The sequence below is a fragment of the Scyliorhinus torazame genome, chromosome 14, assembly GCF_047496885.1.
Source record: "Scyliorhinus torazame isolate Kashiwa2021f chromosome 14, sScyTor2.1, whole genome shotgun sequence".
In the NCBI taxonomy this organism is placed as follows: Eukaryota; Metazoa; Chordata; class Chondrichthyes; order Carcharhiniformes; family Scyliorhinidae; genus Scyliorhinus; species Scyliorhinus torazame.
This window is the reverse complement of record NC_092720.1, coordinates 14,891,227-15,035,405: the sequence shown is the minus strand read 5'-3', so window position 1 is coordinate 15,035,405 and position 144,179 is coordinate 14,891,227. Positions and strand designations below refer to the sequence as shown.

Here is a 144,179-nt window from a genome sequence, read left to right as displayed (position 1 = left end):
TACTGCGCTGCCTTCAATACTGCGCTGCCGTCAATCCTTCGCTGCCTTCAGTACTGCGCTGCCTTCAGTACTGAGCTGCCTTCAATACTGCGCTGCCTCCAATACTGCGCTGCCTCCGATACTGCGCTGCATTCGATACTGCGCTGCCTTCGATACTGCGCTGCATTCAATACTGCGCTGCCTTCAATATTGCGCTGCCTTCAATACTGCGCTGCCTTCAATACTGCGCTGCGTTCAATACTGCGCTGCCTTCAATCCTGCGCTGCCTTCAATCCTGCGCTGCCTTCAATACTGCGCTGCGTTCAATACTGCGCTGCCTCCAATCCTTCGCTGCCTTCAGTACTGCGTTGCCTTCAGTACTGAGCTGCCTTCAATACTGCGCTGCCTTCAATACTGCGCTGCCTCCAATACTGCGCTGCCTTCGATACTGCGCTGCCTTCAATACTGCGCTGCCGTCAATCCTTCGCTGCCTTCAGTACTGCGCTGCCTTCAGTACTAGGTTGCCCTTCAATACTGCGCTGGCTTGAATACTGAGCTGCCTTCAATACTGCACTGCTTTCAATACTCCGCTGCCTTCAATACTGCGCTGTCTTCAATACTGTGCTGCCCTTCAATACTGCGCTGCCTTCAATACTGCGCTGCCCTTCAGTACTGCACTGCCCTTCAATACTGCGCTGGCTTCAATACTGCGCTGCCCTTCAATACTGCGCTGCCTTCAACACTGCGCTGCCTTCAACACTGCGCTGCCTTCGATACTGCGCTGCCTTCGATACTGCGCTGCCTTCAATACTGCACTGCCCTTCAATACTGCGCTGCCTTCAACACTGCGCTGCCTTCAATACGGCGCTGCCTTCAATACTGCGCTTCCTTCGATACTGCCCTGCCTTCAGTACTGCGCTGCCTTCAGTACTGTGCTGCCTTCAATACTGCGCTGCCTTCAGTACTGCGCTGCCTTCAATACTGCACTGCCTTCAATACTGCGCTGCCTTCAGTACTCGCTGCCTTCAATATTACGCTGCATTCAGTACTGCGCTGCCTTCAGTACTGCGCTTCCTTCAGTACTGCACTGCCTTCAACACTGCGCTGCCTTCAATACTGCGCTGCCTTCAATACTGCGCTGCCTTCAGTACTTCGCTGCCTTCAGTACTGCGCTGCCTTCAGTACTTCGCTGCCTTCAGTACTGCGCTGCCTTCAATACTGCGCTGCATTCAGTACTGCGCTGCCTTCAGTACTGCGCTGCCTTCAGTACTTCGCTGCCTTCAGTACTGCGCTGCCTTCAATACTGCGCTGCGTTCAGTACTGCGCTGCGTTCAGTACTGCGCTGCCTTCAGTACTCGTTGCCTTCAATATTGCGCTGCCTTCAATACTGCGCTGCATTCAGTACTGCGCTGCCTTCAGTACTGCGCTGCCTTCAGTACTGCGCTGCCTTCAATACTGCGCTGCCTTCAGTACTGCGCTGCCTTCAATACTGCGCTGCCTTCAATACTGCGCTGCCTTCAGTACTCGCTGCCTTCAATATTGCGCTGCCTTCAACACTGCGCTGCCTTCAATACTGCCCTGCCTTCAGTACTGCGCTGCCTTCAATACTGCGCTGCCTTCAATACTGCACTGCCTTCAATACTGCGCTGCCTTCAATACTGCGCTGCCTTCAATACTGCACTGCCTTCAATACTGCGCTGCCTTCAGTACTGCGCTGCCTTCAATACTGCGCTGCCTTCAATACTGCGCTGCCTTCAATACTACGCTGCGTTCAGTACTGCGCTGCCTTCAATACTGCGTTGCTTTCGATACTGCGCTGCCTTCAATACTGCATTGCCTTCAATACTGAGCTGCCTTCAATTCTGCGCTGCCTTCAGTACTGCCCTGCCTTCAATACTGCGCTGCCTTCAATACTGCGCTGCCTTCAATACTGCGCTGCCTTCAGTACTGCGCTGCCTTCAATACTGCGCTGCCTTCAATACTGCGCTGCCTTCACTACTAAGCTGCCTTCAATAGTGCGCTGCCTTCAATACTGCGCTGGCTTCAATACTGCGCTGCCCTTCAATACTGCGCTGCCCTTCAATACTGCGCTGCCTTCGATACTGCGCTGCCTTCGATACTGCGCTGCCTTCAATACTGCGCTGCCTTCAGTACTGCGCTGCCTTCAATACTGCGCTGCGTTCAATACTGCGCTGCCTTCAATACTGCGCTGCGTTCAATACTGCGCTGCGTTCAATACTGCGCTGCCCTCAATACTGTGCTGGCTTCACTATTGCGCTGGCTTGAATACTGAGCTGCCTTCAATACTGCGCTGCCTCCAATACTGCGCTGGCTTCAATACTGCGCTGCCTTCAATACTGCGTTGCCTTCAATACTGCGCTGCCTTCGATACTGCGCTGCCTTCAGCACTGCGCTACCTTCAGCACTGCGCTGCCTTCGATACTGCGCTGCCTTAAATACTGCACTGCCCTTCAATACTGCGCTGCCTTCGATACTGCGCTGCCTTCAGCACTGCGCTACCTTCAGCACTGCGCTGCCTTCGATACTGCGCTGCCTTAAATACTGCACTGCCCTTCAATACTGCGCTGCCTTCAATACTGCGCTGCCTTCGATACTGCACTGCCCTTCAATACTGCGCTGCCTTCAATCCTTCGCTGCCTTCAGTACTGCGTTGCCTTCAGTACTGAGCTGCCTTCAATACTGCGCTGCCTTCAATACTGCGCTGCCTCCGATACTGCGCTGCCTTCAATACTGCGCTGCCGTCAATCCTTCGCTGCCTTCAGTACTGCGCTGCCTTCAGTACTGAGCTGCCTTCAATACTGCGCTGCCTCCAATACTGCGCTGCCTCCGATACTGCGCTGCATTCGATACTGCGCTGCCTTCGATACTGCGCTGCCTTCAATACTGCGCTGCCTTCAATATTGCGCTGCCTTCAATACTGCGCTGCCTTCAATACTGCGCTGCGTTCAATACTGCGCTGCCTTCAATCCTGCGCTGCCTTCAATCCTGCGCTGCCTTCAATACTGCGCTGCGTTCAATACTGCGCTGCCTCCAATCCTTCGCTGCCTTCAGTACTGCGTTGCCTTCAGTACTGAGCTGCCTTCAATACTGCGCTGCCTTCAATACTGCGCTGCCTCCAATACTGCGCTGCCTTCGATACTGCGCTGCCTTCAATACTGCGCTGCCGTCAATCCTTCGCTGCCTTCAGTACTGCGCTGCCTTCAGTACTAGGTTGCCCTTCAATACTGCGCTGGCTTGAATACTGAGCTGCCTTCAATACTGCACTGCTTTCAATACTCCGCTGCCTTCAATACTGCGCTGTCTTCAATACTGTGCTGCCCTTCAATACTGCGCTGCCTTCAATACTGCGCTGCCCTTCAGTACTGCACTGCCCTTCAATACTGCGCTGGCTTCAATACTGCGCTGCCCTTCAATACTGCGCTGCCTTCAACACTGCGCTGCCTTCAACACTGCGCTGCCTTCGATACTGCGCTGCCTTCGATACTGCGCTGCCTTCAATACTGCACTGCCCTTCAATACTGCGCTGCCTTCAACACTGCGCTGCCTTCAATACGGCGCTGCCTTCAATACTGCGCTTCCTTCGATACTGCCCTGCCTTCAGTACTGCGCTGCCTTCAGTACTGTGCTGCCTTCAATACTGCGCTGCCTTCAGTACTGCGCTGCCTTCAATACTGCACTGCCTTCAATACTGCGCTGCCTTCAGTACTCGCTGCCTTCAATATTACGCTGCATTCAGTACTGCGCTGCCTTCAGTACTGCGCTTCCTTCAGTACTGCACTGCCTTCAACACTGCGCTGCCTTCAATACTGCGCTGCCTTCAATACTGCGCTGCCTTCAGTACTTCGCTGCCTTCAATACTGCGCTGCCTTCAGTACTTCGCTGCCTTCAGTACTGCGCTGCCTTCAATACTGCGCTGCATTCAGTACTGCGCTGCCTTCAGTACTGCGCTGCCTTCAGTACTTCGCTGCCTTCAGTACTGCGCTGCCTTCAATACTGCGCTGCGTTCAGTACTGCGCTGCGTTCAGTACTGCGCTGCCTTCAGTACTCGTTGCCTTCAATATTGCGCTGCCTTCAATACTGCGCTGCATTCAGTACTGCGCTGCCTTCAGTACTGCGCTGCCTTCAGTACTGCGCTGCCTTCAATACTGCGCTGCCTTCAGTACTGCGCTGCCTTCAATACTGCGCTGCCTTCAATACTGCGCTGCCTTCAGTACTCGCTGCCTTCAATATTGCGCTGCCTTCAACACTGCGCTGCCTTCAATACTGCCCTGCCTTCAGTACTGCGCTGCCTTCAGTACTGCACTGCCTTCAACACTGCGCTGCCTTCAATACTGCGCTGCCTTCAATACTGCGCTGCCTTCAATACTGCACTGCCTTCAATACTGCGCTGCCTTCAGTACTGCGCTGCCTTCAATACTGCGCTGCCTTCAATACTGCGCTGCCTTCAATACTACGCTGCGTTCAGTACTGCGCTGCCTTCAATACTGCGTTGCCTTCAATATTGCGCTGCGTTCAGTACTCGCTGCCGTCAATATTGCGCTGCCTTCACCACTGCGCTGCCTTCAGTTCTGCATTGCCTTCAACACTGCGCTGCCTTCAATACTGCGCTCCCTTCAATACTGCGCTGCCTTCAATACTGCGCTCCCTTCAATACTGCGCTGCGTTCAGTACTGCGCTGCCTTCAACACTGCGCTGCCTTCAATACTGCGCTGCCTTCAATACTGCGCTGCCTTCAATACTGCGCTGCCTTCGATACTGCGCTGTCTTCAATACTGCGCTGCGTTCAGAACTGCGCTGCCTTCAATACTGCGCTGCCTTCGATACTGCGCTGCCTTCAATACTGCGCTGCGTTCAGAACTGCGCTGCCTTCAATACTGCGCTGCCTTCAATACAGCGCTGCCTTCAATACTGCGCTGCCTTCAATACTGCGCTGCCCTTCAACACTGCGCTGCCTTCGATACTGCGCTGCCTTCAATGCTGCGCTGCCTTCAATACTGCGCTGCCTTCAATACTGCGCTGCCCTTCAACACTGCGCTGCCTTCAATACTGCGCTGCCTTCAATACTGCGCTGCCTTCAATACTGCGCTGCCTTCAATACTACGCTGCGTTCAGTACTGCGCTGCCTTCAATACTGCGTTGCCTTCAGTACTGCGCTGCCTTCAACACTGCGCTGCCTTCAATACTGCGCTGCCTTCAATACTGCGCTGCCTTCAATACTGCGCTGCCTTCAATACTGCGCTGCCTTCAATACTGCGCTGCCCTTCAACACTGCGCTGCCTTCGATACTGCGCTGCCTTCAATACTGCGCTTCCTTCGATACTGCGCTGCCTTCAATACTGCGCTGCCTTCAATACTGCGCTGCCTTCGATACTGCGCTGCCTTCGATACTGCGCTGCCTTCAATACTGCGCTGCCTTCAATACTGCGCTGCCTTCAATACTGCGCTGCCTTCAATACTGCGCTGCCTTCAACACTGCGCTGCCTTCTATACTGCGCTGCCTTCAACACTGCGTTGTCTTCAGTACTGCGCTGCGTTCAGTACTGCGCTGCCTTCAATACTGCGCTGCGTTCAGTACTGCGCTGCCTTCAACACTGCGTTGCCTTCAATACTGCGCTGCCTTCAACACTGCGCTGCCTTCAATACTGCGCTGCCTTCAATACTGCGCTGCGTTCAATACTGCGCTGCCTTCAATACTGCGCTGCCTTCAATACTGCGCTGCCTTCAACACTGCGCTGCCTTCAATACTGCGCTGCCTTCAATACTGCGCTGCCTTCAACACTGCGCTGCCTTCAATACTGCGCTGCCTTCAATACTGCGCTGCCTTCAGTACTTCGCTGCCTTCAATACTGCGCTGCCTTCAGTACTTCGCTGCCTTCAGTACTGCGCTGCCTTCAATACTGCGCTGCATTCAGTACTGCGCTGCCTTCAGTACTGCGCTGCCTTCAGTACTTCGCTGCCTTCAGTACTGCGCTGCCTTCAATACTGCGCTGCGTTCAGTACTGCGCTGCGTTCAGTACTGCGCTGCCTTCAGTACTCGTTGCCTTCAATATTGCGCTGCCTTCAATACTGCGCTGCATTCAGTACTGCGCTGCCTTCAGTACTGCGCTGCCTTCAGTACTGCGCTGCCTTCAATACTGCGCTGCCTTCAGTACTGCGCTGCCTTCAATACTGCGCTGCCTTCAATACTGCGCTGCCTTCAGTACTCGCTGCCTTCAATATTGCGCTGCCTTCAACACTGCGCTGCCTTCAATACTGCCCTGCCTTCAGTACTGCGCTGCCTTCAGTACTGCACTGCCTTCAACACTGCGCTGCCTTCAATACTGCGCTGCCTTCAATACTGCGCTGCCTTCAATACTGCACTGCCTTCAATACTGCGCTGCCTTCAGTACTGCGCTGCCTTCAATACTGCGCTGCCTTCAATACTGCGCTGCCTTCAATACTACGCTGCGTTCAGTACTGCGCTGCCTTCAATACTGCGTTGCCTTCAATATTGCGCTGCGTTCAGTACTCGCTGCCGTCAATATTGCGCTGCCTTCACCACTGCGCTGCCTTCAGTTCTGCATTGCCTTCAACACTGCGCTGCCTTCAATACTGCGCTCCCTTCAATACTGCGCTGCCTTCAATACTGCGCTCCCTTCAATACTGCGCTGCGTTCAGTACTGCGCTGCCTTCAACACTGCGCTGCCTTCAATACTGCGCTGCCTTCAATACTGCGCTGCCTTCAATACTGCGCTGCCTTCGATACTGCGCTGTCTTCAATACTGCGCTGCGTTCAGAACTGCGCTGCCTTCAATACTGCGCTGCCTTCGATACTGCGCTGCCTTCAATACTGCGCTGCGTTCAGAACTGCGCTGCCTTCAATACTGCGCTGCCTTCAATACAGCGCTGCCTTCAATACTGCGCTGCCTTCAATACTGCGCTGCCCTTCAACACTGCGCTGCCTTCGATACTGCGCTGCCTTCAATGCTGCGCTGCCTTCAATACTGCGCTGCCTTCAATACTGCGCTGCCCTTCAACACTGCGCTGCCTTCAATACTGCGCTGCCTTCAATACTGCGCTGCCTTCAATACTGCGCTGCCTTCAATACTACGCTGCGTTCATTACTGCGCTGCCTTCAATACTGCGTTGCCTTCAGTACTGCGCTGCCTTCAACACTGCGCTGCCTTCAATACTGCGCTGCCTTCAATACTGCGCTGCCTTCAATACTGCGCTGCCTTCAATACTGCGCTGCCTTCAATACTGCGCTGCCCTTCAACACTGCGCTGCCTTCGATACTGCGCTGCCTTCAATACTGCGCTTCCTTCGATACTGCGCTGCCTTCAATACTGCGCTGCCTTCAATACTGCGCTGCCTTCGATACTGCGCTGCCTTCGATACTGCGCTGCCTTCAATACTGCGCTGCCTTCAATACTGCGCTGCCTTCAATACTGCGCTGCCTTCAATACTGCGCTGCCTTCAACACTGCGCTGCCTTCTATACTGCGCTGCCTTCAACACTGCGTTGTCTTCAGTACTGCGCTGCCTTCAATACTGCGCTGCGTTCAGTACTGCGCTGCCTTCAACACTGCGTTGCCTTCAATACTGCGCTGCCTTCAACACTGCGCTGCCTTCAATACTGCGCTGCCTTCAATACTGCGCTGCGTTCAATACTGCGCTGCCTTCAATACTGCGCTGCCTTCAATACTGCGCTGCCTTCAACACTGCGCTGCCTTCAATACTGCGCTGCCTTCAATACTGCGCTGCCTTCAACACTGCGCTGCCTTCAATACTGCGCTGCCTTCAGTACTGCGCTGCCTTCAATACTGCGCTGCCTTCAGTACTGCGCTGCCTTCAATACTGCGCTGCCTTCAGTACTGCGCTGCCTTCAGTACACTACCCAACACCACTGTCTGGAATCTGATTCTGAAACCACGGTAACGACCCTGCACTCAGTGTCAACCGAACCTTGTGTCTTCTGACATCACAATCGCACACGAGAATGACTTCCCGTCGGGGTCACATCGCTTCTCTCGGCATCATAAGATGGCCACAAGTCCGTTTGGCTGCCACTTGAGGGGCCTCCTTCGAAATCAAGCCTGGGTGGCCTTCACCATCAACCAGTCACGGCAGGTCAGCACGGGAGGGTGGATGAGATCCAATGGAGCGGTCCGACAGGGCGGTGGGGGATTTGCAAAGAGAGAGGAGGCGTTGGAGGAAATGTACTTCAGGAAGAAAGAAAAGGAACTGATTGATTCGTTGACATCCCATCACGAGGAGGAGATTGCTGCTCAACACAAAGAGATCAACCGTTTGCAGGAAAAGATTCAGTGGCACAAAGACAAATTGAAGAATCTGGACGAACATAAGTCATCCGATGAGTAAATCCGGGAGCTCATTGCTCATGAGTAACTCTCAGTAGGTTTTACAAAGAAGGTGTGAGCTTCCGAAGTAAGCTGTGTCTTTCTGAATAATAAAGACAGCATTATGATGTTTTCGGTGTTCTGAGTTTGAGTCGCTGAAGCTCAACAAAGATGCGGGGACGGGTTTTCTGTCAGCGCTGGCCCCGACGCAGAATCCGTGCACGTCCTCGCCAGACGAACCGGCGTCAATCCCGCACCGATTCCGCTACCGGTGAGGGGCTAGCATTAGCGCCGCGCGGACCACCAAAACCCCTGAAAAACGGTGCGGGATTCGCCAGGTCCGTGATGGACGCTCGCAGGGCTGGCAATCTGCAGCCGTGCTTAAACTATACCCCCCGCCCAAGCCCCCCCCCCCCCCCCCCCCCCCCCCCGCCACCCCCCCGCCACCCCCCCCCCCCCCCCCCCCGCCACTCCACACACGCACAAACACACTGGTCACGGCCGAAAAGATGGGACAGGTTGTGCTGGAGCATCCGTACAGCTGATAGGTCGGCTGGGACCAGAGAGCACTCTGCCCCGGGGGGGGAGGGGGTCACCTATATGACCCAGGGCACCAGGTTTAAAGCGGGTTGCCAGTGGCGTGCGCAGCTGCATGGCTGCCTTGCCAGCTGCGGTAATGGTGTTGCGCGCCCGTGCACCCCGACCCCACAGCCCACCTCCTGGCCACCCCTCGCTGCTCCCCCCCCCCCCCCCCCCGGCCTTGGCCAAAGCCTCCCGGTCAGCAGCATGGCTGTCGGTGTAGTCTGGCGATGTTGGACACTGTCCGTACGCCCTCTCTCAGCAGCCATCTTGGCTGACGGCTAAGGACCCCGGGATGGACGGCCCCACGGGGCCTGAAAAAAACGCCCCGATGCAGCAACTGCGACTGGCTTCGGCGACTCTGGACCAGTCGCGGCCCCGAACACTCCAAATGGCAACAACGACGGTACTCATCAACGGGTACGAGACGCCCTGCCTGATCGACTCTGGGAGCACGGAGAGTTTTATACATCCCGATACGGTAAGACACTGTTCCCTTCCGATCCACCCGAGTAATCAAAAAATTCTTCTGCCGGCAGGGTCCCATTCAGTAGAGATCAAAGGGTTCTGCATTGCGAACCTCACGGTGCAGGGGAGGGAGTTCAAGAACTACCGGCTTTACGTCCTCCCCCACCTCTGCGCTGCCACACTCCTGGGATTGGATTTTCAGTGCAACCTCCAGAGTTTAACGTTTAAATACGGCGGCCCTATACCCCCACTCACTATCTGCAGCCTCGCGGCCCTCAAGGTCGACCCGCCTTCCCTGCTTGCGAACCTCACCCCGGATTGCAAACCCGTCGCCACCAGGAGCAGACGGTACAGCGCCCAGGACCGAACCTTTATCCAGTCAGAAGTCCAGCGGCTGCTGAGGGAAGGCATAATCCAGGCCAGCAATAGTCCCTGGAGAGCTCAGGTGGTAGTTGTAAAGACCGGGGAGAAGCAGAGGATTGTCATAGGCTATAGTCAAACCATCAATAGGTACACGCAGCTGGATGCGTACCCTCTCCCCCGCATATCCGACATGGTCAATCGGATTGCACAGTACAAGGTCTTTTCCACGGTGGACCTTAAGTCCGCCTATCACAAGCTCCCCATTTGCCCGAGCAACCACAAATACACTGCTTTTGAAGCAGATGGGCGACTCTATCACTTTTTAAGGGTTCCATTCGGCGTCACTAATGGGGTCTCGGTCTTCCAACGGGAGATGGACCGAATGGATTTATGGTTTGCGGGCCACGTTTCCATACCTCGATAACGTCACCATCTGCGGCCACGACCAGCAGGACCACGACGCCAACCTCCGCAAATTCCTCTAGACTGCAAACGCCCTGAATCTCACATACAACAGGGAGAAATGCATGTTTAGCACCGCCCGTCTAGCCATCCTCGGCTACATAGTGCGAAATGGAGTTATAGGCCCAGACTCTGAACGCATGCACCCCCTCATGGAGTTCCCCCTCCCTCACTGCTCCAAGGCCCTGAAACGCTGCCTGGGCTTTTTCTCTTATTACGCCGAGTGGGTCTCCGACTACGCGGACAAGGCCCGTCCGCTAATCCAGTCCACGGTTTTTCCCCTGTCGACAGATGCCCGCCAGGCCTTCAGCCGCATCAAAGCGGATATCGCAAAGGCCACGATGCACGCGATCGACGAGTCCCTCCCCTTCCAAGTCGAGAGCGACACGTCCAACGTAGCTCTGACGGCCACCCTCAACCAAGCGGGCAGACCCGTGGCCTTTTTTTCACGCACCCTCCACTCTTCAGAAATCTGCCACTCCTCAGTGGAAAAGGAGGCCCAGGCCATAGTGGAAGCTGTGCGACATTGGAGGCATTACCTGGCCGGTAGGAGATTCACTCTCCTCACTGACCAACGGTCGGTTGCTTTCATGTTCGATAATGCACAGCGGGGCAAGATCAAGAACGACAAGATCTTGCGGTGGAGGATCGAACTCTCCACCTATAACTACGAGATCTTGTATCGTCCTGGAAAGCTGAATGAGCCTTCCGATGCCCTATCCCGCGGCACGTGCCAACGCACAAGTGGACCGTCTCCGAACCCTCCACGAGGACCTCTGCCACCCGGGGGTCACTCGGTTCTATCACTTCGTAAAGACCCGCAACCTGCCCTACTCCATCGAGGAGGTCAGGACAGCTACCAGGAACTGCCAGATCTGCGCAGAGTGCAAACCGCATTTCTACAGGCCAGGTAAAGCGCACCAAATAAAGGCTTCCTGTCCCTTTGAGCGCCTCAGTCTGGACTTCAAAGGCCCCCTGCCCTCCACCGATCGTAACACGTACTTCCTGAACATGATTGACAAATACTCCCGGTTCCCTTTCGCCATCCCCTGCCCCGACATGACCGCGGCCACGGTCATTAGAGCCCTCTGCACCATCTTTACACTGATCGGTTTCCCCGCCTACATACATAGCGATAGGGGGTCCTCCTTCATGAGCGACGAACTGTGTCAATTCCTGCTCAGCAAAGGCATTGCCTCAAGCAGGACGACCAGTTACAACCCCCGGGGGAACGGTCAGGTAGAGAGGGAGAATGGAATGGTCTGGAAGACCGTCCTGCTGGCCCTACGGCCCAGAAGTCTCCCAGTTTCCCGCTGGCAGGAAGTCCTCCCAGACGCCCACCACTCCATCCAGTCGCTGCTGTGTACAACAACGAATCAAACACCTCATGAACGCCTCCTTGTCTTCCCTAGGAAGTCCTCCTCCGGAACGTCACTTCCGACCTGGCTGGCAGCCCCGGGACCCATCCTGCTCCAAATGCATGTGCGGACGCACAAATCAGACCCGTTGGTCGAGAGGGTTCATCTCCACGCAAACCCTCAATACGCCTACGTGGCGTACCCCGACGGCCGACAGGGAAAGGTCTCCCTGCGGGACCTGGCGCCTGCAGGAGCTCCACCCCCCCCCCCCAACACCAATCACCCCCTCCCTCCCACCGGCGCACCCCACAGCCGCCCCATTCCCGGGTGGATCGGTCCTTCCGCCGGCCCCGCCTAGGGGTAGTGAAGCAGGAAGAGGCATCACGACGCTCCCAGAGATGACGGTGCCCGAACCAGCACCTGCATCACCACCGGGGCGGAGACGATCAGGGAGGACGACCAGGGCACCCATTCGACTCATCGAATCCGTATAACAAAGCAAGAAATGCCTCTGTAAATAATTCAGTTGCCCAGTAAAAGTGGCATTGTAAATAGTACTGGTGGTGGATAACGGAGCATAGCCGCTGTGTTAGCAGCATCCTAGGTACTGACTCTGTAAACCCCTTCCACCATACGGCCCACTACCCCCCCCCCGGGTTCTTTTTTAACAAGGGGTAAATGTGGTGGTATGTATTAGGGGTATTAGTGTACCCTGTGATGCCGAGAGGCTATTGGTGGATAGACGCTGGGTCCCGATTGGATCAGCCACCTACTGGCTCCACCCAGTAGGGCGGAGTATAAGAGCTAGGGTTCTCCCAGCAGCCGCATTCTGTAACTGTGCTGCTGGGGAACAAGTCTGCGTAATAAAGCCATCGATTGACTCCTTCTCATCTCGTATCGTGAGTGATTGATTGTGCTACAACCATCTTGTCGGCGGCCATCTTCACGACCCGACACGTGCGACCGACGGCGGCGGCCATTTTACGAGTCCGACTCGGCTGAGGACTTGGACTACCCGCGATTGGGAGCGATCACCCTCGACCAAAAATGGCCAAAACATCTTCAGAACTCGATGACGAAGGTCCAGGTCAATGGGCGCGACACTTTGACTCCGGGAGCACGGAGAGCTTCATTCATCCAGAAACGGTAAGGCGCTGTTCCTTGTGCACCCATCCCGCGTCCCAAACCATAGCCCTCGCATCCGGGTCCCACTCGGTCCAAATCAAGGGGTACTGTATCGCGGATCTCTCGATCCAGGGCGCCAGATACACCCGTTTCACATTTTATACCCTCCCTCACCTCTGTGCCCCCCTGCTGCTCAGACTGGATTTCCAGTGCAGCCACCGAAGCCTGACACTGAGGTTCGGCGGACCCTTGCCCCCCCTCACGGTATGCAGCCTTGCGACACTGAAAGTCGCCCCGCCCTCTCTATTCGCGAACCTCACTCCCGACTGTAAGCCTGTCGCCACCAGGAGCCGGTGGTACAGTGCCCAAGACATGACTTTTATCAAGTCAGAGGTCCAGCGTTTACTGGGAGAGGGGGTCATCGAGGCTAGCAACAGCCCCTGGAGAGCACAAGTGGTGGTAGTCCGATCCGGGGATAAGAAACGGATGGTCGTGGATTGTAGCCAGACCATAAACCGCTTCACGCAGCTCGATGCGTACCCCCTTCCTCGCATAGCGGAAATGGTAAATCGGATCGCACAATACCGGATATTTTCCACGGTCGACCTCAAATCCGCCTACCACCAGCTCACCATCTGACCGAAACACCACCCCTATACTGCCTTCGAAGCAGCCGGCCGGCTCTTCCACTTCCTCAGGGTCCCCTTTGGTGTCACAAATGGGGTCTCCGTCTTCCAAAGGGCGATGGACCAAATGGTGGAACAGTACGGTTTGCAGGCTACATACCCGGACAATGTACTTGGACAATGTCACCATCTGCGGCCATGACCAGCAGGACCATGACGCTAACCTCAAAAAGTTCCTCCAGACTGCCCGAGCCCTCAACCTGACCTATAACGAGGAAAAATGCGTTTTCCACACCACCCGACGAGCCATCCTCGGCTATGTCATGGAAAACGGGGTCCTAGGTCCTGACCCCGACCGCATGCGCACCCTTAAAGAACTTCCCCTCCCCCGCAGCCTCAAGGCCCTCAAACGGTGCTTGGGGCTTTTCTCCTATTACGCCCAGTGGGTCCCCAAACATGCGGACAAAGCCTGCCCACTCATAAAGACCACGATATTTCCTTAATATTTCCTCCGTCGGCTGAGGCTCGATTGGCCTTCAACCGCATCATGGCCGATATCACCAAGGCCGCTATGCGTGCGGTGGACGAAACTATCCCCTTCCAAGTAGAGTGCGATGTGTCAGACATCGCCCTGGCTGCTACCCTCAACCAGGCAGGCAGACCAGTAGAGTTTTTCTCCCGGACCCTCACCGCCTCCGATATTCGGCACTCTGCAGTCGAGAAGGAGGCACAAGCCATAGTGGAGGCTGTATGGCACTGGAGGCACTACCTAGCCGGTAGGAGGTTCACCCTCGTCACCGACCAGCGGTCTGTCGCCTTTATGTTCGATAACGCAGAGCGGGTCAAAATAAAAAAACGATAAAATTTTGAGGTGGAGGATCGAACTCTCCACCTACTCGTACGATATCAAGTATCGTCCGGGGAGCTCAACGAGCCCCCAGATGCCCTGTCCCGCGGCACATGCGCCAACGCACAGGAGGACCGCCTGCAAACCATCCACAATGACCTCTGTCACCCGGGGGTTACCCGGCTCGTCCATTTTATCAAGTTCCGCAACCTACCTTACTCAACCAAGGAGGTCAAGGCCATGGTCAGGGCCTGCCAGATCTGCGAGGAGTGCAAACCGCACTTCTACCGGCCAGACAAGGCTCGTCTCGTGAAGGCCTCGGGGCCCTTTGAGTGACTAAGTGTGGACTTCAAGGGGCCCCTCCCATCCACCAACCGCAATGCCTACTTCCTCACCGTGATCAACGAGTTCTCCCGCTTCCCATTCGCCATCCCCTACTCCGACATGACCTCAGCCACGGTGATTAAGGCACTGCACAGCATCTTCACCCTGTTCGGTTTCCCCGCTTATATCCATTGCGACCGGGGTACATCGTTCATGAGCGATGAACTGCGTCAGTATCTGCTCAACAAAGGCATCGCCACGAGCAGAACGACCAGTTATAACCCGCGGGGAAACGGGCAGGTGGAGAGGGAGAACGCGACAGTGTGGAAGGCCGTCCTTCTGGCCCTACGGTCGAGATGTCTCCCAACCACCCGCTGGCAGGAGGTCCTACCCGACGCTCTACACTCCATTAGGTCGCTCCTCTGCACGGCCACGAATGAGACCCCCTCACAACCGATTGTTTGTCTTCCCCAGGAAGCCTACCTCCGGGTTCTCGCTTCCACCTTGGCTAACGGCTCTGGGACCTGCTCTTCTCCTGAGGCACGCGAGGAGCCATAAAACGGACCCCCTGGTCGAGAAGATCCGATTACTGCACGCAAACCCCAGTTACGCCTATGGGTCGAGTACCCCGACAGCAGGCAAGATACGGCTTCCCTCCGGGATCTGGCACCCGCTGGTTCCCCACTACAGACGCCCCCTCCCTCACAGCTCCCCTGCAGGATCTGTCACCCACTACAACAACCCCCTCCCGGCCCCACTCTCCGTTGGTGGGCACCTACCGCGCGTGCCCCCTAGCACCCCCTCCCCTCCTCTACACACCCCGCCGGCGCCGGCACCGCTACCCCAAGCCCCAACTATTCCCCCTGCGCCCCGATCCCCTACCCTGACCCAAGGCTCCGACCACCATGTTCCCGGACGTACCCTCAACTAAGACGCCAGTGAATGCTGCACCACCGCCCGAGCTGAGGAGGTCGATAAGGACGATCAGGCCACCGTGACGAATGGACTTATGATGGCACTTCACCCCCGCCGGACTTTCTTTTAAACAGGGGGTGAATGTGATGAACGGTTACTGTATTACTGTACCCTTATCATCATGTAAGGTGATGTCCCCTTTAAGACCAGGCTTGGAACCCTGGGGGACTCCGCCTGCGGCTCCTCCCATCTGGGAGTCGTATATAAGGGGCCGCCTTGTGGGCGGCACCCAGTAAGCACCCGTCTCGGCACCAGGCTAGTTCTTAGCTTATTAAAGCCTTCTTTACCGCTTACTCTCTATGCGTCGTTATTGAGGGTGCAACAACCGGACAATAAGTTAAGGAAGAAGACATTCTCATATAAAAGCAAAATACTCCAGATGCTGGATTTCTGAAACAGCAGGTCTGGCAACATCCGTGGAGCGAGAAACAGCATTAACGTCTCGAGTCTGGATGAATCTTCTTCAGAAGAAGAAGACATTCTGACAGGGTGACCAGAAATTGGGCAAAGGGGATGGGTCATGTCCTCAGAGGAGGAACGGGAGGGATAGATGTGGGAGAGTGATAGGATTCCAGAGCTGGAGGTAGATGAGACTGGTGTGAAGAGAATTGAGGGTGTGCAAGAGGCCAGGATTGAAGTTACACAGGCATCTCCAGGGGGTAGGTAGAGTTGGGTTTGGCTTCAAGGATAGTGCGGGGACCAGGCCCCGGAGGGATTTCAAAACAAGGATGAGAGTTTAAAATCAAGGCATTGTTCCTCGGGAGGGGGGGCGGGGGGGTGTTGCGGGGGGGGAGGGGGTGGATGAACGAGGTTTGGTGGGAGTTAGGATGTGGGTAAACAGAGTTTCAGATGAAATCAGGTTTATGGTGGGTGTAACTGGGGTACAGGTGGTGAGGAGAATGCAAAGGAGGTCAGTACAGCCACAGGGCGTGACGGCAGCATGTTTGAGGTGCTGCACAATAATTTAAGAACCCCGATCGGCCTGTTGCCGTGGCTTGGACAGGCCTCAAGCTGGAACCTGACGGCGCTATGGAAAAGAAGGGGGCGGGCTTCCCTCAGCCAACATTTCTACCTCAAAGAAACGTTTCAATATTTGTCAGTCAAAACCATTGCTCCCTGTGGGAAAGTCGATGATATGTAGCTCCGGGTCAGCTGGTCTTTCCCCCGATTAAATATTCACCAAATTTGATGAGCCACTCACAGGCGGGAAAAACGGGCGATAACTGGGGCACTGCATCATGGGCATGGCTGCCTCCAGAATACCTGCCCCCCCCCCACCCCACCCCCCCGAACCCTCCCCCCCTCCCCACCGCCCTGCCACGATTGTAAGATTCCAGGGGCTGGTTTAGCACACTGGGCTAAATAGCTAGCTTTTAAAGCAGCCCAAGGCAGGCCAGCAGCACGGTTCAATTCCCGTACCAGCCTCCCCGAACAGGCGCCGGAATGTGGCGACTAGGGGCTTTTCACAGTAACTTCATTTGAAGCCTACTTGTGACAATATGCGATTTTCATTTCAAGAGCAGCGGGAGGGGGCTTAGAGTGGGCTGCCCGTCTATGGCCCAATTGAGGCCCTTATGCGTGCAAGCAAAGCCCAGTTACAAGCAGGAGGAGGCCATTCGGCCCTTCGAGCCTGCTCCGCCATTCATTATGATCATGGCTGATCATCCAACTCAATGCTTGATCCTACTTACCCCCCATATTCTCTGGTCCCCTTAATTTCTACAGTCCAACTAATTTCTACAGTAGCGAATCCCACAGGATCACCACTCTCTGGGTGAAGAAATGTTTCCTCGTCTCAGTGCCAACTGGTTTAGCGTATATCCACAGACTGTGACCCCTGGTTCTGGGCACACCCACCACCAGGAACATCCTTATTGCATCCATCTTGCCCGGTCCTGTTAGAATTTTATAAGTTTCTATGAGATTCCCCCCCCCCCCCCCCAACCCCCCCCCCACCCCGCCTCATTCTGCTAAACTCTAGCGAATACAATCCTAACCCACTCAATTTCTCCTCATACGTCAGTCCCGCCATCCCAGGAATCAATGTGGTAAACCTTCGCAGCACTCCCGCTATAGCTAGAACATCCTTTATGGGGGGCAACAGAGCACAGTGGTTAGCACCGTTGCTTCACAGCTCTAGGGTCCCAGGTTCAATTCCCCGCTGGGTCACTGTCTGTGCGGAGTCTGCACGTTCTCCCCGTGTCTGCGCGGGTTTCCTCCGGGTGCTCCGGTTTCCTCCCACAGTCCAAAGATGTGCGGGTTAGGTGGATTGGCCATGATAAATTGCACTCAGTGCCCAAAAAAGGTTAGGTGGGCTACCTGGGTAACAGGGATAGGGTGGAGGTGTGGGCTTAAGTAGGGTGCCCTTTCAAGGGCCGGTGCAGGCTCGATGGGCCGAATGGCCTTCTTCTGCACTGTAAATTCTATGATTCCTCAGATAAGGAGACCAAAACTGCACACAATATTCCAACTGTGGCCTCAACAAGGCCCCGTATAATTGCAGCAAGACATCCCTGCTCCTGTACTCGAATCCTATCGCAATGAAGGCCAGCATACCATTTGCCATCTTTACCGCCTGCTGTACCTGCATGCTTACCGTTAATGACTGGTGTGTGTACGAGGACACCAAGGTTTCATTGCACATTCCTGTCTTTCAATTTATGGCCTTTCAGATAATAGTCTGCCTTCTCGTTTTTGCGAACAAAGTGGAAACCCTCTGATTTATCCACATTAAACTGCAGCTGCCCTTCAGTTGCCCACTCACTCAACTTGTCCAAATCCCGCTGAAGCATCTCTGCATCCTCTTCACAGCTCACCCTCCCACCCAGCTTTGTGTCATCTGCAAATTTGGAAAATTATATTTAGTTCCTTCATCTAAATCATTGTTATACATTGTGAGTAGCTGGGGTCCCAGCACCGATCCCCGAGGTGCTGCACTAGTTGCTGCCTGCCACTAGGAAAAAGACTTATTCATTCCTACTCTTTGGTTCCTGTCTGCCAACCAGTTTTCCATCCATCTCAATACACTCCCCCTAATCCTGTGTGCTTTAATTTTACACGCTAATCCGTTTGGGACTTTTTAAAAAGCCTTCTGAAAGTCCAAATAAACCACATCCACCAGCTCCCCCTCATCAACTAGGTACATCCTCGAAGAATTCCAGTAGATTTGTCAGGCATGAGTTCCCTGTCGTAATTCCATGCTGATTCTGTCCGATCCTGCCCCTGTTTTATAAATGCTCTGCTATAAAATCTTTCACCTGAGGAAGGAGCAGCGCTCTGAAAGCTAGTGACATCTAAACAACCTGTTGGACTTTAACCTGGTGTTGTAAGACTTCTTACTGTGCTCACCCCAGTCCAACGCCGGCATCTCCACATCATAAAATCTTTGAGAATGGATTTGAGAATTTTCCCCACTACCGATGGTCAGGCAGACAGGTCTGTTACTCCCTGTTTCCTCTCAATCTCACTTTTTAAACAGTGCAGTTTCGCGAGTGGGGTCAATAGAGGGTTAGCTACTCTTCAATCTGTACCAGGAACTCTTCCAGAATCGGTGGAATCTTGGAAACTGACCACCACTGCATCCACACTGGACTCCCTGAAGTTTTATTATCATCTGATCGATCCACACAGTGCAGGGGATTAAGGACAAGTGACCCACAGAAATTCAAGTGTGTCTTGTTTTGAGACTGATATAAAATCTACCTGACAAACTATTTTCCAATCTCGGAGTCACTTTTCATGCCCTTTCCGTACCACAGTGTTGAGGATAATTACACAATCCAACACTTCCCAACACATCGTACTGAACTCTCTGGGACCGGATCCCTGGAGAGTACGAAACATCAAATCGAAACATCAACACTCAATGAAAGTTTCTCAAATGGATTAATATCGAGATATGGTTCTTCCAAAATTAAAAAATCCAGAATTCTAGAAACGGAACGTGGTTGGATTTTGTTCAAGCAGCAGAAATATTTGTCCATCAGATGTTGAGTCAGGAATGAGTAAATTGGTCTTTGTTTGAGTGAATCTTGGAGAGGAATGTTAATGAACAGAACAGTTAATTAAATCTGATCTAACTCTCCCAGGGCAGGTACAGCACGGGGTTAGATACAGAGTAATGCTCCCTCTACACTGTCTCCATCAAACACTCCCAGGACAGGCACAGCACGGGATTAGATACAGAGTAAAGCTCCCTCTACACTGTCCCCATTAAACACTCCCAGGACAGGAACAGCATGGGGTTAGATACAGAGTAAAGCTCCCTCTACACTGTCTCCATCAAACACTCCCAGGACAGGCACAGCACGGGGTTAGATACAGAGTAAAGCTCCCTCTACACTGTCCCCATCAAACACTCCCAGGACAGGTACAGCATGGGGTTAGATACAGAGTAAAGCTTCCTCTACACTGTCTCCATCAAACACTCCCAGGTCAGTAACAGCACAGGGTTAGATACAGAGTGAAGCTCCCTCTACACTGACCCCATCAAACACTCCCAGGACAGGTGCAGCACGAGGTTAGAAACAGAGAAAAGCTCCCTCGACACTGTCCCCATCAAACACTCCCAGGACAGGTACATCATGGGGTTAGATACAGAGTAAAGCTCCCTATACACTGTCCCCCTCAAACACTCCCAGGTCAGGTACAGCACGGTGGTAGGTGCAGAATAAAGCTCCCTCTGCACTGTCCGCATCAAACACTCCCAGGACAGGTGCAGCACGGAGTTAGATAGAAAGTAAAGCTCCCTCTACACTGTTCGCATCAAACACTCCCAGGTCAGGTACAGCACGGGGTTAGGTACAGAACAAAGCTCCCTCTACACTGTCCGCATCAAACACTCCAGGAAAGGTGCAGCACGAGGTTGATACAGAGTAAAGCTCCCTCTACACTGTCCCCATCAAACACTCCCAGGACAGGTACAGCACGGAGTTAGATACAGAGTAAAGCTCCCTCCACACTGTCCCCATCAAACACTCCCAGGACAGGTACAGCATGGGGTTAGATACAGAGTAAATCTCCCTCTTCACTGTCCCCATCAAACACTCCCAGGACAGGTGCAGCACTGGGTTTGATACAGAGTAAAGCTCCCTCTACACCGTCCCCATCAAACACTCCCAGGACAGGTACAGCACGAGGTTAGATACAGAGTAAAGCTCCCTCTAGACTGTCCTATCAAACACTCCAAGGACAGGTACAGCACGGGGTTAGGTACAGAATAAAGCTCCCTCTACACTGTCCCCATCAAACACTCCAGGGACAGGTGCAGCACGGGGTTTGATACAGAGTAAAGCTCCCTCTACACTGTCTCCATCAAACACTCCCAGGACAGGTACAGCACGGTGTTAGATACAGAGTAAAGCTCTCCCTACACTGTCCCCACCAAACACTCCCAGGACAGGTACAGCACGGTGTTAGATACAGAGTAAATCTCCCTCTTCACTGTCCCCATCAAACACTCCCAGGACAGGTACAGCACGGTGTTAGATACAGAGTAAATCTCCCTCTTCACTGTCCCCATCAAACACTCCCAGGACAGCTACAGCACTGGGTTTGATACAGAGTAAATCTCCCTCTACACTGTCCTATCAAACACACCCAGGACAGCAACAGCACGAAGTTAGATACAGAGTAAAGCTCCCTCTACACTGTCTCCATCAAACATTCCCAGGACAGGTACAGCACGGGGTTAGATACAGAGTAAAGTTCCCTCTACACTGACCCCTTCAAACACTCCCAGGTCAGGTACAGCACGGAGTCAGACACAGAGTAAAGCTCCCTCTGCACTGTCCCCATCAAACACTCTCAGGACAGGTACAGCATGGGGTTCGATACAGAGTAAAGCTCCCTCTGCACTTCCCCCATCAACCACTCCCAGGACAGGTGCAGCACAGAGTTAGATACAGAGTAAAGCTCCCTCCACACTGTCCCCAACAAACACTCACAGGGCAGGTACAGCATGGGGTTAGATACAGAGTGTGGTAGTATGCATTAGGGGTCATGTTGGACTGTGAAGCCATGATGTCATTGGCTGACAGATCCCGGGTCCTGGGTGGACGTTGACCTCTAGCTCCGCCCTGAAGGCGGAGTATAAGTACCTGGAGTCCTCCCCCGCACGCAGTCTACTACTGAACTTCGGGGGAACAGTCACGCTTAATAAAGCCTCATCGACTTCACTCTATTCGTCTCTCGGAGTCTTTGTGCGCTACAATTTATTAAGCGTGACTAAAGGACTATGGAGCTCAGGATCATCCCGGAATGCCTGAGGATCAGCCCCCACGCAGTGAACGCGGCAGCAGCTTTCAAGCACTGTCAGACTTGTTTCGAGGCCTACCTCAGAACGGCCACCGGCCGGGTCACAGAAGACCAAAAACTACAGGTCCTGCACTCGAGGTTAAGCACGGAGATTTTCTCTCTCATCGAAGACGCAGAGGAGTTCCAGACGGCTTTCGCAGCACTAAAAAGTCTCTATGTTCGCCCAGTAAACCAGATCTACGCTCGCTATCAACTCGCAACGAGACGGCAAAGTCCCGGAGAATCTATAGATGAATTCTACGCCGCGCTACTAATTTTGGGACGAGCCTGCAGCTGCCCGTCGGTGAACGCAAATGAACACACGGACATGTTAATGCGCGATGCTTTTGTGGCAGGTATGAACTCCTCGCAAATCCGCCAAAGACTTCTAGAAAAAGAGTCGCTAGGACTCTCAGAGGCACGGGCCCTAGCAGCCTCCCAAGACGTGGCCGCGCGAAATACCCACGCCTACGGCCCCGACCACGCGGCAGCACATTGGGCTCCGTACGTACCCGTCGCGACAAACCCACCCCCCCCCCCCCCCCCCCCCCGCCGGACACCCCACAGGCTTGCGCGGTCCAAACGCCAAGTCGCACCGGGGGCGCCCGCTGCTATTTCTGCGGCCAGGCGAAACACCCCCGGCAGCGCTGCCCGGCCCGCGCAGCGATCTGTAAGAGCTGCGGGAAAAAGGGCCATTTCACGGCTGTGTGCCGGTCCCGCGAGGTCGCCGCTGTCCCGGGAGAACAGGGAGCCCTGCACGCCGTTTACGCTCCCCAACCCCCCCAGCGCCCCATGTACGACCCGCAGGCGCAGCCACTCTGGGTCCCGACCACCGCTGTCCCGGGAGAACAGGGAGCACTGCACGCCGTTTACGCTCCCCAACTCCCCCCCCCCGCCCGCGCCCCACGTATAACCCGCCGGCGCTACCACTTTGGGTCCCGACCACCGCTGTCCCCGGAGAAGAGGGAGCACCGCGCGTTTCTAACGCTCCCCAACACCCCCCAGCGCCCCATGTGCGACCCGCAGACGTCGCCATTTTGGGTCCCGGCCACCACGAGGGGAGGAAGGGCGCCGCCATCTTGGACCACCCCAGACCTGTACGACGCATGGGGGCGGCCATTTTGTCCACCTCCGCCGCCATCTTGTGAGCCCCCCAGCCATGTGCGATGCATGGGGGCAGCCATCTTGTTCACCCCCGACGCCATCTTGGACGGCAACAACGGACCCCAGTGTCGACGGCTCCATGGGGTTCGAAGAAGACGCTCAACCACTACAACCACGTCTCGCTTCAATGACGCTGGACCAAGCTCGGCCCCGGACACTCCAGACGACGACGACAACGGTGCTGATAAACGGGCACGAGACACCATGCCTAGTCGACGCCGGGAGCACGGAGAGCTTTATCCACCCCGACACGGTAAGACGCTGTTCTTTGACCATCCATCCCAGCGCACAAAAAATTTCCCTAGCTGCAGGATCCCACTCCATACAGATCAAAGGCTTCTGCATAGTTACCCTAACGGTGCAAGGGAGGGAGTTAAAAAACTACAGGCTCTACGTCCTTCCCCAACTCTGCGGCCCCACATTACTGGGATTAGACTTCCAGTGCAATCTACAGAGCCTAACCTTCAAATTCGGCGGCCCAATACCCCCACTCACTATCTGCGGCCTCGCAACCCTCAAGGTGCAACCCCCGTCCTTGTTTGCAAACCTCACCCCGGATTGCAAACCCGTCGCCACTAGGAGCAGACGGTACAGCGCCCAGGACCGGACCTTCATTCGGTCCGAAGTCCAGCGGCTACTAAAGGAAGGCATAATCCAGGCCAGCAATAGTCCCTGGCGAGCACAGGTGGTAGTAGTAAAGACAGGGGAGAAGCAAAGGATGGTCATAGACTATAGCCAGACCATCAACAGGTACACACAACTAGACGTGTACCCTCTCCCCCGCATATCCGACATGGTCAATCGGATTGCCCAATATAAGGTCCTCTCCACCGTGGACCTCAAGTCCACCTACCATCAGCTCCCCATCCGCCCAAGTGACTGCAAGTACACAGCCTTCGAGGCAGACGGGCGATTATACCATTTCCTAAGGGTCCCATTTGGCGTCACAAACGGGGTCTCGGTCTTCCAACGAGAGATGGACCGAATGGTTGATCAACGCGTGTTGCGGGCCACGTTCCCGTATCTCGACAATGTAACCAGCTGCGGCCACGATCAGCAGGACCACGACGCCAACCTCCAAAAATTCCTCCAGACCGCTAAAGCCTTGAACCTGACGTACAACGAGGACAAGTGCGTTTTTAGCACCAACCGGCTAGCCATCCTGGGCTACGTAGTGCGCAATGGGATAATAGGCCCCGACCCCGAACGTATGCGTGCCCTCATGGAATTTCCCCTCCCGCACTGCTCAAAAGCCCTAAAACGCTGCCTGGGGTTCTTTTCATACTACGCCCAGTGGGTCCCCCAGTACGCAGACAAGGCCCGCCCCCTAATACAGACCACGACCTTCCCTCTGTCGACAGAGGCTTGCCAGGCCTTCAGCCACATCAAAGCGGATATCGCAAAGGCCACGATGCGCGCCATTGACGAGTCCCTCCACTTCCAGGTCGAGAGCGACGCCTCCGACGTAGCTCTAGCGGCCACCCTTAACCAAGCGGGCAGACCCGTGGCCTTCTTCTCCCGAACCCTCCACGCTTCAGAAATCCGCCACTCCTCAGTGGAAAAGGAAACCCAAGCCATAGTGGAAGCTGTGCGACATTGGAGGCATTACCTGGCCGGCAGGAGATTCACTCTCCTCACGGACCAACGGTCGGTAGCCTTCATGTTCGATAATGCACAGCGGGGCAAAATCAAAAACGACAAGATCTTAAGGTGGAGGATCGAGCTCTCCACCTTCAACTACGAGATCTTGTATCGTCCCGGAAAGCTAAACGAGCCGTCCGATGCCCTATCCCGCGGCACATGTGCCAACGCACAAATTAACCGCCTCCAAAACCTCCACGAGGACCTCTGCCACCCGGGGGTCACTCGGTTTTACCACTTTATCAAGTCCCGCAACCTCCCATACTCTTTAGAGGAGGTCCGTACAGTCACAAGGAACTGCCACATCTGCGCAGAGCGCAAACCGCATTTTTTCAGGCCAGATGGTGCGCACCTGATTAAGGCTTCCCGCCCCTTTGAACGCCTTAGTCTGGATTTCAAAGGACCCCTCCCCTCCACCGACCGCAACATATACTTCATTAATGTGATGGACGAGTACTCCCGCTTCCCATTCGCCATCCCCTGCCCTGACATGACCGCGGCCACAGTCATTAAAGCCCTGAACATCATATTCACACTGTTCGGTTGCCCCGCATACGTCCACAGCGACAGGGGGTCCTCCTTCATGAGTGACGAGCTGCGCCAGTTCCTGCTCAGCAAGGGTATAGCCTCGAGCAGGACGACCAGCTACAACCCCCGGGGGAACGGGCAAGTAGAGAGGGAGAATGGCACGGTCTGGAAGACCGTCCTACTGGCCCTACGGTCCAGGGACCTCCCAGTTTCACGGTGGCAGGAGGTCCTCCCGGACACCCTCCACTCCATCCGGTCACTACTCTGTACTAGCACTGACCAAACGCCTCATGAGCGCCTCCTTGTTTTCCCCAGGAAGTCCTCCTCTGGAACGTCGCTGCCAACCTGGCTGGCGGCCCCAGGACCCATCTTGCTCCGAAAGCATGTGCGGGCGCACAAGTCGGACCCGTTGGTCGAAAGGGTTCACCTCCTTCATGCGAACCCGCAGTACGCTGACGTGGAGTACCCCGACGGCCGACAGGACACGGTCTCCCTACGAGACCTGCCGCCCGCCGGCAACACGCACACCCCCCCCGACACCAATCACCCACCCCCCCCCCTTCCTGCCACCGCCGCACCCCGCGACCGCCCCCTTCCCAGGAGGATCAGTCCTCCTCCCAGGCCCGACCAGGAATGAAGCCCAAGCTGAAACCGTAAGGCTCCCAAAGAACAAAGAAATGTACAGCACAGGAACAGGCCCTTCGGCCCTCCAAGCCCGTGCCGACCATGCTGCCCGACTAAACTACAATCTTCTACACTTCCTGGGTCCGTATCCTTCTATTCCCACCCTATTCATATATTTGTCAAGATGCCCCTTAAATGTCCCTATCGTCCCTGCTTCCACTACCTCCTCCGGTAGTGAGTTCCAGGCACCCACTACCCTCTGCGTAAACAACTTGCCTCGTACATCTACTCTAAACCTTGCCCCTCTCACCTTAAACCTATGCCCCCTAGTAATTGACCCCTCTACCCTGGGGAAAAGCCTCTGACTCCCGGAGACGACAGCACCGGAACAAGCACCACCACCACTGGGGCCGAGGCGATCGACACGGACGACCAGAGCGCCCGACCGACTCGCGGCGTCGATCTAACAGTACAATATGTGGACTTTTAACGAGAACATTTTGTCTTTTCCTGACGATTACTGTAAATAGTTTGAAACAAAAAAAAACCTTGTACATACTGTAATAACATGCGAAAGTTTTCCTCCCAGGACCAGCCTTGTAAACCCTTATCACCATGCGAAGCATCACCCCGCCGGGTTCATTTTTAACAAGGGGTGAATGTGGTAGCATGCATTAGGGGTCATGTGGGACTCTGAAGCCATGATGTCATTGGCTGACAGATCCCGGGTCCTGGTTGGACGTTGACCTCTAGCTCCGCCCTGAAGGCGGAGTATAAGTATCTGGAGTCCTCCCCCGCAGGCAGTCTACTACTGAACTGCGGGGGAACAGTCAGGCTTAATAAAGCCTCATCGACTTCACTCTATTCGTCTCTCGGAGTCTTTGTGCGCTACACAGAGTAAATCTCCCTCTTCACTGTCCCCATCAAACACTCCCAGTACAGGTACAGCATGGGGTTAGATACAGAATAAAGCTCCCTCTACACTGTCCCCATCAACCCCTCCAGGGACAGGTGCAGCACAGAGTTAGATACAGTGTAAAGCTCCCTCCACACTGTCCCCATCAAACACTCCCAGGACAGGTACAGCACGGGGTTAGATACAGAGTAAAGCTCCCTCCACACTGTCCCCATCAAACACTCCCTGGACAGGTACAGCATGGGGTTAGATACAGAGTAAATCTCCCTCTTCACTGTCCCCATCAAACACTCCCAGGACAGGTACAGCACGGGGTTAGATACAGAGTAAAGCTCCCTCTACACTGTCCCCATCAAACACACCCAGGACAGGTACAGCACTGGGTTTGATACAGAGTAAAGCTCCCTCTACACTGTCCTATCAAACAATCCCAGGACAGGTACAGCACTAGGTTTGATACAGAGTAAAGCTCCCTCTACACTGTCCTATCAAACACTCCAAGGACAGGTACAGCACGGGGTTAGATACAGAGTAAAGCTCCCTCTACACTATCCCCATCAAACACTCCCAGGACAGGGACAGCACGAAGTTAGATTCAGAGTAAAGCTCCCTCTACACTTTAACATCCAACATTCCCAGGACAGGTACAGCACGGGGTTAGGTACAGAGTAAAGCTCCCTCTACACTGTCCCCATCAAACACTCCCAGGACAGGTACAGCACGGGGTTAGATAGAGTAAAGCTCCCTCGACACTGTCCCCATAACACTCCCAGGACAGGTACAGCACGGGGTTAGATACAGAGTAATGCTGCCTCGACACTGTCCCCATCAAACACTCCAAGGACGGGTCCAGCACGAAGTAGATACAGAGTAAAGCTCCCTCTACAGTGTCCCCATAACACTCCCAGGACAGGTACAGCACGGGGTTAGACACAGCGAAAAGCTGCCTCTACACTGTCCCTATCTAACACGCCCAAGACAGGTACAGCACGGGGTTAGACACAGAGTAAAACTCCCTCTCCACTGTCCCCATCAAACACTCTCAGGACAGGTACAGCATGGGGTTAGACACGGAGTAAAGCTCCCTCTGCACTGTCCCCATCAAACACTCCCAGGACATGTGCAGCACGAGGTTAGAGACAGAGTAAGACTCCCTCTACACTATCGACATCAAACACTCCCAGGACAAGTACAGCACGGGGTAAAATACAGAGTAAAACTCCCTCTACACTATCCCCATCAAACACTCCCAGGTCAGTTACAGCACGGAGTTAGATACAATGTAAAACTCCGTCTACACTGTCCCCATCAAACACTCCCAGGACAGGTACAACACAGGGTTAGATACAGAGTAAAGCTCCCTCTACACTGTCCCCATCAAACACTACCAGGACTGGTACAGCACGGTGTTAGACACAGGGTAAAACTCTCTCTACACTGTCCCCATCAAACACTCCCAGGACAGGTACAGCACGGGGTTAGATACAGAGTAAAGCTCCCTCTACACTGTCCCCGTCAAACACTCTCAGGAGAGGTACAGCATTGTGTTAGACACAGTGTAAAGCTCCCTCTGCACTGTCCCCATCAAACACTCTCAGGACAGGTGCAGCTCGGGGTTAGATACAGAGTAAAGCTCCCTCTACACTGTCCCCATCAAACACTCCCAGGACAGGTACAGCACGGGGTTAGATACAGAGTAAAGCTCCCTCCACACTGTCCCCATCAAACACTCCCTGGACAGGTACAGCATGGGGTTAGATACAGAGTAAATCTCCCTCTTCACTGTCCCCATCAAACACTCCCAGGACAGGTACAGCACGGGGTTAGATACAGAGTAAAGCTCCCTCTACACTGTCCCCATCAAACACACCCAGGACAGGTACAGCACTGGGTTTGATACAGAGTAAAGCTCCCTCTACACTGTCCTATCAAACAATCCCAGGACAGGTACAGCACTAGGTTTGATACAGAGTAAAGCTCCCTCTACACTGTCCTATCAAACACTCCAAGGACAGGTACAGCACGGGGTTAGATACAGAGTAAAGCTCCCTCTACACTATCCCCATCAAACACTCCCAGGACAGGGACAGCACGAAGTTAGATTCAGAGTAAAGCTCCCTCTACACTTTAACATCCAACATTCCCAGGACAGGTACAGCACGGGGTTAGGTACAGAGTAAAGCTCCCTCTACACTGTCCCCATCAAACACTCCCAGGACAGGTACAGCACGGGGTTAGATAGAGTAAAGCTCCCTCGACACTGTCCCCAAAACACTCCCAGGACAGGTACAGCACGGGGTTAGATACAGAGTAATGCTGCCTCGACACTGTCCCCATCAAACACTCCAAGGACGGGTCCAGCACGAAGTAGATACAGAGTAAAGCTCCCTCTACAGTGTCCCCATAACACTCCCAGGACAGGTACAGCACGGGGTTAGACACAGCGAAAAGCTGCCTCTACACTGTCCCTATCTAACACGCCCAAGACAGGTACAGCACGGGGTTAGACACAGAGTAAAACTCCCTCTCCACTGTCCCCATCAAACACTCTCAGGACAGGTACAGCATGGGGTTAGACACGGAGTAAAGCTCCCTCTGCACTGTCCCCATCAAACACTCCCAGGACATGTGCAGCACGAGGTTAGAGACAGAGTAAGACTCCCTCTACACTATCGACATCAAACATTCCCAGGACAAGTACAGCACGGGGTAAAATACAGAGTAAAACTCCCTCTACACTGTCCCCATCAAACACTCCCAGGTCAGGTACAACACGGAGTTAGATACAATGTAAAACTCCGTCTACACTGTCCCCATCAAACACTCCCAGGACAGGTACAACACAGGGTTAGATACAGAGTAAAGCTCCCTCTACACTGTCCCCATCAAACACTACCAGGACTGGTACAGCACGGTGTTAGACACAGGGTAAAACTCTCTCTACACTGTCCCCATCAAACACTCCCAGGACAGGTACAGCACGGGGTTAGATACAGAGTAAAGCTCCCTCTACACTGTCCCCATCAAACACTCTCAGGAGAGGTACAGCATTGTGTTAGACACAGTGTAAAGCTCCCTCTGCACTGTCCCCATCAAACACTCTCAGGACAGGTGCAGCTCGGGGTTAGATACAGAGTAAAGCTCCCTCTACACTGTCCCCATCAAACACTCCCAGAACAGGTGCAGCACGGGGTTAGATACAGAGTAAAGCTCCCTCTACACTGTCCCCATCAAACACTCCCAGGACAGGTACAGCACGGCGTCAGATACAGAGTAAAGCTCCCTCTACACTGTCCCCATCAAACACTCACAGGACAGGTGCAGCACGAGGTTAGATACAGAGTAAAGCTCCCTCTTCACGGTCCCCATCAAACACTCCCAGGACAGGTACAGCACGGGGTTAGATACAGAGTAAAGCTCCCTCTACACTGTCCCCATCAAACACTCCCAGGTCAGGTACAGCACGGAGTTAGATACAATGTAAAGCTCCCTCTACACTGTCCCCATCAAACACTCCCAGGACAGGTACAACACAGGGTTAGATACAGAGTAAAGCTCCCTCTACACTGTCCCCATCAAACACTACCAGGACTGGTACAGCACGGTGTTAGACACAGGGTAAAACTCTCTCTACACTGTCTGCATCAAACACTCTCAGGACAGGTACAGCATGGGTTTAGATACAGTGTAAAGCTCCCTCTGCACTGTCCCCATCAAACACTCTCAGGACAGGTGCAGCACGGGGTTAGATACAGAGTAAAGCTCCGTCTACACTGTCCCCATCAAACACTCTCAGGACAGGTACAGCATTGTGTTAGACACAGTGTAAAGCTCCCTCTGCACTGTCCCCATCAAACACTCTCAGGACAGGTGCAGCACGGGGTTAGATACAGAGTAAAGCTCCCTCTACACTGTCCCCATCAAACACTCCCACGACAGGTGCAGCACGGGGTTAGATACAGAGTAAAGCTCCCTCTACACTGTCCCCATCAAACACTCCCAGGACAGGTACAGCACGGCGTTAGATACAGAGTAAAGCTCCCTCTACACTGTCCCCATCAAACACTCACAGGACATGTGCAGCACGAGGTTAGATACAGAGTAAAGCTCCCTCTACACTGTCCCCATCAAACACTCCCAGGACAGGTGCAGCACGAGGTTAGATACAGAACAAAGCTCCCTCTACACTGTCCCCATCAAACACTCCCAGACAGGTACAGCACAGCGTTAGATACAGAGTAAAGCTCCCTCTACACTGTCCCCATCAAACACTCTCAGGATAGGTACAGCATGGGGTTAGACACAGTGTAAAGCTCCCTCTGCACTGTCCCCATCAAACACTCTCAGGACAGGTGCAGCACGGGGTTAGATACAGAGTAAAGCTCCCTCTGCACTGTCCCCATCAAACACTCCCAGGACAGGTGCAGCACGACGTTAGATACAGAGTAAGGCTCCCTCTGCACTGTCTACATCAAACACTCCCAGGACAAGTACAGCACGGGGTTAGATACAGAGTAAAGCTCCCTCTACACTGTCCCCATCAAACACTCTCAGGACAGGTACAGCACGGTGTTGGACACAGGGTAAAACTCTCTACACTGTCCCCATCAAACACTCTCAGGACAGGTAGAGCATGGGGTTAGATACAGTGTAAAGCTCCCTCTGCACTGTCCCCATCAAACACTCTCAGGACAGGTGCAGCACAGGGTTAGATACAGAGTAAAGCTCCCTCTACACTGTCCCCATCAAACACTCTCAGGACAGGTACAGCATGGGGTTAGACACAGTGTAAAGCTCCCTCTGCACTGTCCCCATCAAACACTCTCAGGACAGGTGCAGCACGGGGTTAGACACAGAGTAAAGCTCCCTCTGCACTGTCCCCATCAAACACTTCCAGGACAGGTGCAGCACGAGGTTAGATACAGAGTAAGACTCCCTCTACACTGTCTACATCCAACACTCCCAGGACAAGTACAGCACCGGGTTAGATACAGAGTAAAGCTCCCTCTGCACTGTCCCCATCAAACACTTCCAGGACAGGTGCAGCACGAGGTTAGATACAGAGTAAGACTCCCTCTACACTGTCTACATCAAACACTCCCAGGACAAGTACAGCACGGTGTTAGATACAGAGTAAAACTCCCTCTACACTGTCCCCATCAAACACTCCCAGGTCAGGTACAGCACGGAGTTAAATACAGTGTAAAGCTCCCTCTACACTGTCCCCATCAAACACTCTCAGGACAGATGCAGCACGGGGTTAGATACAGAATAAAGCTCCCTCTGCACTGTCCCCATCAACCACTCCCAGGACAGGTACAGCACGGAGTTAGATACAGCGTAAAGCCCGCTCTACACTATCCCCAACAAACACTCCCAGGACAGGTACAGCATTGTGTTAGACACAGTGTAAAGCTCCCTCTGCACTGTCCCCATCAAACACTCTCAGGACAGGTGCAGCACGGGGTTAGATACAGAGTAAAGCTCCCTCTACACTGTCCCCATCAAACACTCTCAGGACAGATGCAGCACGGGGTTAGATACAGAGTAAAGCTCCCTCTACACTGTCCCCATCAACCACTCCCAGGACAGGTACAGCACGGAGTTAGATACAGCGTAAAGCCCGCTCTACACTGTCCCCATCAAACACTCCCAGGACAGGTACAGCACGAGGTTAGATACAGAGTAAAGCTCCCTCTACACTGTCCCCATCAACCACTCCCAGGTCAGGTAGAGCACGGGGTTAGATACAGAGTAAAGCTCCCTCTGCACTGCTCCATCAAACACTCCCAGGGCAGGTACAGCACGGGGTTAGATACAGAGTAAAGCTCCCTCTACACTGTCCCCATCAAACACTCGCAGGACAGAGAGAGCACGGCGTTAGATACAGAGTAAAGCTCCCTCTACACTGTCCCCATCAAACACTCCCAGGACAGGGGCAGCACGGGGTTAGACACAGAGTAAAGCTCCCTCTGCACTGTCCCCATCAAACACTCTCAGGACAGGTGCAGCACGGGGTTAGATACAGAGTAAAGCTCCCTCTGCACTGTCCCCATCAAACACTCCCAGGACAGGTGCAGCACGAGGTTAGATACAGATTAAGACTCCCTCTACACTGTCTACATCAAACACTCTCAGGACAGGTACAGCATGGGGTTAGACACAGTGTAAAGCTCCCTCTGCACTGTCCCCATCAAACACTCTCAAGACAGGTGCAGCACGGGGTTAGATACAGAGTAAAGCTCCCTCTACACTGTCCCCATCAAACACTCTCAGGTCAGGTAGAGCACGGGGTTAGATACAGAGTAAAGCTCCCTCTACACTTTCTCCATCAAACACTTCAAGGACAGGTACAGCACGGGGTTAGATACAGAGTAAATCTCCCTCTACACTGTCCCCATCAAACACTCGCAGGACAGATACAGCACGGGGTTAGGCACAGAGTAAAAGTCCCTCTCCACTGTCCCCATCAAACACTGTCAGGACAGGTACAGCATGGGGTTAGACACAGAGTAAAGCTCCCTCTGCACTGTCCCCATCAAACACTCCCAGGACAGGGGCAGCACGGGGTTAGACACAGAGTAAAGTTCCCTCTACACTGTCCCCATCAAACACTCCGAGGACAGGTACAGCACTGGGTTAGACACAGAGTAAAGCTCCCTCTACACTGTCCCCATCAAACAGTCCCAGGACAGGTACAGCATGAGGTTAAATACAGAGTAAAGCTCCCTCTACACTGCCCCATTAAACACTCCCAGGACAGGTACAGCATGAGGTTAAATACGGAGTAAAGTTCCCTCTACACTGTCCTCATCAAATATTCCCAGGACAGGTACAGCACGGGGTTAGATACAGAGTAAAGCTCCCTCTTCAATGTCCCATTAAACACTCCCAGGACAGGTACAGCACGGGGTTAGATACAGAGTAAAGCTCCCTCTACACTGTCCCCATCAAACACTCTCAGGATTGGTACAGCACGGGGTTAGATACAGAGTAAAGCTCCCTCTGCACTGTCCCCATCAAACACTCCCAGGACAGGTACAGCACGGGGTTAGATGCAGAGTAAAGCTCCCTCTGCACTGTCCCCATCAAACACTCCCAGGACAGGTACAGCACGGGGTTATATACAGAGTAAAGCTCCCTCTGCACTGTCCCCATCAAACACTCCCAGGACAGGTACAGCACGGGGTTAGATGCAGAGTAAAGCTCCCTCCATGGAGCCCAGCCTGAACCGTAGATGTGATATTTATCCAATCTCTCAGATCAGGCACTCTGAGTTCCCTGACAGATATTGCCTTCGAAAATGAAAATCTCTGAACAGTTAACGGTAGCAACAGGCCAGAAGCTCGACCCTGCAATGCTGGATATTCCTTGCATCAGAAAAAAATTAATGTCGGGAGCTGTGTCTGTGCAGGATTGAAGTACTGCCATCATTGTGTTAAAATTGGAATGTCAATGATGCAATTATTTTAGTAACCACTAGATGTCAGGGATGATACACCTCTGACAATTATTTTTGTCAACTGAGTGAGATAAGTTTTCATTCTTAAAAAGATGGAGTTTTTTGTACTTTAAAATGTTTTAATGCCCTTTTTATATTATGAAGATCAGAATAGTGCATGTTACTGTAAGTACTATCTGACTGAGCATTTTAAACTGCTTTGCTGACCTGCAATGCTGTTTATAATGATTTTTATTCTGTCCCTCTGGATCCCTTTGCTCTTCTGCCACATTCAGTTTCCAATTTGCTAAAATGCAGATGGGTGTTTTTTATTTTCTCAGCAAATATCATTCCCGCATCTTCATTTATGATGGGCAGCACGGTAGCATTGTGGATAGCCCAATTGCTTCACAGCTCCAGGGTCCCAGGTTCCAGGTTCGATTCCCGGCTTGGGTCACTGTGTGTGCGGAGTCTGCACGTCCTCCCCGTGTGTGCGTGGGTTTCCTCTGGGTGCTCCGGTTTCCTCCCACAGTCCAAAGATGTGCAGGTTAGGTGGATTGGCCGTGATAAATTGCCCTTAGTGTCCAAAATTGCCCTTAGTGTTGGGTGGGGTTACTGGGTTATGGGGATAGGGTGGAGGTGTTGACCTTGGGAAGGGTGCTCTTTCCAAGAGCCGGTGCAGACTCGATGGGCCGAATAGCCTCCTTCTGCCTGCAAATTCTATCATAATCTATGAAACCTGATGTACTGTCGATTACCACGAGACGAGAATGGTGAAACAATCGAGGCTTTATTGCACAAGATGTTGTGCCTCCTGCAGCTGGAACCAGAATGGGAGCAGCGCAGGAGAGCAGACACTTTTATACACCGCCTGCTGGGAGGAGCCAGCAGGCTGGGATTTACTGTGGTATCTGTAATACAGTGGCAGTGCCGTAATACATGCAATGTGTTACTAATGGTGTTTACCACATTCACCCCCTGTTTAAAAAAAGAGTCCGGCGGGGGTGAAGAACATTACAGATTGAGTCTGTCGGGGGCTCTGACCCTCCGCTGCAATCGCCTCAGTCCTGGTGGTGGTGTGCGCCGTTGTGGTCACCTGCGACTCCGGGAGCACGTTGTCCTCTTCTTTGTCACCCCGTAGTGGATCCAGTGGGAGGACGGATCCCGCTGGGGTGGGGGCTGTGGTGAGGTTCGCTGGTGGGAGGGTGGGTGGCGCAGGGGTGAACGATCCAACCGGGGTGTGAGTGGATGGAACGGTATCAGGTCGGGGTTGAAGGTGGCGACCCAGCGGGTGCCAGGTCCCGGAGGGAGACTGTGTCCTGTCGCCCGTCGGGGTGTGCCACGTAGGCGTACTGTGGGTTCGCATGGAGGAGGTGGACTTTCTCAACCAAGGGATCCGATTTATGGCTCCGCACATGCTTCCGGAGAAGGACGGGTCCAGGAACTGTCAGCCATGTTGGGAGCGAGACACGGGAGGTGGTCTTCCTGGGGAAGGCAACCTACATATTGTAGGTGAGGTTAAGGAGTTTGGCGGTATGGAGGAATTTTTGGAGGTTTGCATCGTAGTCCTGCTGATCGTGGCCGCAGATCGTGACGTTGTCTAGGTACGGGAAGGTGGCCCGCAACCCGCACTGGTCAACCATTCGGTCCATCTCTCGCAGGAAGACCGAGACCCCATTGGTGACGCCGAAGGGAACTCTGAGGAAATGATAGAGGCGGCCATCTGCTTCGATCGCAGTGTATTGGCGGGCCTCCGGGTGGATGGGGAGCTGGTGGTAGGTGGACTTCAAGTCAACTGTGGAGAAGACTCGATACTGCGCAATCTGATTGGCTATGTCAGATATGCGGGGGATGGGGTACGCATCGAGCTGCGTATACCGGTTGATGGTCTGATTGTAGTCAATGACTATCCTGTGCTTCTCCCCAGTCTTTACAACTACCACTTGAGCTCTCCAGGGGCTGTTGCTGGCCTCAATGATCCCTTCCCGCAGACGCCATTGGACCTCCGACTTGATAAAGGCCCTGTCCTGCTCACTGTACCGTCTGCTCCTGGTGGCGACGGGCTTGCAGTCTGGGGTGAGGTTTGCAAACAGGGAAGGTGGATCGACCTTAAGGGTCGTGAGGCCGCAGATGGTGAGGGGGGGGGGGGGGGCAGGGGTCCGCCGAATTTCAAAATATGGCTTTGGAGGCGGCATTGAAAATCAAGGCCTAGTAACAGGGCAGCGCAGAGGTGGGGGAGGACGTAGAGCCTGAAGTTGCTGAACTCTACGCCCTGAACGGTGAGGGTTGCGACACAGTACCCCCGGATTTCCACAGAATGAGAGCCAGAGGCCAGGGAGATTTTCTGGGTGACTGGATGTACTGGGAGGGAGCAACACCTTACCGTAGCAGGGTGGATGAAACTCTCTGTGCTCCCGGAGTCAAAGAGGCAGGTCGTCTCGCACTCGTTGCAGGTCGCGCTCCGTGCCGGGATGCGCTGCCTGGGATGTTTGGTCTGGCCACAAAAATAACATTTGGGCCCCCCGGAGTTGGCTGGCTGCTGCCCGGCGCAGGCTTGCGGTGAGTTCGAGTCGGCAGCTGGTGGGGCCCACGATGCCCACGAGGGTGCCGCGCGGTCGTTGGTGTAGGCCTCCAGATTACGGGAGACCACGTCTAGTGAATTAGCAAGCTGCCTAGTCTCCGCAAGATCGAGTGTACCTCCTTCCAATAGTCGCTGGCGAACGTACATAGACTTCAGTGGCTGCTCTGAGGTAGCCTTCGAAGCAGGCTAGCCAGTGGTCGAAGGTGGACGTGGCGTTGGCTGCGTGAGGGCTCTGCTCCAGGCGATCAGGATTGATTAAGATGTTCATCTTTTAAAATCTTGTGCAATTAATTGATGTACCGTCAATTACCACGAGACGAGAATGGTGAAACAACCGAGGCTTTAATGCACAAGATGTTGTGCCTCCTGCAGCTGGAACCAGAATGGGAGCAGCGCAGGAGAGCAGTCACTTTTATACACCGCCTGCTGGGAGGAGCCAGCAGGCTGGGATTTACTGTGGTACCTGTAATATAGTGGCAGTGCCGTAATACATGCAATGTGTTACTAGTGGTGTTTACCACAAAACTAAAACAGGAAGTGCTGTAAATACGCAACACTCTGGCACAGGCAACGTCTTTGGAGAGAAAAATAGAGTTAACCTTTCAAATCGAATATTATTTTTCTCCAGAACGATCTGCGATGAAGTTAATTTGCCGCTTAATGGCTCAGAGTGCAACTTTTCCAATGGCTTCTTATATTAACATAGAACATAGAACAGACAGTGTTGAAGGAGGCCATTCGGCCCATCGAGTCTGCACCGACCCACTTAAGCCCTCACCTCCACCCCATCCCAGTAACCCAATAACCCCTCCTAACCGTTTTTGGACACTAAGGGCAATTTAGCACGGCCAATCCACCTCACCTGCACGTCTTTGGACTGTGGGAGGAAACCGGAGCAGCCGGAGGAAACCCACGCACACACGAGGAGAACGTGGAGACTCCATATAGACAGTGGCCCAGCAGGGAATTGAACCTGGGATCCTGGAGCTGTGAAGCTACAGTGCTAGCCACTGTGCTAACGTGCTGCCCTTGGTCCCTTCCTTGGTATTTGATATCAGGGGCGGTTTTCCACCACCCTCTCCTCTTATGTCTCGGCACAAATCCCGTTCTGGTCGAAAGCTCTCACGATGGGGCCATAAGGGGATTTCCGATGGGGCGATATCAGAATGAGCGGGCGTGCAAACTCTACTCAGACTGTCTGTGTGGAGTTGGCACGTTCTCTCCGCGTCTGCTTGGGTTTCCTCCCACAGTCCAAAGGCGTGCTGGTTAGGTGCTTTGGCCATGATCAATGCGCGGGGTTACGGGGATGGAGGGAATGGGTGGCGAGGGGTGGGGGGAGGCGTTAGGACTAGGTTGTTCTCTTTCGGAGGGTCAGTGCAGAATCAATGGACCGAATGGCCTCCTTTTGCGCTGTAAGGATTTTATGAGATCTTCCCCGCTCCCCTCTGCCGGCAACGTAATAAAGGTTTACGCCTGGTTAGAGCATGAACCTGATTAATATATTGCAATATTCAAATTCGGCTTAATGCTTCTGGGAACGTCAGATATTCCCACCTGCCGGCACGGTGTAACAGGAATCACTACTGGTCCTCAAAAGAGACGTTCTGACCATGCCGGGCGCTCGGGGGCCAGTGTTGTCCCGGATGCTCAGGGACATGGCAGAGGGTAATGCCAGGTTGGCACCTGTCCACTTCAATATTCACTCGAGTTTTTTCTAATATATTCCTTCCAATTACTATTGTATTTATCTTTTTGGTCTTCACACTTAATCCATATTCTAAGCATCGGGATTTTACTTTGTCTATGATATTTTGTGGGGCCTCTCCTGATTCTGTGAGCAACTGTGTGTCATCAGCATATCGCAAATTCTTTAAGGGGATTATCTGTCCTGTGTACAGATTGAATGATTCTGGTGGCAGCGCACAACCTCATCTCTTCTCTTCCCTTCACCTGAAACATGTCTAATTGCCCATCTTCAATCCTGATGCTCGCCATTTGGTCCCAATGTAAGTTCTGGACAATTCTCACATCTTTACTGTCAATGCCACATTTCAGCAACACGTCTGTTAGCTTTTGGTGACAAACACAATCATGAAGCATTGTCTATGAAGCATATGTAAACATCTGTGTTTACTTCTAGATATGTGTTGAAGATTGCTCTAATGTTAAATATTGTTCCTACTGTATGGGGACGGGGGGGGTAAGGAAAATTCAAAGGCAGGAGAGGACCAGAGTGAAGGAAGGATGTTCGGAGGGGTACAAAAACAACAACAAATTATCTTTGTATGGTGCCTTCAAATGCCCCAAGGCGTTACACAGGAGCATTGTGAAACAAAACACGAGACTGAGACCCCTGATGCAATAATCGGCCAGGTGACCAAAGGTTGGTCAATGAGTTGGAGAGATTTCAGAGCTTAGGGCTGAGCCAGTCATGGCTGCCAATGGCAGAGCAATTATAATGGGAATGCACAAGAAACCAAAATTAGAGGAGAGCCGGAATCTCAGAGGGCTGTGGAGCGGAGGAGATGCCAGGGATAGGTCACACGGATCAGATTAACAGGAATAATTCCGGCCCCGATTTCACAGGTAGGGTTAGCAGCGCAATGTCGAAGGGTCTCCAATTGATGCCCAACAACTGACCCATGTGGTCTATGGGTGGATGATGGAGCCACAACACTCTGCAAAAAATACGCCTCAATTATCTACTGTTTGTAAATATTGCTCCTTCCCACGGACATTTTATTCCCTCACACACCATTCCAATTTGGGCATATATTGGCTGCTCCCGCGGCGTTGCTTCATCAAGGTCCTCAGATTCCCGGCCTAGCAGTACTCACCACAGGCAGCCCACCGGCACTTTCCCCAAGGTCGACCTGGAATGGACAATGAACAGCACTTCCAGCAACGCTCACATCCCACGATTGCATAAGAAGCAAAGGTAGCAACCAATACAGCAAGCAGTCCCATTCACTTCCAAGGGCTCTCCCACATCACCATCACTCCTTGTACAGTCATTTCCGACTACAAATGCCGACTGCCAGTGTGACTGTCTTCAAATATAAAGTGCATGTGAAACTCCACAGAAATGGTTCATGACATAAATCACTGTGTTGTGATCTTGGCCCAGAGCCCTGCGGTCCTTCCTCAACCCCCAGCCTATCATCCGGAACCCCAGTTGCCCCCATGGTGGACACCCTCTAGGCGTCTCCTAACCTTCCTTCTCTGGGACCCGTACCAGTGACCTGCCCTCCATGTCAGGGCGCCTCGTCCCAGGCACATCGTGAGGTGCTTCATCCAGCCACTCCAGTGCTGCGCCCGGAGAATCTGGAGCCCTCCGAGGTGGGACGTCCTCCCTATGATGGATGGGCTTTCCCCCTTCTGCCAATCAATGCTCATTAGGGCATAAAATGGCAGCAGACCTGTTGGAGCCACCCCTGCCGATTCTCCAGATGGTAGGATCCAAACCCCCACCAGCAAAACATTTACACCCTGCATTTGAGCTTCAAGCAAAGGGGAAAGATCTTTCCTCTGTCTGATCTATCAAACCCTTTCATATCCTTAAAGACCTCTATCAGGTCGGCAATATAACCTGAACAAACACGTTAAAGGTTTCTGCAGGAGACAGACAGATGAAGAGGTGTATATGTACACAAACATTTGATGTTGAAATAACCAATGTTTGATTGTTTGTAAAGTACAATTTTAACGAGCTTCCGGTTGCGGCTATGCAGAGCTAAGTCGCACGTTCGGCAGTTCCCGCTTGGAACGGACTTTTGGGCTCTTTTCAGGGCCCCCAACGGCATTCTTTCGACATTTCCCGGTGTGGGAAGAAGACTGCAACATTCCCCCGACAGTGTATGGCTTGGACCAGGAGCGGGGCGACTAAAAAAGTGGTGGTGAACCCAAAGAAAGTTTGAGGGAAGAAGAGCAAGATGGCGGCGGGCGGGGACCAGGCAGCGTGGATGCAGTGGGTGCAGGAGCAGCAGGAGGCTATCCAGCGCTGCTTCAGGGAGCTCAAAGCGGACCTGCTGGAGCCGATGAAGGCTTCTATAGATAAGCTGCTGGAGACCCAGACGGCCCAGGGGGTGGCGATCCGCGAGGTTTGACAAAAGATGTCTGATAACGAGGATGAAATCTTGGGCCAAGTGGTAAAGGTGGAGGCGCACGAGGCGCTCCACAAGAAATGGCAGGAACGGTTCGAGGAGATGGAGAACCGGTCGAGGCGGAAGAATCTGCGGATCCTGGGCCTCCCGGAGGGGCTGGAAGGTTCGGACGTGGGGGCCTATGTGGTCACCATGTTAAACTCGCTGATAGGAGCGGGGTCCTTCAAGGGGCCCCTGGAGCTGGTAGGGGCCCATAGAGTGTTGGCGAGGAGGCCCAAGGCTAACGAGCCTCCGCGGGCGGTGCTGGTGCGGTTTCATCGGTTCGCTGATCGGGAGTGCGTACTCAGGTGGGCCAAGAAAGAGAGGAGCAGCAGGTGGGAGAACGCGGAGGTTCGGATATACCAGGACTGGAGTGCGGAGGTGGTGAAGAGGAGGGCCGGGTACAACCGGGCGAAGGCGGTGCTGCACAGGAACGGGGTGAAGTTTGGCATGTTGCAGCCGGCACGACTGTGGGTCACCTACAAGGACCGGCACCATTACTTTGAGTCCCCGGAGGAGGCGTGGGCCTTTGTTCAAGCCGAGAAGCTGGACACAAACTGAGGGTCGGGATAGCGGGTCGGGCGTGGGGTGGTCGGGGATTGTGCTTGCTGTGTTACATTTTGAGGGGGGGGGGGTTCTTTGTTCTTGTTTCTTTTTGATTCGGTGTGGGTGGTTAGGGTGGGTTGGGCACTGTTTTGGTTGGGACTGTCGGGTGGGCTCTTGGAGGGGAGCAAGTAAACGGAGTAGGGGGTGGATGGTCGGTAGGGGGGATGGGACCCCGCAGGGGAGGGGGAGGCCTGAGTCGGGGGTGAGGGGACTGGGCCTGTAAAAGGAGCTGCGACAGAGGAGGCAGGGCAGAGCAGGTGGAAAGCGCGGGCTTTTCCCCGCGCTGAACGCTGGAGGGGGCGGGGCCGGGGCAGGGAAGCGCGGTTTTTTTTTTCCAGCGCTTGGGATGGAAGAGGGAGGCGGAGAGCCTGCTGGTGGGTAATGGAGGGGGAGGGGAAGTCCCACAATGGGAGGAGTCGAAGGAGAGGCGGGAGTGGCCAGGGTCAGCAGGAGTCAGCTGACTTGCGGGAGTGCAATGGGGGGAGCAAAGCAGCTAGGAGGGGTCCTAGCTGGAGGGGGGGTGGGTAACATATTAGCTCGGATTGAGGATTGGTGAACTGATAGAAAATGGAGGGCGGGAGCGGGACTTTTTCAGATTGGCAGGCCGTTACTAGCGCAGTGGTACAGGGATCAGTGCTGGGGCCTCAGCTATTTGCAATCAATATCAATGACTTCAATGAGGGGACTGATTGTGATGTGTGCAACTTGGCTGTGAAAGATAAAGATAGGCAGGGAAAGTAAGTTGTGAGGAAGACACAAGGGGACTGGAAAAACAGAAAAAAATCCCCCCCCCCCCCCGCAGACGTGGCAGATTGGGAAATGTTGGTCATCAGGTGGACCTGGGCTTCCTTGTACACAAATCACAGAAAGGTAGCACAAAGTGCAGTTAGCATGTTGGAACGAAAATAGTATGTGAGCAGGTTTGAGTACAAGAGTAAAGAAGAGAGAACATACAGTGCAGAAGGAGGCCATTCGGCCCATCGAGTCTGCACCAATTCACTTAAGCCCCCAGTTCCACCCTATCCCCACAACCCAATAACCCCTAACCCTAACCTTTTTTGGTCACGAAGGGCAATTTATCACGGCCAATCCACCTAACCTGCATGTCTCTGGGCTGTGGGAGGAAACCGGAGCACCCGGAGGAAACCCACGCAGACACGGGGAGAACGTGCGGACTCCGCACAGACAGTGACCCAAGCCGGGAATCGAACCTGGGACCCTGGCGCTGTGAAGCCACAGTGATAACCTCTGTGCGACCGTGCTGCCCAGCCCTTAATGTAATTTCAGAAGCTCTTGGTGAGATCGCAGCGGAGACCGGTGTACTTTTTATATCCTTGCTTTGGTGAGGAGACCAATGTCTGGTAACTTTCTAAGGTGTGCGGGTTCCTGGAGTGAAGGGATTAATTTATAACAGGTGACAGAGCAGACGGGATGTATGTTCCTCGGAATTAGAGGCAATCTGATTGATTGAAAGAGGGATTCGACGTTCTGGATGCTGGGAAGTTTCGAACTACAGGTTATAGTCTCGGAAAGAGAGACGCAATTTAAGACTGAGATTAGGAGAAATGTCTTCAATTGGAAGTTTGCAAATCTTCGGAATTCTCTGCCCAGAGAACTGCGGATCCTCGATTGTTGAACATATTCAAGCCAGAGGCTAATCGATATTTGGATACAAAGATAAAAGCAAATTACTGCGGATGCTGGAATCTGAAACAAAACCAGAAAATACTGGACATCTCAGCAGGTCTGTGGAGAGAGGAGGGAGCTAACGTTTTGAGTCTGGCTAACTCTTTGTCAAAGTTAGGGAGATCTGGAAATAGGGTCAGATTCATATTGCTGTAGGGTGGGGGGGGGGGGGGGGGGGGGGGGGGGGGGGGGTGAGATTGACAAAGATATCGTGGACAGAAAGATGAAAGGAATGTAAATGGGGGCGATTCAGGCGAAGAGGGAACTGATAGTGGCTCATAAAGAGATTAGAATGTGTGAATGGCAAGAACAAGGGGTGAGCAGTGTGTCAAAGGGCAACCAGGAACAGGTGATCGAAGTGCAGTGGGGAGACGTGGGGAGGGGGTCAATGGTGAGGGAAAAACCGGTCAATGGAAGAAATGAAAAAAAATAATAGAAATAAAAATGTGGTGAAGGTGGAGGAGAGAGTTCACAGTCCTGAAGTTGTCGCACTTAGTGTTAAGTCCAGAAGGCTGTAAAGTGCCGAATCGAAAGTGATATTTGTATTCTCATGGAATCAAGGGATTATCATAGAATTTTGATAGAATTTCATAGAATTTACAGTGCAGAAGGAGGCCATTCGGCCCACCGAGTCTGCACCGGCTCCTGGAAAGACCACCCTACCCAAGGTCCACACCTCCACCCTATCTCCATAACCCAGCAACCCCACCCAACACCAAGGGCAATTTTGGACACTAAGGGCAATTTATCATGGCCAATCCACCTAACCTGCACATCTTTGGACTGTGGGAGGAAATCGGAGCACCCGGAGGAAACTCCACGCACACACGTGGAGAAGGTGCAGACTCCGCACAGACAGTGACCCAAGCCGGGAATCGAACCTGGGACCCTGGAGCTGTGAAGCAAAGGGATGTGGGATAGTGTAGGTAGATCCCTCATGATTTTACCGAATGTGGAAACAAGCTCAAAGGTTGATTCCTGCTCCGATGTCTTATGTTAGTTCATCCATCCAGTCTCTTCAAATAATAATTACATTTATCAAATAGAACTTGCCTCGAGTTTCACAAGACATGCATTTGGGTTCCCCTTTGAATGGACTGGGAGCTTTACCTGACTGCACCGTATCCCACGATAGTGTCACTGCGCCTCAGCGATGAAAACTACTTGTTACACAAACTAATACTCCGAGCTCACACAAAACATCCTCCAATTCTCAGACTAGTTAAACTAATTAACAATTTTAGTGTGATCAGGTCAAATGTAAAAATCAATTAATAGGTTTATTTTACAACAGTTAAATGAACAAGCAGAGTAAAATTTATAGCAACTCTCAAATTCACATCACGTCAATAAACACCCTGCACTCTCCAGTAATTGGACCAAATGTTACTTTCCCAGTCAATCATTTGCTTCAGTGCAGTTGCATCTTCAGGTGGTCCTGTTTACTTGCCAAGGCCAGGTGTTCACCTGTACTTTCGACCATTTGCTAAGGGGGAAGCCATCGGGTTGCCCTTGGCTCTCTCCCAGCTCTTCTTGCGTTGGCCAGTAGAGCTGCCAATTAAACCAGTCATCATTCCTTTGTGTTTGGGTCCTTCAAAACAAAAACCCGTCACCGTCATCTTCACAATTGAATGGAAACATGCTTACTTCAATGAGCCTGGACGTTCCGGGGAGTTAAACTGTGTGCCCATTGTCCTCATGTTTGATTGGCTCATCCACCTCTAATATGCATCACTCAGCCATCCTGTTTAGTGAATATGACGCCTTCAATTCTAAAATTTAACAGTAGAAGTTTCATACTAATAACCAGAGGAAGAATCTTCAGTGGACCAAAAGTAAGACGTTCAAAAAGTCAAACACTGGCCATCTCTAAATATTTAGCTTGACTTGTCTTAAGTGTGACCACAACTGGCATTCAGTTAATCAATCCAAAGTTCCCGTTTATCCTTCTCTCCCTTCTTGATCAGAGGGTGCATATTAAAGATGTTTCCAGTCCCACACTCCATTCTCCACCTTGACGTCTTTCTGCAGTCAAGGTGCAATGACTCATCCACCTTGTTAAACCGGGAAAAGGAGAGTGGGTTGATCCATGGAGGAATGGAATAGGTCGGTCACCGCACAGGTTTCACCCTTCCTCCTCCCCACACCTCCAACCCCCACAAAACACAAGCCGTGCATCATTTGCGGACAGTTTAAACCCATGACCTGCAACTTTGCTTCTTGTATTTGTCCTCGAATTGCACCATTTAAGGACCTGTGAAGAGGAGCATTCGCGACAGGAAGAATACTTTTTTTTAAACAAAGAGTCAATGTTCAACAAAGTATTGGGGATTGGTTTCTTGTGCAGTAGAGTTATCAGAAACTGGAGGCGCGTCTATTGCTCTTTCATCGTGGATATTGCTGGCGGGCGAACTGCCCTCAGAAACCAGACGGATTGAGTAGGTCCCCATCCTGCGCGTTTTTGAACATTAGCCTCTCGCTCTTTCGTTCAGATGCCTGTGTTTGTTTTGTGGGAAGGGCGACACGGAGCCGCTTCCAGAATCGGCTCTCAGGTCTCGCGACCTCTCCCCCTCCCACTTGATGGTCGCCATTACTGCCTTCAGCTTTCTCAGCTCCACCACCTGGCTGACCTTCCTCACAGGGATGAACTCCAACAGTATAACTCTGATCTGCCCAGTCCTGGCCATGCACTCAGTGCCAGCCTTCAGCTCTAAAAGGGCCTGGGTCCCACTTACCAGGTAATTGGGGCTCAGCACTACCACCAGCCTCCTGCTCTTCCCGATGCAGGCCAAAGTCTCATCTGTAATGACTGAGAAATGACAGAGGGAGGTGTTAGGAGAGGAGGATGATGAACAATGGTCGACATTCACAATGAACACAGTCAAACCTACACGACACTCCCATGTTGCAGTGCTATTGTATCAAGCCTTGATGAGACCACTTGGTGCATTCTGCACTGTTCTGGTCTCCATATTACAAAATGTACAGAGGCAGTGGAAAAGGTTTAAAAAACAAATTCACAAGGATATTAGAGTTGAGAGCTGAATCAGTTGGGGTACTCTTCTCGAGAAAAGAGAAAGATGGGTAACCTGACAGAGGTCTGTAAGATACATGAAAGGATTTGATACAATAGAAGTGGGGCAGGATTTCACAGATAATGGGGCTTCATTTAGATCAGCACTTGAACATTCGTTGCGCACAAGGCTACGGACCAAGTGCTCAAACACGGGATTCGAGTAGATCGGTGCTTGGTGGCCATCCGATGGCAGGGAGGGAACTTGAGGCCTGCGGGGGTTACTTGCGGAGAGGGGGGGGGGGTTTAATGGCGAGGCTGAGGTGGCAGGGATGTGGGGGAGGAGGAAGCTCCTGTTGGGGGGGGGGGGGCAGACCTTGAAGGATGGGGATGCCCAATGTGGAACGGCTCACCCCTCCCCCTCCCCTCTTTCCCCCCCCCTCTTCCCCCCCTTCTTTCCCCCCCTCCCCCCCTTTCCCCCCTCTTTTCTCCCCCCCTCTTTTCTCCCCCCCTCCCCTCTTTCCCCCCCTCTTCCCCCCCCTCTTTCCCCCCCTCTTTCCCCCGCCTCTTTCCCCCCCCCTCTTTTCTCCCCCCCCACCTCCCCCCCACCCTCCTCTCCCCCCCCCCCCACCTCTCCCCCCCTCCCCCACACCTCCCCCCATTCCCACCCAAGGCCGTGCCAGGCTTCTCCCTGACTCTCAAATTCCTCCTGTCAGACTCAAAAGGGACCACCTCAGAGCCTCGATTGGAGCAGGTGCAGGCAGGCCACTTGGGGCCTCACCTGCAGCCCTCCCCCCCGCCCCCCCTCCCTCCCCACCATGAAATTGAGGATGGTGAGGGGACAATGTTGGGGAGGTGGAATAAGAATCTGATATGGAACTCAGGAGAAACATCTTTATTCAGAGGGATTGTCTTTACTCAGGGGGATTGGCGAGAGCGTGGAACTCGCTACCGGGGGCGGTTGAAGCGAAAGTTACACTTGAGAGAAAACTAGATCACCACATGAGAGAAAGGAATAGATGGATATGCTGATTGGCTGAGATGACGAGGTGCGGGCGGAGTCTCATGTGGAACATAAATGCCAGCAGGGAGCAGGTGGGCGGAGTGGCCTGTTTCTCTGCTGCAAACTGGTTCACGTATGTTAGTCTCCACCAGTTGGCTCTCGTGTAGGCTTGGCTTCCCAGATGGGTTTGATGGCCAGAATGGCCCTCTGGTGCCAAAAGGTCAGTCTTCACATGAGCCTGAATAAATATCAATGGGATGTCCAATCAGATGGACAACAGCCGGGAGATTAATCCCACTCCCATCGAATGCGTTTCTGCACACTTTTAAGATGGAGTCGCTGAATGGATAAAGATGAGGACCCCACCCAAAAACAGGCGAATAGCAGCTTTCCTATTGCCACCTCAGCCAAGAACAATAATCCAGCACAGAGCTGGGATTAAAGACCTCACCAATCATTAGCTGAGATTAGTTATCAAGAATCCCTACAGTGCAGAAGATGGCCACTCGGCCCATCAGCTCTGCACCGACCCTCCGAAAGAGCACCCCATCCAGGTTCCCGCCCTCTCCCTGTAACCACGTAACCCCACGTAACTACACATCCCTGGACACTCAAGGGTAATTTATCACGGCCAATCCACCTAACCTGCACATCTTTTGGGACTTGTGGGAAGAAACCGGAGCACCCGGAGGAAACCCACGCAGACACGGGGAGAACGTGCCGACTCCGCACAGACAGTGACCCAAGCCGGGAATCGAACCCTGGTCCCTGGTGCTGTGAAGCAACTGTGATAACCACTGTGGTATCGTGCTGCAGGTCTGACAGCATCTGTGGAGAGAGAAGGGAGCTAATGTATCGAGTCGGGACGACTCTTTTACAAAGCTGGAATGAACCGGAAATAGGGTCAGATTTATACTGTATTTTTGGGGGGAGGGGGCGTGGACCATTGGGGCTGGATAGGGGGCCAGTGATAGGTGGAGATTGACAAAGATGTTGTGGACATCTGTAGAATGTAACGGGGGTGAGTAAGGCTAAGAAGGGAATTGATATTGGCACATGAAGAGATTAGAATGTGTAAATGGCAGAACAAGGTGAGCAGTGTGTCAAAGGACAACCTGGAACAGGGAACAGGTGGCCTTAGTGGGATGGGAGGGGGGGGGAGATCAATGGTGATGGAAAAACAGATCAATGGAAGAACTGAAAATAAATTGATAGAAACAAAAATTGGGGTGAAGGAGGAAAGAGTTCACAGTCCGAAGTTTTGAACTCACTGTTAAGTCCGGAAGGCTGTAATTGGAAGATGCGGTGCATGTTCCTCCAGTTTGCACTGGGCTTCACTGGAACGTTGCAGCAGGCCAAGGACAGAGGTGTGGAAATAGAGAGCAGGGAGGTGAATTGAAATGGTAGCGACAAGAAGGCCTGGGTCCTGCTTGCGGACGGAGCGGAGGTATCCTGTAAAGCGGTCACCCAGTCTACGTTTAGTCTCTCCAATGCAGAGTCGACCAATTTGGGCGTATGCACACTTGAGATGAATTCAATTAAAAGTCAAGACAGCTGGGCTGTAAACTTTAGGATATCAAAAGATTGTAGGTGTGAAAGACAGGTACGTGAAATAAATGTGACCAAGTTGAATTTTTGACAAGTAAATGAACCATGGATTGAAATTTGCATTAGGAGCTAAGTTTGTGTTCAGTTGTTGCATTTCAAAAGCAAAGTAAAAAGGCGTTTACAACTTGGAAAAGGTCATCAATAAATACGGCAATGTCATTGCATTTTATTTTACTCAGAAAACAGGGGCAGTCGGGCGAACAGAAAAGATTTTGATATTCTGCGAAAGGTAAGTTTCAAAGACAGATAACGGCAATGGAATAAAGATGAAAGAGAAAAAGAATACTTAAAGAGCGGTGTGAAATCGGTGTTGGGAATGGCCCTGTGAGACTTTCTGGGTACTGTGTCTGGGGAAGAGTGCAGTGAAATGGGAAGCAGCCTTTAGTCAACCCCAAAATGTGCCTTTTTTTTTTAAATCAGGAAGCAGTGTTTTGTTTTAAAATTTCTTGAATGCCCACAGCAGAGTAGGAGGGAGTGAGAAGCTGTGTTACATACATACCCTAAAGCAACATTGCTTTGCCTTCTGGTAATGTTATTGGATTTAATAACTTAAATATCTACAAAGGGATTGTTAGCTATTTGTGATCTAACCAAGTGTATAAATCTTTTTGGGGGGGAACAGCATGTAGTACTAATTTTAACTGTGCAAATGTGTGTGTTAAATTTTCTTTTCTTTTGTTAATAAATGTTTTAATTTTGTATTTAAAATTACCGAACGTGTTACTGGAATGTGTGGCTTCTGACTTCAGTACACCAATCTTCTCATCGTCAAAATACAAAAAGAAAAGGATTGTGATAACTTGTCAAGTTTCATTGAATCCGGAAATTTGGATGCGAACAGTGGAGCAGGCTCAAGGGGGCTGGACGGCCTACTCCAGTTCCTATTTTCCCATGTTTCAGGAACCCCAGATGATTTAATACCTCTTGAAATGCTGAGACCTGCATTGCATCAGCATCCACACAGCCCAAGTGACCAATTCAGCACAGACAAGAGAGCAATTCTGTGTCTCCTTTAATGTGGGAATGTTTTAAGCAGTGGATCTAAGGGGAGGCAGAGAGGGAGAAACCGTCCATGCGCAAAAGCTGAGCCTCAGAAGGTGCAATGTTCAGTTTTCTGTCTGCGTCACACTAGTTCACCTCAGTGTGGCCTTCACTGAGAGGGCGTCACAACTGGGCTGCAAAACCAGGGTTCAGTAAGTTGGGATGACAATTCAAACAGTGCTCTTAATTCTGATTGCGATTCAGATAGTCACACCATCAGAAGTTTCCTGGGTAGAATTCAGCATCGTCAGGAGTTAGGCAAAAGAGGCAAAGGGGGTAATGGAGTACGGGCCAGGGGAAATACATAATAATAATAATAATAATAATAATAATAATAATAATAATAATAATAATCGCTTATTGTCACTAGCAGGCTTCAATAATGATGTTAGGAAAAAGAGGCAAAGGGGGTAATGGAGTATGGGCCAGGGGAAATACCAAATAATAATAATAATAATAATGATCGCTTATTCTCACAAGCAGGCTTCAATGAAGTTACAGTGAAAAGCCCCTAGTCGCCACATTCCGGCGCCTGTTCGGGGAGGCCGGTACGGGAATTGAACCCGCGCTGCTGGCATTGTTCTGCATTACAAGCCAGCTTTTTAGCCCACTGTGCTAAACCAGCCCCTTTTGTGGCCTTTAAGAGAGTAAGTAACTGCACTCTGTACATACGTCCGCCTGGTAAACTGTCCCGTTCATAGATGAAGACTTTGTATCCGTATTCATTTTCCAAAACGGATCGAAGAGTGTTAAGGACAAACTCTTCTTCTTCGGTGTTCCTCGCGTACGACATGTAGACATCAAACTCCTTCCCATCTGTAAATCGCAAGAAAGGGACAAGAGAGAAATGCTTCAGTGTGTCTGTCTCGTGTCACCCTCCCTTCCATTCCTGTACCTTTCCTAGCTACGTACACACGATAAGTCAACAGAACAGTGAGATTACTGAACTAGTAATCTGAGATGTGGACCACTAATCCAGAGGGGATCGAAGAACAAGAGAGCTTCATCATGGTTCTTGATCAATAAGGGGATCAGGGGTTATGGGGAGAAGGCATGAGAATGGGGATGAGAAAATATCAGCCATGATTGAATGGCGGAGCAGACTCGATGGGCCGAGTGGCCTAATTCTGCTACTATGGTCTTATGGTCTTCAGGTTCACTACTGTAAAGGAACTTGGATTAACCCTGGATGTATTGCAGGCTGTGCAGTGGACTAGACTAGAGTAAGGTGGTTGACTTCAACAGTCCTGTCCAAGGTAGAGAAAAGAACCAGCTGGACCCTTGTTCATTGGAGCCACTGGTAAGTGCACACACATGGTGACAGGTTGTGGGTTACTGTGGTCAGCGGGGTCCCAACCATCAGGTGAAGAGCCATGATTTGGTTGAGGTGCTGGAAAGTGTTGAGTGCCAGTGAGGGGGTCAACACCTTCGACCAGGGAAAAGGAAGGGACAATACTTTTAATGTGAATTTAAATTTAATAATACATTTTATAAATTTAGTATGAATTAACTAAAAAGCGTAAGAGACGGATCCAGGAATTTGCAAGCCCTGTTGTTGCAATGATAGTGGTGTGTGGGAGTTGGGACCCTCACTTCCTGGGTCCACCTTGTTAGGAATTCTGAGTTTGCCAAACAGGTGCAATAAAGTTAAAGAACACATCTTGTCCACCGTTGCAATGCAGAGTTCCCTCACCGCCTACTGTTTCGTCAGTCCCAAAGTACAGTCGATAGAGCAATATGATTTCCATCCACCAGAAATGGTAGACAATGATTGGAGTAACGAGTATCAGCAACGTAACGCCCAACGCACAGCCGAGTTCAATCGCGTAACTGGGAGCTGGAAGAGGATGGAGAAAATAATAAAGCAACTTGTCGGAAGGAAAACAAAACAGTGCGAAGTACAAAGATAACTGAGGCTTATCAAACACCTTGAGCATCAGCAGAACCACAGAACTGTCACCACGCAGAAGGAAGCCATTTGGCCCATCGTGTCGGCACTGAATTGCCAAAGAAAGGTGGTGACTGGAGCCTTTAGGGTAACTGTCAGTCAATTTTGAAAAAACAGGTCTAATCTCCATGGAGACTGTGCTGGAAAGGTTTGCATGGCGGGTGTCGGGTGGCTGGTGAACATGAGGGAAGGACAGGAAAATGGGATTTCACACATCAGTGCTCATTGTCTATTCCCTACAATTTGGTATTTTCACTGAAGATAAATATTCTTCACACTTAACGGGAGATGAAGGTGAAGTGGTATTGTTATTGGACAGGAAACCCAGGGTCATGCTATACGGACTTGGGTTTAAATCCCTCCATGGCAGCCAATGGAATCCAATTAATAAATCTGGAATTATAAAGCTAGTCTCAGCGATAGCGATCATGAATCCATTATCCAAAAAATCCAATTTGTTCACTTCCTTTCGGGACGGAAATCTGCCGTACTTACCTGATCTGGACTACATGAAACTCCAGCCATACAGCAATGTGGTTGACTATGTGTAAAGGCTTGGCAAGCCTTTCAGTTCAAGGGCAATTAGGGGTGGGATACAAACTCTGGCCTTGATAGTGACATCCAAATCCGATGGTGGAATACAAAAAGCACAAAGGCTGATGATAGAAGTAGAGGGCGTTATATCAGGAGAGGGGTGGGCTATTCAAACCTTACCAACCATTTAGTTACATAACAAGTGAAATATTCCTCCATTCCTTTTACCCACTTCTCATCCAAATCAGTAAAATACACGGTGAAACGCTGTGGCTTGACAACAGATTCCTCGGGGACACCAATTAATGTATCCACCAGAGGAGGTATCCTCCATTGCTACCAAGCTCTGGTTGAGGAGGATGCCAGGCTGCACCTTTTACCAGGCTGAGTGAGCGGGGATGGGACTAGGATGCTCTTTCCATCATTCTGTTGGCGGATAATGCCGTGTTCAGCAGTGAAAGAAAGATCCCGTATTTCCATAGTCACCACCTCATAAAGTCCCAAAGGGCCCGACAGTCAACAAGGATGCTTGAAGTAAAAGAGAAATGCTGCGGATGTGGAAATAGAACCTGAAAGTGCTGGGCAAGAGAGAGAGAGAGAGAGAGAATCTGTGGAGATAGAGAGAGAGAATCTGTGGAGATAGAGAGAGAGAGAGAGAGAGAATCTGTGGAGATAGAGAGCGAGAGAGAATCTGTGGAGATAGAGAGCGAGAGAGAATCTGTGGAGATAGAGAGTGAGAGAGAATCTGTGGAGATAGAGAGAGAATCTATGGAGATGGATAGAGAGACAATCTGTGATAAAGAGAGAGGGAGAATCTGTGGAGATGGATAGAGAGAGAGAGAATCTATGGAGATAGGGAGAAAGAGAGAGAGAGAATCTACGGAGATTGAGAGAGAATCTGTGAAGATAGAGAGAGATAGAATCTGTGGAGATAGAGAGAGGGACAGAATCTATGGAGATAGAGAGAGAATCTGTGAAGATAGAGAGCGAGAGAGAGAGAGAGTGAGAGAATCTGTGGAGATAGAGAGAGAGAATCTGTGGAGATAGAGAGAGAGAGAGAGAGAGAGAATCTGTGGAGAAGAGAGCGAGAGAGAATCTGTGGAGATAGATAGATCGATAGATAGATAGAGAGAGAGAAACAATCTGTGGGGAGAGAGAGAGACACACACACAGAGAGTCCAAAATGACTCTTCTTCGGTACTGCAGCTTCGAAGTGCAGTCAATGTTGTAATGGAGGAAATGCATTGACCGATTTGTGCACAGTAAGATCCCACTAACAGCAATGTGATAAATGACCAGATAATCTGTTTCTGGTGATGTCGGTTGATGGATAAATATTGGGTCAGGATACCAAGTCTCCTGTCCTTCTTTAAGGTAGCAGCATGGGGACTTTTACCTTGGAGGGCGGACAGGGTACCAATTCAGCACCTTACCTGAAAGAAGACAATTCCGGTCATGCAACACCCCCTCAGGACTGGACTGGATGTGTCAGCCCAGATTAAAGTCCTCATGCCCCAGTACCACTAAAACACCGATACCTGGAATGCAACTTGAACCTGTGAACTTCGGACTCAGGCAAGAGTTTGAAAGGGCTGCTTTATAAATATTTATAAATATTTATGTATTGTTGGGTCCTACAGAGAGGCTGAATCAGATTAGAGTTGGTTAAAATCCAGGGCTCCCCATAACGGTCAAGTAAAGTTCAGATACCTTTCTTGAATAAGGTCACTTGAGCAAAGGTCAATCCTATTCTGTTTTTCCCAAAGCAGGTGTAGTTTCTCTGGAGGTCACTCGGGGTCACCGCTTTGATGCTTATTGTATTTGTAATTGTCCTGTCCTTGACCTTCGACTCCTCTTTACTGGAAGAAAGGAGAAAGTTAGCCATCCTGGAATATACTGAGTAATCCTTCCTCTCTGCTTCTCCCTGGTCCCTTGTTCTCTGCACAAATATATCTAAGTCAATAATCGACAGAGTACATTGACAAATGGTACATCGACAAACAGTGATTGGTTACAGTGCGGAACAAGGGGCCAAACAAAGCAAATACGTGAGCAAGAGCAGCATAGGGCATCGTGAATAGTGTTCTTACAGGGAACAGATCAGTCCGAGGGGGAGTCGTTGAGGAGTCTTGTAGCTGTAGGGAAGGAGCTGTTCCTATGTCTGGATGTGCGGGTCTTCAGACTTCTGTACCTTCTGCCTGATGGGAGGGTCTGGAAGAAGGCAATGCCTGGGTGGGAGGGGTCTCTGACAATGCTGTCTGCCTTCCCGAGGCAGTGGGAGGTGTGGACAGAATAAATGTGGGGGGGGGGGTGGCAAGCTTGTGTGATGCGTTGGGCTGAGTTCACCACACTCTGCAGTTTCTTGCGATCTTGGGCCGAGCAGTTGCCATACCAGGCTGCGATGCAGCCGGATAGGATGCTCTCTATCGCACATCTGTAGAAGTCATCATACTTCAGGATATCTCAGGAGTTCTTCACAATTGATTATTTTGGGGGGTAGGGCATGAATGTAAGGTTGAGGGTGAGGGCGGGAGATGACCATACTGAATGGCAGAGCAGGTAGTGGGCTGAAGGGGTACTTTTGGTCCCGATGCTTTTACGAATTATCTCCATAACGAAAATGAACAGTCACTAACTAAGAATGGCCATTTTGGTAAGTTAACGGTGGGTAATTAGAGCCCACAGAATTGACCCCAGCAATGGACAGCACCTTCAGGAGTATGGGAATGGCAAGTCAGCAGGTTGCTATTTGACTGATCGCACTCGCTCCAGTCAGAAGGTTGGGGAGGAGCACAAAGAGGCGGCAGAAAAGGACACCATGGACTGTTTTGGATAGTTCCCATGATCTGTTGACTCGGTTCTTGGTTATGGGTACACGTGACCTATTATCCCTTAGACCGACTGAGGTCATTTTTACTTTCTCTAAACTAGTTTATTAAACACATCCAAGCAGGTTACAGAATTGGTGTGTTGTTCCTGACTACAGTTGCATTCCATCCTCTCTCTCTCTCGAGGGAGAGAGAGAGAGCGGGACAGAGAGTTAGCGGGAGAGAGAGTCGGGCACGTAACTGACTGACGTCACAACAGGGGCTGGTTTAGCACAGGGCTAAATCGCTGGCTTTGAAAGCAGACCAAGGCAGGCCAGCAGCACGGTACAATTCCCGTACCAGCCTCCCCGAACAGGCGCCGGAATGTGGCGACGAGGGGCTTTTCACAGTAACTTCATTTGAAGCCTACTTGCGACAATAAGCGATTTTCATTATCATTATCATCATCTACAATCACTCATTAACATATCCATTCTATTTAGAACCATGGAATCCATACAGTCCAAAAGGAGGCCATTCGCCCCATCGAGTCTGCACCAACCCTCTGAAAGCGCATCCTACCTAGGCCCACCCCTCCGACCTATCCTAGTAACCCCTTTGGACACAAAGGGGTAATTTATCATGGCCAATCCACCTAACCTGCACATCTTTGGACTGTGGGGGGAAACCGGAGCACCCGGAGGAAACCCACGCAGACACGGGGTGAATGTGTAAACTCCGCAGAGACAGTCACCCGAGGTTGGAATTGAACCCGGGTCCCTGCTGCTGTGAGGTAGCAGTGCTAACCATTGTGCCGCCGTGCCACTAAAGGACTTGAACTCTCACAACACCATTCACAATATTGGAGCATCCCAAAGTGCTCCACCGACAAGAAAGAACTAACTTTCTCAGTCCCCCATCACTTTGAGTTGGTTTGTGGCTATAATCCATGTCTTGTGAATTCCTTTTAACTACACCAGGCAGCTAATTAGATCCTACAAACAGAACAATGATTGGCTAATTTTAGGTGTTGGATGAATCAAAGCTCGGACAGTCGGCCAATCACCTGTTCTTCTCCAGATAATGCAGTGAAATCCTTGGCATCGACCTGAACAGGTGAATGCAGAGCCGGTTTAATATCTCATTCAAGCGAGTACCTCTCCGTGCGGAGAGCTGCCTTGAAGTGGCAGTCTCGATCATGTGCTCAAGGCCTGAAGTGAGACATTGATCTACCATCTTCTGACACAGAGAATACTGTGTACTACCAAAAGAGCCAAACAAACGTGAGTCACATCCTTTTGACAGGATACTTCTGACCTTTTACATTAAAGTTGACCTTTTATTGTTCGAAACTCGTGGAATCTTGTGGCTTTATACACCGTGCAAGTATCTCAAATCTTAAACTTTGGCAACTTTAACAAAACGCTATTTTCTGGACTTTTTTATGCGCGGATGGTGAGCAGGTTCCCTCAATACCCCATCCTTTGACCTTCGGGCCACTTTCTCACAATCACCGAAAAAGCAATCACATGACACAACGGTAATTGGCTTTTGACAAATATCCTGGGGGTTGAAGCCCTGCTCTGGACACAAACAGTCATTTTTTGCCCAAAACATGCTAGAAATGTAGCTGCATTTTCAATCTAAACACCAAAAATCATTTCCACAATTAGGAATTTAAAATTTCCCATGAGTCAGTTCAGTGGAGCAGTGTTAATTAATTAAAAGTCTCTAGGAATAGAGTATCTGGGGAGGCGTCCGAGATACAGAAAGAAGTTTGAAAGAATGTTTCCGCAGAGTGTCCTTGGGGATTTCATAGAATTTACAGTGCAGAAGGAGGCCATTCGGCCCATTGAGTCTGCACTGGCTCTTGGAAAGAGCACCCTACCCAAGGTCCACACCTCCACCCTATCCCCATAACCCAGTAACCCCATCCAACACTAAGGGTAATTTTGGACACTAAGGGCAATTTATCATGGCCAATCCACCTAACCTGCACATCTTTGGACTGTGGGAGGAAACCGGAGCACCCGGGGGAAACCCACGCACACACGGGGAGGATGAGCAGACTCCACACAGACAGTGACCCAAGCCAGAATCGAACCTGGGACCCTGGACCTGTGAAGCAATTGTGCCATCCACAATGCTACCGTGCTGCCCCTGCAGGGATGAACGGCAAGGACAACTTTTTCCCTCCCTGTAAACTCTTAACTGCCACCTGCCCCTTTATAGTTCAAAGTGACATTGATCTGATTAATAAATTCGTACAATTTAAATCAATGTACAAGTTTTCAAAGCTGCTTTTATCCCAGATGTGACCCCCCACCCCCCCAAAAAGGTTTTGATAAGATCCAGTGAGGGATCTATAATATTTTGTTTAAAGTTCCCAAAGTTTAAGATTTATGGGGTGGGATTCTCCGACCCCACCCCGCTGGGTCGGAGAATCGCCGGGGGTCGGTGTGAATCCCGCCCCCGCTGGCTGCTGAATTCTCCGGCGCCAGAGATTCGGCAGGGGAGGGAATTGCGCCGCGCCGGTCGGCGGCCCCCCCCCCCCCCCCGCCGATTCTCCAGCCCGTGATGGGCCGAAGTCCCGCTGCTGTCATGCCAGTCCCGCCGGCGGGAATGAAACCACCTCTTACCGGCGGGACGGGCGGCGCAAGCGGGCTCCGGGGTCCTCGGGGGGGCGCGGGGCGATCTGGCCCTCGGGGTGTGCCCCCACGGTGGCCTGGCCCGCGATCGGGGCCCACCGATCCGCGGGCAGGCTTGTGCCGTGGGGGCCACTCTTTTCCTTCCGCCTCGGCCACGGCCTCCGCCAAAGGCCTGTCCCGCCGACCGGCGGCGTGCCAACCACTCCGGCGCAGGCCTCGCCCCTCAAGGTGAGGGCTTGGCCCCTAAAGGTGCGGAGAAATCTATACTTTTGGGGCGGCCCGACGCCAGGGTGGTTCCCGCCACTCCCTCCCGCCGGGACGGGGAGAATCCCCGCCAAGATACTTGCACGGTGAATAAAGCCACAAGATTCCACGTGTTTCGAACAATAAAAGGCAATCTTTACTGTAAAAGGATCAAACGATTTACAATATCTATCATCCTCGAACATTCACAGTTAATGTGAGGTATGTGTGGATTTTTAAAAAAAAATTTAGATTACCTAATTATTTTTTCCAATTAAGAGGCAATTTAGAGAGGCCAATTCCCCTACTCTGCACATTTTTGGGTTGTGGGGGCGAAACCCACGTAGACACGGGGAGAATGTGCAAACTCCATGTGGTAGTATGCATTAGGGGTCATGTGGGACTGTGAAGTCGTGATGCCATTGGCTGACAGATCCCGGGTCCTGGTTGGCTGTTGACCTCTAGCTCCGCCCTGAAGGCGGAGTATAAGAACCAGGACTTCTCCCCGCAGCTCCAGTCTGTTGCTGAACTGCGGGGAACAAGTCACGCTTAATAAAGCCTCATCGACTTCATCGCTATTCGTCTTTCGTAAGTCTTTGTGCGCTACAATTTATTAAGCGTGACTTAAAGGACTATGGAGCTCAGGATCATCCCGGAATGCCTGAGGATCAGCCCCCACGCAGTGAACTCAGCAGCAATTTTTAAACACTGGCAGACTTGTTTCGAAGGCTACCTCCGAACGGCCCCCAGCCGGATCACAGAAGACCAGAAACTGCAGGTCCTGCACTCGAGGGAAAGCCCGGAAATTTTCCCTCTCATAGAAGACACAGAGGAGTTCCAGACGGCGTTTGCAGCACTAAAGAGCATCTACGTTCGCCCAGTGAATCAGGTCTACGCACGCTACCAACTCGCAACGAGACGGCAAAGTCCCGGAGAATCGATAGACGAATTCTACGCCGCGCTGCTAATCTTGGGACGGGCCTGCAGCTGCCCGCCGGTAAACACGGCTGAACACACGGACATGTTAATTCGCGATGCGTTTGTGGCAGGTATGAACTCGCCCCAAATCCGCCAAAGATTGTTAGAAAAAGAGTCGCTAGGACTCTCAGAGGCACGGGCCCTTTCAGCTTCCCTAGATGCGGCCGCGCAAAACGCCCGCGCGTACGGCCCCGACTGCGCAGCAGCCCCTTGGGCTCCGTGGACCCCCGTCGCGACAAACCCCCCTCCCACAGGCTTGCACAGTACAGACGCCAGGTCATCCCGGGGGGGCCCGCTGCTATTTCTGCGGCCAGGCGAAACACCCCCGGCAGCGCTGCCCGGCCCGCGCAGCGATTTGCAAGAGCTGCGGGAAAAAGGGCCATTTCGCGGCCGTGTGCCGGTCCCGGGGGGTCGCCGCTGTCCCCGGAGAAGAGAGAGTCCAGCGCATCCCAAACGCTCCCCAACCCCCCCCCGAGCGCCCCATGTGCGACCCGCAGGCGCCGCCATTTTGGGTCCCGGCCACCACGAGGGGAGGAGGGGCGCCGCCATCTTGTGACCCCCAGCCATGTGCGATGCATGGGGGCGGCCATTTTGTCCACCCCCACCGCCATCTTGGGACCCCCCAGCCACGTGCGATGCATGGGGGCGGCCATTTTGTACACCCCCGCCGCCATCTTGGACGACAACAATGGATCCCAGCATCGACGGCTCCATGGGGTTCGAAGAAGATGCTGAAACACTGCGACCACGTCTGGCCTCGGTGACGCTGGACCAAGCACGGCCCCGGACGCTCCAGACGACGACAACAACGGTGCTGATCAACGGACACGAGACACCATGCCTGATCGACTCCGGGAGCACAGAAAGCTTCATCCACCCCGACACGGTAAGACGCGGTTATTTGACCATCCGTCCCAGTACGCAAAAGATTTCCCTAGCGGCAGGATCCCACTCCGTAGAGATCAAAGGGTTCTGCATAGTGACCCTAATGGTGCAAGGGAGGGAGTTTAAAAACTACAGGCTCTACGACCTTCCCAAACTCTGCGCGCCCACATTACTGGGATTAGACTTCCAGTGTAACCTGCAGAGCCTAACCTTCAAATTCGGCGGCCCAATACCCCCACTCACTATCTGCGGCCTCGCAACTCTCAAGATTCAGCCCCCATCCTTGTTTGCAAACCTCACCCCGGATTGCAAACCCGTCGCCACTAGGAGCAGACGGTACAGCGCCCAGGACCGGACCTTCATTCGGTCCGAAGTCCAGCGGCTACTGAAGGAAGGCATAATCCAGGCCAGCAATAGTCCCTGGAGAGCACAGGTGGTAGTAGTAAAGACAGGGGAGAAGCAAAGGATGGTCATAGACTATAGCCAGACCATCAACAGGTACACACAGCTAGATGCGTACCCTCTCCCCCGCATATCCGACATGGTCATTCGGATTGCCCAATATAAGGTCTTCTCCACCGTGGACCTCAAGTCCGCCTACCATCAGCTCCCCATCCGTCCAAGTGACCGCAAGTACACAGCCTTCGAGGCAGACGGGCGATTATACCACTTCCTAAGGGTCCCATTTGGCGTCACAAACGGGGTCTTGGTCTTCCAACGGGAGATGGACCGAATGGTTGATCAACACGGGTTGCAGGCCACGTTCCCGTATCTCGACAACGTAACCATCTGCGGCCATGATCAGCAGGACCACGACGCCAACCTCCAAAAATTCCTCCAGACCGCTAAAGCCTTGAACCTCACATACAACGAGGACAAGTGCGTTTTTAGCACAAACCGGCTAGCCATCTTGGGATATGTAGTGCGCAATGGGATAATAGGCCCCGACCCCGAACGCATGCGCCCCCTCATGGAATTTCCCCTCCCCCACTGCTCCAAAGCCCTGAAACGCTGCCTAGGGTTCTTTTCATATTACGCCCAGTGGGTCCCCCAGTACGCAGACAAGGCCCGCCCCCTAATACAGACCACTACCTTCCCCCTGTCGACAGAGGCTAGCCAGGCCTTCAGCCGCATCAAAGCGGATATCGCAAAGGCCACGATGCGCGCCATCGACGAGTCCCTCCCCTTCCAGGTCGAGAGCGACGCCTCCGATGTAGCTCTAGCGGCCACCCTTAACCAAGCGGGCAGACCCGTGGCCTTTTTCTCCCGAACCCTCCACGCCTCAGAAATCCGCCACTCCTCAGTGGAAAAGGAAGCCCAAGCCATAGTGGAAGCTGTGCGACATTGGAGGCATTACCTGGCCGGCAGGAGATTCACTCTACTCACTGACCAACGGTCGGTAGCTTTCATGTTCGATAATGCACAGCGGGGCAAAATTAAAAATGACAAGATCTTAAGGTGGAGAATCGAGCTCTCCACCTTCAACTACGAGATCTTGTACTGTCCCGGAAAGCTGAATTAGCCGTCCGATGCCCTATCCCGCGGCACATGTGCCAACGCACAAATAGGCCGTCTCCAAACCCTCCACGAGGACCTCTGCCACCCGGGGGTCACTCGGTTCTACCATTTTATAAAGTCCCGCAACCTCCCCTACTCCGTGGAGGAGGTCCGTACAGTCACCAGGAACTGCCACATCTGCGCAGAGTGCAAACCGCACTTTTTCAGGCCGGATAGAGCGCACCTGATCAAGGCTTCCCACCCCTTTGAACGCCTCAGTCTGGATTTCAAAGGGCCCCTCCCCTCCACCGACCGCAACACATACTTCTTGAACGTGGTGGACGAGTACTCCCGTTTCCCTTTCGTCATCCCCTGCCCCGACATGACAGCGGCCACAGTTATTAAAGCTCTTAGCACCATATTCACACTGTTCGGTTGCCCCGCATATATCCATAGAGACAGGGGGTCCTCCTTCATGAGTGACGAGCTGCGCCAGTTCCTGCTCAGCAAGGGTATAGCCTCGAGCAGGACGACCAGCTACAACCCCCGGGGGAACGGGCAAGTAGAGAGGGAGAACGGCACGGTCTGGAAGACCGTCCTACTGGCCCTACAGTCCAGGGATCTCCCAGTTTCACGGTGGCAGGAGGTCCTCCCGGACGCTCTCCACTCCATCCGGTCGCTGCTGTGTACCACCACTAATCAAACGCCTCATGAGTGCCTCCTTGTCTTCCCCAGGAAGTCCTCCTCTGGAACGTCGCTGCCGACCTGGCTGGCGGCCCCAGGACCCATCTTACTCCGGAAACATGTGCGGGCGCACAAGTCGGACCCGTTGGTCGAGAGGGTTCATCTACTCCACGCGAACCCGCAGTACGCCTACGTGGAGTACCCCGACGGCCGACAGGACACGGTCTCCCTACGAGACCTGGCGCCCGCCGGCAACACGCACACCCCCCCTGACACCAATCACCCCCTCCCTGCCACCGGCACACCCCGCGACTGCCCCCTTCCCGGGAGGATCGGTCCTCCTCCCAGGTCCGACCAGGAGTGAAGCTGAAGCAAAAACCGTAAAGCTCCCGGAGACGACAACGCTGGAACAAGCAACTGCACCACCACCGGGGCTGAGGCGATCGACAAGGAAGACCAGACCGCCCGCTCGACTCGTGGCATCGGTGTAACACAAGAATGTCGTGGACTTTAACGAGAATGTTCTTTTTCTTCTTACGAATATTGTAAATAGTTCACAAACCCTGTACATAGCCCAGTGTAGGGCACTGTAATGACATGCAAAAGTTTTTTTCCCTCCCAGGACCAGCCTTGTAAACCCCTACCACCATGCGAAGCACCACCCCGCCGGGTTCATTTTTAACAAGGGGTGAATGTGGTAGTATGCATTAGGGGTCATGTGGGACTGTGAAGCCGTGATGCCATTGGCTGACAGATCCCGGGTCCTGGTTGGCTGTTGATGTCTAGCTCCGCCCTGAAGGCGGAGTATAAGAACCAGGAATTCTCCCCGCAGCTCCAGCCTGTTGCTGAACTGCGGGGAACAAGTTACGCTTAATAAAGCCTCATCGACTTCATCTCTATTCGTCTCTCGTAAGTCTTTGTGCGCTACACTCCACACGGACAGTGACCCAGAGCCGGGAATCGAACCTGGGACCTCAGCGCGGTGAGGCAGCTGTGCTAACCACTGCGCTACCGTGCTGCCCGTAGGTATGTGTGAGTTAACGGGCAAACTATGCTCAAACACACCACACTGTACCATCCATGGCAAATGCGACCAAGACAGGGTCCATAGATTTCTCAACAACCCATTAAGACATCACTAAAAACTGTGAGTCAACTAACCTCACTGAAACTCTGTCTCTCCCATGAGGGATTCCAGTTTTCACCTTCGATGATCTAACCTGGGAATTCTCTCCAGATGTTGCATCAACTAGGGAAGCTTCAGCGATGGCCCACCTCGCAAGGGTTTCAATCTCGTCTCCCAAGAATCTGTTCCACTGGCTACCCGAGTGCGTACTGAAGCACCAACTCACAAGCGGAATTACAGATCTGCAGCAGCACCAAGCAGAACACCACAGATCCAAGGGGTACCTTTCCCCCAATGGCCTACAGCACAAAGTCACAAAGCTTCAGCTGCCTTCTTGGATCCTCAGGACCTCTCCCGAGCCTTCATTAATTACCAGACTTTACCAGCAATAACAGCAGCCTATCCGGCAGGATTTCTATCTCATCTCCCGAGGTTCCATTCCCCTAGATCCCAAGTGTGCACTGAAGCACCAACTCTCTTCCGATCTTCAGCCATGCAGAGCAGAACACTCCTGCTCCGAAGGGCAGCTTTGCCCCAAAGGCCTGCAGCCTGGAGTCACCAACCCTTGGCTGCCTCATTAAGTTAATGGTTGCTCTCCGCAGCCCTTTTCCTGTTTAGTTCCCCCCCCAACACTTTTTAAACTGAACCAGGCCCACTTGGATTGGATTTGTATTTGTTTATTGTCACGTGTACCGAGGTACAGTGAAAAGTATTTTTCTGCGAGCAGCTCAATAGATCGTTTAAGTACATGAAAAGGAAATAAAAGAAAATACATAATAGGGCAACACAACATATACAATGTAACTACATAAGCACTGGCATCGGATGAAGCATACAGGGTGTAGTGTTAATGAAATCAGTCCATAAGAGGGTCATTTAGGAGTCTGGTGACAGTGGGGAAGAAGCTGTTTTTGAGTCTGTGCGTGTTCTCAGACTTCTGTATCTCCTGCCCGATGGAAGAAGTTGGAAGAGTGAGTAAGCCGGGTGGGAGGGATCTTTGATTATGCTGCCCGCTTTCCCCAGGCAGTGGGAGGTGTAGATGGAGTCAATGGATGGGAGGCAGGTTTGTGTGATGGACTGGGCTGTGTTCACAACTCTCTGAAGTTTTTTGCGGTCCTGGGCCGAGCAGTTGCCATACCAGGCTGTGATGCAGCCCGATAGGATGCTTTCTATGGTGCATCTATAAAAGGTGGTAAGGGTTAATGTGGACATGCCGAATTTCCTTAGTTTCCTGAGGAAGTATAGGCGCTGTTGTGCTTTCTTGGTGGTAGCGTCGACGTGGGTGGACCAGGACAGATTTTTGGAGATGTGCACCCCTAGGAATTTGAAACTGCCAACCATCTCCACCTCGGCCCCATTGATGCTGACAGGGGTGTGGACAGTACTGTGCTTCCTGAAGTCAATTACCAGCTCTTTAGTTTTGCTGGAATTGAGGGAGAGATTGTTCCTGTCCCTTCTCTGGGACTCTGCTTTTGGGGCCTCTCCCTCACCCCTCTCCCCGTCCCCTCTCCCTTTGGGGCCTCTCCCTGTCGCCTGCCATGGTGCTCCGCTCTTGGTCACTATAGGGGGAGAAGGTAAATCAAAACGGCCACTAATATTCTAAGAAAAAGCAGCAACGTGGATACGGCACAAAGGTCCCGACTGGGACGACCGATCGTTCCAGTCCCAATCCAGGCCGGATTCTATGAGGTGATTTCTATGAGGAGCAGCAGATAAGCCTCCGCCCATTAGCGAGGGAGCTCGTTTTCCACGGGTCCCACGGGGAGATCGATCGGGTCGTCCCCCTGGGTCTTGTGAGGGTTGTTCCAGTCCCATGACCAGGGTTTTAATGCCATTTTCCTTCACGCAGTGCAGACACACTGGGCCTAAAGAAGATTAAAAATTGCAGAACCGCGCTTGTGAAGCCTGGTCCTGATCGGAGCACGTGCAGAAGATCAGAGGTCCATTGGGAATTCAAGTTCTGACCTCCACTCTCAAAACATATGTATAACTTTCATAACTCCTTCCGTGAGAAGTTAAAAGGCTTGTTATCTTTACAATGGCTTTGCAATTTCTTCACAAGAAGCATCTATAGGGTGGCACGGTGGTTAGCACTGTTGCTTCACAGCGCCAGGGTCCCAGGTTCGATTTCCCGCTGCGTCACTGTCTGTGCGGAGTCTGCACGTTCTCCCCGTGTCTGCGTGGGTTTCTTCCGGGTGCTCCGGTTTCCTCCCACAAGTCCCGAAAGACGAGCTTGTTAGGTAATTTGGACATTCTGAATTCTCCCTCTGTGTACCCGAACAGGTGCCGGAATGTGGCGACTCGGGGATTTTCACAGTTATTTCGTTGCAGTGTTAATGTAAGCCTACTTGTGACACGGATAAATATTATTATTAACTCCATTAACTTCCAACAAAATAGCTTTTCACATTCTACACAGATAACCGATTCAGTGCTAACCACTGTGCCAACGTTCACCCCATAACCGCAGCTGTTGTCCCACTAGTTCATGATGTCTGAATTCTTTCTCTCTTTGAAATTTAAGCCCAAACTTTCGCATTTTGATTTCTTTTCCTCTTTTTACAATGCAAACTCTTTCATTTCTTTTTCTATTCCAAACAGCTTCATTTGCAACTGAATCCCAGCCAACTCGGGTTAATTGCTATCTAGATTTTTTTTTTAATTCTTCCAATCCCAAATCCTTTTTAACCTCAATTGTGCCTGCTGCTTTAGCCCATACCTTTAACTCAAATTTCAATTTTTTGGCTAATGCGATTAATTTAGTCCGTCACCTGGGGATCAATCTTCCCTCTGCAATAGCAATGAAATAAAGAACAAAGAACAAAGAAATGTACAGCACAGGAACAGGCCTTTCGACCCTCCAAGCCCGTGCCGACCATGCTGCCCGACTAAACTACAATCTTCTACACTTCCTGGGTCCGTATCCCTCTATTCCCATCCTATTCATGTATTTGTCAAGATGCCCCTTAAATGTCACTATCGTCCCTGCTTCCACCACCTCCTCCGGCAGCGAGTACCAGGCACCCACTACCCTCTGTGTAAAAAACTTGCCTCGTACAGGTTAGCACACTGGGCTAAATCGCTGGCTTTTAAAGCAGACCAAGGCAGGCCAGCAGCACGGTTCGATTCCCGTACCAGCCTCCCCAAACAGGCGCCGGAATGTGGCGACTCGGGGCTTTTCACAGTAACTTCATTGAAGCCTACTCGTGACAATAAGCGATTTTCATTTCATTTCATTTCCTCTAAACTTTGCCCCTCGCACCTTAAACCTATGCCCCCTAGTAATTGACCCCTCTACCCTGGGGAAAAGTCTCTGACGATCCACTCTGTCTAAGCTCCTCATAATTTTGTAGACCTCTATCAGGTCGCCCCTCAACCTCCTTCGTTCCAGTGAGAACAAACCGAGTTTATTCAACCGCTCCTCATAGCTAATGCCCTCCATACCAGGCAACATCCTGGTAAATCTCTTCTGCACCCTCTCTAAAGCCTCCACATCCTTCTGGTAGTGTGGCGACCAGAATTGAACACTATACTCCAAGTGTGGCCTAACTAAGGTTCTATACAGCTGCAACATGACTTGCCAATTCTTATACTCAATAAAAGAAATGTAGCAACGAAAGGTTTTTGTTCATTGGATGTGGGCATTGTTGACTGTGCCAGCATGTAACGCCCATCATTAATTGCCCTTCAACTGAGTGGCTTAAGTGACAACAGCATTGCTGTCACATGTAGGCCAGACCAGGTGAGGACGGCAGATTTCCTTCCCTAAACGGCATCAGTGAACCAGATGGGTTTTTGTGACAATCTGCAATGGTTTCATTAATCACAGATTTTTTTGAATTCAAATTTCACCATTTGCCATGATGGGATTTGAACCCGGCATTACTCTGGGTCACTGAATTGTCTTTGCCTCGTGGGATGTGGATGACGCTGGCGGGGCCAGCATTTATTGCCCATCCCTAATTGCCCTTGTGGGCGCAGTTAGGAGTCAACCACACTGTGGGCCTGGAGTCACATGTAGGCCAGACCAGGTAAGGATGGCAGATTTCCTTCCCTAATGGAGAATACCGTTACACCAGAACTCCAATAAAGTTCAGGGGGGAAACCTTATCAACCTTAATTTCAGCAAGTAAAAATAAAGTCGCCATCGTCCCCAATGACCATGGGCTGCTTTCCCCTTTGAGGGGGAGAGCTGACTGGTGGCGATTTAACCTGAGGTTACCATACCTCAGGTGAGGGACAAGTTTGAGAAGGTGGGGCCTCCATGAATAACCTCAGCCGGTACGCGGATTGCACCCTGGCTGCTGGCCTCGCTCTGCATCACACACCACCTGTCCAGCCCACTGAGCTAAACCGTGGGAAAGAGTGCAACTCACGTTCTAAAATTCCCACATCTTTCGCATTGGTGGGCCAGTTCTGCCCCGACTGCACGGATGTAACTCAAGGAAACCTGCCCTCGTTATTTTTCTAATGCAGAGACATGACTTTCGGACAACTGATGGTTTATGTACCTCTGAAAGACTTTAATCGCTGGACTTAATTCCTGCGCATTTCTCCCATCGACCGTCCACCAGAGAATTGTGGGTGAATCCTGGATGCAATGGAAAAACATCCTGCAAGTTAAACTTACTTCCTGATCTGGAGAGAGATTGAAAATAAAGTTCAATACTCACAACTTGATAAACATACCAACCAAACAGAAGGAATGGAAATTAACTTTCACGTGTTCATCAGTGATCTCCATTTGTAAGGAAGGGCCATTTTTGAATGTTGGTCGTAATGTGACTAGATACATAAATATACAGAAGATAGGAGCAGGAGGAGGCCTTTTGGCCCTTCGAGCCTGCTCCGCCATTCATCACGATCATGGCTGATCATCCAACTCAATAGCCTCATCCTGCTTTCTCCCCATAGCCTTTTTTTAAAATAAATTGAGAGAACCCAATTCATTTTTTCCAATTAAGGGGCAATTTAGCGTGGTCAATTTACCGATCCTGCACATCTTTTTGGGTTGTGGGGGCGAAACCCACGCAAACACGGGGCGAATGTGCAAACTCCACACGGTCAGTGACCCAGAGCTGGGATCGAACCTGGGACCTCGGCGCCGCGAGGCAGCAGTGCTAACCACCGTGCCGCCCTTTCCCCATAACCCTTGCTCCCACTCGCACCAAGTGTCATATCTCGCCGCCTCTTCAATATGTTCAATGTTTTAACATCAACTACGTCTTGTGGTAATGAATCCCACAGGCTCGCCACTCTTTGGGTCAATCGGGACATTTGCATCATGTCATGATTCCAATAAAACTACTTGGGGGCCCATTTATTAAAAGATACAGGTGTTATTAAAAGTTCTATTTGGGTCAGACACTTCCAATCCACAAAGATAGCTTGTGGTTTCCTGTCAACTGTTCCCTGTTGTAAAATGCTATGTCAACATAAACAATGTAGTTATAGACTCCGACCACTAGGTAGCACCGTGGAGCACATTTTGGAAGTCTTTCTCACAACTGAGTCGCGTCGTGCACAAAAATGTGTATAGGTAATTGGCTAGTTACCAGCACAATATTTAAATTCCCTCATTCTACCAAATTTGCAAAAGGAAAAGAACGGAGACTGGCAAAGGACCACACTCACCAAACTCCACTTCAATTTGTTGGTCAGCCTTTGGTTGAATCAAAACGGGGGGCTTCAGGTCAGGTTGACTAGCTGTGACAAAACAAAATCCCACATTAGGACAACTAGTCCAGAACTTTGGGCTCCAGAACGAAACTGTGCATTAAGTCCAAAGTAACTTTTACCACAAAGTGAGACAGCAACCGTTCTGGTCAGATTGTATTGGTGATCTCTTTGCGTCATTGTTACGATACAGGTGTAGTCTCCTCTATGGTATTCTCTTACAACCAAGAAGACCAGTTTCCCCTCAATCTCTTTCATTGTGTCCTCGTCTTTCCCGACTCTCTGACCCCCCTAAGTAGAGAAGAAAGAATGAGATCAGCACGATTAGCAACATATCCGTGTATATTCTTTCCCTCCTGATGCACAATCAATAACTCTCGAGACAAGGGGAGTCATATCTAATCGGCTTTAATCAGCTAGAACTGTACCCAGCGGCTTCGATACAGAAAGTGAAGGCTGCTGGGACGGCATGGGTTCTTATACCCCGCCTCTCAGGGCGGGGCTATGTACATTAGCCAATGGTAGACTCCTAGGTCTAGCCAATGGTCATTCACCTCTCAGGTACTGCAATACCTGGTATTCCCACACCTCCTATAACCCTTTAAACGGGCAAAACATGTATCATTGAATCACAAAATAGTCACAAAAGCAGCTTTCTTTGCATCACCTAATTTGGGGCCTCTACCGTCTAGATTGCCAAGGGCAGCTGTCACAAAGTAGTACCAGCACCTCCAGGTTCCCCTCCAAATCAGACACACCATCCTGACTTGGAAAACTGATTGGTCGCTAATTCATTGTTGCTGGGTCATAATCATGGGCCTCCCTCCCTAACAGCACTGTGGGTGTACCTACACCACACGGTCTGTGACGATTCAGCATGGTGGCTCAGCACCACCTTCTTTTAATAATAATAATCTTTATTGTCACAAGTAGGCTTACATTCACACTGCAGTGAAGTTACCGTGAAAAGCCCCTAGTCGCCACACTCCGGCGCCTGTTCAGGTATACAGAGGGAGAATTCAGAACGTCCAATTCACCTAACAAGCACATCTTTCGGAACATGTGGGAGGAAACCTGAGCACCCGGAGGAAACCTACGCAGACACGGGGAGAACGTGCAGACTTCGCACAGGCAGTGACCCAAGCAGGAATCGAACCCGGGACCCTGGCGCTGTGAAGCAACAGTGCTAACCACTCTCAAGGGTAAATGGTAATCAGCAAAAGTCCACAACGTACCCTAACCATGGGCGAAATTCTCCCCCAACGGCGCGATGTCCGCCGACTGGCGCCCAAAACGGCGCCAATCAGACGGGCATCGCGCCACCCCAAAGGTGCGGAATGCACTCCGCATCTTTGGGGGCCGAGCCCCGACATTGAGGGGCTAGGCCGGCGCCGGAGGGATTTCCGCCCCGCCAGCTGGCGGAAACGGCGTTTGTTGCCCCGCCACCTGGCGCGGAAATGACATATCGGAGCGGTGCATGCGCGGGAGCGTCAGCGGCCGCTGACAGTTTCCTGCGCATGCGCAGTGGAGGGAGTCTCTTCCGCCTCCGCCATGGTGGAGGCCGTTGCGGAGGCGGAAGGGAAAGAGTGCCCCCACGGCACAGGCCCGCCCGCGGATCGGTGGGCCCCGATCACGGGCCAGTCCACCGTGGGGGCACCCCCCGGGGTCAGATCGCCCCGCGCCCCCCCCAGGACCCCGGAGCCCGCCCACGCCGCCTTGTCCCGCCGGTAAATACCTACTTTAATTTACGCCGGCGGGACAAGCAATTTCTCGGCGGGACTTCGGCCCATCCGGGCCGGAGAATTGAGCGGGGGGGGCCCGCCAACCGGCGCGGCCCGATTCCCGCCCCCGCCCAATCTCCGGGAGCGGAGACTTCGGCAACCGTCGGGGGCGGGATTCACTGCGGCCAACGGCCATTCTCCGACCCGCTGGGGGGTCGAAGAATGACGCCCCATGTCCCTTTCATCACAGAGAGACAATTGGTTTTATAGCTCGAGAGGCACCACTCCATGTCAAGCATGGGACAAGGCAAGGAGCCAGACCTCCATGGAATATGAGAGCCGAGAGGACATGTAAACCTGGCATCATTCTGCATCACACTCTAGCCATCGGGCCAACTGAGCGAATCAGCCCACACAAGGGCAATCAAGGGGTGGACAATAAAAGATGGACTTGCCGACAAATCTCAAAAATTAATTAAAGAATATCTTGCGATTAACACTTTTTTAGAGCAACATTTTTTCGAGACAAGAACAGCAATTCAACACCACATAAACTGAATGAGATGGTCAAGAACAGGGATAGGTTCTAAATAAATAATCTGCATGCTCGAATAAACACATGAATGGACATGACATATAGACCAGTCAAAAGGAAAGGGATAGAGTCAATGTCTGAGAACAGAGCTCATGGATGGGACCAAAGACACTGGCTTCAGACAGTGGGACACATCCCCATATTTATGGCTTCAGTCATCACAATATTTAGCTGGAGGAAATTTCTGCTCATTTAGGAGGTGGATGCCTGCAGATTCATGCAGCAGATTAGTCAGGGGAAGTGGTCGTGAGAGCCAGCAGGGAGGTGGGGACGATGGTCATCAGTGCACTTGTGAAACCAGCAATGACGAAAGAGACCCACGTAAGTCTTAAAGGGCATTGGTGAGACCACACCTGGGGTACTGTGGCCAGCTTTGGTGTCCCCTATCTGAGGAAGGATGTTCTTGCTATGGAGGGCGTGCAGAGAAGGTTTACAAGGCTGATTCCTGGGATGGCAGGACTGTCATGTGAGGAGAGATTAAGTCAGTTAGGATTATATTCGTTGGGGTTTAGAAGAGTGAGGGGGTGGATCTCATAGAAACCTATAAAATTCTAACAGGATTAGACAGGGTAGATCCAGAAAGAATGTTCCCGATGGTGGGGGAGTCCAGAACTAGGGGTCGTAGTTTGAGGATAAGGGGTAAACATTTTAGGACTGAGGTGAGGAGAAATTTCTTCACCCAGAGAGCGGTAAATCTGTGGAATTCACTGCCACAGAAAGTAGTTGAGGCCTAAACATTGTCTAATTTCAAGAAGGAATTAGATATAGCGATAGGAGCTAAAGGGATCAAGGAATATAAGGGGAAGGCAGGATCAGGGTATTGAACTTGATGATCAGCCATTGTCATAATGAATGGCAGAGCAGGCTCGAAGGGCTGACTGGCCTCCTCCTGCTTCTATTTTGCATGTTAAAGGCAAAGGAGAGCAACCAGATTGATCCCAGTGCGACAAGACTGACTCGACGTTAGGACACTTCTAGATATAATACTTTCTGCAGGGATTGCTGAACAGCTCAAAGGGATTGGCTAACAAATAGAGGTTAGTTCAGGACACAGAAATAATCTCAGAAAGGTATTCTACATGCATAGAGAGTAGGGTTGGTGTGTCATTTTGAGGGGGATTTGCAGGTGCTGGTGTTCCCTTCCATCTGCTACCCTTGTTCTTCCCTGTGGTAGGGTTTATGGATTTAGAAGGTGTCGTCGACAGAGCCTTGGCGAGCTACTGCGGTGCACCTTGTAGATGGTGCACACTGCTGTCTACCCAGTTTCTCGAACGTTGCCCTTGCACAAGCTACAGTAAATCAACAGTTGAAAATGAAATGAAATGAAAATCGCTTATTGTCACAAGTAGGCTTCAAATGAAGTTACAGTTGGCTGTCATCCCACTTACCTACAACTTTAAACGTGCCCGAAAATATTCTCCATGCTCTATCTGGATAATTCTCCAATGCTCAGATAGCCCCTCGAATCTCTTTAACCCAGACAGACACCCACAATATTGGACTGTTCTCCCTAAATTATGCCCTCAAATCTTAGAACACAGCATGAATGAGTCTTCCTCAAACACTGTTGATTCTGGAGTAATAAACAGACACCTTTTATTTTTGGCTCGAGAGCATATTCCTGCCAAAATAACAAATAATACCCCAGCGAGACCTTGGAGTGTAATTGCTAAAACGTGCTTACTCCTATCAGAGGGTCACTACAGTTCAGTTGACTACACAGTACTGCACACCTATCTGAGCATTCCCATTGACTGAGACAAGCTTCCAGCAAGTGAGAAATAGCTCGTGAACTCTGGCTGGATGCATTCCAGGAGATTCCATTGCATTTTCTCCAGTATCCCACTGCCCCACTTTGCCACCATTGATCTATCAGCATGCCCATTCTCGCCATGCTACGCCTTCCCATGACGATTTGAGAAGCAAATAGACACCCCCTCAGAGGAATAGACAGTTCTGAACTTCAGTCAAACAAGTCCTTTTCTTCGCCCATCTCCAATTTCCCTCAGTAACTAATAAACATAGAAAATAGGAGCAGGAGGAGGTCATTCCGCCCTCAAGCCCGCTTCACTATTCATTATGATCATGGCTGACCATCCAACTCAATAGCCTGATCAAGCCTTGCCCCCCATATCCTTCGACCCCATTGCAAAATTGTTCAATTGGCAACTCCCCGAACTTAAGAAAATGGAAACATTTAGAAAGGATGCTTTGAAGATCAATGCACATTCCACATGCCGAACACTTGCTTTAATGATCATAGCCCAGTTGTCCTTGGCACCTCCCAAGTCATGGAGAGGATAGCCATCGGAATTATAGCTCTATAATCCATAACAGTCTGGCGACGCAGTGGGTAAGTCCCTGCCTCTGAACCAGCGGCTCCAGGTTCGAGTCCCACTCCTGGACCTGAGGACGAGGAAGGTGGTCAAACAGCTTGAGTATCAACGTGCAAACACACGCCAATGGCAGGTGGTCAGATTGGGAGAGATTCCTGGTCAGTCACGTCAAGAAAAGAAATTGGACTTTTCACTGCCACTATCCTAGTTCCAGATTGCAACATGCATGCAAAAGTGCACATTGCCACTGCAAGTCAGACTCCCTGAGCAAACTGCAAAACACACCATATGAGGCTCCATACCTGACACCTGTCCTCATTCCGACCCTTAGATGGGACCTTATACCAGGCAACTGTTGAATTGATTGAAGACTTGGAGAATGCAGCAGTGTTTGGACAGCTCAAGAATCTGGTTTCTCCGAGAATGAGCTCGACTGGAAAGACCATTTCCTGAATGCTGTGACAACCATTGAGTCCTTTCTGAATGACAAGGAGAGGGATTGTCACTTGGAGACAATATGTGGTGTTCCTGGAATAAACACGGGATAATATTCTATTCAATGCAGTCCATGCAAAATTGACTTTTGTGCCCTTCCTTTTGCAAGCATTTGTATTGGAGGTGTATAACCATAATAGCTCCCAAACCACATTCATTCATCTTTACACGTGCTGTATATCTGCAACATTCCTTAATTTTATTTCAGATCTCCCCACCATTTAGGTACATCAGCTTGGCTCAGCCAGTAGGATCCCTGCGCTGGGAGTTAAAGAGAGGGTGGGGAGGGATTTGAGAGCGAATTGGTTATGGTGGTCGTGGCTCAACTCCTGACGAGAGGGAGAGTGCATCTACCCTGCTCCCAGTTTAACATCTTGGCCACAGCTGAAATAAGACAGTAAATTTTGTCTCGTTTTGTCTCTTGCGAAAGTTGCTCCCCCCCCCACCCGCCACCCCAGCCCCAACCCAGCCCCATGCAGGCTCCACCCTCTGCCCTAGCTCAGCTTCAGCAATGCAAACCCAGCTCATACCATTTCAAACCACAGAATTGTATCAGAAGTGGTCGAAACAGCACAAAACTGGTGCACAGTGTTCAAATTCTCTGAGGTTCTGGCCTACTTACATCTTGAAGAACTTCCTGTCCAAACCCCTCATGTGCAAGGCAAGAATCAATAGAGAAAAACGGTTTCCATCGGCAGGCGAGTTGAGGGAATTGGTGAAAGAGCCACAAGTGAGGATTGTTATTTTACTCAAGGGTTAGGACACACTGCCTGAAAGTTAGGTAGAAGGAGGTTCAGTGAAGGCTTTCAAAAGAGGATTGAAAGGGAAAATTAATTGCAAGGCTCTGGAAAGCAGTGGGACTGGGATTAATCAGATTTCTCTTCCCAAAGGGCCAGCAGAGGCTCGATGGGCTGAATGAGCTCCTTCTGTGCAGTGAGATTCTGTAATATCCCAAGTCATCGATTTCCATTCAAAACCTATCTTGATGAATGACAAAAGTTTCAAATTAAACTGTTTCAAACAAGTACCTTAAAATGCAGGTGTAGTGGCCAGAATCATTGGCAAACACTGGCCAAAACCACAGCGTGTCCACCTCCTTTGTGATTCGGTTCCCCGCTTGGTGAAAGTTAATAGGCTCTTCCAGGTCTTCATTCTGTCTGGTCTTATACCACATCAGTGTCAGTCCTGATCCATGCTCCGTGCTGTCATGGAGCTTGGTGTATGTCAGGAAGAGGGGACAACTTATCTCCGCTGGCTCCCCATGGTAGGCTTTTACTGTATTGATGATGTCCACCTCCCAGTCCGCACATTGTCCTGAGGCAAACAAAAAGAAGTGTGTGTGGGTGGGGGGTGGAGGGAGACAAGATAAGAAAACACAGGGAATGACAACTGCAATGATACGCATAAGCAATTCTGTATGTTAATATATTAGGCCTCCAACCAGCAGGTGGCAATAGAACTGCACCATGTGACACTGCAACCTCGGGGAGGTTGAGTGATGAATCATCGTGGACAGTCGTGATTATAATTAGCTCTTCTATTCTAGTTGTTAACAGTTTACAGTTCGTCAGTAGTAAAAGTATTGTTTTCTACCCACTGTTATGGGCCAGAATTTAGAGAACGCCAAAGTGTATCATGGAGTTCACCTGACCCACAACTTTTACTAGATTGTGGTCTGGGGAGCACACGGCCCTCTCAACACGTGTGGTACAGCAGAAATGGAAAAGTATTTTTTTAAAGCAAAACAATGTTTAATCAAGTTAACCTTTTTAAAACATACAGTGAACATCTTAGCCACCATCAATTCCAATACAACCCCCAAAGACTACAACACTAAGTAATCCTTTAAGCTTTCCTTTTAACATCCATAACACTTTAAAACAACACCTTTAACAGAAGCACATTAGGTTAAAGTCACTATTGAGAGCAGGTGTTAGTTTTAAATCACCAAAGGATCGATTTACAGTTTTTAGGTTACAGAGAGAGACTCATACACCTTCTGGCTGTGACTGCAGCTATCCAGCTCTGAAAACGAAACTAAAACACACCCTGCAGCAAACAGCCTAAAACGAAAGTAAAAAGCTGACAGACAGCCCAGCTCCACCCACACTCTGACATCACTGATAAACACCCATTTCTTAAAGGTACTCTCACATGACACCACGTTATTGAAATTTAATAAATGTTAACTAGTCATGAACGACTAGTAAATCATTGCAACGCACTAGACTGGTACCAGAAGTGGTTATCTATGTATTGAAGATCTGAAGTAAAGAACTTAGGAAATGGTACTACTAAAACAAATCTACTAATTGACAAAGAGCTTCAACAGAACACGTCTCAACACTCAACTGGTCACTGAAGAAAAAGATGGATAGCTTAAAAACACCACAAAGTCTTTGTGTCACTGGTAACATGGATGCGAATTGATGTGCTTTTAAACAGCAGTTTACCTTGTACATAGCGGCTCTAGGTTTACAGGCACGACCGGATGAGCGAAAAATAGCATTACTGCTCACTGTCGCAGGTCCGCAGGCGATCAAAATCTTCAACATGTTTGTATTTGAGCGACAGGCACATAGTGAGAACTTCGATGCCATCGTTAAAAAGTCCGATGAGCATTGTACCCCAAAGAAGAACAAAACATTTGAAATGTAAATTTTCAGAACGCTTAAGCAGCAGACTGGTGAGTCGTTTGATAGTTTTCTCAGGGATCTAAAGGTTCAGACTTGTAATTTTGCCTCATTAATATTATCAATGATCAAGGATCAAATTGTATTTGGCACAAAACACGATAAAGTGCGTGAACGTCTTTTGGGGGAGAATGAGCTCCAGCTCGAAGACGCAATAACAATTTGCCATGCCAGCGAATTAGCCGCGCAGCAAATCAACACGGTAAACCTGAGATACAAAAGTCTGAGAACACGCACGAACAGACTCAAAAACAGATTCTTCCCCGCTCTTCCCAGACTCCTAAACGACCCTCTTATGGACTGACCTAATCAACACTACACGCTGTATGCTTCACCCGATGCCGGTGTTTATGTAGTTACATTGTGTACCTTGTGCTGCACTATTATGGATTTATTTTATTTTATTTTATTTTCATGTACTTAATGATCTATTGAACTGCCCACAGAAAAATACTTTTCACTGTACATCGGTACACGTGGCAATAAACAAAATCCAATCCAAGAAGATTAGGTGCGAAGATCGGAAATAGAACCCATAGGGCAGCACGGTGGCGCAGTGGGTTAGCACTGTTGCCTCACGGTGCCGAGGTCCCAGGCTCGATCCCGGCTCTGGGTCACTGTCCGTGTGGAATTTGCACATTCTCCCCGTGTCTGCGTGGATTTCGCCCCCACAACCCAAAGATGTGCAGGTTGGGTAGATTGGCCACGCTAAATGGCCCCTTAATTGGAAAAAATAAATTGGGTACTCTAAATTTATTTTTAAAATAGGAAATGAAGCCGATGCCACAGATGCTGTGATGCACCCAAAAGTAAAACACGTTAGCGCTGTGGAAATAGACACTTACAGAGGCAATATCCAGCCTTTGGGAACATTTGTGCAAAGTGCAAAGGCGAAAACCATTTTGCCAAGCAGTGCTTTTCCAACAAACAAGTCGACTCACAAAAATCTATAAACACTGTTGAAAAAATTAATTTAGAGGATACATTCTTCATTGGTGTCATTACTAATGAAGACAGGGCCAATGTAGCCAAGCAAAATGAAATGTCTTCGATGAACACAAGAAGTGGTAATAACGAAGTATATACTGTCAGTAAAGATAACTGGACCGCTTCTTTACTCATCAATCAAACGTTTATAAATGTCAAACTTGACACAGGAGCGAGAACGAATCTCATCAGTATCACGGATATTGAAGCGATGAGAATCAAGCCCAAGATTTTGAACAGATAAGTATTTTTAAAAGATTACAATGGTCAAAGGATTAATTCCTTAGGCGTGTGTGAGCTTGACGTTCAAGTCACAGAATTTATAAAGTGAAATTGTCAACTGTAGCCACAGATCGTGAATCGTTACTTGATGTGGAAGTTTGTGAAACACTTCAGTTAGTTAAGAGAGTATTTCGTGCTGGCTATGCTTTGAATGCGCAGAGTGGATCGGTGCATTCAATGGTATAAGCATTTCTGGAGATTTTTCAAGGTTTCGGTGTCTTGCCATTTACTCACCGAATTCAACTAAAGGATAATACGCAACCCATAATACGTGCTCCCAGGAGAGTACCAGTGCCATTAAGGGATCAGTTGAAAGCTGAACTTGATAGAATGATGAATCGGGGAGTTATTAAGAAAATCGAAGAACCACCAGATTGGGTAAATTCAATGGTGCGTTAAGAAATGCAATAACGATTTAAGAACTGCATGGACCCTAAGACCTCAATGTCACCATCATGCGAGAACACTATCCAATACCGAAATGTGAATAAATAACGAGCGAAATGTCAGGTGCGACGTGCTTCAGGAAACCGGATGCATCGCGGGGTTTTTGGCAACACAAATTGGATGAGGAGAGTACGAAGCTTTGCACCTTTCACACTCCATTTGGGCGCTACTATTTTCTACGAATGCCGTTCGTGAAAATATCTGCATCTGAAATCTTTCACAGGGCAATGGAGCACATTGTGGAAGGTATTCCAGGAGCTTTTGTGTAAATTACCGATATAATTGTATGGGGTTCTACAATGGAAGAACAAAACGACTGATTCAGACAGGGGCTGGTTTAGCACAGGGCTAAATAGCTGGCTTTTAAAGCAGACCAAGGCAGGCCAGCAGCGCGAGTTCAATTCCCGTACCGGCCTCCCCGAACAGGCGCTGGAATGTGGCGACTCGGGGCTTTTCGCAGTAACTCCATTTGAAGCCTACTTGTGACAATAAGCGATTTTCATTTCATTTCATTTCATCAAAGTACTACAGAGTATTAAGAAATATGGGCTCAGGATGAACAAAGCCAAGTGTGAATTTGCCGTTAAAGAAATCACGTTTCTGGGGGACAAGTTGTCTGCTCAAAGTATACAGCCCGATCAAGTGAAGATACAGGCAATACTGAACATACCACGAATATACATCAGACAAGGGCAGCACGGTAGCATAGTGGTTAGCACAATTGTTTCACAGCTCCAGGGTCCCAGGTTCGATTCCCGGCTGGGTCACTGTCTGTGCGGAGTCTGCACGTTCTCCCCGTGTGTGCGTGGGTTTCCTCCGGGTGCTCCGGTTTCCTCCCACAGTCCAAAGATGTGCAGGATAGGCACATTGGCCATGCTAAATTGCCCTTCGTGTTGGGTGGGGTTACTGGGTTATGGGGATAGAGGGGAGGTGTGGGCTTGGGTAGGGTGCTCGTTCCAAGAGCTGGTGCAGACTCGATGGGCCGAATGGCCTCCTTCTGCACTGTAAATTTTATATTCTATAAGAAAGGAGTTCTGAGGATGTTAGGAATGATCAATTTTAGAGGCAAATTTATTCAGAATTTGTCAGCCAAGACCATATGCCTGAGAGAAGTTATAAAGAAGATGAATACTTTTGAATGGTCAGAGAGGCATGAGCATGAATGGCTTACTCTGAAGACAGCTTCGACAACAGCTCCAGTGCTTGCATTTTTTGACCCGACCAAGAAATCAAAAATCTCGAATGATGTGTCGAAGGATGGGTTAGATGCAGTGCTGTTACAGCAGGAAGGTGGAGCCAGTTGCCTGGGCATCTAGGTCGTTGGCCGATTCAGAATGTCGATACACTCAAATTGAGAAGGAATGTCTCGGGCTAGTTAATGGCTTGGACAAGTTTCATAGCAATGTGCACGGCCTACCAACTTTTCTGGTAGAAATGGATTACAAACCATTGGCAGCCATGGTCAAGAAAAACTTTAGTGAGATGTCACCACGCACCCAGAGAATGATGATGAAGCTCCAGCGGTATGATTGTGATCTAATTTAAACTCCAGACAAGCGCACTGTAGTTACAGATGTGCTATCAAGAGCTACAGCTGTGCTGGAAGACAGTCATATTGAGGATGATGTGCAAGTGCATGTCAATCTGATAACAGAGACACTGCCGGCCTCGGATGTTAAATCGAAACGAATAGTGGCAGAAACTAAAAACGATGAAGTTCTGCAGGTGGTGATCAAGAATCTCAATGAGGGTTGGCCAAAAGGGTCCTGTCAAAGTACCACAGCACCAGAGCAGAACGAAGTGTAGCCAATGGATTGCTACTAAGGCAACAAAGAATAATAATACCACAGTCTCTGCGAGCCGAGAGTTTACAGAAAATTCATGAGGGCCACCTCAGAAATGTGTAAAAAGTCAAAACTTCCAACGTAGACTAATGAAAGAACCAATGCAGATGAGTGACAAAGTGACACTTCCATGGCAGATAGTAGGGATAGACTTGTTTTATTTCAAAGGGAAAGAGTATTTACTGGTCGTGGATTACTTTTCGAAAACTCCTGAAGTGGCACAGTTATCGAGCTCATCAGCCAGGTGTGTTATAATGCACACTAAAGCTATCTTTGCTCGTCATGGCATTCCACAGGTTGTCACAGATACATAGAAGATAGGAGCAGGAGGAGGCCCTTTGGCCCTTCGAGCCTGCTCCGCCATTCATCACGATCGCGGCTGATCATCCAACTCAATAGCCTAATCCTGTTTTCTCCCCATAACCTTGGATCCCATTCGCCCCAAGTGCTATATCTAGCCGTCTCTAGAATATATTCAATGTTTTAGCATCAGTTACTTAAAATTTCACCAGCCGCCTAATTGGGATTTGAACTCTTGTTCGCAGAATATTAGCCTCAGCCTTCGCATCACTAGTCCAATGACATTATCCATCCCCCCAAAAATGGGAGTGACAATGGTCCATAATTCAGTTCATAGAATTTACTTTTATATTGCAGAAGGAGGCCATTTGGCCCATTGAGTCTGCACCGGCCCTTGGAAAGAGCACCCTACTTAAGCCCAAGCCTCCACCCGAAACCCAGTAACCCCACCTAACCTTTTGGACACGAAGGAGCAATTTAGCTGGGCCAATCCACCTAATCTGTATATCTTTGGAAACCGGAGCACCTGGAGGAAACCCCAAGCAGACACGGGGAGAACGTGCAAACGCCACACAGACAGTCACCCGAGGCCGGACTTGAACCTGGGACTCTGGAGCTGTGAGGCAGCAGTGCTAACCACTGTGCCACCCACAGTTGTCAGGAAGGGAGGGAATACGCGCAGAGGTATGACTTCAAACATGTCACACCCAGACCATTATATCCACAGTCAAATGGAAAGGCAGAGAAAGGTGTGCAAATAGGAAAACAATGACCTAGGAATCGATGGACGCTACCTCACGGCGCTGAGGTCCCAGGTTCGATCCCGGCTCTGGGTCACTGTCTGTGTGGAGTTTGCACATTCTCCCCGTGTCTGCGTGGGTTTCGCCCCTACAACCCAAAGATGTGCAGGGTAGGTGGATTGGCCACGCTAAATTGCCCCTTAATTGGAAAAAACCGAATTGGATACTCTAAAAAAAAATGTAATCGAAGGACAGCCAGGATGATCCATATCTGACATCGCTCGGGTTATCGAGCATCACCTCTGAGTAACAGTTTATCATCCTCACCGTTACTGATGAACAGGAAGATAAGAACAACGTTGCCGTATCTTTCAAATCAACAAGCAAGTCACAAAATACAACATCAACTGCAGTCTCAGAAGAGGAAGTGGAAGAGATGCTGTGACAGATCAACCAGGCAGGTCACTACAACCTTTAGAACACAATCATACCAAACGGGTGAACGATCCTGATGGCTGGTTGAAGTGGGCGAAGGTGATACAGAAGATAGGTCCAAAGTCCGACACAGTCATCAGAGAGCAAGGACAAGTACTCAGGAGAAAGAAACGAGCTTTGTTAAAAAATTCAGCAACCTGTTACTTCACTGCCAGCAGATGATGTGTGTGAAAACTTCTGTCGATCCAAAGCAAGGCAGCCTGAACAAGAATCAAGTGTACAACCTGAAGGTGTGCAGAGCAATGCAGTTCCAACAGAGTCTTCAGCGCCACGAGAATGTCAAGCTGGTTCGGCGGATCAACAAAGCTTAGAAAGTCAACGAGATTTTGAAAGAAACCTGATAATCTGAATTGTTATGCGATGCATGTCATATGTATGATAATTGGTTCAAATGATGTATATTACATTTTTGTTCAAATCTAAAGGAAAGGGGATGGTAATGATATGCATAAACAATCTGTATGTTGATATGTTAGACCTCCAACCAGCAGGTGCAGTAGCACTACACCACCTGACACTGCAACCTCCAGGGGTCTGGGTGAGGAGTCGTTGTGGGTAGTCGTGTTTAGTATTAGCTCTCGTATTCTAGTTGTTCACAGTTTACAGTTCATTCGTAGTATTAGTATTGTTTTCTACCTACGTTATTGTAATTTAGTAAACCTTAACTAGTCACGAACTAGACATTCTTGGCTGCACTGGCTCAATTATTGGAATGCACTAGAACATAACAACTGGATGATGTAGGTAAATGTCTCACAACACTTCATAGACATGAGGCACGAAGAAGACCACAAGAGGGCTGATCAAAAGTTTAACCAAAAAGTTATATTAAGGAGGAAATGTACGTGTTGCTGCAATGAAAGAAGTGAAAATTTGGATACGTGCGTACATGTATGTTGCAAGCAAGCTTGTGGGCATAGTGTATGAGCATCTTGTGTGAGCATGCATGTGGAAGCATGCATGCGTGATGCATGCCTGGAGGTGAAAATTGAAATGTTGGAAGGGAGGATATATATATGGAGGGATTGAGGCCTTTGATAGATTTAAACGTATGGAAGAGAATTTTAAACTGGTAGAACAGGGCGGCACGGTGGCACAGTGGTTAGCACTGCTGCCTCATAGCGCCAGGGACCCGGGTTCAATTCCGACCTTGGGTCACTGCCTGTGCGGAGTCTGCACTTTCTCCCTGTGTGTGCGTGGGTTTCCTCCGGGTGCTCCGGTTTCCTCCCACAGTCCAAAGATGTGCAGGTTAGGTGGATTGGGCATGCTAAATTGCCCTTAGTGTCCAAAAGGTTAGGCGGGGTTACTGCGTTAGAGGTATAGGGTGTGGGCCTGGGTAGGGTGCTCTTTCCAAGGGTCGGTGCAGACTCAATGGGCCGAATGGCCCCCTTCTGCACTGGAGGGATTCTTTGATCCTATTAATGAGAGCCAATGTGGGGCCAGTGAGAGGTCACTGTCGACAAGGGTGAATGCGTAGCAGTGTTTTGAATGAGCGGAATTGAAGTTTACAGCAACTGGGAGGTTGCCCAGGAAAGCGCTGGAATCACAGAACTGTTACAGCTCGGGAGAAGTCCATTCACCCTATCATGTCTGGACCAGCTCTCTGAATGAACATTTTGCCTAGAACCACTTTCCCGCCTTCATGGAATCCCTACAGTGCAGAAGGAGACCATTCAGCCCATCAAGTCAGCACTGACTCTCTGAAAGGCCCACTCCCCACCCTATCCCCGTAACCCCACCTGACCTTTAGACACTAAGGGGCAATGTAGCAGGGCCAATCCATCTAACCTGCACATCTTTTGGACTGTGGGAGGAAACCGGAGCACCCGGAGGAAACCCACGCAGACACGGGGAGAGCGTGCAGACTCCGCACAGAAAGTCACCCGAGGCCGGAATTGAACCCGGGTCCCTGGTGCTGTGAGGCAGCAGTGCTAACCAGCGTGCCACCTTCTCCCCGTAAGCCTGTACATTCTTACTTCTTTGAATGCTACACTTGAACCTGCCGACACCACACTCTGGCAGAGCATTCCAAACCCTAACCGCTCGCTACGTGAAATCACTTTCACTTCTTTTGCCAGTTTCTTTAAATCATTAAAAAGGAGAACTGTGCAGGACTGTGTGGAAAGAGGGGAGGAAGAGCGGGCAGCACGGTAGCATAGTGGTTAGCACAATTGCTTCACAGCTCCAGGGTCCCAGGTTCGATTCCCGGCTTAGGTCGCTGTCTGTGCGGAGTCTGCACGTCCTCCCCGTGTGTGCGTGGGTTTCCTCCGGGTGCTCCGGTTTCCTCCCACAGTCCAAAGATGTGCAGGTTAGGTGGATTGGGCATGCTAAATTGCCCTTAGTGTCCAAAAGGTTAGGCGGGGTTACTGCGTTAGAGGTATAGGGTGTGGGCCTGGGTAGGGTGCTCTTTCCAAGGGTCGGTGCAGACTCAATGGGCCGAATGGCCCCCTTCTGCACTGGAGGGATTCTTTGATCCTATTAATGGGAGCCAATGTGGGGCCAGTGAGAGGTCACTGTCGACAAGGGTGAATGCGTAGCAGTGTTTTGAATGAGCGGAACTGAAGTTTACAGCAACTGGGAGGTTGCCCAGGAAAGCGCTGGAATCACAGAACTGTTACAGCTCGGGAGAAGTCCATTCACCCTATCGTGTCTGGACCAGCTCTCTGAATGAACATTTTGCCTAGAACCACTTTCCCGCCTTCATGGAATCCCTACAGTGCAGAAGGAGACCATTCAGCCCATCAAGTCAGCACTGACTCTCTGAAAGGCCCACTCCCCACCCTATCCCCGTAACCCCACCTGACCTTTAGACACTAAGGGGCAATGTAGCACGGCCAATCCATCTAACCTGCACATCTTTTGGACTGTGGGAGGAAACCGGAGCACCCGGAGGAAACCCACGCAGACACGGGGAGAGCGTGCAGACTCCGCACAGAAAGTCACCCGAGGCCGGAATTGAACCCGGGTCCCTGGTGCTGTGAGGCAGCAGTGCTAACCAGCATGCCACCTTCTCCCCGTAAGCCTGTACATTCTTACTTCTTTGAATGCTACACTTGAACCTGCCGACACCACACTCTGGCAGAGCATTCCAAACTCTAACCGCTCGCTACGTGAAATCACTTTCACTTCTTTTGCCAGTTACTTTAAATCATTAAAAAGGAGAACTGTGCAGGACTGTGTGGAAAGAGGGGAGGAAGAGCTGGCAGCACGGTAGCATAGTGGTTAGCACAATTGCTTCACAGCTCCAGGGTCCCAGGTTCGATTCCCGGCTTATGTCGCTGTCTGTGCGGAGTCTGCACGTCCTCCCCGTGTGTGCGTGGGTTTCCTCCGGGTGCTCCGGTTTCCTCCCACAGTCCAAAGATGTGCAGGTTAGGTGGATTGGCCATGATAAATTGCCCTTAGTGTCCAAAATTGCCCTTAGTGTTGGGTGGGGTTACTGGGTTATGGGGATAGGGTGGAGGTGTGGGCTTGGGTAGGGCGCTCTTTCCAAGAGCCGGTGCAGACTTGATGAGCCGAATGGTCTCCTTCTGCACTGTAAATTCTATGATTTTATGAACTACGAACAGCCCTGATGGGCTGAATGGCAATCCTTTACGCTGCATGTGACACAGACAACGGAATGAGCAGAACAGCAAGACGATTGTCATAACAACAATCTATTAAGAAGAGCACCTGGGACACAAAAGGTGAAGAGAAAGCAATTTTCTTTTGTCGCACTACAGCAGCTTGGGAGACAGCCCCATCACATTTAACAAGAGTACAACATGCTTCAGAATGCTGCTTGCCCACCCCATGGCGATTCCTCATCTCTCGTCTCGGGTTACACTGGAGTGTTGCTGCATCCCAGCACAAAAAGAGAATTGCATTTCTTTTTTAAAATAAATTTAGAGTACCCAATTCATTTTACCCGATTAAGGGGCAATTTAGCCGTGGCCAATCCTCCTAGCCTGCACATCTTTGGGTTGTGGGGGCGAAACCCACGCAGACACGGGGAGAATGTGCAAACTCCACACGGACAGTGACCCAGGGGGCCTGGATCGAATCCGGGACCTCGGTGCCGCGAGGCAGCAGTGCTAACCACTGCGCCGCAGTGCTGCCCAGAGAATGGCATTTCTGTAGTGCCTTGCACATCCTTAGGATGTGCCAAAATGCTTTAGGGCCAACGAAATATTTCTGCAATGCCGGCAGCCAATTTGCCCACAGCGAAACACCCACAAACAACATGATCAGAACCAGATTATCTGTTTTGCTGTGACGTTGGTTCAAACATAAATCATTTCCCGACACAAAGAAGAACTCTCCTAACAGTGCCACGCGGCCATTTACATCCGCCTGAAGGGTCAGATGGGGCATTGGTCAGATCTAGAATTATGACACCTAAAACAGTGCAGCACTCCCTTGGAGTGTCATCTTAAACTTTGTACTCCGCTCTCTGGAGCGGGACTTGAACCCGCAACCTCCTGATTCAGAGGCAAGAGCGTCTTATCCACAGAGACACGGGTTGCAGTCCTCCCAAAGGAGTGCCACCATTACGCTTCCCATCCAACCAGCGGCGGCAGAATGCATTGTTGACAAAGCTGCCATCACGGAGTACAATAACCAACAAACATAGAATTAACACCTCGCAATGTGATGAATGGTTGGAAGAGGCCAGCACAAAATAAACACTTCCAATATGGCAATCGACCAGGCATCATGCCCCTCTACACAGAGAAGTTATGCAGCCACAGGTTCTATGCTCCTTGGCAGAATATTATAATAAATCAGGTCACCTACTTACCCAGCCCAGTGACATAACCCAAGAGAAAATGGAACTCGGGGCAAGATGTCATGACCAACAATGGTGACCATATTATAAAGACTCAGAGAATCATAGAAGAATAATAGAATCTCTGTAATGCAGCCTGCACCGACCCTGTGAAAGAGCACTCTATCTAGGCCCAGGCTCCCACCCAATTCCCCTAACCCTAGTCACCCCACCCAATCACTTTGGACACGAAGGGCAATTTATCACGGCCAATCCACCTAACCCGCAAATCTTTGGACTTTGGGAGGAAACCGGTGCACCCGGAGGGAACTCACGCACACACGGGGGGAACGTGCAGACTCCACGCAGACAGTGACCCGAGGCCGGAATTGAACCCAGGTCCCTGGCGCTCAGAGACAGCAGTGCTAACCACTGTGTCACCGTGCCTTTGGAGAGTGGGATTAATTGGATACCTTTTTAATAGAGCCAGCACAAGTGTGATGGGCTGAATGGCCTCCCTTGGTCTGTTGGGTGACATAATTCAGGCATGAAAGCAATTCGGAAGGGAGGATGAATACTGTAAACGCGCCTCAGTATTCAGAGTTAGAAAAAAACAGGTCCGCTCACCAGATTCACTGTGTGTTTCTGTTGCTGCAACACAGGCCAATATCCACAGGACGAGGACTGCACGAGACCAAGGCATTCTAGAATAAAGCAGAAATAAGCTTCATCATCTTTCTAATTGACACACAAGGTAAGGGTGCCCAACAAGGTAAGGGGGTGGGGGGTTAGCACAAGCTGTTACGGAAAGGGAAGGGATGGCAGGAATCCGCTTTGGGGGGGGGGTAGAGACATCCACCTCACGTATCGAGAGGCTATGGGGAGAAAGCGGGATTAGGCTACTGAGTTGGATGATCAGCCATGATCGTGATGAATGGCGGAGCAGGCTCGAAGGGCCGAATGGCCTCCTCCTGCTCCTGTCTTCCATGTAGCTATAACTCAAGACATGTTTTTGAAAACAGGAATCGTGTTCTAAACTCGGAGCGCTGTAAACGTCACAGAGAGATAAATGACAGGTTTGCTCATAAGTTTTAAAGATAAATGATTATGACTCAACACCCGAATATATGATCACCCTCGCCCACTCGCAGATTCATGAAGACACACACACCCTCACAAAAACATTGTGATTACAAGAGGTAACGGTCATGACTATGGGGAATAAGCACTCCCTCACCGAGGGGCTGGCACCCCTTCCACATCCTGTATAAATCTGGAGGGCCGTGAACAGTGAGTAGTTCCTGTAGTAGAGTAACTGCTCTGTACTCCTGCTCTGTTGCACTAAATCTTGTTCCTTTTGATTCAACCTGTACGGCCCAGTGTGGACTTCTCCGGACCGTATAATTTTTGATTTTAAGAGTTTGAGAGTTCTGTGTCACACTTGCTTTACCCTAGTGCGAACACTTGAAAGGATGGAGGCCTTGGGCGGGATTCTCCGACCCCCCCGCCGGGTCGGAGAATCGCCGGGGGTTGGCGTGAATCCCACCCCCGCCAGTTGCCGAATTCTCTGGCACCGGATATTCGGCGGGGGCGGGAATCGCGCCGGCGATTCTCCGGCCCGCGACTGGCCGAGTCCCGCTGCTCGAATGCCTGTCCCGCCGGCGAGAATCAAGCCACCTCTCTTACCGGCTCCGGGGTCCTGGGGGGGGGGGGGGGGGCGGGGCGATCTGTACCCGGGGGGTGCCCCCACGGTGGCCTGTCCCGCGATCAGGGCCCACCGATCCGCGGGTGGGCCTGTGCCGTGGGGGGCACTCTTTTCCCTCCGCCTCGGCCACAACCTTCACCATGGCCGACGCGTACGAGACCCCCCCCCCCCCCGCCCTGCGCATGCGCGGGGATTACGTCAGCCCCCCACGGGGAGCGCTTGGCCCCTAAAGGTGCGGAGAAATCCGCACCTCTGGGGTGGCCCGACGCCGGAGTGGTTCCCGCCACTCCATCCCGCCTGGACCCCCCGCCCCGCCGGGTAGGGGAGAATCCTGGCCCTTTTCTTTGGTCCATTGAATAAAAAGCTCTGGCGAATTTAGGAAGGCGGAATCACTGTTGTTTATTGTTTGCATGGGCAGATGTCTCTTGTCCCACTCCAGTCGAGGTGCAGTCAGAGGCCTGTAGTGAAACGCGCGTCCACTTCCTCGGTTAGAGGGGTTTGTCGTGTTACCTGCGTGGTCGATAACACGCGTTACTCAATCCTTGGCTGATTGGTGAGGTCCTCTGAATCTTGTTGAAGACTCGAGCTCGTCCAGTAACAACAAAGGTTTATTGAGTAACTATAACTATTAATGCGCGAGTTCTTTACCTTAACATGGGAACTAGGAATTGGACAACAAGATTTAACAATTGTAACTAAATGCAACTCCACTAACTATCGATGTGATTCTGATGTTTCCTGTTCACAGCGCACCCGAGAGAGAGACAGAGACCCCGTGTGGCTGCCCTTTAGACCCCTGTTGGTCCAGCCCTCTGGTGATCATGTGGTGCTGCTATCTACCCATTAACCCCTTGTGTGCATGCACCTACAGAGATCACCACAGGGTTAAGGTCAACTTAATGCCTCTGCCTACTCGTGTTGGGCAGGGTTTGTTCTCTGACGGCTCCAGATGTTCTGTCTCTGCCCGCTCCAGAAACGTGACTTATTAAATCTTGTCAGAAACCCTAGTTTCTATTATGTGACCAGCTTGTAACTTTCTGCTGTGTCCGCGCCGGCCCCGACGGCAAATGGCGCAGGGCTACAGGAGCCGGCGCGGAGGAATGGAGGCCCCCCCCCCCCCCCGACAGAGAGGCCGGCCCGCCGATCGGTGGACCCCGATCAGGAGCCAGGCCACTACGGAGGCCCACCCCGGGGTCGGAAGCCCCTCCCCCACAGGCCGCCCCCGGACCCTTCAAGGCCGAGGTCCCGCCGGCTCAGAGGATGTTAGAACGGCGCCGGCGGGACTCGGCTTTTTGGTGACGGCGGCACATTCGGGCCAGAGAATTGGCGCGCTGACCCGTGCCGGCCAAGCCGGAGAGTCGGCGCATACCCCGACCGGTGCCATGCCGACCACGCCGGCCCCAGTGGCGCCAATTCTCCGCTCTCCCGGCATCGTGTGTGGGTCGGAGAATTCCTCCCATTATCTAGATTTGAAAATCTGAAGATGAAGGGCGGGATTCTCCCCTACCCGACGGGGCGGGGGGTCCCGGCGGGACGGAGTGGCGTGAACCACTCTGGCGTCGGGCCGCCCCAAAGGTGGGGAATCCTCCGCACCTTCAGGGGCTATGCCTGCCCTGGAGTGGTTGGCGCCACGCTGGCCGGCGGGGAAGGGGCTTGGCGCCATGCCAACCGGCACCGAAGGGCCTCTGCCAGCCGGTGCGAGTCGGCGCATGCGTGGGAGGGCCAACGCGTGCTGGCGTCATCCCCGCGCATGCGCAGAGGGTTTCGCATCCGCACCGGGAATGGCGGAGGACCACGGCCTCCGGTGCGGAGGGATAGAGTGCCCCCACGGCACAGGCCCGCCCGCGGACCAGTGGGCCCTGACCGCGGGCCAGGCCACCGTGGGAGCACCTCCCAGGGCCAGATCCCCCCGCGACCCCCAAGGAACCCCGGGGCCCGCCCGCGCCGCCAGGTCCCGCCGGTAAGGGACCTGCTCTAATTTACGCCGGCGGGACTGGCGAAGAACGGCCCATCGCGGGCCGGAGAATTCGGTCAACCTCGGGGCCTATTGAGTCGTGCCGGAGCCCACCATTCTCCGAGGCGGGCGGCGCGACTCATGCCTGGGCAATTTGTGCGGGGCGGGAGAATTAGGAGGGTGGCGGGGGCGGAATTCACGCCGACCCCCGGCGATTCTCCCACCCAGCGAGGGGTCGGAGAATCTCGCCCGAAAGGTCTGCAAGCAATACTCTGAAACCAGTTTCTTTCATGACCAGCTGTCTCGCTCTAATATGCAGCTCTGTCAGAAAGTGATCCCGCCCACAATGGGCATTGTATTGGGAGTCCTGGCAAGCAGGGTAGATCCCAGAAGTGGGACATCCCAGCACCTACTGGTCACGTTGCGCCGCGCTAATTCACGTGTGCAATGTGACCGGTAGATCCTGCCCAATCTCTTCTCTCCCACTCAGGGTAATCAGTTTAATTTCCAAACTTCTCTCCTCATCAAGGTGATGGAGGTCAGTGCCAAGGAATAGAACATTTTCCATTTCAGGCGCAAGTTAGCAGCATCAAGTTCTCACAGGTCAATGATAGAATAAAGTACCCTTTGCTCAGTCCCATCAAATACTCCCAGGACAGACACAGAATACTCCTTACTCTAACCATCCAGAATAATAATAATCTCTCTTTATTAGTGTCACAGGTAGGCTTACATTAACACTGCAATGAAGTTACTGTGAAAAGCTCCTAGTCGCCACACTCCGGCGCCTGTTCGGGTCACAGAGGGAGAATTCAGACTGTCCAATTCACCTAACAGCACGTGTTTCGGAACTTGTGGGAGAAAACCGGAGCACCCGGAGGAAACCCACGCAGACACAGGGAGAATATGCCGATTCCGCGCAGACAGTGAGCCAAGCCGGGAATCGCACCTGGGACTCTGGTGCTATGAAACAAAAGTGCTAACCGCTGTGCTGCCCGTATCGAGATACGCAGCAGAAGTTAGATTTTTTTTACTGCATTTTGGGTATGTGCTCACCATCAGCAACGTCAGCACATATTGCTAATCCCTAAATGCCTCTAAAGACGGTGGCTAGTCTATTCCATTTATGTGGTGGAGGTAAATCTTTGGTGCTGTTATGTAAAGGGAGTTCCAGGATTCTGACCCAGTAAAAATTAAAGATCAGGGGCGAGATTCTCCGACTCCCCGCCGGGTCGGAGGGGGGGGCGCGGGGCGATCTGGCCCCGGGGGGTGCCCCCAGGGTGGCCTGACCCGTGATCGTGGCCCACCGATCCGCGGGCGGGCCTGTGCCGTGGGGGCACTCTTTTCCTTCCGCCTTCGCCACGGTCTCCACCATGGCGGAGATGGAAGAGACTCCCTCCACTGCGCATGCACGGGGATGCCGTGAGCGGCCTTTGACACTTCCGCGCATGCGCCGCCCGGCAATGTCATTTCCGCGCCAGCTGGCGGGGCACCAAAGGCCTTTCCCGCCAACTGGCGGGGCGGAATCAGTCCGGCTCGGGCCTAGCCCCTCAAGGTTAGGGCTCAAGATGCGGAGTATTCCGCAACTTTGGGGCGGCACGGACATCCGGTTGTGGCGGGGATGAGCTAGCCGCACGTTTCGGCGGCTCCAGCTCCGACGGAACTTCGGGCTCTTTTAAGAGCCCCAACGGGGACTTTGCCGGCCGAAAAACCCGGTGTGAGGTGCGTGGGAAGGGAGTCCCCCCCCGAACGAGGGAGGGAAAAACCGGCGGCGGCGGCTGCAGCCCGAAGAATCTTCAACCACAAGGTCAGAGGGAGTGGAGAACAAAATGGCGGCGGAGAAATCGCAGGCGACATGGGGGCCTGAGCAGGACGAGGTTTTGAGACGGTGCGTGGATCTGCTGAAGAAGGAGGTAATGACCCCGATGTTACAGGCAATTGAGGGGCTTAAGGAGAATTTAAAGACCCAGGAGACTGAGCTTCGCGTGGTGGAGCAGAAGGTGTCAGGTATTGAGGACGAGGTCCTGGGCCTGGCGGTCAAGACTCAGACGCACAAGGCACTTCATAAAAAGTGTGCTGACAGGATTGAGGCCCTTGAAAATGGAGCGCGAAGGAAGAACCTTAGGATACTAGGTCTCCCGGAGGGTGTGGAAGGAGTGGACTGTGGAGCGTACGCAAGTAAGATGCTGAGCTCACTGATGGGTGCTGAGGCCCCTGCGGGCCCCATGGAGGTGGAGTGGGCAAATCGGATCCCGGCGAGAAGACCAAAAGCGGGAGAACCATCGAGGGCGATAATCGTGCGATTCTACCGCCTTAAGGACAGAGAAGAGGTCCTGAGATGGGCTAAAAAGTTGCGGAGTAGTAGATGGGAGAATGCTGTGGGAAGGATCTACTAGGATTGGAGTGCGGAGGTGGCGAGAAGGAGGGCGAGCTTCAACCGAGCCAAAGAGGTTTTGCACAAAAGGAAGGTGAAGTTTGGGATGCTGCAGCCGGCAAGACTATGGGTCACGTATCAGGAGAGACACTATTATTTTGAGACGGCGGAGGAAGCATGGTCCTTCATCAATGAAGAGAAACTGGACCGGAACTGAGGGACTGATGCTGCAGGGAACTGTTATTGTTGTTATTATTGTTTTTGTTAATGTGATGGTGAAAGTTAATCGAGAAGTAAACAGGGAAGGGGGGGGACACTGGGGAAATGTGGGCGCCGGTGAGGGGGGAAAGACGGGACATAGTCGGAGAATAGGGAAGGAGAGGGGGAGGGGAAAGGGAGCTCCGCCATAAGAGGCGGGTCAGGTAAAGGGATGTTCCCGCGCCAGAAAGAATAAGGCGGGAAAACAGGCGCAAGGCGGATGGGAGTTCCCTCACACCGGGGGGGTCGAGGAGCGAGCAGGAGTAGCTGGGGTCAGTTGAAGTCAGCTGACTTACGGAAGTGATATGGGGGGAGCAATCAAGCTAGATAGGGATCTAGCGGGGGGGGGAGGGGGGAGGGGGGTGGAGGGGGGAGGGGACAACTGGGTTGCTGCTGCGGAAATCCAAAAGGAAATGGCTAAAGAGTGGGTGGTCGGGGGCGGAATGCGACGCTGGGCGAGCGAGCGGGAGCGCGGAGGCGGGGTATGGGACTGGCCTAGAGAAGGTAATGGCTAGTCGACATGGGAGGGGGGCAGGTAGCCCCCCAGTGAGGCTGATCACGTGGAACGTGAGAGGCATGAATGGACCGATAAAAAGGGCCCGAGCGCTCGCGCATTTGAAAGGACTAAGGGCAGACGTGGTTATGCTCCAAGAGACGCACCTAAAGGTGCGGACCAAGTTAGGCTAAGGAAAGGATGGGTGGGACAGGTGTTCCACTCAGGACTGGACGCAAAGAACAGAGGGGTGGCCATTTTGGTGGGGAAACGGGTAGCATTTGAAGCAAAGAACATCGTAGCAGATAGTGGAGGTAGATATGTAATGGTGAGTGGTAGGCTGGAGGGAATGGAGGTCGTGTTGGTTAATGTGTATGCCCCAAATTGGGACGATGCGGGGTTCATGAGACGGATGCTGGGGCGTATTCCGGACCTAGAGGCAGGAAATTTGATTTTAGGAGGGGACTTCAATACGGTGCTGGACCCGGGGCTAGATAGATCCAGCTCAAGGACTGGAAGAAGGCCGGCAGCGGCCAAGGTACTTAAGGGGTTTATGGACCAAATGGGGGGCAGTGGATCCATGGCGATTTCTTAGACCCAGGGCTAGGGAGTATTCCTTCTTCTCCCACGTCCATAAAGTGTACTCCCGGATAGATTTTTTTGTTTTAGGAAGGTCGTTGATCTCTAGGGTGGAAGAAGCTGAATACTCAGCCATAGCGGTTTCGGACCATGCCCCACATTGGGTGGACCTGGAAGTAGGAGAGGACAGGGAGCAGAGAACACTCTGGCGATTAGATGTGGGACTGATGGCGGATGAGGGAGTGTGTGCAAGAGTGAGGGGGTGTATTGAGAGATACCTGGAGGTCAATGACGACGGCGAGGTCCCTGTGGGAGTGGTCTGGGAAGCACTAAAAGCGGTGGTCAGAGGAGAGCTGATTTCTATTGGGGCCCACAAAAGGAAAACAGAGGCCAAGGAAAGGGATAGAATACTGGGGGAGATTTTAAGGGTGGACAGGGAATTTGCAGAGACCCCGGAGGAGGAGCTGTACAGGGAGAGGAGACGTCTTCAGACCGAGTTTGACCTTCTGACCACCAGAAAGGCGGAGGTACTGTGGAGGAAGGCACAGGGGAGGAGGTATGAATATGGGGAAAAGGCTAGTCGCCTGTTGGCGCATCAATTGCGAAAGAGGGCAGCAGCGAGGGAGATAGGAGGAATTAGGGATGAAAGGGGAGACACTGCGAAGGGCAGGAAAGATAAATGAGGTGTTTAAGACCTTTTATGAGGAACTGTATAGGTCTCAGCCCCCAGAGGGAGAGGAGGGGATGCGGCAGTTCCTGGACCAATTGAGGTTCCCGAAAGTGGAGGAGCAGGCGGTGGTAGGCCTGGGGGCGCCGATTGAGGTGGACGAGGTTATTAAGGGACTGGGAAGCATGCAAGCAGGGAAGGCCCCGGGGCCGGACGGGTTCCCGGTGGAATTCTACAGAAAATATGTGGACTTGTTGGCCCCGTTGTTGGCGAGGACGTTCAATGAGGCCAGGGAAGGGGGGACTCTACCCCCGACGATGTCGGAGGCGACGATATCGCTAATTTTGAAGAGAGACAAAGATCCGTTGCAGTGTGGGTCCTATAGACCTATTTCACTATTGAACGTGGACGCCAAATTGCTGACAAAGGTGCTGGCATCGAGGATAGAGGACTGTGTCCCGGGGGTGGTGCACGAAGACCAGACAGGGTTTGTAAAAGGGAGACAATTGAATGTTAACGTGCGACGACTATTAGGGGTGATAATGATGCCCTCAGTGGAGGGGGAGGCAGAGATAGTGGCGGCAATGGACGCAGAGAAGGCATTTGATAGGGTGGAGTGGGAGTATTTATGGGAAGTGTTAAGGAGGTTTGGGTTTGGGAACGGGTTTATTCGCTGGGATAGACTACTTTATGGGGCACCAACGGCAAGCGTAGTTACAGGTCGACATAGATCGGAGTATTTCCGATTATATAGGGGAACAAGACAGGGATGCCCGCTGTCTCCATTGTTGTTTGCATTGGCAATTGAACCTCTGGCCATGGCGTTGAGAGACTCCAGGAAATGGAGAGGGGTGACTAGAGGGGGAGAAGAACACCGAGTCTCGTTATACGCGGATGACCTATTGTTATACGTGTCGGACCCAGCGGGGGGGATGATAGAGGTTATGCGAATTTTGAGGAGGTTCGGGGAATTTTCGGGGTATAGGTTAAACATGGGGAAGAGTGAATTATATGTGATACATCCAGGGAACCAGAGTAGAGAGATAGAAGGCTTACCGCTAAGGAAAGTGGAAAGAAACTTCCGAAAACTGGGGATTCAGATCGCTAGGAGCTGGGGAACCTTGCACAGACTTAATCTGACACGGCTGGTAGAACAAATGGAGGAGGACTTTAAGAGGTGGGACATGCAGCCTTTATCGCTGGTGGGCAGGGTGCAAGCAATTAAGATGATGGTCCTCCCTAGGTTCTTATTTGTATTTCAATGTCTCCCTATTTTAATCACCAGGACCTTTTTCAATAAAATAGATAGGAGCATCACGAGCTTTGTGTGGGCACGGAAAGTTCCGAGAGTAAGGAGGGGGTTCCTACAGCACAGTAGGGACAGAGGAGGACTGGCACTACCGAACTTGCGAGATTATTATTGGGCCGCCAATGTGGCAATGATACGTAGATGGATGATGGAGGGTGAGGGAGCGGCGTGGAAAAGACTGGAGAGAAAGTCCTGTAAAGGGACGAGTCTAGAGGCGCTGGTGACAGCACCGCTACCGATCTCACCTAAAAAGTACACCACGAACCCGGTGGTCGGGGCAACACTGAACATATGGGGACAGTGGAGGCGACAGAGAGGGGTGCGGGGAGCCCTGGTGGGGTCCCCTATCAGAAACAACCATAGGTTCGCCCCAGGAAGAATGGATGGAGGATTTCAGAGCTGGTACCAGTTGGGAATTAGGAAGGTGGGATATTTATTCATAGATGGGACTTTTGCGAGCTTGGGAGCACTGGAGGAAAAGTATAAGTTACCCCGGGGAAATTTCTTGAGATATATGCAGGTGAGGGCGTTTACTAGACAACAGGTGAGGGAATTTCCGCGGCTCCCGACACAGGGGACACAGGACAGGGTGCTTTCAGGGGTGTGGTTCGGAGAGGGCAAGGTGTCAGAGATTTACAGAGAGATGAGGGAAGAGGGGGAGGAGTCGGTGGGCGAACTAAAAGGAAAGTGGGAAGAAGAACTAGGGGAGGAGATAGAGGAGGGTGTGTGGGCTGATGCCCTAAGCAGGGTAAACTCCTCTTCTTCATGCGCCAGGCTTAGCCTGATTCAATTTAAGGTGCTACATAGAGCACACATAACGGGGGCAAGATTGAGCAGGTTCTTTGGAGTGGAGAACAGATGTGGGAGGTGTGGCGGGAGCACGGCAAACCACGCACATATGTTTTGGGCGTGCCCGGCACTGGAAGGGTATTGGAAGGGAGTGACGGGAGTGATCTCGCAGGTGGTGAATGCCCGGGTCAAACCAAGCTGGGGGTTAGCTCTATTTGGAGTTGCGGAAGAGCCGGGAGTGCAGGAGGCGAAAGAGGCCGATGTCGTGGCCTTTGCGTCCCTCGTAGCCCGGCGCAGGATCCTACTGGAGGCGAAACCCCCCGGACTGGAGGCCTGGGTAAACGATATGGCGGGGTTCATTAAACTGGAGCAGATAACGTTTGCCCTGAGAGGATCGGCTCAAGGGTTCACCAGGCGGTGGCAGCCATTTCTCGACTACCTAGGGGAACGTTAGAGGGAAGACAGATGACCAGCAGCAGCAACCCAGGGGGAGGGAGGGGGGAGGGGGGAGGAGGTTTAGTTGAGTATAGGTCAATAGAGTATGAGGTTTTGTTACTTGTGTATTATTATTATTATTATTGTTAAAAATTTAAAAATTTCTGTTTTGTTATTGTTTCGTTTGTTTTGTAAGCGGGAAAAATGTTGCTCAGGGAAAAAATTTTCAATAAAATATATTTTAAAAAACCTTTGGGGCGGCGCGATGCCGGACTGATTTGCGCCATTTTTGCCGCCAGTCGGCGGACATCGCGCCGATTACAGAGAATTTCGCCCCAGAGATGTAATAATAGGTCAGGATTTCCCAGTAAATACTCCCAGGTCAGATCGGGAGAAACTTTTCCTCATAAAATCTGATCCAACACTCCCAGGACAGGTACAGCACGGGGTTAGATACAGAGTAAAGCTCCCTCTACATTGTCCCCATCAAACACTCCCAGGACAGGTACAGCACGGGGTTAGATACAGAGTAAAGCTCCCTCTACACTGTCCCCATCAAACACTCCCAGGACAGGTACAGCACGGGGTTAGATACAGAGTAAAGCTCCATCTACACTGTCCCCATCAAACCTCCCAGGACAGGTACAGCACAGGGTTAGATACAGAGTAAAGCTCCCTCTACACTGTCCGCATCAAACACTCCCGGGACAGGTACAGCACGGGGTTAGATACAGAGTAAAGCTCCCTCTACACTGTCCCCATCAAACACTCCCAGGACAGGTACAGCACAGGGTTAGATACAGAGTAAAGCTCCCTCTACACTGTCCCCATCAAACACTCCCAGGGCAGGTACAGCACGGGGTTAGATGCAGAGTAAAGCTCCCTCTACACTGGCCCCATCAAACACTCCCAGGACAGGTACAGCACGGGGTTAGATACAGAGTAAAGCTCCCTCTACACTGTCCCCATCAAACACTCGCAGGACAGGCACAGCACGGGGTTAGATGCAGAGTACAGCTCCCTCTACACTGTCCCCCATCAAACACTCCCAGGACAGGTACAGCACGGGGTTAGATACAGAGTAAAGCTCGCTCTACACTGTCCCCATCAAAACTCCCAGGACAGGTACAGCACGGGGTTAGATACAGAGTAAAGCTCCCTCTACACTGTCCCCATCAAACACTCCCAGGGCAGGTACAGCACGGGGTTAGATGCAGAGTAAAGCTCCCTCTACACTGGCCCCATCAAACACTCCCAGGACAGGTACAGCACGGGGTTAGATACAGAGTAAAGCTCCCTCTACACTGTCCCCCATCAAACACTCCCAGGACAGGTACAGCACGGGGTTAGATACAGAGTAAAGCTCCCTCTACACTGTCCCCATCAAACACTCCCAGGACAGGTACAGCACGGGGTTAGATACAGAGTAAAGCTCACTCTATACTGTCCCCATCAAACACAAAGTTTCAGACCATCCTGGACAAGTTTGATAGTCACTTTGAAGTGGACACCAATGAAATCTTGGAGCGCTACATATTCAAACAGCGTCTTCAAAGTAAAGATTAATCTTTCAATGCCTTCTTAACTAGCCTCCGCCTGCTAGCGCTGCCCTGCAACTTTGGTTATTTTGCTGACTCCATGATCAGAGACCAAATCATGTTTGGAGTTCACTCTGATCCTCTGAGAGAGCAGCTCTTACAAATCAAGCATATGACCCTGCCAGTCGCGATTGAAACAATTACAGTGCATGAGCACGCAAAGAATTGGTATTCCCAATACAAATCGGCTGAAAATGAGAAACTTGCCTCCCACGAGGCAGAGAGTGTGCAGGCCATCTCCCGGATGCAGCGCCTCAGCATTGAAGACAGCGGCCATCTCACGCGCTTTTCCCGGAGCCCCACGCATGCGCGATGCGAACGGGATAATGAAGCGGCCGACACCCACACTGCGCAGGTGCAGACGTCTGCCGACTGCACATGTGCGACGCCGACGTCATGACGTGCCCAAACTGTGGCACTTAAAGGGACACTGCCCTGCAAGAGGCAGGCGATGTTTAAACTGCAGGAAGCCTGGACACTATGCAGCCTTGTGCAGGTCTGCACCAGTCAGGCTTCAATCCTGTTCATCAAGGCGCTGTCGTCCCCACCACCACCTCTCCGGCGGGTGACCAGGATCAGACGCAAGCCACAGAGACTGAACTTATGAACATTTGTTCTGTTTGCTATGTTCTGTGTTCTCGCATTAGACAGCTGTTTTCACATGTACATATGTTCACATCCACTGCATGTATATATGTTAATATTGGCCTGTTCTTGTAAATACATTCACATATGTCATCCAAACAATGTAAAAAGGGGAGATGTCATGATATGCAGACACACATATAATTATGTACAGACAAGCAGCTAATGGACACAGAGAACAAGACGTGACCAATAAGCAGGCAGGACACTCAGGGGTGGGATCTGACTATAAAAGACACGAGGCACTCACACTCCGCCTCTTTCGACTCATGAACATCTCGAGAGTCAGTCAAGGGTGTTGCTACAATCCCACATCTCCACCATGTGGCTAAGGGCTAGTCTGGTTCAGTCAGACAGAGTAACCACACTTAAGTTAGAAGGGAGTCGAACTCCCAGAGAACTGTGCTAACTGTGCTATTAGTTCAATAAACCTGATTGAACTAAATTCAAGGGCTGGAGCATCTTTCTGACCTAAGTTGCATCCAATTGCAGCCAGTGTTGTACCAGTGTACCTAACACTGTCCCCATCAAACACTCCCAGGACAGGTACAGCAGGGGGTTAGATACAGTGAAGAGGATGTAATGCTCTGTGTCTGAGCATTTTCATCCCAAAAATGCTAACAGGCACCAACCTGAATTCCAAACCATGTGAGCTGGTAAAACCAGTTGAGCAATTTTCTGATGTGCAGGTCACTAAAGAAGAGTGTCAGAGACTTTTCATTCATTGAAAAGGAGCAAAACATTAGACAGAAAAGGAAGCAGGAATTAAATTTATATAGAGCACCTTTCTCCAGCCTCTGACATCCCATAGCAATTTACAGCCAGTTTGGAACTTGGTTGAAATGCTGCGGCATTGCAGGAAATGTGGCAACCAATTGGTATGCAGTGAGCTCACAGTGAAAGCAATGAGACATGATCTTATTACCTCAGTGATGTGGATGAAGTGATAAATATTGGTCAGAACTCCTGTACTCTGCTTGGCATAGTGACTGTAGAATGTTTAACACCTAACCCAAGAAATTAGACAGCTCAGTTTAATATATGCAAGTGCGCGATCCTCCAACAATGCTGGACTGTATCAGTGCTGCGCTCGGGAATGTCAGGTAAGGCTGTGCTCACGTCTCTGGAATTGGGATTTGGATGCAGAACCTCCGACACAGATCATAGAATCCCTACATTGCAGAAGGAGGTCATTCCGCCCAGCGAGTCTGCACCAACCTTCTGAAAGAGCACCCCATCTACTCCTCACGTTTACCAGACTGATTCCAGGGATGGCGGGACCGTCATATGAGGAGAGATTGTCTAGGTTAGGAGTGTACTCGCTGAAGTTCAGAAGAATGAGGGGGGGGGGGATCTCCAAGAGACTTATACAATTCTAACAGGACTAGACAGTGTTATGTTATGCTGTTTGATTAACATAAGTTGCTGCTGACCACAGACGACGTTGAAAGACACTCCAGTCCTTGAAGTAAGTTGAAAGGATTTATTCAGTGACAACAACTACATAAATGAGTTTGACACTCTGCTGATCTAATTCTAGTAACTCAGTGATAATGACTAACTGTACAACTGGGATCTAGGCCACATGAGGTCTAAACTATCCTGATGCTAATCCTACAGTTCCTGCCAGGAGTGAGAGCGAGGGTCTAGTGTTTTTCTGGCTTTATAATGAGTTGTGTAGTGCCTCTAGTGGTCGGGCCGCAGCCGGGTGTTCTGATCAAGCCCTTAGTTTCATGTCAGTCTACATATCATTACAGACAGGGTAGATGCAGGGAAGATGTTACCAATGGTGGGTGTGTCCAGAATCTGAGGATTCAGGGTAAACCATTTCGGACAGAGATAAGGCTACATTTCTTCACCCAAAGAGTGGTGAGCCTGTGGAATTCATTATCACAGTAAGTAGTTGATGCTAAAACATTGAATATATTCAAGAGGCGGCTAGATATAGCACTTGGGGAGAATGGGATCAAAGGCTATGGGGAGAAAGCAGGATTTGGCTATTGAGTTGGATGATTAGCCATGATCTTGATGAATGGCGGAGCAGGCTCGAAGGGCCGAATGGCCTTCTCCTGCTCCTATCTTCTATGCATCTGTGTACCCTATCCTCAGAACCCAGTAACCCCACCTAACCTTTTAAACACTCAGGGACAATTTAACATGGACAATCCACCTAACCTGTACAGCTTTGGACCGTGGGAGGAAACCCACGCAGACACGGGGAGAATGTGCAAACTCAACAGTCACCCAAGACTGAAATTGAATCTGAGTCCCTGGCACTGTAGGGCAGCAGTGCTAACCACCATGCCGCCCTGTGGGGTTGCTGCCCACTGAGCCAATGGTAACAAGAGCTAAAGGTCAAACTGCAGAATTCTTCTCTTTGGGCGAATGAGGAACTGAGCTGAGCAATTCCATAGATAACTTTCCTCTGTTTGGTCACACTGGCCTGGGTCTCTCCCTGGCAAGAATGCTGTCACTTCCATCTCCAGTCTCAAAGAAAAATAAATCTTATTTTCACAACAGGATTTCTGGCTGATTGGGATGTCAGAGGGTCCAATAAAATCTCCAATTACCACTCAGTTGTGCAGGCAATCAGTTATTGGCAGATAAGGCAGCTTGTCGATCAGGAACCATGAAAAGTCCTCAATCACTCCGATAGTCACCAGCTTCTTCCAGAGTCACTGAATAGCGTCTTGCAAGGAGAAAACCTTTGCTGACAATTCACTCTGAGTTCTTTTTAGGTCCAAACATAGATTATGAAGGGTTTTGATGAGTAAATAACGACACACAGTTGTCTTTCTCAGAAGGGCGAGTAACCAGACGTCACAGATTTCAGATACCAGCCCCAGATGCCCCACACCATCCCAATAACACGCTCCCAGTCCCAGCTCCTGAGGCCCTCTTTCGCCCCACCACTATTTCTCCACCAGTAACCCTCAGCCTTCCCACATGCCACATTGGCGATCTCTGCCTCCCCAGCCTCAGTCAACACCCCAAGCTCACGGATCTCTCTCCTCACATTCCCAGCCTCCAAGGAGCAGCATCAAACACTGTCACAGCAGAGGGAGGACATTGAAAAGACTGAATTTAAATCATTTAGAGTTTGCAGTTCTCCAGCAGAAACACTGACACAATATTAATCTGATAGAACAGTTTGGGGTGACATCATAAACGATGAGAAAGGACACCAAATATTTGATGAACAGGAAGATTACTTTTCTTTGTTCTATTAAATTGCCATCTCTGACTCACTGGTCTCAATTCTACATGTGGAAGAAATCATGATTCATCAGCGAGCAGTGAAAGAAATTGGAAGCAAATCAAATGTAACAAAGGTGATAGTTAGGTTTATACAGGAGGGATGTGGGATCACATAAAACAGATTCATATTCACCTCCGATAGAGCAATATTATCACCAGCATCTTCAATTTCTCCCTGCAGCTCTCAATGGTCCAAGATACAGACATTGGCAGAACTGGGATTCTTTTCAAATTCATTTTTATAGGGCGTGGGCATCACTGGCAAGGCCTGCATTTGTTCCCCAGCCCTAATTGCCCTTGCGAAGATGGTGGTGAGCGGCCGACTTAAACCGCTGCTGTTCGTGTGATGGAGGTACTCCCACTGTTGGAGAGGGAGTTCCAGGAATTTGACCCAGCGACAGTGAAGAACGGCCGATACATTCGCAAGTCAGGATGGCGAGTGACTTGGAGGGGAACCTCCAGGTGGTGGGTATCTGCTACTCTTGTCCTTCGAGATGGTCGTGGGTTTGGGAGGTGCTGCCGAATGGGCCTGGGTGAGTTACTGCAGTGCATCTTGTGGATGGTACACACGGCTGCCTCTGTGCATCACTGGTGGAGGATTTGAATGTTTGTGGAAGGGCTGCCAATCATGCTGCCCGTCTGAACTAAAATCTTCTACACTTCCGGGTACATATCCCTCTATTCCCATCCTATTCATGTATTTGTCAAGATGCCCCTTAAACGTCACTATCGTCCCTCCTTCCACCACCTCCTCCGGCAGCGAGTTCCAGGCACCCACTACCATCTGTGTAAAAAACGTGCCTCGTACATCTCCTCTAAACCTTTCGCCTCGCACCTTAAACCTATGCCCCCTAGTAATTGACCCCTCTACCCTGGGAAAAAGTCTCTGACTATCCACGTCTATGCCCCTTATAATTTTGTAGACCTCTATCAGGTCGCCCCTCAACCTCCTTCGTTCCAGTGAGAACAAACCAAGTTTATTCAACATCTCCTCATAGCTAATGCCCTCCATACCAGGTAACATCCTGGTAAATCTCTTCTGCGCCCTCTCTAAAGCCTCCACATCCTTCTGGTAGTGTGGCGACCAGAACTGAACACCATACTCCAAGTTTGGCCTAACTAAGGTTCTATACAGCTGCAACATGACTTGACAATTTTTATACTCAATGCCCCGGCCAATGAAGGCAAGCATGCCGTATGCCTTCTTGACTACCTTCTCCACCTGTGTTGCCCCTTTCAGTGACCTGTGGACCTGTACTCCTAGATCTCTCTGACTTTCAATACTCTTGAGGGTTCTACCATTCACTGTATATTCCCTACCTGTATTGAACCTTCCAAAATGCATTACCTCACATTTGTCCGGATTAAACTCCATCTGCCATCTCTCCGCCCAAGTCTCCAAACGATCGAAATCCTGCTGTATCCTCTGACAGTCCTCATCGTTATCCACAATTCCACCAACCTTTGTGTCGTCCGCAAACTAACTAATCAGACCAGTTACATTTTCCTCCAAATCATTTATATATACTACGAAAAGCAAGGTCCCAGCACTGATCCCTGCTGAACACCACTAGTCACAGCCCTCCAATCAGAAAAGCACCCTTCCCTGCCACTTTCTGCCTTCTATAACCTAGCCAGTTCTGTATCCATCTTGCCAGCTCACCCCTGTTCCCGTGTGTCCCAGTCTGCCATGAGGCACCTTGTCAAAGGCTTTACTGAAGTCCATATAGACAACATCCACTGCCCTACGTGCATCAATCATCTTTGTGACCTCCTCGAAAAACTCTATCAAGTTAGTGAGACTCGACCTCCCCTTCACAAAACCGTGCTGCCTCTCGCTAATATGTCCATTTGCTTCCAAATGGGAGTAGATCCTGTCTCGAAGAATTCTCTCCAGTAATTTCCCTACCACTGATGTAAGGCTCACCGGCCTGTAGTTCCCTGGATTATCCTTGCTACCCTTCTTAAACAAAGGAACAACATTGGCTATTCTCCAGTCCTTCGGGACACCACCTGAAGACAGTGAGGATCCAAAGATTTCTGTAATGAGGTCAGGAGTTGAGTGACCCTGACGGAACCCAAACTGAGTGTCAGTGAGCAGGTTATTGTTGAGTAAGTGCCGCTTGATAGCACTGTTGATGATTCGTTCCATCACTTTGCTGCTGATTTTAAAAATAATTTAGAGTATCCAATTAAAGGTTAATTTAGTCTGGCCAAACACGGGTCGACAGGACTGGTTTTGCCGTTGCCATGTCCAGTGCCTGGGTCGATGCCGGGTCGTCCGTCCAGTTCCCCTCCTTTTTATTGACTTTGTAGCGGTTTGATACAACTGAGCGGTTTGCTGGATCATTTCAGAGTCAATCACATTGCTGTGGGTCTGCAATCACATCTAGGCCAGACCGGGATGGAACCTTTCCCTCTCTCTCCTCCCGGGATGGAACCTTTCCCTCTCTCTCCTCCCGGGATGGAACCTTTCCCTCTCCCTCCTCCCGGGATGGAACCTTTCCCTCTCTCTCCTCCCGGGATGGAACCTTTCCCTCTCTCTCCTCCCAGGATAGAACCTTTCCCTCTCTCTCCTCCCGGGATGGAACCTTTCCCTCTCCCTCCTCCCGGGATGGAACCTTTCCCTCTCTCTCCTCCCGGGATGGAACCTTTCCCTCTCTCTCTCCTCCCGGGATGGAACCTTTCCCTCCCTCTCCTCCCGGGATGGAACCTTTCCCTCTCTCTCTCCTCCCGGGATGGAACCTTTCCCTCTCTCTCCTCCCAGGATGGAACCTTTCCCTCTCTCTCCTCCCGGGATGGAACCTTTCCCTCTCTCTCCTCCCAGGATGGAACCTTTCCCTCTCTCTCCTCCCGGGATGGAACCTTTCCCTCTCCCTCCTCCCGGGATGGAACCTTTCCCTCTCTCTCCTCCCAGGATGGAACCTTTCCCTCTCTCTCCTCCCGGGATGGAACCTTTCCCTCCCTCTCCTCCCAGGATGGAACCTTTCCCTCTCTCTCCTCCCGGGATGGAACCTTTCCCTCTCCCTCCTCCCGGGATAGAACCTTTCCCTCTCTCTCCTCCCGGGATGGAACCTTTCCCTCTCTCTCCTCCCAGGATGGAACCTTTCCCTCTCTATCCTCCCAGGATGGAACCTTTCCCTCTCTCTCCTCCCGGGATGGAACCTTTCCCTCTCTCTCCTCCCGGGATGGAACCTTTCCCTCTCTCTCCTCCCGGGATGGAACCTTTCCCTCTCTCTCCTCCCAGGATGGAACCTTTCCCTCTCTCTCCTCCCGGGATGGAACTTTTCCCTCTCTCTCCTCCCGGGATGGAACCTTTCCCTCTCTCTCCTCCCAGGATGGAACCTTTCCCCCTCTCTCCTCCCAGGATGGAACCTTTCCCTCCCTCTCCTCCAGGGATGGAACCTTTCCCTCTCTCTCCTCCCAGGATGGAACCTTTCCCTCTCCCTCCTCCCGGGATGGAACCTTTCCCTCTCTCTCCTCCCGGGATGGAACCTTTCCCTCCCTCTCCTCCCGGGATGGAACCTTTCCCTCTCCCTACTCCCGGGATGGAACCTTTCCCTCTCTCTCCTCCCGGGATGGAACCTTTCCCTCTTTCTCCTCCCGGGATGGAACCTTTCCCTCTCTCTCCTCCCGGGATGGAACCTTTCCCTCTTTCTCCTCCCGGGATGGAACCTTTCCCTCCCTCTCCTCCCGGGATGGAACCTTTCCCTCTCCCTACTCCCGGGATGGAACCTTTCCCTCTCTCTCCTCCCGGGATGGAACCTTTCCCTCTCTCTCCTCCCAGGATGGAACCTTTCCCTCTCCCTCCTCCCGGGATGGAACCTTTCCCTCTCTCTCCTCCCGGGATGGAACCTTTCCCTCCCTCTCCTCCCGGGATGGAACCTTTCCCTCTCCCTACTCCCGGGATGGAACCTTTCCCTCTCTCTCCTCCCGGGATGGAACCTTTCCCTCTCCCTCCTCCCGGGATGGAACCTTTCCCTCTCCATTCTCCCGGGATGGAACCTTTCCCTCTCTCTCCTCCCGGGATGGAACCTTTCCCTCTCTCCTCCCAGGATGGAACCTTTCCCTCTCTCTCCTCCCGGGATGGAACCTTTCCCTCTCTCTCTCCTCCCGGGATGGAACCTTTCCCTCTCTCTCCTCCCGGGATGGAACCTTTCCCTCTCTCTCCTCACGGGATGGAACGTTTCCCTCCCTCTCCTCCCGGGATGGAACCTTTCCCTCTCTCTCCTCCCGGGATGGAACCTTTCCCTCTCTCTCCTCCCGGGATGGATCCTTTCCCTCCCTCTCCTCCCGGGATGGAACCTTTCCCTCTCTCTCCTCCCGGGATGGAACCTTTCCCTCTCCCTCCTCCCAGGATGGAACCTTTCCCTCTCCCTCCTCCCGGGATGGAACCTTTCCCTCTCTCTCCTCCCGGGATGGAACCTTTCCCTCTCCCTCCTCCCGGGATGGAACCTTTCCCTCTCTCTCCTCCCGGGATGGAACCTTTCCCTCTCCCCCCTCCTGGGATGGAACCTTTCCCTCTCTCGCCTCCCAGGATGGAACCTTTCCCTCTTTCTCCTCCCGGGATGGAACCTTTCCCTCTCTCTCCTCCCGGGATGGAACCGTTCCCTCTTTCTCCTCCCGGGATGGAACCTTTCCCTCTCTCTCCTCCCGGGATGGAACCTTTCCCTCTCTCTCCTCCCAGGATGGAATCTTTCCCTCTCTCTCCTCCCTCAAAGTTCAGCATCTTCGACTGATGTAGCAAATGGCCCGGCCTGTCATTCATAATTAAATATGTTATCGGTGGAGTTGGATGTTTTGAGGATATGCTACAGCTAGCCTAGAATCTGAAAAGTCCGAAAGCTTCTCCTCTGAATGTAGAACTCATTACCACAGGATGAGACAAATAGCTCGAACACTTTCAAAAGGAAACGAGGCAGGTATCCGAGAGAAGGAATGGAAAGATAGATTGAAAGGCTGAGATGAGGTATCAGGAGATGGAATGTGAGCAGGCTCGAGTGAGGTTTAAATAGCAAAACAAACCAACTCACTGGGCTGATTGATCAGTTTCCCACCTACACGCTGCCTTGAGGTATCATTATCCAAACGCAGGTCAGTCTGCACATGCACGCTGATTACGTTCAGTTCTACCTGAACATCAACTCTCTCAAACGCCTGTTGTGCTAAATTGTGTGCCTGTTTATCCAACATGCAGTACTGGATGAGCAGAAATATCCCCTAATTAAATATTGGGAAGGCCAAAACAGTTTCCTGCAGTTTCTGCTCATTGCTACATTCACCACCTGTTGGGGCTGGTTTAGCACAGTGGGCTAAACTGCTGGCTTGTAATGCAGAACAAGGCCAGCAGCGCGGGTTCAATTCCCGTACCGGCCTCCCCGAACAGGCGCCGGAATGTGGCCACTAGGGGCTTTTCACAGTAACTTCACTGAAGCCTACTTGTGACAATAAGCGATTATTATTATATGGGCAGCACGGTAGCATTGTGGATAGCACAATTGCTTCACAGCTCCAGTGGTCCCAGGTTCGATTCTGGCTTGAGTCACTGTCTGTGCGGAGTCTGCACATCCTCCCCGTGTGTGCGTGGGTTTCCTCCGGGTGCTCCGGTTTCCTCCCACAGACCAAAGATGTGCAGGTTAGGTGGATTGGCCATGATAAATTGCCCTTAGTGTCCAAAATTGCCCTTAGTGTTGGGTGGGGTTACTGGGTTATGGGGATAGGGTAGAGGTGTTGACCTTGGGTAGGGTGCCCTTACCAAGAGCCGGTGCAGACTCGATGGGCCGAATGGCCTCCTTCTGCACTGTAAATTTTATGATAAACATACACTCTCTTCATCACCAGTCACAGTGGCAGCCTTGTGTGCTGCCTACAAGATGCACTGCAACAACTCACCGAGGTATCTTCAACAGTACTTTCCAAACCCATGATCTGTGCCACCTAGAAGGCCAAGGGCAGCATGGGACCACCACCTGGAAGTTCCCCTCCAGTTCCACGCCATCCTGGCTCGAAACTATAATCAGCGTTCTTTCACTTTCATCGAGTCTAAATCCTGGAGCTCCCTCCCTAACAGGGAGGGGGGGGGCTGAATCTGTACCACACGGACTGTGGCAGTTCAAGAATGTGGCTTCTCAAGGACAATTAGTAATGGGCAACAAATGCTGGCATTGCCAGAGACGATCGCGTTCCACGAACAAAAAATAAAAAGATCAACTCCATTACCTCACCACTGAGTCCACTATTCTCTCTGATCACAGTCTAAGACTGAACCTTGGTGTCATAGCTGACCCCGAGATGAGCTTCCAATGACATAACTGAGCCACCATGGAGAACCCAACTATCTCCACCTCCATTGGCTCAATTGGTGCCGAAACCCTATTTCGCTGCAGCGTAGGGGTTCTATAGATTCTATATTGCTGACCTACACTGGTTCCCAGATAAACAACAACCTGATTTTAAAATTCTCATTCTTGTCTCCATGGCCTTGCCCTTCCTGATGTCGGTAACATCCTCCAACCTGACAACTCTCCAGGGTATCTGTGGCTCCTTCGGTTTTGGCCTCTTTATTTCACTTTCCGCCCTTAAGCTGCTCCTTAAAACCATCCCCTTCGACCAAACCTTTGGTCATCTGTCCCATAATAATAATAATCTTTATTATCACAAGTAGGCTTACATTACCACTGCAATGAAGTTACTGTGAAAATCCCCTCGTCGCCACATTCCGGCGCCTGTTCGGGCACACAGAGGGAGAATTCAGAATGTCCAATTCGCCTAACAGCACGACATTCGGGAGGAAACCGGAGCACCCGGAGGAAACCCACGCAGACACGGGGAGAACGTGCAGACTCCGCGCAGACAGTGACCCAAGCCGGGAATTGAACCTGGGACCCTGACACTGTAAAGTCACAGTGCTAACCACTGTGCCACCGTGCCGCCATTGTCTCCTCATATGGGCTCGGTGTCATACTTTGTTTAATCATTCTTGAGAAGCATCTTGGGTCATTTTGCGGTACAAAGGGAGTGGTATAAATACACTCCTGCTGTTGCAACACAGAATCTGGACAAGGAAATGTGATGTAAATGAAAACCAGCTCTGGCATATTCAGACAGGCTAGTGGGATTCACCGAGGAATCATCACTGACCTCCTGCCCCACAATTCCGTCATTATTTTCCCTATTCTCCCAGCAAATGGAAAACCAACAAACCCTGCTATCTGATTGGGTGCTTCTCGACTGTCAATCGAGTAGCTTTTCCCTCTGCTACCTCTCAGCATTTTGGGGAGCCAATGAATAAAAATGTTTGAAGACAATTCCAGGAGAAACAGTTTTTTTTTCAATTCACCGTTCAGTTTTTGCTCACAGCGGTGACCTGCGAATGAATCCCTAATTCCTGGAGACTCATGTGTTGAGTGGGCTGGGTCGATGTGGACTGCATTTGATGCAGTGTAGCGAGAGACAGGCCTCCAACACTTGATAAGATGCAACACGATTTTATTTAACATCTAAACTATTATACATGTTCAACTGTGGGTCGACACTATGCTGACTTGACTGGAGACCTGATACTAGCCTAACCAGACTTACTATGGTGTTTGCACTGGCCAGCTCACTAACTCTGACTGTCTCAGAGGCTGGGCCCCGAGAGAGCAGGAAAACTAACTGGTGCCCTCTGGCTTCATAGTGGTCGTGTCCTGTCTGGTGATTGGCTGCTCTGTTCTGTGTGCTTACTGGTCATCCTGTGTGTCAATCACTGCCTGTCTGCATTCCATTGTATACACAGATGTATATTTTGACAGAGACTTCGGGGAAAACCGGGATGATTGGGAACTCTGCGTCAGACTGAACAATTTGAAAACTGAGGGGAGAATCTAGTGAATCCCCTGGGAACGGGAAATGAAGTGGACTTGTGCGGGAGGCAAAATGTCAGTGTTACACTGCGAGGCGATCGATCAGGCAGTATAGAAACACAATAGAGCTTTGATGAACTAAGGTGAACAATATACACTGGACAGCCCAACTAATACACACAGGTCTTGTTCCCATGACTCTCGGGCTAAATCTGACCAAACCCAACCCCATAATAATAATAACAATAATAAAAATCGCTTATTGTCACAAGTAGGCTTCAGTGAAGTTACTGTGAAAAGCCCCGAGTCGCCACATTCCGGCGCCTGTTCGGGGAGGCTGGTACGGGGAATTGAACCCGCGCGCTGCTGGCCTTGTTCTGCATTACAAGCCAGCAGTTTAGCCCACTGTGCTAAACCAGCCCCAACGGCCAGGATTGTGCCTAAATTCCTGCTGTGTGTCCCCAGAGGCTCTCGTCCCATCATGTGGCCCAAGGTATCACCTTAAAGGGGCCACTCAACCACATTCATCCTTAAGTTCCCTTAAGGAGGAATAAAACAGAAAAACTCTTATTTCCAGTTATAGACATTTACAGTAAAGGACAAAGTTCCCAAAAGAAGTCCTCACTCTGGCCGAACATCTCAACTTGACCACTGGCTCTCCCAGATTAGGAGCACCTGAGTCTTCAGCAACAGCAGGCGTATCTGTAGAGTGCACAACAGGGGTTGTGCTGCCTGCCACATCAGTGCCCTGGGTGGCCCTTGATGAAACCCGTTGCGAAGATCACGGTTCTATAAAGTTGAGTCCGTCCTAAGACCCCGTCGCATTAACAACTCAGGCAGGGTCATCCCAGTGCTGGTCTGGGGGTTTGTATTGTGCGGGAGCAAGACATCTGCCAAGCGAAGCAGTAGTGGCCAATCAGCTTGTTTCGTCATCGATGCTTCGAAAGTTTGGTCGGCTCTTTCGGCCGGCCTACTTGATTCGGGGTGGAAGGGGGGGCTGTTCCTACCTGTCGTATCCCATTGGATTTCACGAAGAGTTGAATATCTGCGGCTGTGAAGGCAGAAGCGTTCTCGGAGACAATCACCTCGGAGGCCGTGAAAGGTTGTCCACTGTGGCTGCAGCGGTGGGGCCGAACGCATTGGCTGCACATCTGGTCACTTTGAGTGGCCGTCTACTATGACCAAAAACAGCATTCCCCAAAAAGGGACAGGCAAAGTCTATGTGGAGTCTCCTGGCCATTCCTGCTCCTGCAAACTTGCTGGAGGTGGAAGGATGGGGCGGCGCAGTGACGCAGGGGTTAGCAGTGCTGCCTCAGAGCTCCCGGGTTGAATTCCGGCCTCGGGTGTCTGTCTGTGTGGAGTTTGTACTGTCTCCCCGTGTCTGCGTGGGTTTCCTCCGGGTGCTCCGGATTCCTCCCACAGTCCAAAAGTGTTCTGTTTAAATGGATTGGCCATGATAAATTACCCCATAGTATCTAAAGGTTCAGTGGGGTTACAGGGATAGGGTGGAAGAGTGTAGGGTGCTCTTTTAGAGGATCGGTGTAGACTCGATAGGCCAAATGGCCTCCTTTTACACCGTAATGATGCTATAAATGAGTTGAGACTGACAGTGGTCACACCGATTGACCATACTTTTGACCTCCTTGTCAATCCCCAGCCACCATACGCAATTCCTGGCCAGTATCTTTGTTTTAGATTTCCCCGGATGACCACTGTGTAATTGTTGAAGAAGAAACTGCTGCCCCAGGGTGGCACTATCACTGTGCAACCCCACAGGAGGACCCCATGCTCAGAAGTGATTTAGGCCTAATTTAGGCCCATTTAAGGCCTAATCTGTTCTGACTTCTGTCATGTGAGAGTGCCTTTAAGAAATGGGTGTTTAAGAAATGTACCTTTAAGAAATGGAGCTGCTCATGTTACTGGGGTGATGTCAGAGTGTGGGTGGAGCTGAGCTCAACTTCTGCTTTTTAGTTTCAGTTTGTGATAAAGCTTGGGTGTGTCTGTTTTTTTTCAGTGAGCTGCATCTGAAGTGTAAACAAAGAGCTGTACAGTTGATCTCTGCCATCCAAAGACTATCTATGGATCATTTGGTGAACCCAGAATTGTAAAAGGTCGCAGTATTGAATGTAAACCTAATGTGCTCCTGTTTGAAGGTTTGTTAAGTCTTTTGGATGTTAAAAGGACAGCTTACAGGGTTACTTAGTGTTGTAGTCTTTGGGGTTGTATTTGAATTAATGGTTGCTAAGATGTTCACTGTTTGTTTTAAAAAAGGTTAACTTGAGTTCATAGAATAAACATTGTTTTGCTTTAAAAAATACTTTTCCATTTCTGCTGTACCACACCTGTAGAGTGGGCCGTGTGCTCCCCATACCACAATCTATTAAAAGTTGTGGGTCAGGTGAACTCCATGATACACTTTGGGGTTCTCTAAACCCTGGCCCATAACAATTCTAAAAATGCCGCTTCCCTATTCCAGAGTGAAAGTTGGGAATTAGGTGGGCACTGGATAGTGGGAATAAATGCCAGAAGCAGCTCAAGTAATTGAGAGGAGATTAAGAATGATTGAGGATTGGTCAAGAGTGATAAAGGGTCAAGAACGATGAATGGTAGGTTGGGGGTGACAGGGGCAAGTCCAAGGTGACGGGGGGTAGCTCAATGGCAGGCGGCAGCTGTAGGTTGACTATGCATAACTAATTAGCTGGCAACCATGTGACTGCACGTGGCGAATCCAAGTGCAAGTCCCTGCTCACTTCCAGTCCCACTTCGGGACACTCACCACGCCAACAAGTGTGAGTCACTACAAACTAATAATAGCTTATTATCACAAGTAGGCTTCAATGAAGTTACCGTGAAAAGCCCCTAGTCACCACATTCCTGTTTGGGGAGGCCGGTACAGGAATTGAACTGGCTGCTGGCTTGTTCTGCATTACAATCCAGCTGTTTAGCCCACTGTGCTAAGCCAGAAGGATCAGGACCAAAGCCCTTGACAGCATATTTGAAACTAATATTTTTACATATATTATCAACATCCTGGAAGTCACCATTGGCCAGAATCTGAACTCGACTACCCATGTAAATACTGTGGCTGCAAGAACAGGTCATAGGCTCGGAATCCTGCAGAGAGTAACTCACCTCCTGACTTCCCAAATCCTGTCCGTCATCCAAAGGCTCAAGTCAGGAGTGCGATGGAATACTCTCCACTTGCCTGGATGAGTGCAGCTCCAGCAACACTCAAGAAACGCGACAACTAGGACAAAACAGCCCCGCTTGATAGGCACTCCATCCAGAAACATTCACTCCCTCCACCATCGACACACAGTAGCAGCCGTGTGTACCATCTACAAGATGCGCTGCAGTAACTCACCAAAGTTCCTTAGACAACACCTTCCAAACCCACAACTTTTACCAACTAGAACTAGGGCAGCAGATACCTGGAACCAGCCCCCCCCCCCTCCCAATCTGGAGGTTCCCCTCCAAGTCACTCACCATCCTGACTTGTAAATATATCGCCGTTCCTTCACTGTCGCTGGGGCAATATCCTGGAACTCCCTCCCTAACAGCGCAGTGGGTGTACCTACACCTCAGGGACTGCAGCAGTTCAAGAGGACAGCTCATCACCACCTTCCCAAGCGCAATTAGGGATGGACAATAAATGCTAGTCTAACCAGTGACACCATGTCCCATTCAGGAATTTTAAAAAACAAAAACGTGGACAGCACGGTAGCATAGTGGCTAGCACTGTTGCTTCACAGCGCCAGGGTCCCAGGTTCGATTCCCCGCTGGGTCACTGTCTGTGCGGAGTCTGCATGTTCTCCCCGTGTCTGCGTGGGTTTCCTCCGGGTGCTCCGGTTTCCTCCCACAATCTAAAGATGTGCGGGTTAGGTGGATTGGCCATGCTAAATTGCCCTTAGTGTCCAAAAAGGTTAAGTGAGGGTTGCTGGGTTACGGGGATAGGGTAGCTACGTGGGCTTCTCTTTGTAAGGGCAGGTGAAGACTCGATGGGCCGAATGGCCTCCTTCTGCACTGTAAATGCTATGATTCTAGATGGGGAATATACACCCCGTATCTCCACCCAACCACAACCTTCCAGTAACAAGGTGTGTTACTGACAGTGAGACAGACTCTGATCCTACCTGAGTTGTCCTGTGCAGGTATCGCTGTCTCTCCGAATCCAGTCCTCACTCAGCCCATCAGCTCCACTCTCCCCCTGCCCCAGTGCCTTACCTCTTTCCTTCATACTCGCAGCCTTATCCCCTCTCTATATCCCAAACTCTATGTTCCCCTCTCTCTCTTCCCCCACTGCCATCCCCACTTTCCTGTTTATCTCTATTACTTTCTGCTCCTCAGTCTCTACCTCTTTTCTTCTTGCTTTCTGTATGTCTCTCTCCCTTCCTGCCTGCCTTTCTCTCTCTGTCTATCTGTCAGTCTTTCTACTCTCTCTGCCTGTTACCTCTCTCTCACTTCCTCTCTATGCTCTCCCTATTTGACACTCTATGTCTCTCCAACCTCTGCTTGTCTATCTCTCTCTCTCTCTGTATCTCCCTGCCAGTCGCCCTCCCTCTTCCTCTCCCTCTTTCCACCTGCCTGTCTTTGTGTCACTTTCACTCCTTCCCTCTGTCTCTCTCGGTCTGTCACACTTTCTCACTTTCACTCCTCTCCCTCTCTCTCCATCACACTTTCTCCCGGTCACATTCACTCCCTCTCTCCTTCCTTCTCTCTATCACACCTTCTCACTGTCATACTCTCTCTCTCTCTCTCTGTCACACCTTTTCTCTGTCACTTTCTCTCTCTGTCACACTTTCTCACTATCACTTTCATTCCCTCCCTCCCCCCTCTCTCTGTCACACCTTCTCACTTTCGCTCCCTCTCTCTCTCTGTCACACCTTCTCACTTTCACTCTCCCCCTCTCTCTGTCACACCTTCTCACTTTCACACCCTCCCTCTCTCTCTCTCTGTCACACCTTCTCACTTTCACTCTCTCTCTCACTCAGACTCTCTCTCACTCCTGCCTCTCTCTCGGTGTATCCCATCGCCTGTCATTTCCACTCTCTCTCTCCTTGCCTCGATCTTTCTCATTCTCTTCCTGACTGCTCCGTGAGCGGAAACTGACCAGCTTCCCTCCCACTTTGCTGAAACTGACCCGAGTTAACCCGGGGGGTGGAAATTGACAAATGGGGCGGTGGGATTACAGGAAATCCCCGGGCCAGCAGCCAGGGATCTTTCTGTTTCTCGATCGTTACAACCCAGGAGACGGAACCATTCCCATATTACAGCAATCCCAGATTACAGAATCCCCCATTCCCAGATTGCAGCAATCCCACATTCCCAGATTGCAGCAATCCCAATCTAAACAGCACAGACACGCTGCAGCCCCGCCTGTTTCAAGGGACCTTCTCTTCCGGACAGAAAAGTCGGCCGACGTTTTGTTTGACTTACTGTTAAAAACATGAAACAAATCATACAGTCATACAGAGCTCTCTCTGTCTGCCTCACTCCCCAGACTGTCTCTCCCTCAGTCTGCCTCTCTCCTCAGTCTTTCTCCCCCCCAGTCTTCCTCTCCCCCTCCCTCAGTCTCTCTCTCTCTCTCTCCCTCAGTCTCTCTCTCTCTCCCTCCCTCAGTCTCTCTCTCTCTCCCTCCCTCAGTCTCTCTCTCCCTCAGTCTCTCTCTCTCTCTCCCTCAGTCTCTCTCTCTCTCTCTCCCTCAGTCTCTCTCTCTCCCTCAGTCCCTCTCTCCCTCAGTCTGTCTCTTTCCTCAGTCTCTTTCTCCCTCAGTCGCTCTCTCTCCCTCAGTCTCCCTCTCTCCCTCAGTCTCTCTCTCTCTCCCTCAGTCTCTCTCTCTCTCTCCCCCTCAGTCTCTCTCTCTCTCCCTCCGTCTCTCTCTCCCTCAGTCTCTCTCTCTCTCCCTCAGTCTGTCTCCCCCTCAGTCTGTCTCCCCCTCAGTCTGTCTCCCCCTCAGTCTCTCTCTTCATCTGTCTGTCTCTCCCTCAGTCCCACATCCCCTCATTCTCTCTCTCAGTCTCTCCCTGAGTCTTGATCTCCCTCGGTCTCCCTCTCCCTCGGTCTCCCTCTCCCTCGGCCTGTCACTCTCCCTCGGTCTCTGTCTCGCCCTTGGTCTCTGTCGCTCCCTCGGTCTCTGTCTCTCCCTCGGTCTCTCTCTCTCTCTTCCTCAGCCTCTCTCTCTTCCTCAGTCAGTCTCCCCCTGAGTCTGTCTCTCCCTCAGTCTGTCTCTCTCCCTCAGTTTGTCTCTCCCTTGGTCTCTGTCTCTCCCTTGGTCTCTCTCTCTCCCTCGGTCTCTCTCTCTCTTCCTCAGTCTCTCTCTCTCTTCCTCAGTCAGTCTCCCCCTCAGTCTGTCTCCCCCTCAGTCTGTCTCTCCCTTAGTCTCTTTCTCCCTCAGTCTGTCACCCCCTCAGTCTGTCTCTCCCTCAGTCTGCCTCTCCCTTAGTCTCTTTCTCCCTCAGTCTGTCTCTCTCCCTCAGTCTGTCTCTGTCCCTCAGTCTGTCTGTCTCCCCCTCAGTCTATCTCTCCCTCAGTCTGTCTCCCCCTCAGTCTATCTCTCCCTCAGTCTGTTTCCCCCTCAGTCTGTCTGTCTCCCCCTCAGTCTATCTCTCCCTCAGTCTGTTTCCCCCTCAGTCTGTCTGTCTCCCCCTCAGTCTATCTCTCCCTTAGTCTCTTTCTCCCTCAGTCTGTCTCCCCCTCAGTCTGTCTCTCCCTCAGTCTGTCTCTCCCTCAGTCTCTTTCTCCCTCAGTCTGTCTCTCTCCCTCAGTCTGTCTCTGTCCCTCAGTCTGTCTCTGTCCCTCAGTCTGTCTGTCTCCCCCTCAGTCTATCTCTCCCTCAGTCTGTCTCTCCCTCAGTCTGTCTCTCCCTCAGTCTGTCTCTCCCTCAGTCTGTGTGTCTCTCTACCTTTCATTCTCACCGTTTCTGTCTCTCTCTACCCCTCAGTCTGCCTCTCTGTTCATTTCTGTCTCTTCCCTGGTCTCTGACTCTCTCTCTTTCAGTCTCTTTCTCACAGTCTGTGTCACTCTCTCACCCAGCCTCTGTCTCTCTCCCCCTCAGTCTCTGTATCTCACCATCCCTCTTTCTCTATCTCTCTCTCTCATTCTCTCTGTTTCTCTCCCCCCTCAGCTTGTCTCTGTCTCCCTCTCCCTCATCCTCTGTCTCTCTCACTCAGTCCGTGTCACTCTCTTCCTGAGTCTCTGGCATGTTCTACCTGTTCAATAATGGCCTCCATTTTGCACTATCAATTACGACGAGACAAGAGTAGAATGTAATCGAGGCTTTATTACACAGAGATGTGTGGCCTCCTACAGCAGCTGACGAAATGGCTGCTGTACGGAGAGCACACACATTTATACTCCGCCTACTGGGCGGAGCCAGCAGGCTGGGATCTACCCCGTACCTGTAGTACAGGTGCCTTAGCGTAATACCCATATATATACAATATAATACATCAGTGGTGACTACCACACTCCACAAACAGGGGACTAGACGGATGCCTCTGGGGAGTAGGCCTCCAGGCAGGTTGGCACCCTGGCACTGTTAGTACAAGGCGGGCACCTTGGCAGTGCCACCTGGGCACCCTGCCAGTGCATGGGGGGGGAGATCGATGGCATCCCTATGTCTTCCTGCTCCGTTCGTCGGAGCTCTTCAGTGCAGGAAATGAAGCTAAGTGCAGACAGCAGGTTGTGTTGGGGGCTGGGGGGGGGGATCCCACCGGGAAAACAAGACAGAGTGCCATAGCGCTGGAAATGACCCCAAAACCCCCACCCAGAACGGACTGTGTTATTTTGGGTGGATCGTGCCCTCAGTCTCTCTAACGCCCCCTCAGCCTCAGTTGTTGTGTTCTGCTTCTTCGTGTAACATAAGCTGCTTCCTTGATGTACGTGCTGACAAAGGAAGGTCCAGACTTTGTAATGAGTTCAATATGTTTATTGAACGATTAACACTGTTCTTAAATGAGTTCGACTCTCCTGCTAATCTAACTGTAGTAACTCAGTCTAACTAAACCAGCCTGCTCTAACCCACGTGCTGGGTGTGATGCTTCTGATCAACCCTGATGTACTCTCTAGTTGTGGGTCTGTGGTAAGAGACAGAGCATGTGTGCCCTGTCCTTATATATGGGTTGTGTAATGCCCCCTTGTGGTAGTGTCACCTCTGGGTGTCTTGACTGCCCATTGGTCGTGTCCTATTCTAAGTGTTCATTAGCTGTATGTCTGCGTGTCATGTCGTCTCTGGTGCTCCCTTTATTGGTTACTTAGTCGTAGTGTATTTACATTAACCCCTTGTGTATTTACAGTGATGCATATCACCACATCAGTCTCTCTCTCTCTCCCTCAATCTCTCTGCCTCTTTCTCCTGTCTTTCTCTCTCCCACTCAGTCTCTCTTTCTCTCTCCCTCAGTCTCTGTCACTCTCTCTCTCTCTCAGTCTGTCTCTCTCCCTCAGCCTGTCTCATTCTCTCTGTCCCTCAGTCTCTGTCTCCCTCTCTCCCTCATTCAGACTCGTTCCCTCAGCCTTTCTCTCGCTCTCTCTCTCTCACTCTGTCTCTCTCTCCTGCTGTCTTTCTCTCTCTCTCCCTCTCCCTCTCTCTTTCCACGTCTCTCTGTCTCTGAGCGTAGTTCAGTTGATGTAGGTACAATGGATTTCAGCAAAGCCTTTAAACGGTCCCACATGGGAGATTTATAAAGAAGGCAAATGCACACTGGATAGAGGACCTTGATATGGTAGATTCAAAATTGGCTTAGTTGTAATGTGACCAGGAAGTATTCAATGAATGGCCTGACACTAGGAGGTTCTGAGGAACAAAGGGACCTTTGAGTGTTTGTCCATAGATCTCTGAAGGCAGAAGGGCAGGTTAACAGGGTGGTGAAAAAGGCATATGGGATACTTGCCTTTATCAATCAAGGAATAGATTACAAAAGCAGGGAGGTCATGTTGGAGTTGTATAGAACTTTGGTGAGGCCACAGCTGGAGTACTGAGTCAATTCTGGTCGCCACATTATAGGAAATAGATAGCTTCATAGAATTTACAGTGCAGAAGGAGGCCATTCTGCCCATCGAGTCTGCACCGGCTCTTGGAAAGAGCACCCTTCCCAACCGCACACCTCTACCCTATCCCCATAACCCAGTTACCCCACCCAACACTAAGGGCAATTTTGAACACTAAGGGCAATTTAGCATGGCCAGTCCACCTAACCTGCACATCTTTGGACTGTGGGAGGAAACCGGAGCACCCGGAGGAAACCCACGCAGACACGGGGAGAACGTGCAGACTCCGCACAGACAGTGACCCAAGCCGGGAATCGAACCTGGGACCCTGGAGCTGTGAAACAATTGTGCTAATCACTATGCTACACGGTATATGTTCGGTTTATCAAAGGTTACAGAGTGTTGTTACTAGGGAAGGAACATTTACTCACAACAGTTCCTCACAACAATTCCTCACAACGTTTCCTCACAACAATTCGTCACAACATTTACTCACAACATTTCCTCACAACATTTACTCACAACAATTCCTCACAACATTTACTCACATTTCCTCACAACAATTCCTCACAACAGTTCCTCACAACAATTCCTCACAACGTTTCCTCACAACAATTCCTCACAACATTTCCTCACAACAATTCCTCATAACATTTACTCACAACAATTCCTCACAACAATTCCTCACAACAATTCCTCACAACAATTCCTCACAACAATTCCTCACAACAATTCCTCACAACAATTCCTCACAACATTTACTCACAACATTTACTCACAATTCCTCACAACGTTTCCTCACAACAATTCCTCACAACGTTTCCTCACAACAATTCCTCACAACAATTCCTCACAACATTTACTCACAACATTTACTCACAATTCCTCACAACGTTTCCTCACAACAATTCCTCACAACGTTTCCTCACAACAATTCCTCACAACAATTCACTCACAACATTTACTCACAGTTCCTCACAACAATTCCTCACAACGTTTCCTCACAACGTTTCCTCACAACAATTCCTCACAACGTTACCTCACAACGTTTCCTCACAACATTTACTCACATTTCCTCACAACAATTCCTCACAACAATTCCTCACAACGTTTCCTCACAACAATTCCTCACAACGTTTCCTCACAACATTTACTCACAACATTTACTCACATTTCCTCACAACAATTCCTCACAACGTTTCCTCACAACAATTCCTCACAACATTTACTCACAACAATTCCTCACAACGTTTCCTCACAACATTTCCTCATAACAATTCCTCACAACATTTCCTCACAACATTTCCTCACAACATTTACTCACAACATTTACTCACAACAATTCCTCACAACAATTCCTCACAACGTTACCTCACAACGTTTCCTCACAACATTTACTCACATTTCCTCACAACAATTCCTCACAACAATTCCTCACAACATTTCCTCACAACATTTCCTCACAACATTTCCTCACAACATTTACTCACATTTCCTCACAACAATTCCTCACAATTCCTCACAACAATTCCTCACAACATTTCCTCACAACATTTCCTCACAACATTTCCTCACAATATTTCCTCACATTTCCTCACAACGTTTCCTCACAACATTTCCTCACAACAATTCCTCACAACATTTCCTCACAACATTTCCTCACAACGTTTCCTCACAACAATTCCTCACAACGTTTCCTCACAACATTTACTCACAACATTTACTCACATTTCCTCACAACAATTCCTCACAACGTTTCCTCACAACAATTCCTCACAACATTTACTCACAACATTTACTCACATTTCCTCACAACAATTCCTCACAACGTTTCCTCACAACAATTCCTCACAACATTTACTCACAACAATTCCTCACAACGTTTCCTCACAACATTTCCTCACAACATTTCCTCACAACAATTCCTCACAACATTTACTCACAACAATTCCTCACAACGTTTCCTCACAACAATTCCTCACAACAATTCCTCACAACGTTTCCTCACAACAATTCCTCACAACAATTCCTCACAACATTTAACATAGAACATAGAAAATACAGCACAGAACAGGCCCTTCGGCCCACGATGTTGTGCCGAACCTTTGTCCTAGATTAATCATAGATTATCATTGAATTTACAGTGCAGAAGGAGGCCATTCGGCCCTTTGAGTCTGCACCGGCTCTTGGAAAGAGCACCATACCCAAACTCAGCACCTCCACCCAACACCAAGGGCAATTTGGACATTAAGGGCAATTTATCATTGGCCAATTCACCTAACCCGCACATCTTTGGACTGTGGGAGGAAACCGGAGCACCCGGAGGAAACCCACGCAGACACGGGGAGGACGTGCAGACTCCGCACAGACAGTGACCCAAGCCGGAATTGAACCTGGGACCCTGGAGCTGTGAAGCAATTGTGCTATCCACAATGCTACCGTGCTGCCCTTAAGAACAAATAAATCTACACTATATCATTTTACCGTCATCCATGTACCTATCCAATAGCTGCTTGAAGGTCCCTAATGTTTCCGACTCAACTACTTCCACAGGCAGTGCATTCCATGCCCCCACTACTCTCTGGGTAAAGAACCTACCTCTGATATCCCTCCTATATCTTCCACCTTTCACCTTAAATTTATGTCCCCTTGTAATAGTTTGTTCCACCCGGGGAAAAAGTCTCTGACTGTCTACTCTATCTATTCCCCTGATCATCTTATAAACCTCTATCAAGTCGCCCCTCATCCTTCTCCGCTCTAATGAGAAAAGGCCTAGCACCCTCAACCTTTCCTCGTAAGACCTACTCTCCATTCCAGGCAACATCCTGGTAAATCTTCTTTGCACCTTTTCCAGAGCTTCCACATCCTTCCTAAAATGAGGCGACCAGAACTGTACACAGTATTCCAAATGTGGCCTTACCAAAGTTTTGTACAGCTGCATCATCACCTCACGGCTCTTAAATTCAATCCCTCTGTTAATGAACGCGAGCACACCATAGGCCTTCTTCACAGCTCTATCCACTTGTGTGGCAACTTTCAAAGATGTATGAACATAGACCCCAAGATCTCTCTGCTCCTCCACATTGCCAAGAACTCTACCGTTAACCCTGTATTCCGCATTCATATTTGTCCTTCCAAAATGGACAACCTCACACTTTTCAGGGTTAAACTCCATCTGCCACTTCTCAGCCCAGCTCTGCATCCTATCTATGTCTCTTTGCAGCCGACAACAGCCCTCCTTACTATCCACAACTCCACCAATCTTCGTATCGTCTGCAAATTTACTGACCCACCCTTCAACTCCCTCATCCAAGTCATTAATGAAAATCACAAACAGCAGAGGACCCAGAACTGATCCCTGCGGTACGCCACTGGTAACTGGGATCCAGGCTGAATATTTGCCATCCACCACCACTCTCTGACTTCTATCGGTTAGCCAGTTCGTTATCCAACTGGCCAAATTTCCCACTATCCCATGCCTCCTTACTTTCTGCATAAGCCTACCATGGGGAACTTTATCAAATGCCTTACTAAAATCCATGTACACTACATCCACTGCTTTACCTTCATCCACATGCTTGGTCACCTCCTCAAAGAATTCAATAAGATTTGTAAGGCAAGACCTACCCCTCACAAATCCGTGCTGACTATCCCTAATCAAGCAGTGTCTTTCCAGATGCTCAGAAATCCTATCCTTCAGTACCCTTTCCATTACTTTGCCTACCACCGAAGTAAGACTAACTGGCCTGTAATTCCCAGGGTTATCCCTAGTTCCTTTTTTGAACAGGGGCACGACATTCGCCACTCTCCAATCCCCTGGTACCACCCCTGTTGACAGTGATACTCACAACATTTACTCACAATTCCTCACAACGTTTCCTCACAACAATTCCTCACAACGTTTCCTCACAACAATTCCTCACAACAATTCCTCACAACATTTCCTCACAACATTTCCTCACAACATTTCCTCACAACATTTACTCACATTTCCTCACAACGTTTCCTCACAACATTTCCTCACAACAATTCCTCACAACATTTCCTCACATTTCCTCACAACGTTTCCTCACAACAATTCCTCACAACGTTTCCTCACAACATTTACTCACAACATTTACTCACATTTCCTCACAACAATTCCTCACAACGTTTCCTCACAACATTTCCTCACAACAATTCCTCACAACATTTCCTCACAACGTTTCCTCACAACAATTCCTCACAACATTTCCTCACAACAATTCCTCACAACATTTACTCACAACAATTCCTCACAACGTTTCCCCACAACAATTCCTCATAACGTTTCCTCACAACAATTCCTCACAACAATTCCTCACAACGTTTCCTCACAACAATTCCTCACAACAATTCCTCACAACATTTACTCACAACATTTACTCACAATTCCTCACAACGTTTCCTCACAACAATTCCTCACAACGTTTCCTCACAACGTTTCCTCACAACGTTTCCTCACAACATTTACTCACATTTCCTCACAACAATTCCTCACAACAATTCCTCACAACATTTCCTCACAACATTTCCTCACAACATTTCCTCACAACATTTACTCACATTTCCTCACAACGTTTCCTCACAACAATTCCTCACAACGTTTCCTCACAACAATTCCTCACAACAATTCCTCACAACAATTCCTCACAACATTTACTCACAACATTTACTCACAATTCCTCACAACGTTTCGTCACAACAATTCCTCACATCATTTACTCACAACGTTTCCTCACAACAATTCCTCACAACGTTTCCTCACAACAATTCCTCACAACAATTCCTCACAACATTTACTCACATTTCCTCACAACGTTTCCTCACAACAATTCCTCACAACAATTCCTCACAACATTTACTCACATTTCCTCACAACAATTCCTCACAACGTTTCCTCACAACAATTCCTCACAACAATTCCTCACAACGTTTCCTCACAACGTTTCCTCACAACATTTAAGAAGCATTTAGATGAACACTTGAAATGCATAATTGGCTCAGTACAATCATTCAATTCAATTTGGCGCCGCTAAACACACCAACAGAGAACAAGGGAGAGAACAAAGAACAATACACCAAGCCTGTACCGGTCATGATATCAACCTTGGCCAAAACCCTCAGCACTTCCTAGTGCCGTATCCCTCTATACCCATCCTCCATGTATTTGTCGAGATGCCTTTTGAACGCCGTTAATGTATCTGCTTCCACAACCTGCCCTGGCAACGCGTTCCAGGCACTCTCCACCCTCTGTGTAAAATACCTGCCTCGCACATCTCCTCTAAACTTTGCCCCATGGACCTTAAACCGATGCCCCCTGATGAATGACCCCTCCACCCTGGGAAAGAGTGCCTGCCCATCCACTATATTCATGCCCCTCATAATCTTGTAGATCTAAAGGATAAGAAAAATGAAGCCAAGAAAACCTGGTAAAATGGAGCACACCTTCCCACACGCCAATTGGCCTCAACCACCAGGAGAGTCCTGGATACATTTTTCCTCAACTCTAGCAATACCAGAAGCACCAACGACACACGGTCATCCCCTCCTCTCCGGGTACCAGACTCGTCTGTATCCTTGCAGGAGCCAATCACAGGTTCGTAAATCCCATCATAGCAGACGTAGCAAAATACAAAGAAAATACCCGGGATCCCCAGTTCTAGAAGGATGTTTTACACTCACCGCACAACACAACCTAATCCCAACCTCAGGCACAGTACAGAATCATCATCAATCCACACATTGATACAGAGAGGGCCAGCAGCTATAAATTCGGATTATGGTCAGTGACGCCAATGATTCCCAATACATTAAACGAGGCAGGATAAAAAAGGGAGAGCGACCAGGAGCCAAAGTTCTTAGACTGAAAGAGGACCGCGATGTTGTGTAATGTACTCTGGGATAACACAGGCTGCAACTGGATGCAGCTTTAACCAAAAGATACTCCAGACCTTGAAGTTAGTTCAATCTGAGTTATTGAACCAGTAGCACAGTTAGCACAGTTCTCTGTGAGTTCGACTCTCTGCTAACCTAAGTGTGGTTACTCTGTCTGACTGAACCAGACTAGCTCTTAGCCACGTGCTGGAGGTGTGATACTGTACATACACCCTGACTCACTCTGTCGATGTTCATCAGTGGAAAGAGGCGGAGTGTGAGTGCCTCGTGCCTTTTATAATGAGATACCACCCCTGAGTGTCCTGCCTGCTCATTGGTCATGTCCTGTTCTCTGTGTTCATTAGCTGCCTGTCTGTGCATGTCTGCATATCATGACACGAGATACATCCATAAATTTATATTCCTCTGCACACGCACAGTACAGGGCCAGGCGCAGCCCCACACCCTCGTGCACTTAGGAATCAATAAATCAAGTTATATTCAAACACATCAAAAGGATCAGCCTGTCAGGACGTCCCCATTAAGTTCCTTCGAGACCCTTTTTTGAGCCGAGCTGAACCATTCCTGTGATTGGGTTGCGTCATTTGTTAAAATGAAAAACGTCAATGAAAATGCTTCAAAACAGAAAGATGCCAAAGCAGCAAACGGCCTGTTTGAACCCCAGACAATGGTCAGGGAGAGCCGGGGAGTTAGTGGCTCAGGAACAGAGTCTGTGGCAAGGTCCACTTGCAATAGCATCACCCTTCCCAACGTTGAACCGCAGTACGGAATTTTCCAGCTCCGCCGCGATGAGGGCAGGGCCGGAAAATGCGGCCAGCCGTTCAACTGCCCACTCACTGTGGCTGGACAGGAAGGTTCTGCTGGTGGGACTGGCTGGGAAATTCTGGCCAGAGTTTATTATTACAACGTCACCACTGTTGCAATGTCGCAAATAGAACAACCAATCAAAAAATATATATTTTGTGGGTCATATGTGTCACTGTCTAGGCCAGAATTTGTTGCCTAATCGCCCTTGAGAGGGTGGTAGTGAGCTGCCTTCTTGAACTGCTGCTGTCCATGTGTTGTAGGTATACCCACAGTGCTGTTGCAGGGGTTGGGGGGGGGGGGGGGGTCAGGATTTTAATTCAGCAATAGTGAAGGAACGGCGATATGTTTCCAAGTCAGGATGGTGAGTGACTTGGAGGGGAACCTCTAGGTGGCGGTGTTCCCAAGTGTCTTCCACTCTTGTCCTTCTAGATGGTAGAAGTTGCGAGTATGGAATGTGTTGCCTAAGGAGCTTTGGCGCGTTCCCTTGTAGATGGTACACACGGCTGCCGCTGTTCATCAGTGGTGGAGGGAGTGAACGATTGTGGAAGGGGTGCCAATCAGGAGGGGCTGCTTTAGCCTGGATGGTGTCGAGCGCTTTGAGTGTTCTTGGAGCTGCACTCACCCAGGCAAATGGAGAGTATTCCATCACACCAAAGAGAAAATGCAGGAAAATCTCAGCAGGTCTGGCAGCATCTGTAGGGAGAGAAAAGAGCGAACGTTTTGAGCTTCAGATGATTAGCTCTACCCCACCTCGACCCATTTGTTTTCATCCCATTTCATTTCAACTGCCTTTTACCATTTTTTTATTTCTTGTCTTTCTTTATATATATTTCTCCCCCTATCTCTTATCCCCCCTTTCCTTACCTTTTCTTCCCTTTGCTTTCCCTCCCCACATCTACATCTGTCACAGTTCACCCTCTGATGTTAGTTTCTCTGCTGTTTGGCCTTTCACACCTTTTGTTCTCTCTGGGGACTGCCATTAGCACTCTTTCCCCTTGGTTTATGTAGCTATTAGCACTCTGTTGCCTTGGTTTCTGTAGCTATTAGCACTCTGTTCCCTTGGTTTCTGTGGCTATTAGCACTCTGTTCCCTTGGTTTCTGTGGCTATGACTCATCTTTCATTCTCTCACCTCACAGTATGAATATTTCCCACTTTCTTTTAGCTTTGACAAAGAGTCATCGGACTCGAAACGTTAGCTCTTTTCTCTCCCTACAGATGCTGCCAGACCTGCTGAGATTTTCCAGCATTTTCTCTTTGGTTTCAGATCCCAGCATCCGCAGTAATTTGCTTTTATCCAGTATTCCATCAAACTCCTGACTTGTGCCCTGTAGATGATAGATGGGCTTCGAGGAGTCAGGAGGTGAGTTTAATACAGGTTGCCTTCAGGGATCTATGTACATGCACCCCATGATCCTGCTGGTCCTCTGTACTTCCCAGTGTCCTAGTGTTCGTTGTGTATTCCCTTGCCCTGTTAGTCTTTCGAAAATGCATCACCTCTCACTTTTCAGGGTTAAACTTCATTTGCCACCGCTCTGCCCACCTGACCAGCCCACCTATAACGTCCTGCTATTCAAGGCTATGGACGTTGCTATTTACCACACCGCCAAATTTTGTGTTATCTGCAAATTTACTGATCATCACTCACATTCATGCCCAGATCTTAAATGTACACTACGAACAGCGAGAGACAGAGCACCGATCCCTGCGGTACGTCACCGGACACAGCTTCCAGTCACAAAAACAACCTTCGACCATCACCCTCTGCCTCCTGCCACTAAGCCAATTTTCCAAATTGTCCTGGGACCCGTGGGCTCTTACTGTCATGACTCGTCTCCCATGTGTGACTTTCTCAAAGGTCTGACTGAAGTCCACACAGACCCACATCAACTCTCTCAACAGGTCACCTCTTCGGAAAATTCATTCACATTTGCTGGGCAGGGTTTCTCCCTGACAAAACCGTGGTGTTTGTGAGGGGTGGGGGAAATGGACGGGCGGGGGACTTGGGCTGCGCTTGTCAAAACCGTGAAACACTAACATTTCTATCGGAGGTCCAGTCTGCCACCTGATTTCCCATGGTGCAAAGCAGAAGGCGTGCCAGAGTCCTAACGGCAGAGGATCCCACAACCCAAAATGTAAACACTGACTCTCAGTGAAATGAAATGAAATGAAAATCGCTTATTGTCACGAGTAGGCTTCAAATGAAGTTACTGTGAAAAGCCCCGAGTCGCCACATTCCGGCGCCTGTTCAGGGAGGCTGGTACGGGAATTGAACCGTGCTGCTGGCCTGCCTTGGTCTGCTTTCAAAGTCAGGGATTTAGCCCTGTGCTAAACCAGCCCCTAACCTGATACAGCAATCAAACATGGCTGGTAAATTGACTTGGCGGTGGGAAGGGAGAGGCTAGTGTACAGTGTGCAGTTTGGGTCTCTTTATCTGAGGAAGGATGTTCTTGCTATGGAGGGAGTGCAGCAATGCAGCTGCGCACCGACCTGACACGCCCCCTTCTGACACGTCACCAGCCTCGTGCGAATCATGGGAGCGGCCATCTTGTCGGCGGCCATCTTCCCGACCCGATACGTGCGACCCACAGCGGCGGCCATTTTACGAGTCCGACTCGGCTGAAGACTCGGATGAGGACCAGGAGCCGGTGATACAGTGCCCAAGACATGACTTTTATCAAGGCAGAGGTCCAGCATTTACTGGGAGAGGGGGTCATCGAGGCTAGCAACAGCACTTGGAGAGCACAAGTGGTGGTAGTCCGGTCCGGGGATAAGAAACGGATAGTCGTGGATTATAACCAGACCATAAACCGCTTCACGCAGCTTGATGCATACCCCCTTCCTCGCAGAGCAGAAATGATAAATCGGATCGCCCATCATCACTTATTTCGTCGTTATTGAGGGTACAACAGACACAATGTACTAACCTCTAAATAAGGGGGGAGAGATACCGTGTCCAACATGGCCTGAGGGCCACCTTTGTGTGTGGCTGCTTCAAGCTATGCGTAGAACCTTGTTACGTAAACACCAAGTGTCACTATATGTTGAGGTTCTACCGGTGTTCTGGAGGGTGGGTCTGACCACGGTACTGCAGAACGCTCCAAGTGGTTGGACCATGCCACACCACCTGACCCTCAAGTCAGGTCCATCAGGCACTGGTCTGCACGTAACCTCCCAGAGGCCCAATGGAAAAAGGAGATGGTGGATTCTGTCGAAAGGTTCCCTGAGCAGGTTGTCAAGTTCATTTGGTAGAAAACCTCATCACCAGAAATTCCAAACAAACACCAAAATCTAGTTTGGCCATTGGTGAAAAATACCCTCACGGTCAGATCCTTCACCCGGAGTCTCACCCCATCCACATGCTGCCCTCGAGGTGACTGTGGTGGGGGAGAGACCCTCCTTCTAGAATGTGCCTTTGCGAAAGAGGTGTGGGGAGAGATGAGGTGGTTTTTGTTGAGGTTCATCCCGAGCAGCTACGTGACGCAGGACTCTGAGCTCTACAGGGACGCACACCGAGACAAACATCAACTGTCGCTGGAGGGTCATCAACTCGGTGAAAGATGCTCTTTGGTCTGCCCAAAACCTGTTGGTCTTCCAAAGAGTTGCCCCGACTGAGTGTAGCAGACTGGCACATTCCGAAGCCCAGAGCTACGTGCTGAGGGACGCAGTAAAGCTTGGGGCAGTCGCCACAGAGACACAATGGGGGAAGGTCGCTATCTGAGACCTTTCAGCCATAGTGAACCGAGGGAAGGAGAATTGTATTGAACCCCCTCAGGCTGTCTGACACATTGAATGAATATTACATATTAGTAGTAGAGTGGGGGGATATGTCGGGCCATGATTACAGATTTTCTTTGAATACAATTCTGCTGCTGCTGATGGCCCACAGCGCCTCATGGATGTCCAGCCTTGTGTTGCTAGATCTGTTCAAAATCTATCCCATTTAGCACAGGGGTAGTGCCACACAACACGATGGATGGTATCCTCAATGTGAAGACGCGATATTGTCTCCACAAGGGCTGTGCAGTGGTCACTTCTACCGATACTGTCATGGACAGATGCACCTGCGACAGGCAGGTTGGTGAGGATGAGGTCAAGTATGTTTTTCCCTCTTGTTGGTTCCCTCACCACCTGCTGCATTCCCAGTCTAGCAGCTCTGTCCTTTAGGACCCGGCCAGCTTGGTTATTGTACATCTGTACAATAGACAAAGCTGAGGCATTCACAATAATATTATTATGGCGCTACCGTGACACTCTTGGAGTTGGACATTGAAGTCCCTTGCCACCCTCAGTGCTTCCTCCAAGTGGTGTCCAACGTGGAGGAGCACTGATTCATAAGTGATGATGGCCGGTACGTGGTAATCAGCAGAAGGTTTCCTTGCCTGTGTTTAACCTGAAGCCGTGAGACTTCATGGGGTCCAGAGTTGATGTTGAGGGCTCCCAGGGCAACTCCCTCCCGACTGTATCCCACTGTGCCGCCCCCTCTGCTGGGTCTGTCCTGCCGGTGAGACAGGACAGACCCAGGGATGGTGATAGTGGTGCCTGGGACATTGTCTGTAAGGTATGGTTCTGTGAGTTTGACTGTGTCAGGCTGTTGCTTGACCAGTCTGTGAGACAGCTCCCCCAACTTTGGCACAAGCCCCCAGATGTTAGTAAGGAAGGACATTGCAGGGTCGGCCGGGCTGGGTTTGCCGTTGTCGTTTCCGGTTCGATGCCGGGTGGTCCGTCCAGTTTCATTCCTGTTTATTGATTTCTTCGCAGTTTTACACAACTGACTGGCTTGCTGGGCCATTTCAGAGGGCATTGAAGAGTCAATCACATAGCTGTGGATCTGGAGTCACCAGACCAGACCAAGTGAGGAGATTTCATTCCCTAAAGGCCGTTAGTGAATTAGTTCGGTTTTTACAACAATCGACAATGGTTTTATGGTCGCCATTAAACTTTTAATTCCAGATGTTGATTGAATTCAATTTCCACCACCTGCCCCGGTGGGATTCGAACCCAGATTCCCAGAGTCTCACCCTGGGTCTCCGGATCACCAGTTCAGTCACAATACCACTATGCCAGTGCCTCTCGATCTTTGGGCCAAGGCAACTGAAGGCATGGTCACCAATGGAATTGGTTGAAGAGTGGTGGGGCTGCAGGAGATACAATACAAATAATAATCTTTATTATGGTCACAAGTAGGCTTGCATTAACACTGCAATGAAGTTACTGTGAAAATCCTCTAGTCGCCACATTCTGCCGCCTGTTGGGGTACACAGAGGGAGAATTCAGAATGTCCAATTCACCCAACAAGCATGTCTTTCGGGACTTGTGGGAGGGAACCAGAGCGCCCGGAGGAAACCCACGCGGACGCGGGGAGAATCTGCAGACTCCGCACAGACAGTGACCCAAGCCGGGAATCGAACCTGGGACCCTGGAGCTGTGAAGCAACAGTGCTAACCACTGTGCTAGAGACAGGAAGAGGGAATATGGCTCAAACTCCTGACATCAGCGTGGAGTGACGAATATCTCACTGCAATGATGCAAAGACATTAGTTTTACATTTAATGCATTTTCAGTAAGATCAGATTGGGTTAATGGGCAAAGATCACCATCACACTCCGTCTTGCATTCCGACGCACAGTTCACCAATTACTTAAGATACGCCTCCCCCTAGTGTTCACAAACACTAACTTCAACCTCGGAAAGATGTTTGGCAGGAATCTCAAAGTCTGTTGGAAAATGACAGGACTGGTAAATTTGAGTGAGGCATTTCAACCCATCTGAGATCAAATATCCGAACTTAACCCACAGCAACACCCTCCCCCACCACAAAGCATTCAATTTTATTAAATGCTCAAAGTTCAAGCAAGTGAGTTCAACTCATTGTGAATTGCAGCATGACTCCAGTAACCAAGCCAATGATCCAATGCCTTACTGAGGGAGTGCTGCACTGTTGAAGGTGCTGTCCTTCATTTGAGACATGACACCAAACTTCGCCTGCCCTCTAAAGTTGGACCTATGAGATCCCAGAAGATCAGGGATCTTGGATGGGGCAGCACGGTGGCACAGTGGTTAGCACTGCAGCTTCACAGCTCCAGGGTCCCAGGTTCGATTCCCGGCTTGGGTCACTGTCTGTGTGGAGTTTGCACGTTCTCCCCCTGTCTGCGTGGGTTTCCTCCGGGTGCTCTGGTTTCCTCCCACAGTCCGAAGATGTGCAGGTTAGGTGGGGATACAGGATTGTGGGCACGGGTAGGTGCAGACTCAATGGGCTGACTGGCCTCCTTCTACATTTTAGGGGTTCTATGATATTTATCACTCAATCAACATTAAAACAGACGCTGACGCCGATTGTGTAAGTATAGGCTCAGTAAAGACATTTAACTCTTTCTTTGTGTGGGGCACAGTAATTTTGGAAATTGTTTTGGAGGGAGCAGTGCAGGTATCAAGCACAGTATTAAAATGTTAAGTATAATTCAAAGGCTATGTGCGTCTAATGTAACACTTGTAGTTATTAGCCCTTAGCTATTAAAGGTTGTGTTTGGCTGCTACATCTTAATCACAGGTCCTGTAGCTTAATAAGATCGATATAACTGTGAATGCCTGCCCGGGTCTCTACAGTGGGTAAAATTAATATAATATCCTTTTCGATTTGCCTTCATTCCCGTTGTTTGAAATCCAGAATTGTCTTGGACACAAGCATTCCGGACTGGGATGTATCACACTCAACGAAGAGTCTCGTTCATCGTGTCGCCGAAAAGAATAGTAAGGCTGAGGTAAACTAACACAGGAAGTGCTGCAAACCTTCAGCAGGTCCGGAAGCCATCTGTGGAGAGCGAGACTGAGTTAAGGTTTCCGCTCGATGACCTTTCACCTGAACTGGAAGAAGTTCGAGACATGACAGATTTTAGGGAGGTCGAGGTAGGGGGAGGGAAGAAAAGAATCAAAGGGAAGGTCTGTGATGATGCGTTAGGCAGGTTGGTTCGACTGCACTCGATGCAGGGAAGTTAGAAACAGACGTCTAACACAGGAGAAGATCCAACACTGTTTTATTCAACTAGATGAACTACTGTACATATTCAGCTGTGGGTCGACACGATACTAATCTGACTAGTGACCTTGTAGTAGCCTGACCAGATGTACTAGCTACCACATGGTGTTTGTGCTTGCTAGCTCGTGGACTCTGTCTCAGTGGCTGGGTCCCGAGAGAGTGGGAAACCTAGTGCCCTCTGGCTTTATAGTGGTGGTGCCCTGTCTGGTGATTGGCTGTGCTGTGTTGTATGCTTACTGGTCATCCTGTGTGTCAATCACTGCCTGTCTGCATCTCATTATCTACATGAGTGGATATTATGACATGTGATAGGGTGAAAGATGGGAGAAATTAATTACGTGATTGCATCGGATTACATTGGTTATACAGCCCACAAACAGGCCATTCGGCCCATCCAGCCCATGCTGGTGTTTACGCACCACTCAAGCCCCCTCCTGCATCTTCTCATCTAAACGTACCACTGTAATCACCTATTCCCATCTGCCCGAAATGCTTGTCTAGTCCCTCTTAAACATATCTACATTGTTCACTTCAACCGCTCCCTGGGGTAACGGGTTCCACATTCTCACTTCTCTTTGTGTATGAAGGTTTCTTCCGAATCCTTTACTGGGTTCCTCAGTAACTATGTATCTGGATGGTCTCCTCCCCACAAGATGAAATAGTGACCTGGATTTTCATCCTCGAGGTGAGGAGTGGGAGTTAGGGAAATTCCCAGCTCAGTCCGCCTGCCCTGGAAGGATGTGCTCAGACAGGCAGAGGAGGGGTGTTGGGGTGGCGGGCTGGAGTCGGGATAACCAACCCTGGAGGTAATGCAGAGGCAGACAGGAGCAGGTGTGATGTCACAGCGGGTTTAGTGATGTCACAGTGGGTGCAGAGATGGAACAGAGGGTACGGAGATGGCACAGCGGGTGTGGAGATGGGCATAGTGGGTGCAGAGATGGGCACATCCTGAGGCTGGTTTAGCACACTGGGCTAAATCGCTGGCTTTGACAGCAGACCAAGGCAGGCCAGCAGCACGGTTCAATTCCCGTACCAGCCTCCCCGAAAAGGCGCCGGAATGGGGCGACTAGGGGCTTTTCACAGTAACTTCATTTGAAGCCTACTTGTGACAATAAGCAATTTTCATTTCATTTCATTTCATTTCACAGTGAGTGCAGAGATGGGCACAGTGGGTGCAGAGATGGCACACTGGGTACGGACATGGGCACAGTGGGTGCAGAGATGGGCACAGTGGGTGTGGAGATGGGCACAGTGGATGCAGAGATGGGCACAGTGGGTGCAGAAATGGGCACAGTGGGTGTGGAGATGGGCACAGTGGGTGCAGGATTGGCACAGTGGGTGTGGAGATGGCACAGTGGATGCAGAGATGGGCACAGTGGGTGTGGAGATGGGCACAGTGGGTGCAGAGATGGGCACAGTGGGTGCAGAGAGAGGCACAGTGGGTGTGGAGATGGGCACCGTGGGTGTGGAGATGGCACAGTGGGTGCAGAGATGGCACAGTGGGTGTGGAGATGGGCACAGTGGGTGCAGAGATGGCACAGTGGGTGCAGAGATGGACACAGTGGGTGTGGAGGTGGGCACAGTGGGTGCAGAGATGGGCACAGTGGGTGTGGAGATGGGCACAGTGGGTGCAGAGATGGCACAGTGGGTGAAGGATTGGCACAGTGGGTGTGGAGATGGGCACAGAGGGTGTGGAGATGGGCATAGTAGGTGCGGAGATGGCACAGTGGGTGCAGAGATGGGCACAGTGGGTGCAGAGATGGGCACAATGGGTGGAGTGATGGGCACAGTGGGTGCAGAGATGGGCACAGTGGGTGTGGAGATGGCACAGTGGGTGCAGAGATGGGCATAGTGGGTGTGGAGATGCCACAGTGGGTGCAGAGATGGGCACAGTGGGTACGCAGATGGCACAGTGGGTGCGGAGATGGCACAGTGGGTGCAAGATGGGCACAGTGGGTGCAGAGATCGCACAGTGGGTGCAGAGATGGGCACAGTGGGTGCAAGATGGGCACAGTGGGTGCGGAGATGGCACAGAGGGTGTAGAGATGGGCACAGTGGTTGCAGGGATGGGCACAGTGGGTGCAGAGATGGCACAGTGGGTGTGGAGATGGGCACAGTGGGTGCTGAGATGGGCATATTGGGTGCAGAGATGGGCACAGTGGGTGCAGAGATGGGCACAGTGGGTGCAGAGATGGCACAGTGGGTGTGGAGATGGGCACAGTGGGTGCGGAGATGGGCATAGTGGGTGCGGAGATGGGCACAGTGGGTGCAGAGATGGGCACAGTGGGTGTGGAGATGGCACAGTGGGTGCAGAGATGGCACAGTGGGTGTGGCGATGGCACAGTGGGTGCAGAGATGGCACAGTGGGTGTGGAGATGGGCACAGTGGGTGCAGAGATGGGCACAGTGGGTGTGGAGATGGGTACAGTGGGTGTGGAGATGGGCACAGTGGGCGCAGAGATGGCACAGTGGGTGAAGGATTGGCACAGTGGGTGTGGAGATGGGCACAGAGGGTGTGGAGATGGGCATAGTAGGTGCGGAGATGGCACAGTGGGTGCAGAGATGGGCACAGTGGGTGCAGAGATGGGCACAATGGGTGGAGTGATGGGCACAGTGGGTGCAGAGATGGGCACAGTGGGTGCAGAGATGGCACAGTGGGTGCAGAGATGGGCACAGTGGGTGCAGAGATGGGCATAGTGGGTGTGGAGATGCCACAGTGGGTGCAGAGATGGGCACAGTGGGTACGCAGATGGCACAGTGGGTGCGGAGATGGCACAGTGGGTGCAAGATGGGCACAGTGGGTGCAGAGATCGCACAGTGGGTGCAGAGATGGGCACAGTGGGTGCAAGATGGGCACAGTGGGTGCGGAGATGGCACAGAGGGTGTAGAGATGGGCACAGTGGGTGCAGAGATGGGCACAGTGGGTGCAGAGATGGCACAGTGGGTGTGGAGATGGGCACAGTGGGTGCTGAGATGGGCATATTGGGTGCAGAGATGGGCACAGTGGGTGCAGAGATGGGCAAAGTGGGTGCAGAGATGGCACAGTGGGTGTGGAGATGGGCACAGTGGGTGCGGAGATGGGCATAGTGGGTGCGGAGATGGGCACAGTGGGTGCAGAGATGGGCACAGTGGGTGTGGAGATGGCACAGTGGGTGCAGAGATGGCACAGTGGGTGTGGCGATGGCACAGTGGGTGCAGAGATGGCACAGTGGGTGTGGAGATGGGCACAGTGGGTGCAGAGATGGCACAGTGGGTGCGGAGATGGCACAGTGGGTGTGGAGATGGGCAGAGTGGGTGTGGAGATGGGCACAGTGGGTGCGGAGAGGGCACAGTGGGTGCGGAGATGGCACATTGGGTGTGGAGGTGGGCACAGTGGGTGCAGAGATGGGCACAGTGGGTGTGGAGATGGGTACAGTGGGTGTGGAGATGGGCACAGTGGGTGCAGAGATGGCACAGTGGGTGAAGGATTGGCACAGTGGGTGTGGAGATGGGCACAGTGGGTGTGGAGATGGGCATAGTGAGTGCGGAGGTGGCACAGTGGGTGCAGAGATGGGCACAGTGGGTGCAGAGATGGGCAAAGTGGGTGGAGTGATGGCACAGTAGGTGCAGAGATGGCCACAGTGGGTGTGGAGATGCCACAGTGGGTGCAGAGATGGGCACAGTGGGTGCGGAGATGGCACAGTGGGTGTGGAGATGGCACAGTGGGTGCAAGATGGGCACAGTGGGTGCAGAGATGGCACAGTGGGTGCACATATGGGCACAGTGGATGCATGATGGGAACAGTGGGTGCGGAGATGGCACAGAGGGTGCAGGGATGGGCACAGTGGGTGCAGAGATTGGCACAGTGAGTGCAGAGATGGCACAGTGGGTGTGGAGATGGGCACAGTGGGTGCTGAGATGGGCATATTGGGTGCAGAGATGGGCACAGTGGATGCAGAGATAGGCACAGTGGGTGCAGAGATGGCACAGTGGGTGTGGAGATGGGCACAGTGGGTACGGAGATGGGCATAGTGGGTGCGGAGATGGGCACAGTGGGTGCAGAGAAGGGCACAGTGGGTGTGGAGATGGCACAGTGGGTGCAGAGATGGCACAGTGGGTGTGGAGATGGTACAGTGGGTGCAGAGATGGCACAGTGGGTGTGGATATGGGCACAGTGGGTGCAGAGATGGCACAGTGGGTGCGGAGATGCTACAGTGGGTGTGGAGATGGGCATAGTGGGTGTGGAGATGGCACAGTGGGTGCAGAGATGGCACAGTGGGTGCGGAGATGGCACAGTGGGTGCGGAGATGGCACAGTGGGTGTGGAGATGGCACAGTGGGTGCAGAGATGGCACAGTGGGTGCGGAGATGGCACAGTCGGTGCAGAGATGGCACAGTGGGTGTGGAGATGGGCACAGTGGGTGTGGAGATGGGCACAGTGGGTGCGGAGATGGCACAGTCGGTGCAGAGATGGCACAGTGGGTGTGGAGATGGGCACAGTGGGTGCAGAGATGGGCACAGTGGGTGCGGAGATGGCACAGTGGGTGCGGAGATGGCACAGTGGGTGCAGAGATGGCACAGTGGGTGTGGAGATGGGCACAGTGGGTGTGGAGATGGGCACAATGGGTTCAAGATGGGCAGAGTGGGTGCAGAGCTGGCACTTGGGTGCAGAGATGGGCACAGTGGGTGCAGAGATGGCACAGTGGGTGCAGAGATGGCACAGTGGGTGCAGAGATGGCACAGTGGGTGTGGAGATGGGACAGTGGGTGTGGAGATGGGCACAGTGGGAGTGGAGATGGGCACAGTGGGTTCAAGATGGGCAGAGTGGGTGCAGAGATGGCACAGTGGGTGCAGAGATGGCACAGTGGGTGCAGAGATGGCACAGTGGGTGTGGAGATGGGCACAGTGGGTGTGGAGATGGCACAGTGGGTGCAGAGATGGCACAGTGGGTGAAGGATTGGCACAGTGGGTGTGGAGATGGGCACAGAGGGCGTGGAGATGGGCATAGTAGGTGCGGAGATGGCACAGTGGGTGCAGAGATGGGCACAGTGGGTGCAGAGATGGGCACAATGGGTGGAGTGATGGGCACAGTGGGTGCAGAGATGGGCACAGTGGGTGTGGAGATGGCACAGTGGGTGCAGAGATGGGCATAGTGGGTGTGGAGATGCCACAGTGGGTGCAGAGATGGGCACAGTGGGTACGCAGATGGCACAGTGGGTGCGGAGATGGCACAGTGGGTGCAAGATGGGCACAGTGGGTGCAGAGATCGCACAGTGGGTGCAGAGATGGGCACAGTGGGTGCAAGATGGGCACAGTGGGTGCGGAGATGGCACAGAGGGTGTAGAGATGGGCACAGTGGGTGCAGGGATGGGCACAGTGGGTGCAGAGATGGCACAGTGGGTGTGGAGATGGGCACAGTGGGTGCTGAGATGGGCATATTGGGTGCAGAGATGGGAACAGTGGGTGCAGAGATGGGCACAGTGGGTGCAGAGATGGCACAGTGGGTGTGGAGATGGGCACAGTGGGTGCGGAGATGGGCATAGTGGGTGCGGAGATGGGCACAGTGGGTGCAGAGATGGGCACAGTGGGTGTGGAGATGGCACAGTGGGTGCAGAGATGGCACAGTGGGTGTGGCGATGGCACAGTGGGTGCAGAGATGGCACAGTGGGTGTGGAGATGGGCACAGTGGGTGCAGAGATGGGCACAGTGGGTGTGGAGATGGGTACAGTGGGTGTGGAGATGGGCACAGCGGGCGCAGAGATGGCACAGTGGGTGAAGTATTGGCACAGTGGGTGTGGAGATGGGCACAGATGGTGTGGAGATGGGCATAGTAGGTGCGGAGATGGCACAGTGGGTGCAGAGATGGGCACAGTGGGTGCAGAGATGGGCACAATGGGTGGAGTGATGGGCACAGTGGGTGCAGAGATGGGCACAGTGGGTGCAGAGATGGCACAGTGGGTGCAGAGATGGGCACAGTGGGTGCAGAGATGGGCATAGTGGGTGTGGAGATGCCACAGTGGGTGCAGAGATGGGCACAGTGGGTACGCAGATGGCACAGTGGGTGCGGAGATGGCACAGTGGGTGCAAGATGGGCACAGACGGTGCAGAGATCGCACAGTGGGTGCAGAGATGGGCACGGTGGGTGCAAGATGGGCACAGTGGGTGCGGAGATGGCACAGAGGGTGTAGAGATGGGCACAGTGGGTGCAGAGATGGGCACAGTGGGTGCAGAGATGGCACAGTGGGTGTGGAGATGGGCACAGTGGGTGCTGAGATGGGCATATTGGGTGCAGAGATGGGCACAGTGGGTGCAGAGATGGGCAAAGTGGGTGCAGAGATGGCACAGTGGGTGTGGAGATGGGCACAGTGGGTGCGGAGATGGGCATAGTGGGTGCGGAGATGGGCACAGTGGGTGCAGAGATGGGCACAGTGGGTGTGGAGATGGCACAGTGGGTGCAGAGATGGCACAGTGGGTGTGGCGATGGCACAGTGGGTGCAGAGATGGCACAGTGGGTGTTGAGATGGGCACAGTGGGTGCAGAGATGGCACAGTGGGTGCGGAGATGGCACAGTGGGTGTGGAGATGGGCAGAGTGGGTGTGGAGATGGGTACAGTGGGTGCGGAGAGGGCACAGTGGGTGCGGAGATGGCACATTGGGTGTGGAGGTGGGCACAGTGGGTGCAGAGATGGGCACAGTGGGTGTGGAGATGGGTACAGTGGGTGTGGAGATGGGCACAGTGGGTGCAGAGATGGCACAGTGGGTGAAGGATTGGCACAGTGGGTGTGGAGATGGGCACAGTGGGTGTGGAGATGGGCATAGTGAGTGCGGAGATGGCACAGTGGGTGCAGAGATGGGCACAGTGGGTGCAGAGATGGGCAAAGTGGGTGGAGTGATGGCACAGTGGGTGCAGAGATGGGCACAGTGGGTGTGGAGATGGCACAGTGGGTGCAGAGATGGACACAGTGGGTGCAGAGATGGGCATAGTGGGTGTGGAGATGCCACAGTGGGTGCAGAGATGGGCACAGTGGGTGCGCAGATGGCACAGTGGGTGTGGAGATGGCACAGTGGGTGCAAGATGGGCACAGTGGGTGCAGAGATGGCACAGTGGGTGCACATATGGGCACAGTGGATGCATGATGGGAACAGTGGGTGCGGAGATGGCACAGAGGGTGCAGAGACGGGCACAGTGGGTGTGGAGATGGGCACAGTGGGTACGGAGATGGGCATAGTGGGTGCGGAGATGGGCACAGTGGGTGCAGAGAAGGGCACTGTGGGTGTGGAGATGGCACAGTGGGTGCAGAGATGGCACAGTGGGTGTGGAGATGGTACAGTGGGTGCAGAGATGGCACAGTGGGTGCAGAGATGGCACAGTGGGTGTGGATATGGGCACAGTGGGTGCAGAGATGGCACAGTGGGTGCGGAGATGCTACAGTGGGTGTGGAGATGGGCATAGTGGGTGTGGAGATGGCACAGTGGGTGCAGAGATGGCACAGTGGGTGCGGAGATGGCACAGTGGGTGCGGAGATGGCACAGTGGGTGTGGAAATGGCACAGTGGGTGCAGAGATGGCACAGTGGGTGCGGAGATGGCACAGTCGGTGCAGAGATGGCACAGTGGGTGTGGAGATGGGCACAGTGGGTGTGGAGATGGGCACAGTGGGTGCGGAGATGGCACAGTGGGTGCGGAGATGGCACAGTCGGTGCAGAGATGGCACAGTGGGTGTGGAGATGGGCACAGTGGGTGCGGAGATGGCACAGTCGGTGCAGAGATGGCACAGTGGGTGTGGAGATGGGCACAGTGGGTGCAGAGATGGGCACAGTGGGTGCGGAGATGGCACAGTGGGTGCAGAGATGGCACAGTGGGTGTGGAGATGGGCACAGTGGGTGTGGAGATGGGCACAATGGGTTCAAGATGGGCAGAGTGGGTGCAGAGCTGGCACTTGGGTGCAGAGATGGGCACAGTGGTTGCAGAGATGGCACAGTGGGTGCAGAGATGGCACAGTGGGTGCAGAGATGGCACAGTGGGTGTGGAGATGGGCACAGTGGGAGTGGAGATGGGCACAGTGGGTTCAAGATGGGCAGAGTGGGTGCAGAGATGGCACAGTGGGTGCAGAGATGGCACAGTGGGTGCAGAGATGGCACAGTGGGTGTGGAGATGGGCACAGTGGGTGTGGAGATGGCACAGTGGGTGTGGAGATGGGCGCAGTGGGTGTGGAGATGGCACAGTGGGTCCAAGATGGGCACAGTGGGTGTGGAGATGGGCACAGTGGGTGCAGAGATAGCACAGTGGGTGCAGAGATAGCACAGTGGGTGTGGAGATGGCACAGTGCGTGTGGGGATGGGCACAGTGGGTGTGGAGATGGGCACAGTGAGTGTTTAGATGGCACAGTGGGTGCAGAGATGGCATACTGGGTGCAGAGATGGGCACAGTGGGTGTGGAGATGGCACAGTGGGTGTGAAGATGGGCACAGTGGGTGTGGAGATTGCACAGTGGGTGCAAGTTGGGCACAGTTGTTGTGGGGATGGGCACAGTGGGTGCAGAGATAGCACAGTGGGTGCAGAGATAGCACAGTGGGTGTGGAGATGGGCACAGTGGGTGTGGAGATGACACAGTGGGTGTGGAGATGGGCACAGTGGGTGCAGAAATGGCACAGTGGGTGCAGAGATGGGCACAGTGGGTGTGGAGATGGCACAGTGGGTGTGGAGATGGCACAGTGGGTGCAAGATGGGCACAGTGGGTGCGGAGATGGCACAGTGGGTCCAGAGATGGGCACAGTGGGTGTGGAGATGGGCACCGTGGGTGTGGAGATGGGCACAGTGGGTGCAAGATGGGCACAGTGGGTGTGGAGGTGGGCACAGTGGGTGCAGAGATAGCATAGTAGGTGCAGAGATGGGCACAGTGGGTGTGGAGATGGGCACCGTGGGTGTGGAGATGGCACAGTGGGTGCAAGATGGGCACAGTGGGTGTGGAGGTGGGCACAGTGGGTGCAGAGATAGCACAGTGGGTGTGGAGATGGACACAGTGGGTGCAAGATGGGCACAGTGGGTGCAGAGATGGCACAGAGGGTGTGGAGATGGCACAGCGGGTGTGGAGATGGGCACAGTGGGTGTGGAGATGGGCACAGTGGGTGCGGAGATGGCAAAGTGGGTGCAGAGATGGCACAGTCGGTGCAGAGATGGCACAGTGTGTGTGGAGATGGGCACAGTGTGTGCAGAGATGGGCACAGTGGGTGCGGAGATGGCACAGTGGGTGCAGAGACGGCTCAGTGGGTGTGGAGATGGGCACAATGGGTGTGGAGATGGGCACAGTGGGTGCAAGATGGGCAGAGTGGGTGCAGAGATGGCACAGTGGGTGCAGAGATGGGCACAGTGGGTGCAGAGATGGCACTGTGGGTGTGGAGATGGGCACAGTGGGTGCAGAGATGGCACAGTGGGTGCAGAGATGGCACAGTGGGTGCAGAGATGGCACAGTGGGTGCAGAGATGGCACAGTGGGTGCAGTGATGGCACAGTGGGTGTGGAGATGGGCACAGTGGGTGTGGAGATGGGCACAGTGGGTGTGGAGATGGGCACAGTGGGTGCAAGATGGGCAGAGTGGGTGCAGAGATGGCACAGTGGGTGCAGAGATGGCACAGTGGGTGCAGAGATGGCACAGTGGGTGTGGAGATGGGCACAGTGGGTGTGGAGATGGCACAGTGGGTGTGGAGATGGGCACAGTGGGTGTGGAGATGGCACAGTGTGTGCAAGATGGGCACAGTGGGTGTGGGGATGGGCACAGTGGGTGTGGAGATGGGCACAGTGGGTGTGGAGATGGGCACAGTGGGTGTGGAGATGGGCACAGTGGGTGTGGAGATGGCACAGTGGGTGCAGGATGGCACAGTGGGTGTGGAGATGGGCACAGTGGGTGCAGAGATAGCATAGTGGGTGCAGAGATGGGCACAGTGGGTGTGGAGATGGGCACAGTGGGTGTGGAGATGGCACAGTGGGTGTGGAGATGGAACAGTGGATGCAGAGATGGGCACAGTGGGTGTGGAGATGGGCACAGTGGGTGCAGAGATGGGCACAGTGGGTGCAGAGATGGGCACAGTGGGTGTGGGGATGGGCACAGTGGGTGTGGAGATGGCACAGTGGGTGCAGAGATGGCACAGTGGGTGTGGAGAGCGGCACAGTGTGTGCAAAGATGGCACAGTGGGTGTGGAGATGGGCACAGTGGGTGCAGAGGTGGGCACAGTGGTTGTGGAGGTGGGCACAGTGGGTGCAGAGATGGGCACAGTGGGTGTGGAGATGGGTACAGTGGGTGTGGATATGGGCACAGTGGGTGCAGAGATGGCACAGTGGGTGATGGATTGGCACAGTGGGTGTGGAGATGGGCACAGTGGGTGTGGAGATGGGCATAGTGGGTGCGGAGATGGCACAGTGGGTGCAGAGATGGGCACAGTGGGTGCAGAGATGGGCACAGTGGGTGGAGTGATGGGCACAGTGGGTGCAGAGATGGGCACAGTGGGTGTGGAGATGGCACAGTGGGTGCAGCGATGGGCACAGTGGGTGCAGAGACGGGCATAGTGGGTGTGGAGATGCCACAGTGGGTGCAGAGATGGGCACAGTGGGTGCGGAGATGGCACAGTGGGTGCGGAGATGGCACAGTGGGTGCAGGATGGGCACAGTAGGTGCAGAGATGGCACAGTGGGTGCAGAGATGTGCACAGTGGGTGCGGAGATGGCACAGAGAGTGCAGAGAGGGGCACATTGGGTGCAGAGATGGGCACAGTGGGTGCAGAGATGGCACATTGGGTGTGGAGATGGGCACAGTGGGTGCTGAGATGGGCATATTGGGTGCAGAGATGGGCACAGTGGGTGCAGAGATGGACACAGTGGGTGCAGAGATGGACACAGTGGGTGCAGAGATGGGCACAGTGGGTGCGGAGATGGGCATAGTGGGTGTGGAGATGGGCACAGTGGGTGCAGAGATGGGCACAGTGGGTGTGGAGATGGCACAGTGGGTGCAGCGATGGCACAGTGGGTCTGGAGATGGCACAGTGGTTGCAGAGATGGCACAGTGGGTGTGGAGATGGGCACAGTGGGTGTGGAGATGGGCA

General features: G+C 51.4%; 1 protein-coding gene across 1 annotated transcript; it reads right to left on the bottom strand.

The window, feature by feature from the left end:
- Positions 1-45,013: 45,013 nt before the first annotated feature.
- LOC140389535 (interleukin-1 receptor accessory protein-like) lies at positions 45,014-115,879 on the bottom strand. The gene is given in 13 exon segments (XM_072473729.1): positions 45,014-45,514; positions 45,516-45,634; positions 45,637-45,897; positions 50,426-50,569; positions 51,447-51,590; positions 53,946-54,094; positions 67,615-67,741; positions 68,738-68,809; positions 68,902-69,070; positions 73,734-73,959; positions 74,955-75,240; positions 87,089-87,165; positions 114,503-115,879. Coding segments are annotated over 13 exon segments (1,998 nt in total). The 5' UTR covers positions 114,607-115,879; the 3' UTR covers positions 45,014-45,394.
- Between the last annotated feature and the right edge of the window lie 28,300 nt (positions 115,880-144,179).